Raw genomic sequence first — 142,545 nt, 5'->3', positions numbered from 1 at the left:
CTCACACTTGTCTGTAATAACTCCAATCCCAGGGAATTCATTTCTCACTCCTGATCTCTGAGGACACCAGGCATGAATGTGATGCACAGACCTACATGCAGAAAAACACACATAAATATAAAATAAATAAAAATTAAAAAGAGATTATTACTCAGAAAGGAATTTTGTGCTCATTGGAAGCAGTTTCCCATCTTCCCTCCCAGGCCCTGACATCTTCCCATTCACACTCCAGCTCTGCACTTTGAACATTTAATATAAATTTCATTATGTAATACATAGTCTTTCATTGACTATGAAAGTTGAGTACATCATTTAGCACGTTTTCAAGGTTCATTCATCTTACAGAATGTAATAATCAGCATCCTACTTTTTTATGTCTAAATAGTAATTCTTTACATAGATATACTGTATTTTGTTACTACCACAAATTATACTATATTTGTGGCTCCGTTTTTAGTTACTATGTGTTATATTGCTCCAAACAGCCAAGCATAGATTTTTCTGACCACAATTACCTTCATTGCTCTTGGTGTACATCTGATTAGAATTATGGAATCACATGAACATTCTGTAGTTAGTATTCTTAGTCATGGCCAAACTGTCTTCCAATATGGCTGCTGCATTTTACAATCCCACCAGCTGTAAATGAACATTTGACTTTCCTACAGCATTGCTAACACTGGTTATTCTATTATTCGTTTTTTGAAATTTTTCTAAAGTACTCTAGCACTGAGCTACATCCTTGGCCCTGCTTATTATCTGTCAGTTTAAAATTGTAGCCAGTATATAGACACATCATCTCTGCATTTCCCTCATAGCTAATGAAGTTGGGCATCTTTTCGTGCTTATTGGCCATGTGTCCATCTTATTCATAGATACTCTGTTCAGGTCCTTTGACTTTTTTTTCTTGTACTGGACATTATACTCAGGGCTTTGTATAAGCACTGGACCACTGGGCTACATCCCTCGCCTTTTTTATTTCCAGATAGAGTCGCACCAAGTTACTCACCTTTTAAGCAGCTGGGATTGCAAGCCTTGACACTAGCCCCACCCTTTTGCCTATTTTTAAAACTGGATTGTTCTTTTCATATTGAGTTATAGAACTTAGATATTAAACATAAGTCCTGTTTGTACCACCTATTGAAAAGACTCTCTCTCCCCTACAAATTACCTTGTTACTTTGGTTAGAGGGTTTGTGGATCTCTTCCTTTTTTTTTTTTTTTTTCTGAGACAAGGTTTCTCTGTGTAGTTCTGGCTGTTCTGGATCTCACTCTGTAGCCCAGGCTGGCCTCGAACTCACAGAGCTCTGCCTGGCTCTGCTTCCCGAGTGCTGGAATTAAAGGCGTGTGCCACCGCCACCCAGCAGGTTTGTGGATCTATATTTGGACCTCCCAACACTGTCATTTAGGTCTGTTTTTCTGTCATTTCAGTTTGAAATATTTCCTCATATTTCTTACGGTTTATTCTTTGACCCATTCTTTGCTTGGAAGTATATTGTTCAATTTCCAAATGTCTTATGTGGTCTTCTAGATAAGATACCTCTGTACATTATTGACCTAAGGACCTTGTGATTAGAAAACATGGCCATATTACTTTCTTCATGGGAATTTAGTGTCTCTAGTATTCCTGCATCTTGTTTTTGTCTAAAAGTTCTATCTAAAAGTTTACTCTCTGCCAGGTGGCGGTGGTGTACGACTTTAATCCCAGCACTCAGGAAGCAGAGGCAGATGGAACTCTGTGAGTTTGAGGCCAGCCTGGGCTACAGAGTGAGTGCCAGGCTCCAAAGCTACACAGAGAAACCCTGTCTCAGAAAAAAAAAAAAAGTTTACTCTCTAAAAAATAGTTACATATCATTATGATATGAAACTATTTTTAGATATATGATACATTAACTTATATAGAAGGAGAATGTATAAAAATCACCAAGCACAAAAGAATGAAAATGGAACAACCCATAACACAAGACAGTGAATAAACTTGTAGATAATGTAATAGAAACAAGAACATCCAACAAGATCCACTTTGTGCCATGATGTCGGTGTAAAATTTCATAAAGTCAGTTTGGTCGAGTTGGGTGACGGCGTAGTTTCGGTCTTCTGCATCCTCGCTGGTATTCTGTCATCTAGTTCACTAGTCAGAAGACAGGGGCTTGGGATTCCGTAGAAATGACTGTGTCTTTTCTTTGGTTTCTCTCAATGCCGTCAGTTTTGACTCGGTGTATCTGCTCAGTCCCTTATGGGTTCACGTACATTAGGAATCTTTTATCTTCTTAGGAACTCGACACTCCTGTCACTTTAAAACTGACCCTTTTCTTCATGGTATTATCTCTGCACTCAATGTTGCTTTATCTAATATTGAGCCTTCCGTAACGTATTTCCCCCATTCTTTTAATTTCGACAAGTGTGCATATTTGTTGAGAGTTTGTCTCCTGTGAATACAATGCAAGTATGTCATGCTTTTTAGCCCTTTTGATAGCTTTGTATTTTAACTGAGGTTCTGATGTCATTGTTGGTTCATTTTCTGTTTGTCTAACAGTGATTACTTTGATCTAGTTTACTGGTTTTGTTCTGACTTTAAATTGTACACATAATGTAAGAATCCTGTGACAATATTGTTCCATTTACATTCCCCTTCTGTGCTTGGTAATTGTATATATTCTGCTTCCATATAAGTTAATAAACCTCATCATAATACGTTACTATTTTTAGTGAATAAATTTTTAGATAATGTAATAGAAACAAGAAAGAGTCATAGACTAATTTTTCTAGTGTTCTTCTAATTTACATTCATATTGTCCCTCTCATTTTGAATAATTTATTCATTATAATATTTAATAATTAACAATACTAATGTATATTGTATTAGTTGTTTAATATAATAAATTATAAATATATAAAATAATTTAATAAATTATAATATAATTTATTTGAATAGTTTATTTACTTTTTTCAGATTTTGTCTTCTTGCTTTTTTTTGGTGGTGGTGGCAGTTTTCAAGACAGGGTTTCTCTGTGCAGTTTTGGTGCCTATCCTGGAACTCACTCTGTAGACTAGGCTGGCCTCAAACTCAGAGATCCGCCTGCCTCTGCCTCTCGAGTGCAGGATTAAAGGTGTGCGCCAGCACCACCCAGCTTTTTGTTGCTTGTTTAAGATTTGATGGATACAAAACAACAAGGTGACAGATTATTATTTAATATTTATTTTTGTTTATCTATATGTGTACATGTGTGTGTGTGCCACATGTGTGCAGGTGTGTAAGGAGGCTAAAATGGGTATCAGTTTCCATGGAGCCAGAGTTACAGGGAGTTGTGATCCACCCAGCCTTGGTGTTGAAAATAAAGCTAGGATCCTCTGCAAGAGCAATATATGCTCTGCATCACTGAACAGTCTCCAGCCCAGATTTTTTTTTTCAGCACCTTAAAGACGCCATTTCTTTGTTTTCTGGCATCATGGCTTCTAACGAGAAGTAACCTCAGTCCTGTATGCAATGTATAATATTTTCCCCTCTGGGTGCATGTTAGGTTTTTCTATTTATCTCTGTTAGGTGAGCAGCTATGAAATGGTTTCAGTCTATATTCTTTTTAAATGCTAACCAGGTATCCTGTCACAATTTCATAAAAGACTGTTCATTATAGCAGCAGCAGATCAGTATTTCTGAAGAGGCTCCCTGAACCCCAGTGTCTACAGCAATGTCTGCTCTTGCTTAGGTCTTAAATGTCCCTAAAGGCACACGGCCACAGGCTTGGTCCCAGCCTTTAGTGTCACTGAGAAGAAGTGAACCCTTTAGGAGGTGGGACAATAGGAAGAAGGAAGTTAGGTCAGTGGAGACATTACCCCCTTCCTGTCTCTCTTATGTTTCCTGGCCACCATGGTGTGAACAGCCTCCTCTGCCAGTCACTCCACATCATGATGTACTTCTTTGTCACAGGGCCAAACATGACAGGTCCAAGTGGCCATGGATCTTAGCAACTGTGAGTCAAAAATGTTTAATTCCTCCTTATCAGTGGTCTATCTCGGGAACTCTGTCATAGCGTGAGAGATGACTAATTCAGAGTGTGTGCTGAGGATCATGTGCCCCTAGAACACAGTGGAGCATGTTGTAGGAGAGAAACCCCAGTGGGAGAAGGTCTTCTTCTTAGTTACAGCGGTTGGAAGCCTGTCCAACCGTCCTTCTGGGTGACAATGACTGAGATTAGGGATCATCATCACAGAAGCACATTTTAGTACATTCCATGCAGTACTCACTAGCAGCTATTTTAGTTAGTTAGTTAGTTAGTTAGTTCCTAATCTCGTTACCCATTATATCCTTCCCCCTACACGGTTCCTTGTGATATTAATCATAGTTTTGATTTTTACTTCCTTAATCCTTACATCCAACAGTTGTGGTTTTGTCTCAGCTGACTATTGGTAGTGATGCCAAGCATCTTGAAGGCTCTGCTTGACAAAGCTCATAGTGCTTGGACGACTTAGACTGACCCTTCACGGCCCTTGGTGGAATTTGCTGCCCAGCTCTTGCCTTTGACATGTTTAATGTTTGAATTCCTTGCTGTCAAGGGTCCCTCGCTGAAGGCTAGAACTGGGATGATGTAACAATTCATATGAAGCTGATGTTAATAAGAATAAAATTTATGGTGGTTCCCAAGGAGAATTAGCTATGCAAGAAATTGAGTCTTCTATAGAACCAATTACTTAGGTGGTATTAGCAAGGATGAGACATGGGATCTAGAATAAATCATTAAAGAAGAAAAACTTAGGGAGATTTTAGAAGCTGACAAACTATAACTGAATCATTAGGCTTTCATGTTTTGCCTCAGAAACACGGAACTAGTATGGACAGGAAAAGATTTTGATTATAAAGTTAATGACAAGCCTTGGTGCCCTCCTGAAGGCAAAGTAAGCAGTTTTAGGAATCTTGAATTCTTTTTTTTTAATCTTTGCAGGACTATAATAAAGATAGGAACCACATTGAAACAAGACTTTATGACAGAGACACAAAGACAAACATCTTGGCTCAGTGAACAGCCTGGCTTCCTGAGCTGACTTGTCAGATCAGGACTTCTCTGATTGAAGAAAGAATAAAGAACAGAAGATGGTATTTCAGAAGTCAAGGGAAAAAAAATGGTGGTCTTATGTCAGATATAAAAGAAAGAGCTTAAACAAGGGGCCAAGGAGTTAGATTTCCGTAGAAAGATCAGATATTCATTATAGTAGATTAATAGAATAATACAGGAGAAGCTTGATATAACAGGTAGTAGGAAATAACTTCTGATCTACTAACTTAGTCAAACTTAAATAGAGACATCCTGTCTAGTATTTCTGTAACCACAACGCTTTACAATACCAATTTTAAGAAAAAAGATACTGAGTTAAAAGAACTGATTTTATCATAATGTTAGATTTTAGTTCTCATGAAATTTTCTGTTTACCCATTTTGTTTTTTTTTTTACTTTGATATGCTTATGTGATCGAGGAAGACTTTAGAAAAAGTATGTACCATGAAAAGTCTGTATAATCAACGAGTAAAGTCTATGAGGAAGTGATTTTGTGTATAAATAAAGCCTGTGAGATGCAGGTTGTCAGAATAGGACAAGCCATACCGAGATGTACTTCCTCTCTGACCATCTCTAAAATGGAACTCAGAAGTGTGCTGTGTCTGATTCCTCCATTGCCACTCCTGCGTCCACCCATCTTCAGACCCTGCCCTCATCCGGAGCTGGACTCCGGCATATTGGCTATTTCTTCTTGACTACAATCCATATGCTTCTGTTTCTTTGGTTGTTGTGTGGGGAACATTGTGGATGACTTGTAGCTGCTCTGAATTCGGTTACTATCCTCTGAACGGCACCAAGGAAATTAAATTATTGGAAGCACATCTCGGCCTTGTGCCGATTGGTTTTATAAGTTACTTGGAAGAGTTCTTTCCATTCTGTCCCTAATTCTAGGGCATATCCCTTACTCTTGGGGTATAACTATTCTGAAATTTCAATGGGAAGCTCGAAGTGGTTTTTGCCTGGCTGTCTGAACTATCAGGACTTAAACTACATTCCCAGATTCGTGATTGTTTCCTTTGATATTTGCATTCCAGCCCCTGTGCATTCGCTCAGGAGTCCCAGAGATTTGGAAGGAGTTTGTGAGCATGTGTGGGGCCTTGCACGTAGTTGGTCCCTTCTTCCGTTAGAATTGTCCACTCTCACGGGAGTCATGTGCCCCTCACCACCACCCAACACACACACTCAGCGTGCTTATATCAACTGGTGCATATCTGCCAGGCAGGCTGCAGCTTTTGATGTGCCTGGTTCCTCCCATCCCATAGTGCCCACCCAGTGTCTGGCATGCTCATAGGGGATATACAAGACATAGTTCAGAGTCAGTCCGAATTTATAACTTAGCATCGGGCCTGTCTCAAAAAAAGCAAAGCAGCTCTCAGGAGCATGGCCTTTAGGTCTCTAGTGTGTCTCTGTCTCTCTCTCTCTGTGTGTGTGTGTGTGTGTGTGTGTGTGTGTGTGTGTGTGTCCTTAGTGGCATTATTTACTCTGCTTCCTACCTTGAAAGTTGTGAGGATTCGATGTGTTAAGACATAAAATTTATGACCTGGAACCCAGCACTCCACACATATTAGCTATGGCTCTTGCTTATAGAGCAGTTTGTCAGCGGTGTTTTAGGCAATTGGCTTTTTCCAAGTTGTACGTTTCTGGGGCAGCTAAAATGTCACTGGATACACACACACACACACACACACACACACACACACACACACACACACAAAAAAAAAAAAAAAAAAAAGCATGGCATCTTTTCTTTCAAAATTCCACTCCATGCCTTACATAGTGTCGGGAAAATAAGCTGGATGGCGCCAGAGAGAAGAGTATTGAAAATACAAAGCTTCTTGCCAAGTGCCAGTCTATGTCTGGGGGTAAGTTTGGGAAAATGTCTTTGCGTCTCAAGTCACAACTGTTTGCCAGCATGCGGGTTAGACCAATTAGTGAAAGTTCACAGCGGGTCAACAGCTAGGGGCAGACGAAGTTCTGAGCTCCAATAATGCGTTCTTTGCCTGTGTCTACTAAATAAGTAAGAAATAATGGATTTGCGGCGATCCCGCTGCCGGCATGCAGGTTATGTGGATCTGACCAGTTTCCGGTTTATGTGCTTGACAAAATTAACCAGATGGGGCCGAGGAGCGCGGCTCTCTGCGCGCTGGCTGCGCCTGGCCCAGCCCCGCCGCCCAGCCCTGCACCGCGGTCAGACCAGTCGGACGGCTTCACTCCAGCCCGGCCCGCCCCGACCGGGCCAGCCGATCGCCGCCCTCCCGGAAACCCGGTTCCACGCTGCGCCGCCCCGCAGCCCTCCCGGCCCCGGCCGGCGCCTGGGCGCGGAGCCAAGGGGGCGCCCGGGCTGCGGGAGCCGCGGCAGGAGCCCGGCGGGACGTGGGGAAAGGCACGTGCGATGGGCTCCACTGCAGTGGCAGGAATTCAATCTGTCGCCTCCCTGACCGGTGGCTTCCCGGTCTCCACTGTGTCTTCTCGATGCACCGGCCAAGACCAGCAGGTGAGCACCTGAGGAGACCTGCTCTGGGGCCAGGACGTCAAGGACGAGGGGGTCCGAGATCCCAAGAATAAGGCCTAACTGAAGAGCGGGTTTGGCTGTGCCCCACTGCATATCAGTACTAGTATGGGGGCCCCTGGCTAACTAAGGTGATGGGTCTAAGCTCCAGGTCTCTAGCAAAGCAGGGAGCAGGGCTTTGCTCCAAGTCTCCCTAATGTTCCCCGGTGCCTGTGACATCCCGGGTGTTCCTCCCTGATGTTACATGTTCGGTGGGAGCTTAAGGACTGACCCCAGCAGTGCACTGGCATCTCGGAATATGGGGCAGCTCTTTCCACACAGTTGGCACAGGCCTGTCTCCTGAACTCTTCTTGGTGTGTCTGTCCAGAAAACAGCAGACATTCTTGGAAAGGTAAACGTCCATTCAGCTGATAAGACAACTTCCTCCGTGCTTCCTTTCTGGTCCTAGTATCCAGCCTCACTTGTCCATTCAGTAAAATGATGATGGGACCAGGGATGTGGCTTTTGTTGCCCTGATAAACGCATCCACCCTTTGTCCATGACCTGTATGTCTAGGTCAAGAGGCCGACATCAAAGTCAAGGGCTGGACCTCTCCAGTCTCGTGAGCCTGTAAACCTCATTAGCCCAGCCCCTTCCCAAAGCCCAGAGCTGATTGGATGTAGTTAGCATCTAATTGTATATCTATGGTTCCTCTACCTGAGAAACACCTCAAGGTCAAGTTTAGACAGCATGAAGTGCGATGTTTCATTTTCTTCCTGATGTAGTGTTTTCTGTTTGTGGAGGGCGATGGGAAGAACCATTCCCCCATTGGTTTATTCAACAGATACTAGCAGAGCCGCAACTGCTGATAGGCAGAGGCTGTGAACACATTGATCTCCTTTAGCTACAGTTTGCTGGGGAAAGGAAGGCAAGCAGATGGATTGTGTCATCTCAGCATGATGAATGCTATAACACAGAAGTCAACAAGACAGTAAGAGGAAAGGTGTGACAGGAAAACGAGAGAAGTGAGCCCTTGGCTAGAAAGGGCAGCTGCAGACATCCTGCGTGAGGTAGGGAAGTGTACCGTCTTCAGGGCCTACAAGTCAGCTGCACGGAACAGGTGATGCAGAGTCACCAACTGCTTATAAGGCCTCGGTGAGCAATGCCTGAGGGGCCTAGGGGAGGAGCCTTCCCTGAAGTCCCAGGAGCATTTCTTGTTGGGATGTTTAAATACAAAATAGAGCTGCACCTTCCCAGGAGACATGTCCTATTGTCTTATCTGTTCATTCATTTAACAAATATTTACTCAACAGTCTATATCTTCCAGCTTTAAAAACTCATCAATGAACATGATAGTTCTTTTCGTTATGGATCTTATTTTCTGGCGGAAAGAAATGGATAATAAACTATTTATTCATTTATTTATGAGACTCTTGCTATGTGCTATGTCCCACAGGCTGGCCTTGAACTCTTGGTCCTCCTGTGACTCCAAGGTTACAGGATCTCCATGTTCAGCAGAGTCCAGGATAGATGGAAGAGGTGTGACTTGGGCCAGGACTTGAATGAAGATAGGACATGGCCATGTGACTACCCAGGGAATAGTGAGTGGAAAGGCTTAGAGATCTGAGCAAGGTGTGAGTTCATCAAACATGTGGGAAGAGTAGGAAGGAGGCCAGGGTAGCTCTGGCAAGTGAGCAGAGGCAGCCAGGAATCAGAGCCATTAGAAAAGCAGGCAGCCCCCTCTAGGAGGTTTATAAACTTTGGATATAACTCCAGGTCAGGCCTGGCAGTCCACACCAAGCAGGGCGATGGCTGTACTTTTGTCTCCCACTGTCACAAAATACCTGACAGAAACCAGGTAAGGAAAAGGCTATTTGGGCTCCTAGTTTGGAGGTACAGTACGTCACCATGAGAAAGACATGGCGGCAGGAGCCTGAGGCAACAGGTAACATTGTCTGCAGTCGGAAGTTGGGAGGGAGGAATGCGAGTCAGCCCTCAGGAATGGTAGGGTCTTCCTTCAGTTAAACATTTCTAGAGTCACCCCCACAGACATACTCATAAGTGTGTTTCGTCGTCGTTGGTGGTTTTCGACCTAATCAAGTTGACAATTAGAGGAGAGTCAGCAGGAGCTGAGAGCTATTCCATCTGGCAAGAGAGGTATCCGCTCATACTCAGAACCCATCAACGCCTTGCTGGCCCACACAAAGAGAATTAAAGTGGGAATCCTGGGATTTGAGGACGGCAGGGAAAACTGTTGCCTTCTGGGAAATTCCTAACACTCTCTTTTTTTATCCTGAAATGAATTAGATGATCCAATTAGCAGGATTTGATAAATAAATAAATAAATAAATAAATAAATAAATAAATAAATAAATGTAGCTGGACAACAGAGTAACTGCATTACTGAGCATGTGCTATATACCAGGCCCCCTCAGCCTCCTATGTGTAGTAATAGCATAGTTAATCCTCACAGCAGAGCTTTGGAGTATACACTGTGGTTATCCCATGAGAAAGCCAGGGCCCAGAGAGAAGAAGTTGTCCGAGATTGCATGGCAAGAAAGAGGTCCGACTTTGCCATCTGGAGCAGAGTTTTCAAGCCTCTGCTTTTACCTGCCCTGTGGTAAAGTCAGAGACCCAGCCTCAGGCCCACACAGCTAAGGTTCCGTCAACGAGTTCTGTCTGTCGCTCCAGCCTTTATAGAAGTGTGGAGTTGGCACTTAGAAAAGATTCCTTCACAAAGTAGTGGCATCTGTGGCTCATTCCTAATAAGCACTGGTCCCAGGCTGTAGAAAGGTGGAGTGGACATGGACACAGGATCAGCTAGTCAGGTACTGTTCAGTCCTACCCAGTGTGAGGCCCAGCCTCATGTCCAAAGTTCCATTCCCATACTGTGGACGCTGGGGCCCCTCAGCTGTCACTTTATCCCTACTTCCTTTGGATTCCAGCCCTATTCCCAGCACTTCCTCTTCTCTAGTCTGAAACAAAATAGCTGAGGTTAGGTTATTTATTTTTGGTTAAAATTGACGTTTTATTTAGAAAATGGTTCTGGAGCCTGAGAAATCCAAGATCGTGTTGCTGGTATCTGACAGGGCCTTCTTATTGTGTCCTAACAGGAAGAGGGCATCACAGAGCCAGACGGAGGAAGCTGGTCAGAGTGGTCTTATAACAAAGTTACTTTATGATGCCCCTTAATTTCCTCATTTATTCATGAAAGCAAGAGCCCTCGTGACCCAATCACTACCGAGGGTTCCACCTCTCAAACTTATGTCTGACTGAGAATTCTCCACTCATGAACGGTAGGGAATACCTTCAGGTCACAGTAACCAGGATGTGCCAATGGGCTTCTTTGATTTTCACACAAAATAATTGAGTGATAGGGAGGATGAGAAGGTGAGAGTTGCCTGCAGTGTCCTGAGAAGGAGAGAGCCTCCTCAGAACACGGAAGTGGCAATAAAAGGCAAGGGAGGTGTGGAGGCAACATGGGGATGCATGCTCTGTAATTATTTATTATTATTATTATTATTATTATTATTATTATTATTATTATTGGAATACTCCCAGGAAGCAGAGGCAAGCCTGAGCTCCATGAGGAGATCCTGTCTCTAAAAGCTAAAAAAGAGAGACAAAATACCAGGGCTGTGAGTACATTTGCTCATATTAAAATCTCTCTCTCTCTCTCTCTCTCTCTCTCTCTCTCTCTCTCTCTCTCTAAGATTGGGTCCCATGTAGCCCAGTCTAGCCTCAAACTAGCCTTGAACTCTTGATCCTCCTGCCTCCACTTTTTAAGTGCTAGGATTACAAGCATGTGCCACGTTGACCAATTTTATACAGTGCTGGGCTCAGCAGGCAAGCACTCTACCAACTGAGCTGTCTCCCTTACCCCCTAACAGAGACTCTATGCTCCTTTTATCCATAGGAAGGAATGATTGAAGAAACCTGTGGCTAGTCACATGTTGATCTGCCTCAGTCTTAAAGGGAGAAGAGAGAGATTCAGGAAGTTTTGGGTGAGTCAAACTTGTGTTCTGCATTTAAATGATTAACAAAGGCTGCATGCTCAGGAGACAGACTCTTCTAGCAAAGGAAAGAAATATGGTTAAGTACAATATGGAGATTGTAGGCTAAATTTTCTTTGAACTATAAACATGGCTACATTCTCAAAGGATATTTCTTTAGGACACATATTCTATTTGTAAACAAGCACCCACAGCACACGAACACACACACACACACACACACACACACACACACACCTCCCTTTTCTCTTCTTGTTTTCCTTTTATAGATAGTAAGAAATAATACTCAGGTATGTACCTTTCTGTAAAGCTAGCAGCCATTCTCAACGATCAATCTTCAAGATATATAAGTGGACTTCGCCATTTCTAAACAAATGTTGACTGTCTCGTTGGATGGGTATCCCATGTTTAGCAAGCTGGTTTACAGTTATTTTCCCTTGTTTGCTAGAATAGACCATAATGTGTTAGGTCTACCTGCAACTCATCTGTCTTTTAAGACCTGTTTCAGAGTGGGAGAAACTCACAAATGTGCCTTAAAAGTTATGTGCACAGCAGACTGTTGATGCCCCGGTGACACAGCATGACTTTTACTTATGAAAGTGCTGATTTCCCAACACTTCACCAACCAGGGTAGCACCAACTTGTTGGTCTTGTTAGTCTCAAATTGTCCTCACCTTGTAGTTTTAATAGGTATTATTTTCTGATGAATCATCTTATCGGTTTTCCATGCTTTAAGCTGTTTGTCTTTCTCCACATGCTTCATATCCTTGATGTGTTTGTTTGCTTCGTATTTCTATAGCAATATACCAGAGATCATCAACTCGTAAAGGGGAAAGGTTTATTGGGACACACAGTGTTGCAGGTTTTAGTCTATGGGCAGTTAGCCTGTTGTTTGGGGCCTGTGATGAGACAGAATATGATGATGGGAATATAAAGTAGAATGAAGCTGCTTACTGTTATTTTTGCTCTTTTGGGGGGGCCACTACCCAGCTCCCAAATAAATCACACATAGAGGCTTATTCTTAATATAAATACCCAGCTTTAGCTTGGCTTGTTTCTTGCCAGCTTTTCTTAACATTTATTATCCCATCTACCTTTTGCCTTTAGGCTTTTACCTTTCTCTATTTCTGTATACCTTTCATTATTTCTTACTCTGTGACTTGTTGTGTAGCTGGGTGACTGGCTCCTTGCCTCCTCCTCCTTCTCTCACTACTTCTTCCAGATTTCTCCTTCTATTAATTCTCCCTGCCTCACCTATCCTTTCTTCTACCTTACTCTTGGCCATTCAGTTCTTTATTAGACCAACGGGTGTTTTAGACAGGCACAATAACACAGCTTCACAGAGTTAAACAAATGCAACATAAACAAAAGTAACACACCTTCAAATAATATTCGACTACAGCTTACCTCCTACCTGAGAAGTAGAGAGAGAAAGGACGTACTGGGTCTGACTATTCTGTTTGAGATGCCTCCAAAGACCTAAGACCTCTCACTAGTTCCTACTTTTTAAAGGTGCCACTAAATAGCACTATGTGCCTGGGCCTTTATTGAATGACACTTCCAGATAGAAACTGTAGTGTATGGCTTGTGCTTTAAATTGGATGGATATTGGCCTTTTTGTTATTGAATTATAAGGACTCTTTTTTTTTTTTTTTTTTTTACCTTTTTTTAAAAATTCTTTGTGGATTTCACATTATGCATCCCAATCCCACTCATCTCCCCATCCTCTGGCATCTGCCCTCTGCTCTTGCAAATTTCCTCCCAAAATAAAACAAAATTTAAAAGAAAAACCAGAACCAAAATAACAAAAGAAAGAAAGAAAGAAAGAAAGAAAGAAGGAAGGAAGGAAGGAAGGAAGGAAGGAAAGAAAGAAAGAAAGAAAGAAAGAAAGAAAGAAAGAAAGAAAGAAAGAAAGAAAGAAAGAAAGAAAGAAAGAAAAGAAAACAAATCTCAGTGTAGAAGCTGTAGTGTGGCCCAATGAGTCACACAGTGAACTCTTTAGTCCATACATTTTTACTTGTAAGTGTTCATTGCTGTGAGTCACTGATCTAGTTCAAGGCCTCTAGCTTCTGCTGCACTAGTGATACTGGGCCCTCACTAGGACTCCTCTTGGATATCCTGTTGTCCAGTGTGGTGGAGAGTCTGCAGTTTGGGATCTGCAGGTCCAGCCCCTTCACATGTTCTAACAGTTTATAGATGAAGTGGATGTTGAGGTGGGCCAACTCACAGCACTGGTCTGGGCCTGGGTGGCAGCTGGGTTGGTCAGCCCGCCAGCTTTCCCTCACTCGACCGAGCTCTCCAGTCCTGCCCCAGCTAGCAGCCTGCAGCAAGGAGCGGGGCCAGTTCTCCTGCTCTCAGGTCCTCAGATCCTGGTCACCCACGCTCCCACCACCGGGCCAGCTCTACTGTTTCGCCCAGGGGAGGTGCAGGGCCTGCTCTCTCGATTGCCATAGGGGGCATTCGAGGGGGCAATATAGGGTGTGTCTCCTGCTCTCACGCCCTCAGGGCCGGCTCACCTGCGTCCCCGCCAACAGGGTCAGCTCTAGTGTGCTGCCCAGGGGAGGTGCAGGGCTCCTCTCCCATGTGCTGCAGCCAGTGAGGGGCAGGGTCAGCTCTCCCACTTCTTACCTCCCCTACCCCAACCTGTGAGAAGCGACCCCCCCTGCTGTGTTTATGATGGGTTTATCCTTCGAGCTGGACACATTTGACAAAAGTATGCTGTTGACTTTTATATGCATGAATCATAAATTACATTCTGCTGTACATTATCATTTTTTTTAAAAAAAAAAATGTATCTTTTATTTGCAAATGTGTGGGAGGTGCCAAAAGTCCTCAGGCTTGGTGGTTGGCACCTTCACCCGCTGAACCATATTGCTGGCCTCATCATCTTTTTCTTACCTGCTAAAGACTTTCTTTCTCTCTTTTTTTTTTTTTTTTTTTTTTTTTTTTAAATTGGATTGCCAGTGATATACACTTTGCTTGCTCTTTCTGTTGGCCAGATAGCTGGAGTTTGGGAAATATTCTAACAGTCAGTTATTTTGGATTGGTCTAGAAGGGGTGAGTGGAGTATTGTGGTGGAAGACCTGAGGGGGGAGAAAGTTGTGTGAGAATGGGGGAAAGAAACAGAGCTGACCAGGAGGACAGTGGAAGGCCCATACCGTAGGGTGTTTTGTTTTGTTGATGGGGGCGGTTATTGTGAATGGAGGGTGTCCAGTCAGTGAAGATTCCCAGGGAAGGATGATGTCATATTGGTGGGAATTTAGGATGGGCTGAAGACCTGTTGTTACCTGAGAGGTCAGGAGGCCCGGCTGCTCTCAAATCAGACAGGAGAGGTCACTGCACCACTGAGCCCTCCAGGCATAAGAGGAAAGACAGGGCCCAGGCTGGTGGCAAGGCTGCTCACAAGGAAAACCAGCAACTCTGAGGCTGTTGGCTAGACAGGACCTGGGAGTGGCCGGCTCCAAGGCAAGGGTAGGGAGAATGCTCTTGGCACATGAGCAGGCTGCGAAGTCTGAAGTCCTGTGGAGAGTTCATCTGTGGGTAGGACTCTGGGCTGGATAGGACTCGATGAGTCTTCACTAAGTGCCTGGGAGGGGAGCATGTGGGAGTGAGATCACCCCGGAAGAGCAGAGCAAAGGGCTGGAGAGGCCTGGCCAGAACAAGAGCCCAGCGGCAGCTGTATAAGAAGTGGATGGACAGGCCGGGCCAGCTGAGGAGACATGGCACATTTTAATGGACTCTTTGCCATTCTGGAATCTGAGCCTGAGCGGGGGTGGGAGGTGGTACAGACAAGGCCTAAGGAATTATCCCTTCCTGCCTGCCTTGGAGGATACAGAACACGTGTGTACTGAAAAGGGCAAATGGTTTAAGGAGCCCAGTGTACTGGCTCAGTCCCCCAGGCCGGAAGGCCCAAGCTCCATTCCTGCAGGGAGTTGTCAACCCTGAGGGTGACATGGTTGGAGCAGCTTGTGTCTGTCTTCACTGGTACAGAGAGCTCTGGTCATCTCGGGGCTTTGCGGCTGTGGGCAATGTTAAGCATGGCACTCCAGGGGAGTGTGTGACCTTTTTGGTCACCCAGGAAGTGCCTTGGGTTGTCTTCCTTCTTCACCCTGTCAAAGCATACATGTTCTTTTTTTATGATTCCATGATTTGCTGATAACTACACACACCTGGTTTTCCAGTCAATGATTGACAGCTGGTCAGAATGAATGGGCACTGTGAAGAAGATTGTCTACCTTTCCTATAAAAGTGAAAGTGCAAGAAATGCTGAGACCCAGCTGTAATGTCAGCTCAGTTATGTGTCCTTGTCATGATTTTTGGCAGGGGAGTTTTTCTTCTATAGTATTTGTATTTAATAGTTTTCTTTGAGTGTATGAAGTGGGTATTTTAGCATCTTATCTTGATAATACCATCTGTGAGACTACAGTCTTGCTAGAGCGGTTGTAATTTTCTTAATTCATAGTCACATAAATGCTTAACTATTAAAAATATGTAAAAGTATTTAAAAAATTTTAAATGTATACACCCACTTAGACAGACACAGCCTTGGATTTGTGTATTTGCAGAGGGGTAGGTAATCTTGGAGCCGAGGCTTCCTCCCAACTCTGTGCAGGAGAGGATAAATCTGTTTCCTCTACCTTCTTAGTGACTGGGAACTGAAAATGAAACAGACAAAAGACAGGTTAACAGGAGAGGCTGGATTTTTAAATGATTACATTAAAGGCCTAGATACCTAACTTAGTAGAGAAAAAGAGGAGCAGGAAAAGGCTTCTCTAGGAAGAATACATAAGATTCTGTTGGGAAGAGAGAGAGATTTGAGGGAGGAAGTTTGTGATACTGTCTGTGTAGGTCCGAATGATCTTGCTGTCTTCAGGGCCATAAAACCGTCCCAGAGAAGGGATTGGCTGAGGTTTATTTTCTGTGTTCCCTTCCAGGAGTAGACACTTCCAAAGAAGGCATTTGTAGATGCTCTATTTCTCAGAGGTTGCTGCATTCTGTTGTGTAAAATCAGTTCTGTGTAAGAAGGCTTCGTTCGTTCGTATTTGCTGAATCTTTAAATGTCTTTACCATGCACCCTGTTTGGGGAGACTGAGTCTATCATGGGGACCCGAGGCTCCCTGATTAGGCTAGGCTGGCTGCCAGTGAGGCCCTAGGATCCAGTGTCTGCCTCCCTAGTGCTGGGACCATAAGCAGGTGCCACACAGTGCAGCTTTTTATGCATGTGCTAAGGATTGAACCCATGTCTTCATACTTGTACGGCAAGCAAGCATCTTACCCATTGAGCTAGCTCCCTAGTCCATAAAGAGTTTTCTTAAATTAATAATATACTTTGAGCATCTTCCTGCTTAAATATCTTTTAAAAACAAGATCAGTGATGGTTGCCTGGGTTCCTCCGGCTGAGGTAGAGCATATTTTGCTATTGTAAGTACTGGTGAGCTAGTGTGCTCCAGCAGATGTTTAGTGGGTGCCTTTTGGTGAGGGAGGGTAATTAGCTATGGAGACCACTCACTGACCACATGAGAGGGACGGATAAGTGGCTATATGAAAAGTGCTCACCCAGAAATCTCCCAGCCACGAAGTGAGGGCAGACAGACAGGAGAGCCTTGCGAAAAAGAAAGAGTGAGCTTCCATGAGGAGCAGAGGAAATCTGGGGCACCATAGCTTGGGGGCTCTGCCCAGGAGCACCAGTCCACAGACACAGGGGGTTTTCAATTTGACCAGGAATGCTTCCTCAGGTCACCTGACCTGAGCAGCCAACACAGAGATAGATTGTAGCAGGCTTTTTCTTCTTCTTTTGGGCTACCAACCAGCTCTCAAATCATGATGAATGACACAGAGACTTCTTACTAGCTATGAATGCTCGGCCTAGTTAGGCTCATTTTTGGCTAGCTCTTTTAACTTAAACTAGCCTGTTTCTCTTCTCCTTTTTACCTTTCTTTATTCTATATGTCTTTCTTTCCTTCTTACTCCGTGGCTGGCTGGGTGGCTGAGTGGCTGGATGGCTGGGTGGCTGGGTGGCTGGGTGGCTGGATGGCTGGGTGGCTAGGTGACTGGGTGTCTGGGTGGCTTGGTGTCTGGGTGGCTGGCCCCTGGTGTCTCCCTCATTCTGTCCTCTCTCCTCCTCCTTCACTTCTCTCTGGAGCCTAGATTTCTCCTATTTATTCTCTCTGCCCGTCAGCCCCGCCTATCCTTTCTCCTGCCTAGCTAGTGGCCATTTAGCTCTTTATTAGACCAATCAGATGCCTTAGACAGAAAAGGTGAAACAAATGCAACATATCTTTACATAATTAAGCAAATGTAGCATAAACAAAAGTAACACACCTTTACCCAGTTAAAATATTCCACAGCATAAACAAATGCAACACATCTTTACATAGTTAAAATAATATACCACAACCATAGAGACTTGGACTTCCTTTTTTTTCTTCTTTCAGGGGACTGAAACGAGCATGCTAGATAGGCACTCTGCTGCTGAGACACATACCCAGGTAAGTGCTCTGCTGCAGAGATATATACCTAGTCCGGCTTACTTTTTTTTTTTTTGAGATAGTGTCTCACTAAATTGCTCAAGCTGGCCTTGAACTTGCTTTGTAGCCCCAGCATATCTTAAACCTGCCGTCTTCCTGCTCAGCCTCTCGAGTAGCTGAGTGCGGCCTGTGCTGCACTTTCATAATCACTTCCTGATTTCTTCAGGAAGCTGAGAGTAGCACCCACAGCTAGGGCTGTGGTGGGAGGAGGTTGGCGGTGGCATCGCCTATGGATTCTTACTCCATCCTTTGCCCTGGCTCTGAGAGATGTCCCACTCCCCAGTTCTAAGACACGAGCATCCAGGAGGTAGGTAGTGCCTTTGGCCCTGCTGTGGTTAGCCATTGAAGACCTGACCCACCCACCTCCAGCTCTTTGCTCTGGTCCCTGGGAACCCATCTCCCGGCCAGTGTGATATAAACACCTAACTTGCCGGAGGGGGATCTGGGGAGGCTGGTGTCCCCCTTTCTGTACTTTCTGAGGGCCCATGCTTGCAGAGCTCAGATTGCTGGCAGGGAATGGGGCCCTGCCTGGAAATAGATCACACAGCTGCCTTGCTGCAGGCTTCTCCAAAGGAAAGAGCTTTTCCAGGGGCAGATTTAAAGACCTATGAGATGTATCAGCCCCCTCCCCCGCCAACCCTCCCATCACACTGCCTGCTACTTGCCCAGAGGTTCAGTATTTCAGCTCTGCCAGACCTAGAGTTTTGAGACGTTCTGATGGGAGAAAAAGCTTCAGGGTTCAACACAGGAACCCCGCTGGCTTGGAGAGAAGGCCTGCCCTCTGCCACAGTGTTGCAATGCCTCTATCCACAGCACATGGATGGTAGCAAGGTAGAGGAAGGGTATTTGCTGTTTACTGTTTGAGTCCCAGTAATTCCTCTGACCCCTAGTCTCCTCATCTCCCTGGAGCACGGGAAGTGAGCCTTCACCCATAAGCTCCCAAGGGAAAGTGCCAGTGAGTTAGGAAAGCCTGGTGAAAGAATGTCTGCAAATGTCTGTGCACAGCCAGCCTCAGAAAAGGCTGATGTAACGATAACAGGGTCCTATCTCCCTCCCCCACACTTCCCTCTCCTCCCTTGGGGCCTTAGGAGGGGCTCTTCTCCCAGGAGATGTCCCCTCCCCCTCCCATGCTCACCGTGTGAGAAGACACCTCTCACTGCCACCACCTGTGCTGAAGGGCTTCCTCTGTGGGCAAACAGGAAGCAGCTCACCTCTCAGGAGCAGGAGGGACTCTGGCCATGCTGCCTATCTTGGGCCGTGTGGGCTGTGTGCTGCGGAGTGTGTGGTCAGGTCAGGATGTGTTTGGGTTCTCAGGAGGGGATGGTGGACTGGGGAGTCAGGTCAGGATGTGTTTGGGTTCTCAGGAGGGGATGGTGGACTGGGGAGAGACTCCATGAGTGGAAGGAGAAGGATGGCAAAGGTAAAGCTCACTACTTGGGACTCCAGGACCAGGGGCCATAATGTCCCTGTAGCTGGAGACCCTCTTGGCCTCCATCAAGGGATCCTCCACCCAAAGTTTTGCTTCTTATAGTATCAGGAGATGAAAATTATAGGAGGTGCATGCGGACTGAGGACTCCGGCAGTCAAGGATGTCTTTCATGGCCCCCTGCCAGGAAGGGGAAGGAGAGGCAGAATTCCCTTTTGTTCTGAAGTGACTAGGGAAGAGCAGTCTGTTAAACGCAGGGACAATCTTGTCAGGTACTCCACTGTCAAGTAAATGCAGGTCACGGTCATGGGGAGGCTGTTGACCCCTAAATGAGCAGAAACTGGGATTAAGGAAGCAGACAGATTGCCTGAGCAGCATCAAACAGCTTCAGGGAGCAGAGTGTGCTGTGGACCCCTAGGGAGGCAGAGCTCCCCGACCCCCAAGTCAACAAGAGGACCCTGCTCACCTCCTTGTCTCTTAACACACCATGACCACCTGCCTCAACCATCACCTCCCAGCGTCACTCGTCCTGAACTCTAGGTGGCCATGTTCAATGAAGGCTCACGTTCCTTTTTACCCTCTTTGATTTCCCAGTAGCCTTCAGCACAGCCGACCACTCCCTCCTTCAGAAGCAACCTTCTCTCTCTCTCTCGGGTGATAACACTGTCTTCTATTTCTCTCACTTTCTTGATAGTCCCTCAGTAGCCTCCTTTACAGACCTCTCACCTCCCATCCTAGTGGGCCCCACCACCCCTGGCTCAGATACCTCTCCAGGGCCACACCAGCCCTTAAACTCCAGGCATGGTGTTCAGTTGCCCGCCTGAATTTCAGAGATACCTAAACCCAACGTTTAGAAAGTCGAACTCTTGATCTCCTCCCAAAAGCTTTGTCTCCCGAAGCGTTTCCACTTCAGCGAGTGCCGCTGTTAGCCCTGTCCAGTCACTCAAACCGGAAGTCCGGAAGTGGCCCTTGACTTCCCTCCCACCTTCAAACCTCTTCTCTGCTTGAGCAGCCAGACTTCTCAGTTGTCCCCAGTTCCTAAGTCCCCAGTCACAGGCCCTTCCCTCTCTCCCAAAGACGGTGCCCTCCCTTACCTGGACACCACCCCCCACCCCAGAAGTCGCCTGACTCGGGGTTTGCTCTCAGGTAGCCCCGGACGGTTGTTCTTCGTTTAGTAGGCAAATGATTCTAAAAACAAATGCATATATATTCCTTTAGCCCTTGACTATGACTACCAACTTCCAATGCACCTTGGTCTACAGTTGTGGACGCAGTGAACTCCAGCGGGCCCTGCCCCTCCTTGTCCCTGGTGGGGACTTCTCCCAGTGCCGGGCGGACTGACTGTTACCTGGACATTAGACTTTTCCCATCGCAGATAAGGAATTGGACCTTCAGCCTACACTGCTCTTCTGTGTTGGGCCCTCTCCATGTGGGTATAAATAATATACCTCCTCCGCCTGGGCCTCCCCTGCCCTCACCCTGCCACCCTCCCTGGTTTCTCTCCGCCCCTTCCTGCCTGCACTCTAGGCATTCTGTGAACAGACAGACGCTGGTTAACCAGTGTGCTCGCTGATTTTCTGTCTCTAGATTGAAGGCTCCCTGCGGACAGGCAACATGTTTTATTCCTGGCTGGTCAGCAGCCTCCAGTGTGGGGTCAGGAACGCAGAAGGTGCAGCTGGAGTGCTCCATACCAGAGGCGAGGCTGGAGCCTGGGGAGAGGTCTGCTTCTAGGCGACACATTTAGGTTTCAGGTTTCCCCAGCTGTGTGGGAGTGGTAAAATCCTGACTGCTGGAGGCATTGCAGCTTGGATGAGAGAATGGACCAGGAGATGTTGAATTGGAGGTGTTTGTGAGATTAAGCTGTGCGCCAACACTTGCCAGTCTCAGAAAGTAGTTGGTTTGGGCCTGCCAGAACCACGTTCTGATTTCATCTGATGTATCAAATAGACAAAAGTTACGGGGAAACCGACAAACTGCCGTATTAATTCTGTCCTGACTTCCTACTTTATGTCCTACCTTAGTAGCAGCCCGCAGACCCAGGTCTGAAGCAGAATCCTTGTCTCCTCTCAAGGTGGCTCCTGGAGCAGAACCTACTCCCCTCTTGGCCCCTGTGTGGCCCCCACCTCTCATTCTCTTCCTCACCCTGACCCTGCATCACGAGAGCTCAGGGTGGGTGGGGTGGGGGATGGGTGACCTGAGCAGGACTCTAAGCCCTACCCTCTACCCCACCCTCTGCACTATCAGCACTCCCTAAACCTAGCCTTGGCCTGTACAGAGCGGCCATGGGCCTGGGGGAAAGCCCCGGGGGCCCAGAGCCGAGGATCCTAAGACCTTCCACACCCAGAGGAGGATGTGGGTCCAGGTAGGAGCATCTCTGTGGATTCCCTCCATCCATAAGAGGAGGACAGCTGGAGGAGGACTGAGCCAGAGTTAGGCCCTCTCAATGCAGGCCACCAGCACTAGGCCCATGGCTGAGGCCATGACAGCCCCACTGTTGTGGGCAGGCCAGTAAAGAGGGAGGCAGGTGGGTTTGTGAGAGCTAGAGCTGTGGCTAGGGTAGGGTCTTTGGATCCTCAGCAGAAAAAACGGTGGAGCTGAGACTGAAAGTGTGGATTGTTTGTGTTGGATATGGCTCCCCACTGGCCTCTGTGTCGGACTCCTGGACACTGGAGCCTGACCCAGGGACTCGTGCCTGGAACTCAATTGTTGTGACTAGGTAATGATTAGTTCTCGAGCTCAAGAGGCTTAGTTTGAATCCTAGCCTTGCAACTTCCCGTTTGTGCAAGCTGAAGCCAGCTGCCTCTGAGCAGCCACGCTTATGAGGTCAGAGTGAGAACAGGTTGAGGAGCTTTGGGGAGGGGGTGGCCTTTGGCAACATAAGGTGATATCTCAGGTGTCACTATCAGTGGCAACACAAGACATACCCATATAAACATTGAAATGTCATACATGAAAAACAAAATGCTTGACTTGAGGCCCCTCTGCCTCCCATTGCTAACCCTCCAGGGGACCAGGCAGAGACAGACCTGGGGCAAAACCACACGGAGGAAGGAGGAGGGGCCTGTTCACAGTCCAAGCCTCAGTATCTTCCCCTTTCTCCCAGGCCCTGGTGTTATGAGGAGAAGAGGCCAATCTGTGGCAGGTTCACTCTGGGATGGTGCTCCAGGGTCACAGCTTCCAAGGAGCAGGCGGCACAGATAGGGTATGAGGCCCTGGGAGATGCTGAAGCCGGAAGTGGAGGCCCTTGTCTTGTGGGCAGGAAGTATGAGGTACTGAGCTGCTCTGAGGGCTGGGGAGCCCCGGAGAGTGAGCCAGAGAGAGCGGGAGGGGTATGTGTCACGGTGGTGAGGGGAACGGAAGTCGGAAGCATCAGCCGCCCCTTTCGCAGGCGGACAAGTGTGCGGCAGAAAGTGTTCCTGGGGCAGGAGAGTCCAGGAGAGCTCCTGAAGGTGAGCTAGGTGGCCTTACCCGGAGTGGGGCTGGGGGATCTGGGTTAGAGGACCAGAAAATAGAGTTGTATGAGGGCCCGCATGGTTGCAGCTAGGGACAGGTACGCCGGATGGAGACGAGTGTCTGGGCTTGCTTGATCAATAACTACTGTGTACCTGATATGAGCCTGACCTCACCCGACCCTTGCCTTCCTATCTTCCCTCCCTCCATGCTATCTGTCCCCTGTCTAACTCTATCTGGCCCCTCTCTGATGTCTGTTTCTCCCTCCTTTCCCCAGGGCCTCTAGAAAGCTGTTAGGTGAAGGGTGAAGGGGCAAGGTAACCTATCTTAAGTCTTCATGACTGCTGTGGTTGAGGTCCCAGCTGGCCTTGACTGTAGACCCCGGAAGGCTGGATTCCCCCGGAGGGGGCTGGAGCAGCTCTGGGTGTGGTCACTTGCACAAATGGAGTCTGGGCTTCAGCCCTTCAAGTGCTCCCTGCTCCACCCTGTACTCTGGCCCCACCCAAAGAGGCTGGAGTCGGAGGAGCTCCCCTCCCCAGCGCCCCCTCCCCAGCGCCCCCTCCCTGGCCCCGCCCCCCCCAACTTGTTCAGCCCTGATTTAGGACTATTTTCCTGACGCGTAAGAGGAACCACGTCACTCCCAAAAGTGTCCCTCTCTGAGGCACTGTATGGCCCACAAGTGCCTCTTGGAACTGGTCCTCAGCTCCTGCTTCCATATTCCAGGGCCTAGAATTCCATAGTTAGAGTCATTCTTCTACTAAAAGGCTGAGAAGGTTGTCCCATCAGGACCAGGACTATTAGCCCTTAGCCCAGCCTGAAAGAGCAGAGTCCAAACAGACATGTCCGCAGCCCTCTGGGACTACGGAACATCTTAGCACCTCCTCCAGCGATGAATAGGAACCACTAGAGTAGAGATCACACCCAGATGCTGGGGTGAGAGGACCAAGGAAGGGGACCAGGGGAGGCCTGACCTGACCTCCTAGGGGTCCTCTACCTTCTGAGGCCACAGCTGTTCCTGAGCTTTGTTTTAGGTCAGCTCCCCTCCAACCCCCTTCCCACTCCCCCCCCCCCCACCAGCCTTTGCTCTCTTTGTGAATCTTCGCTGGTTTCGCCGTTGGTTATGGGGGCCCTTACCCGCCACATTTGCATGAAGGCTCCCTTGGGAGCAAGATGTGGGACCTCCCCTAGTCAGTTCTCACAGTGCTCTGGGCCCGAGTTCAGGTGGAGGCACCAAGTCCTGTCACTCCGTTCCAGGCAACTCCATGTGCTGGGGTGTCTTCACTGTCACCCCGATGATGGTTGTTACCTTCCTCCTCAGCAGTGAGTGGCTTCTCTCTGTGCTCAGCCTCTCTCTCTCTCTCTCTCTCTCTCTCTCTCTCTCTCTCTCTCTCTCTCTTTGTTGTTGTTTGGTTTTTGTTGTTGTTGTTGTTGTTGTTTCAAGACAGGGTTTTTTTGTGTAGCCCTGGCTGTCCTGGATCTCGCTCTGTAGACCAGGCTGGCCTCAAACACACAGAGATCCGCCTGCCTCTGCCCCCCAGTGCTGGGATTAAAGGAGTGCACCGCCACTACCCCACTCAGTCTCCCATTCTTGAAAGCTAGATCTGTAAGCCAATAGCAAAAAGCAAATCCATTGTAAAAAGGCACAATCCAGGTGTCTTCTCTGCTTCCTCCTGCTCTCTGAAGACCAAAACAACTTCTGGGCTTTGGGTGTTGCTCAGTTGGTAGTCTTTGCCTGATGTGCACAAAGCCCTGGGTTTGACCCCCAACACCAGATAAGCCAGGCATGGCAGAGCACACCTGTAATTCTCGCATTCATGAGGGCGGGGCATTAATATTACCCATGAGTTTGAGGCCATCCAGAGGTGGTTCCTAAGGAGACCCTATGGTGAAAAAAAAAAAAAAAAAAACCTTAAAGAAAACAGAAAAACCTTCCTTGAAGCTCTAAGGTAGGGTAAGAGAGACTGACCTCCTGGTCCCCTGGGTGCCACTTACCTCCCACCAGCTATAAGTACAGTTTAGCCCTGTGATATTCTCCCTGAAAAATATCTTCCTAGTGAACATTACCTGAAATGCAGAGCTCAAGACTGCGGTAGAAGATGTACAATGAAACAGTGCTTCTCTCTTTCCTACCTCACTGTCTGCTCACTCCTCTCCCTGTATCTTCTGCAATGTTAAGTCTTTTCCTGGGCCTGGCAGGGCCGTTCTGCGACTCCCAGAATGTGTCCTTAATCATCACAAGACTCCAAAAAATGAAGACCCACTTTATTTATTTGGAGGCGACAGAACCCAGTTCATGAGGCATAGTCTTTTTATTGCTGCATCCTTTCCTTGCAGCTTTGTCTAATACCTCGGATCAGAGATTTTGAAAGAGACTTTACTGGTCAGAATGAAGAGTTTAGTCAGTAAAGGAGCTTGCCACTAAGCCCAAGGACCAGAGTAGGATCTCTGGAATCCACCTGGTGGGAGGAGAGAACTGATGCCCCCAAGTCATCACACAGAAATAAAAAATAAGCTAATCCATGTAAGAAAGAGGTGTGAGGAGGGAGATTTCACTGAACTCGGGAGGTGGGGGAAAAATACCTGTGACATACATGTGCTCTGCTTTCTTATTTCTTCATGGGGGGCGGAGGGGAGACTAGTCTCGGTTTTCACCCAGATAACTGTTAGGGCGGCTACAATGGCCATTGGAAGGACTACACCCTTCAGTCATCCAACCCATCCATTCAGGGAGGAACCCTGAAGAACTAAAGAAGGGGAGATGCACACTGACTTGTGGGTGGGGAGCAAGTGCTGCTTCGGGGAGCCTTACACCTGGCTTCAGACCCCAGCTCTCTCACTTGTTTGCCAGCTAGAAAACTCTGTGGACCCCTCCGAACCTTAGCTTTCTTACAAAGAGAAGTGGGTATTTAGGTTTGCCTCATTCCTGGGGAGCCTGGGGAGAGATGAGCTCATGGCTGTAGAGCTGGATAAGTAGCCCATTTGCAGGGGCTGGATCACATTAACTGTACCTTCTCCCATGGTGTTGGGTTGCCAGATAAAACACAGAATTTGCGTTTTATCAGTTAAATTTGAATTTCTGATAAATTAGTAGGGTGTTTCAAGCATGTCACAGATATTGGGAGTGCTGGGTTTTTGTTTTGTTTTGTTTTTCATTCTTTTAAAAAACATTATTGGATATCAACCCAGGGCCTTGCACATGATAGATAAATACTCTATCTTATACGCTCAGATCCCTTATGTGTTTATCTGGTAAATTTAGCAACCCCACCGTGAAGATGTACACTACGCATATGGCCTGGCCTCCAGGAACTGAGGCTAGGCTTCAGGCTCTAGAACCCCAGGGATCATAAGAAGAGACCTGAACTTCTCAAGTCAAGACCAGTCTTGAACTTTTTGACCCACTTCAACTAAGGGATAATGATATGATTCCAGGGTGGGACTGGGGAACATGATCCACCACCCCAGCAATGAGACTCCACAGTGAACAGGAAGCCCAAGGGAACCTGCCTTTTCCAAGCTTACTTCCAGGCAACAAGAGCCCTCTGGGTAAGCACTGAGAGTTGAAGTAGAGCAATGTGGAATGCAGTCAGATTGACTTGAGTTGTTTTAAAAGAATCTTGGCCCGGTCAGACCACATACCAACCAGCAGCTTTTGGATTTCCTTAACTCACCTCTCTTCCCCTTTACCTCAACTTCCCTTGGCCCTAAACCCTTCTCTCCCTAGGTCTTTCAGATACCAGACCTCAGAAATCTGCTCTCTCCTCTATGGTCTCCAGAAAATTGTAGTTTCTCTCATCCTCCCTGCTCCCCGCATCTTCGAAAAATTCCAGGAACACTGGATTTCTTCTGGGAAGGCAAACCCAAATGAAACCCAATATTCAATGATGTCCATGGCAGCCATGAACATGTTCCATTACTGCTGCTGCATGCACACACATGCATGTATGTATAAGTACCTATTTGCAAAGAGATACATGGGATTCCCTCTAGGCTTTGGTGTCCCCATTCCCATCCCCAAGATCATGCATGGACGCGTCCTGTCAAATGAATTCTGTAGTGAGAGCAAGTGAGTCATCCTGGCTGTGTGCTCAGATGGGACCTGAGGCTGAAACACAGTAAGATGTGATGTGTGGGGGTCAGGGAATGAGGACAAGAGAAGGGACCACACACAGGAGGGGAGCCAGGCATGCATACAGGGAGCAGGTCTTAGCTGGGAGGGCAGGGTGTGAAGCTCTGCCTTGGGGTCTGGGAAGAGAGGTGGTAGGACCTCGTTGTCTCATACTCCAGCACCTGTAACCAGAGTGCTTCTTTCCATGCTTCTCTTCTAGCTTGAGTGTGGATCCGTGGTTATTTGTTGTGACCAGTGGCCTGGTTACTTGAGGAGGCCTTAACATGGATAGTCCATGTTCACCTTTGACTCGGTCATTTTCTACCAGGCGGGCCCAGGGGTGATGGCTGCAATTCGGGGAAGTTGCTAATGTAAGAGCATGTCTTATATTAGTTTCCTGTCACTCTAACAAATATTTGGGGAAAAAAAATTACCTATAAAGAAAGGATTGTGTTTCAGCTCACAGTGGTGAAGGTTCTAGCCCGTAGCTGACTGGCCCCACTGGTTTGGTTTTGTGACAAGACATCATGGTGGAAACACATGGCAGAGCAAAGCCATTCAGCTCGTGGCCTGGTCCCTTTCATGGGCATGCCTCCAGTGACCCCTCCCTCTAGGGGAAGTCTTATAAAGTTTCTAGTGCCACCCACTAGTGCCAAGCTGAAGACAAGACTATAATGGATGAACCTTTGAGGGTCCAAACTACAGCAGGTTCTGAGGTGTATTTATCCCTTCCCTAATAGGGAATCGTAGGACTCTCTGAGAACATTCAGGGCAGAAATGAGCAGGTGCCTAGGGAACAAGGTAGCCCATCTTGCCCTTTTGACATAGATAGCAAAGGCTGTAAGTCCTCAGCCGACAGTCCAGGGTTGGAGATATGTGATGGGAAATGGAAGCAAGGGCGATGAGTGGAGGCCAACCTACAATACCTGGAGAAGACTGACAGGCAAGACCAAATTCCATCCATTTGATTCAGGGCCGAGCTTAAACATAGGAAATGGTTCTGCTTTTTCAGGAAATCTATCTTTGGGACAGTCTGACTTATCAGGAAATAATAGAGGGACCTGAAGCCTGGTGAGGGGTCCTTCCCAGGGTGCTAAAATGTCAGAACTTTATTATCATTGGGCAACTCTAGTTTCATATTAAGATAAAGTCAGAAACAGAATGTTGTGTCAGGACAGAGGGAAGAGGGAAATCCCAGATAGGGATGTAAACGGAGGCTTTTCTCTGTCCCACTCTGTCCTGCAGCCACTTCCAAATAATCAGTCAGAGGCTTATAGTAATTATAAATGCTCAGCCAGTAGCTCAGGCTTATTACTAACTAGCTCTTGCATTTAGATTAACCCATGATTCTCATCTATGTTTAGCCACATGGCTTGTCACCTTTTCCCAGTACAGCATTCTCATCTTGCTTCCTCTGCATCTGGCTGGCAACTCCTGACTCCACCCTTCTTCTTCCCTTCCTTAGTTTTGTTTTTACACCTAACCTTATCCTGCCTGGCTATTAGCCAAACAGCTTGTTTATTAAACCAATCACAGCAATAAATCTTCACAGTGTACAGAAGGATCAATCCACAGCATAGGGACTCTATTTTTTAGGGTCTTTTAGAAATAGACTTTGAAGATAGAGACTGGCATACATATTAGCCCTACCTCATTTCTCTCTAGTATTCTCACACAAAGCCATGTCTTTTAGGTAATCTTAAATAGTAGATAGATACCACCCAACCTTGGTATATAAGCTCTGAGGATTACCATCTGTTGGGTGTCAAGAGTAGGCCAAGCCTGGGTTATCAGTGATGGCAGCTTCCCTCTGAGGTGGGGCCGGCCCTCCATAAATGACCCTCGGCCACAGGGCTGACTTTCTAGATCCATCCACTCAAGTCTCAGTAGCCAGGAGGGGTAGCTCCAGGTCCTGTGCTCATTCATTTATCCCTATACTTTCTTCTGCTTGACATGGAGGAATTGAACTGTCCCCATGGGTTTCTTATGTATTCTCGGGTGGCTACATACCAGTTAAGACCACCCCCACCCTCTCTACCACCTTCCTGAGGTAGGAACACAGTTTGAGGTCTTGAGCCTGGGAAAGGGTCCAAGGAGGTGGCACTAGTGGAGGCCAGCTGGACAACAACACCCCCTCAACACCCCCCCACCCCCGTGACACAGGGAGAAGTTCCTTCAGCAGGGAGGGGCTGAGGAAACCATGGAGTGAAGGGCGGGGGTCTGAAGTCAGAGCTGGGCCTCCCTTTCCAGCTGTGGACCATAAGCCGGGTTCGGGCTGTGGCTTTCTTGTTTGTGTGACAGGGAGGCAGCAGGTGTGTAGTCACCGTCCAGGTGCCAGGTTATATGGGTGGTAGTGAACATAGGCATAGCTAACTGGAAACATAGAAGGGGCTGCCATTCTTGGCTATGTGGGAATCAGTTATAGCTGGAGATTGGGAATGAGCCTCCCATGTTCATTTATACTCCGTTCCCCTGCATACGTCAACGCAGTCTTCAAGTACACCTCCAGACTTTCAAGATAAAATCATGTCTGAAGAAAGTGAGACAAAAGGAAATTAAAGAAATATTTGATGAAGCCAGGGGTGTGCTTAACACTGGAAACATGTCATACATCTGTATGCTTACCTCTGCACTTCCTGGGGACAACACAAGAGGGAAGCAGGTCCCAAAGCATGAGTTTCAGTGTCTAGTAGATTAGAACAAGTCAGTCACTAAGAGGAATCAGGGCCACTCTGGGAGCCGTGCATCTCACACAGATGGTGGAGATGGTGGAGACTGCTTCTCAGCGACATTCTACATGGTCCTTGGCTGATCTGCCGAGGGCCCACCTCAACTGCTAGAGGGAGTGATGCACCAGAAAGTTCGCTTCCCATTTGAAGCCTCAGGCACACACGGCCATTGCTTTCTGGTCTCATCCTCTCTGGAAGTGGAGACTCTCCCCTTTAGGAAGCAGGTGCTGTGCTCCTTGGTGGGGACAGAGGGGCCGGAGCCTATCCTTCATGAGGCTGAGTGAGTGGGGGCCCTTTAGTTGCTTCTGCCTTAAGTTGCACGACTGTGCATAGCACACACGGAAGGCGCCTGTGAGCTGGCCTTGTGAACGTGCAGGTCCCACAAACAGGACCCATACTCTGAGACAGTAGGGCAAGCTGTGGCTTTGCTGGCCTGGTGCCTGCTGCTCCTGTGAGCTTGCTCCTCTCCCCTTGCCTCTGTAGCCTCTGTCTGACTCATGCACACCCTGGCTTACAAGTCTTGTCAGCTTTCTGCTGCTCTCATGGTGCCCTGGGGGTGCTCTAGCTGTTTCTGCTGCACCTCCCTCTGTCTCTGCCTTCTCTAATCCCAAACTCCCAAGAGGAAGACCTGATCTGACCCATGCATTCTTTGTGTGCTGAGCCACACAGGAACCCTTCAGTCAACAGATGGGTGTCTGTGGAACAAGCGCCATTCTGATGCCAGTTTGACGTTGTGAGGTCGAGGGCATGTCTGGTATGCCCTCCCCCATGGCAAGGCTGAGATGGCAGTGTCCCTTAGCAGATGCCCTGGGCATGGGTTCTGGACATGTCTAGCGCTTTGGACACCGGACTTTAGTGGATTTTGGTCCTTCTCTAATCTGCTCTCTCCTTGGGCATTTGCAGGCTAGATGTGGATTTCCAATTCCCACCTTTGCTCGAGCACTTAATTCATGAAATGGGATTGTGAAGACGGACACTACCAAGGGCTTCCGCCCAACTTTTGCTCTGTGGATGATGGGTGACAATAGACCCTCAGACCATCTTAGGCCCATGGAATTTCTCAACATCCGCCTGGAAGACAACCTACAGCCCTGCCCGGGGACACGTCCAAATGAAATACGTGGTCCTCCAGGCCCTTCTGAGCCTTGCCAAGAAGGCTCCTGGCCCTTTGACCCGCCTGAATCCACCAGGGCTGATGCTCATCATGGTGGCTGTGGTGTGGAGCCCGCTCACCTGGGAAACTACTCTTTCCAGGGGGAGGCCAAGCAGACTCCAGCATCACTGCAGCCAGCGGGGGACCACTGCTCTCTGGGGAGTCCGCGGCAGAACCAGAGCTCATCCACCCAGGTGGTGTTCTGGGCTGGCATCCTGCAGGCCCAGATGTGTGTCCTGGACCTGGAGGAGGAGCTGGAGAAAACGGAGAGACTCGAGGCAGAACTTAGGTGCTGCATCCCCCCACCCTCTAAGGACTTCCTTGGTGATGTGGGCCTGAGCCCCAGCCTGCCCAAGGAGGATGAAGACTCTGGAGATGACAGCAGTGAGCCTGAGGAGGAAAACCAGACCTGGCCTCGGGGACACCTGCCAGGCTCCTCCCCAGAGTGGGGTGCTGAGGAGGACAGCATCTTCTTTGACAATCCACTCTTCCTGGAGAGCCCTGGCTCAGATACCAGTACTGAAGGAGAATGCTTTTCCTGGGGGTACCCAGATTCCCACCCAGATATGAAGCGCCATAGCCCTCAAGCCCTAGATTCTCCACTCCCAGAAGGCACAGGGCTCTGGAGACCAGGAAGTGAGCTGGATTTGGGGAGCAACACTGGTGGTCACAGTGGGTGTGCCACCCCTCCATTCCCTGTGCCCTCCTATAAGCTTCACCCCTGCTTGGCCTTAGGGTCCACTGACGGGGCTCCCACAGTACCTCCTGATCAGGAGGGGGAGGTAAGTTGGCTGAGGAAGCCAGCTGAGGGCTGTGCTGGAGACATGGCAGGGAGGGTCTTCCTCAGGGGGCCCAGGCCCAGGACACTGTGCAGAAGGTAGAGTTTGGGGAGAAATCTCAGGTGAGAGAACACCAAACTGACCAGTGTGTTTGCAGCCTGTGAGACGGCTCAGTGCTAAAAATGTTTCCTGTGCCAGCTCGGGGACCTGAGAGCCCGTGTAAAAGCTGGGTGTGGCAAAGGGCACCTATAACCCAACACCAAAGGGAAGAGTGTGAAGACAGGATCCCAGGATCTCAGTGGCCAGCTGGTCTAGCCAAATGGCAAGGCCCAGGTTTAGTAAGAGATACTCCATCTGAAAAAAATAAGGCAAAGAGCAACAGAGGAGGACACTAACATCAACCTCTGTCTTCTACATGGCGGACATGCTCACTTGAAAGCACCACAGAGAGAGACAGGAGACATGGACATAGACAGACACACACAGAGGCACATAGAAATAAATGCCTCTGGACACACACACACATAGATAGATACATAGACACACACACACACACACACACACACACACACACACACACACACACTTGCTCTCTCTCTTTCACACACACACACACACAGAGGGATATGGACATAAACAGACACACATAGAGGCACATAGAAATAAATGCCTCTGGACACACATAGACACACACACACACTCTCTCTCGCTCTCTCTCTCTCTCTCTCTCACACACACACACACACACACAGAGGGGCGGGGGACATGGACATAAGCAGACACACACAGAGGCACATAGAAATAAATGCCTCTGGACACACATAGACACACAGACACACATATAGATACATAGACACATTCTCTCTCTCTCTCTCTCTCTCTCTCTCTCACACACACACACACACACACACACACACACACTCACACATACACACAAAGATCGACTCATACACACAAAGATAGACTTTGAATAATGAGAAATGTTATCAGTACAATAATGTCATTTGGAACACAGATGCAATTAAGTCCAGGTGTCTCCATGTCACCAGCTTCAAGGAGCTAAGTCTGGGTGACTGGCTTAGGGAACAGGTAGCCCCTCCCTTCACGGCATTCCAAGCCATCCTGAGGTCCTCCCTCCTAGCTCCCAGGCATCGCCAGCTGTCACTGAGCAGCCTAAGATGACCTTTGTCCCTAACAGAGAGCTGTGTATTTTAGGAGACTTTTCCTCTCTTTGGAGAGGTTTCAACATCTTGTTACTTTTAGCTCGGGATCCTTCGTTTGCCTGTTGTGCAGGGTCAGTAGATCAGACCCTATGGCAATGGCATAGGAGCCTTGGTATAAGCAGGGTTTGTCATAAGTTATTCAAGGCTGTCAGGGGATTTCCTAGAAATTCTCTGCTTTAGAGATAAGGGGAACTCAAGATGGCAGAGAAGGCTAGAACCTTCTAATCTCCCCACTCTCAAAAGAACAATGACCATCAGAGGACGGCCGTCCTTGGGAGATGCCTTGTCTCAGGACCTCCCTCCAAGGCTCTCAGTCCTTAGAGAGAAGCCTGGGAACTCCGCCCAGGAGTGGGTGGGCATCATCCTTCCTATAACACCCCATCTGGGGGTGGGGGCAGCCACACATCTGGGGGTGGGGCCATCTGAGCAACCTGTGAGGAGGAAAGGTCTTCCAGGGAGTGGGGAAGGGCCTGGAACAATTTTGTGGGCAAACCAAGGGTCCCTTTCTTTCAGACTTTCCTGGAAGATGCTCTTAGCCCTGGCTCACCTAAGGCACCCTCTGTGGACCATGAGTTGATCCAGGAATCAGATAACTTCGGATTTGACCTGAGTTCTGCCACCACACATCCTGTGCAGCCTTGGGCAAGTGTCTTCCACTCTGTGCCTTCCCTTCTCCATCTGTGAAGCACTCTGACCCCACTGGTTTACAGGGCTCCTATGGTGTGGTGCCTCTCCCATCCACAGCTCCTCATCTGTACAGTATTGATGTATCCAACTCTTATTAAATAAGAAACACAGAAACAATGCAAAAGAGAAAGCCGAGAGGTCAGAGCTCAGAGCCAAAATCTCACCCTTCCGCCTGCGGTGTCCCAGCCTCCCGAATCAGAGCCCTATTTCCTGTCTGTTCATCTATTTAAAGAGACAGAACAAGCCACAGCTATCTCACCTCACCAGTTCCTCAGCTGGTCCTGTTTCCTCAGACTGGAAGCTTCTGTGTCCTCATCCCAATAGCTCTCAGCTGAACTGTGTTGCTCCAAAGCCTGAAAGCTTAACCAGCCAAATGCTTCTAGTTTCTGGTCCTCACGCCTTATATATCTTTTTGCTTTCTATCACCACTCCCTGGGATTAAAGGCTGGTTTTCTGGGATTAAAGGAGTGTGTCACCACCATGCTTGGCTATTTCCAATGTGGCCTTGAACTCACAGAGATCCAGAGGGATTTCTATCTCTGGAATGCTAGGACTAAAGGCGTGTGCCACCACCGCCACACTCTTGCTATGGCTCTAATAGCTCTGACCCCCGGGCAACTTTATTTATTAACATACAATCAAAATCACATTTCAGTATAATTAGATTACCACCACAGTACAGCAGTACTGAGACTATTGTCCCTGGGTTCTGGGAGGAAGGGCTTCTAGGAGGTGGGGAGTCTTCCGTGTAGTCTTGACATCATTCATTTTAGCTCTTTCCATCCTTTTCTCTTCATTCCTCCTGCCTTCAGCTCTCCCAGACCCCCCAGAGCCTCTCTGACCTGACTCCACCCACACATGAGGTCCTGCAGACAGAAGATCCTTCCTGGCCCCAGGAGCCTCTTATCTCCCAGAATGGAGGTGAGATCCAATGTGGGGATCTGGGAAACAGAGTGGTGGGAGGCTTTGGGATTCAGAGCGGAGACAAAAGTCCTTGTTGGATTCATTATACTGTGTTGGAGACAGACATGCTTAGGATTAATTCTTCTGTGCCTTCATAGGTAAAATGAGCTTTCCAATACTTATAGAATGAAGGGCTATATACAGGGCACAGCATTTCTCATGTCTGGGTCTTACTGGCTCAGCAAAAGTCCTGAACCCTGAGCTGTCTGGGGACTGGATCCTGGGAGCTGCCACCAGACAGACTAGGAGAGATCACTGTCTGCAGCAGAATGGGACATCCCGCCCAGTTCCAGGGAGGTTCCCAAGGGAAGGAGGTCTGGGGACAGCAGCCAGCTGTTTACCTGTCTCCAGACCCAAGTGTGCTCATTCCTGCCATTCCTCAGGTGAGAGGGATGCTGGCTGTTTCCAGGAGCCCATGCCCTGCACCTCGGCCCCCTGGGGGAGCCAAGCCTCTTCGCTGGAGCCCAGCTGCCCAGAATCCCAGGACAGAGGCTCTGGCCCCAGGTCCAGCCAGGTGTCTTCCCAAGAGGGCAGTCCACAAGTCGAGCTCCACAGCCCCAAGTGGCCACAAGATGCCTCACACCCTTTGCTCCTGGAGAAGGATGAATCAGAGTTAAGTTCTCTGAAGAAAGAAGAGACAGAGGAAGCCCCAAACCTAAGACAGGAGGCAGAGTGTGCAGATCCAGCCAGGACTGAGGAAGCTTCAGCTACCTGGCACCGTGTTCGCTTGACTTCTGCAGAAGGGTGAGTCTCAGGCCAGCTGGCTCCTGGGCTCTTAATTGTCTTGTGATAAGAATATCCTGGTTTGGTGGAGCCTGAGAGAAGCACGTTGAATTGAAGGTGGTAATGCTTACTTCAGTCTCCATGACCACGTTACATGGATTATATAGGATTACACAAGTTCACTTTCAGAAGACTGGAATGCTTAAAAGCACACAGAGCAGAGAGTTACAGAGAGTCAAGGCTCAAACATGCAAAAGCAGAATCATTAGTGTCCCCAGCCAGGCACCAGGAGAGGAAGAAGGGAAGAAGTCTGGGGGACCTGACTAGAGCCCTGTGAAGGCTTGGAGGATTGTAGGGTACGAGCTAGTGGGTAGGGATTACAGATGGTTTCTGAACTTAACATTAATGGAAAACGTTCGCTAACGCGTCTGGGCCCAGACGCTAAATGAGATCTCAGCAAGGGGAGACGTGACTGGGACAGGGATACTATGTCCTGGAGCCCATGACAGGACTTGTGTAACCTCAGAACTGTAGCCGTAGGTAGGAACAGGTCCACAAGGAAGGCTGCTGAGGTGACTGCCTGCCCCAGCGTACTACTTCAAGGCTTTCAGCCCTTCTGAGTCTACATGGGGACAGGGTTTTTCTTCTGGATGGCTAAATAGGGGTCATACTAAGAGAAGCCAGTCGGGGTTCAGACCATGAGCCTAATGGTGTGGCAACCTCAGGGTGAACCCTGCTCCCATTTCAGGACCTGTGGTGGCACTAGAATGTCAGTTGGTGTCACAATCAGAAAAACCATCCTTTTCATAAATCTGAAAGCCTTGTTGCCCCGGAGCCTCTCGGAGGCTGGGTAACCACGGAAGACTTGGAATCTGGAAAGGGAGGCTCATTGTACCAAAGATGAAAGCAAATCCAGCCCCAGGCCAAAGCTAGTCAGTTCACCTGAAATGGCAACCTTTCAGAGGAAATGAAGGCAAAAGCAGGTATAACTGGGACTTTACCTGGGTAAATGCTGCCTACCAGATATGGTATAAATAAAATTAATATTGTATTTAACAGCATGTAGGAATTTTGATTTCCCTGGTCCTCACTCATTTGTACTTGACTTTTCATGGTGAGAGCATGACGACATTTTTAAACTATAGCTTTATGGAGCCATAACTCATATAGCATATGATTCACTGATTTAAAGTATGCAATTCTACATTATATAGTGTTTTCCTCCCAACATGCCTTCCCATCTAGACATAGTTTTAACAACAATACTATTGGCGAGGTCATTTGTTGTATCGTATTTTAGGGCTTTCTTGACGGGTTTATCCAGATGATCCTCTTTAGACGTGACGAGTGACGAGCTGTTTTTATTGCCTCATCTTCAGCGCTCAGCGGCCTTGCCCTTCCCCTAGTCAGTGGTTCTCTTGTGGTTCCTACTGACTTCTAGGGCTGCTGTTGTGGACCTCATGAGATCCTGGTGTTTGGAAGTTCAGTTTCCAGTGACTCTCTGCTGTATTTATGTTCTGTTTGTGCTGATGTTGTATTTATTACTGAGGTCTGGGATGTTTAGGAGGCTTGGGAAGCAGGGAGTTACCAGCGAAGCTCCGACCCGCTGACCCACTTGTTGGTGTGAAGGAGGCTGTTGGGTGAATTCCAACGATCAGCCATTTCTCAGTGATTGTCTTCAAGTGAGCCTACCTGTTCAGCTCCCTAGGTGGAAACTTAGATAATGAATATGTGAGTAGCTGCAATACCTGACATCTGGTTGTAAGCTTTCAGGGGAACAGGAGTTGGGATTGGGAATCTTAGTTTAGGTGTTCTCCATGGTGTGGTTTGCCTGGGTCTGTCTGTGTGTGCCTATCAAATAGGTCACCAGCCAGTCTTATAGAAAGAGCTGTGAGGCAGGGAAAGGGCACATCAGAAACCTCCTCTGACCTCCTCCAGTTTTTGACATTCCTAAAGCCAGACTGACTCCTTGTTCTCAACCTGACCCTCACACCCTACATCCTCTGTGGCTCTAGAACTAAGAGTTGGGTATGGGGCTGAGGCTGGGGCATAGAGGCATGAGGATGGCTGCAGATAAATAAATAATCCTACCTGTCTTAAGTTGGGGTTTCTAGTGCTGCGACAAAACACCATGACCAAAGAAACTTGGGGAGGAAAGGGTTTAATCGGCTAACACTTCAGCATTGCTGTTCATCACTGAAGGAAGTCAGGACAGGAACTCAAACAGGGCAGGGTCCTGGAGGCAGGAGCTGATGCAGAAGCCATGAAGGGGTACTGTTTACTGCCCTGTTTCCATGGTTCTGCTCAGCCTGCTTTCTTATAGAACCCAAGACCACCAGTCCAGGGATGGCACCACCCATCATGGTCTGGGCCCTTCCCCACCAATCACTAATTAAGAAAATGTCTTATAGCTGGATTTTTTTTTTTTAATGCCGAATGCCGTTTATTGAAGGAGGGAGGAGGTCTTAAATACAGGCTTACAGCACAATGGGAGAACCCCAGAGGGCAGAAGTTCACTACCGATGTTTTACAATCTTTTATAGCTGGATCTTACGGAGGAATTTTCTCAATTGAGGTTCCCTCCTTTCAAATGACAATAGCTTGTGTCAAGTTGACATAAAACTAGCCAGGACAGCACCTCATCTAGGGTGGACAACACACCACTGAGGTCCTCACAAGGCTCCACCTGCCACTCAAGATGAGATAAGCTTGAGACATCTTTGTGGCTTACCTGGGGAAATGGCCCACCAGCTTGGCTCCAATCCCGTGGGTCTTGTTTCAGTACCTCTTCTCTGAGATCTCCTGGTCCCAGCCCAACCCGACACAACTATGACCCTATCTCTCCATGCGGAGGACCTGGGTTCAGCTTCTTCAGACCCCACCATTCCAAGGCCCAAGAGTCGTAGTTCTAACTCTGAACTCTGGCCACTTCTTCCTATGGCCTTGGAGGACACTTGATGTGCATGTCCACACAATGGATTTTTCTGAGGACACCACTGGATTTTTCTAGGCTTCCAGAGAGCCCCACACCCCAAGCTCAATCTCCAGAGGAAGGCTGGAGGCCATCATCTAGAGACAAGATGGCTAATAACATCGGAAATGACAAGGGGGCCTGGGACCTAGCCTTGCGCCTCTATCACCTGAATGGTTTCCGGAAGTCTGAAGTGGCTGCCCACCTACGCAAGAAGTAAGGAGCTTTTGAGACACAAGGGTAAGGCAGGACAGGAGGGAGCTAGCCATAGGCTTCCTCCACTGGCCACCTCCCTCTGGCCTTTCCCTGACCAATATCCGCTTTGTTTCCCTCCAGCCTTATCATTACCTCTCATCCCTTTAGCTCCATCCTGGCTCCTCCCCATCCCATCTCATCTCCCCACCCCCGTTCTTGGCCAGCTCTGCTTCTTCTCAGTCTCACCTAAAACTCCTGACTCCTCCCCCTTGCCCACCTCAGACTCCATGTGGCCTATCACAGGTAATGTTGACCCAAGTATCAGGAGGAGGCTAGCCATTCTTGGGACTTGGCACCTAGCCTGGTTGTACTTTTCTCTTATTCGACTCTGGCCACCCTGGGTCCCCTCTGCAGCTCAGCCCGATCCCCAGCACATTTTTTATCTCCATTGCCCTCTGCAGCAATGACTTCAGCAGGGCTGTGGCTGAGGCGTACTTGTCCTTCTTCCAGTTCGAAGGCCAGAGCCTGGACCGAGCCCTCCGGTAAGGCCTTCTGGCCCTCTGAGGGGGCAGGAGTTGGGTGTGGGGGTGGTTAGGGACAGCTGCAGGGCAGTAGTTCCAAGCTCCCGGGGTGTGTGGCTCTGTTTAATCCTGGCTTTCTTGGGCAGGGGGTTCCTCCAGGCCCTGGTGCTCAGTGGAGAGACTCAGGAGCGGGAACGAATTCTCTACCAGTTTTCCAAACGCTTCCATTACTGCAATCCTGGGGCCTTCCCCTCAGTAGGTATGGAGGGTGGGGCGAGGGGGGGGGCAGAAGGATTTTGGGGGTGGCATAGAAATAGCCCGTGTTTACTCGGGGTTCATTGGGCAGCAGCTGCTGGGAGTGTGTTGGGGCTCTAGAGAAATGGGGGGAGTCACCCTTAGTGTGGGCAGAAGCCACAGAAGTCTAGATTCCAATGAGCTTTGTACTTGCCTCTCTTGGGGACAGATTCTATACACACCTTGACCTGCGCGATTATGCTCCTTAACACAGACCTGCATGGCCAGGTAAGGAGTGGGAAACACATAGAGAACTGATGTGGGGGTCTGGGTGGAGGACTATGGCATGGTGATGAGGGGAAGAATGGACCAGAGGCTGGGAATATGTCAGGGCAGGGCCCTGGAGTTCCCCAGTGACCACCTAGGGATATGTTCTCTCAGGGTGGGGTGTTCAAACTGTCTTACTTCTCCATGGCCACAGAATATTGGAAAGAGCATGAGCTGCCAGGAATTCATAACCAACCTGAATGGACTACAGGATGGCAAGAACTTCCCCAAGGAGCTGCTAAAGGTAGGGCTCCTTACAAGGCCGGGACCCTCTCTGTCTTCTCTGTCTGCAGCCTGAAACTCTAGCTCCAAGGGGAAATGAGAGCTCAGACATGGCTTGGGTGAAAGGTCCTTATGAGGACAAGGTTTGCCTGTGTGTCCCTGTCTGGTAGTATCAGGGGGATCCTGGGATTTGTTGGCTCTGCAAGTGGACATCCCTGGACCTACAGAACCACACTCTATGCATCTGAAATTGTCCTGTTACATTCTCAGAGGATTGTTATCCCTTTGAAGTCTGACAAGTGCTGACGGATTGAATGAATGTATGAGACACAAAGGTCCATGTAAGGAAAATCCTGCTCTCAGGTTTGGGAACTGGGTGTTCCTAGTTTGAGTCCTAGTCTTGAGCAGAATGCCCCTGGGTCAACTCAAGTTGCTTCGGAGAGAAGTGACCATCTTACATTATCGGGGCTAGAAAGATGGCTCAGCGGTTAAGAGCATCTGGCTGCTCTTCCAGAGGTCCTGAGTTCAATTCCCAGCAACCACATGGTGTCTCACAGTGTCATCATCAAGATAATGAAAGCTGTCAGGAGCCATGCATGCACTCTGCCTGGCTCACACGTGTTTCACAAGCAGCTGTACCACTGGCTCTTTCATCTGCTTAGTGATCATTTCTCGGACATTTCCTGTGTTCCAAGTTACCTGGCCAGGAACATCAAGGGCTATAAAAGCAAGCAAGATGCATCACTCCAAAGTTCTAACTCAGCATTCATTCATTCATTCATTCATTCATTCATTCATTTACCAATTATGCATTGTGTGAGTGTTGTTCAGCCAAGTTCCTTCTCTGTCGGAACAGTATGTGAGTGAGTCATGTTCTCTCTCAAAGGACTAGTTTAGAATGTACTAAGCGTGTGCAGGGAAGAGCCTTGGCTGCTTTAATATCTTTATGTCTCCAGTACCCAGCACAGGGATGGATGGGTGGATGGATGGATAAATGGATCGTGAATGCTTGCCTGTTCGGGAGAAAGACAACTATGATGGGGTAGAGGGAAGAGGTAGTACGGGTGCCCATAGATGTCTGCCAACAAAATGAATACAGGTACCATAGGCCCTCCACTCACCTCTGTGCCTCTGTTCCAGGCCCTCTACTGGTCGATCCGGAGTGAGAAGCTCGAGTGGGCTGTGTAAGTGAGAGCTCCTCTTCCCCTCTGCTTCCTGCCCTTCGTTCCTGCCTCTGAACCCATGTACTCACTGTTGTCCACCTGACAACTGGACAAGTTCAGGGGCCTACCCAGTCCTCCTTCTGAGTGGGTGCTGCCAGAGGCAGGAGGCTGGGCCAGTTCGGGGGAGGGCAGAGGAACCTGGGCACGCCTGGAGAAGCCAGAGCTGGTGAGGGGTGGGTGCTGCAGTGCTACCCAGGGGTTGATAAGTTGGCTTTTGATGAGATTTTCCTCCAGGAGGTTCCTCATAGATTCCTCCCCAGTAAGAGATGGTGCTGAGTCCCCAAGAGGCAGAGGTACTTGTCCCACCAACCTTCCCACCCTGATTCTCTGCCATCCAGAGATGAAGAGGATGCAGCCAGACCTGAGAAGGACCAGCCCTCTCCCTCAGCTGGCAAGATAAGCAGTCCCTTCCTCCAGATGGCTCAGGACCCCACAGTGCCCACCTATAAGCAGGGCATCCTGGCTCGGAAGATGCACCACGATGCTGATGGCAAGAAGAGTGAGTGTCCGCTGCCTGGGAGCGGTGGTGTACGTAGGGAGAGCTCGGCTTGGGGACCGTGCCCTGTGTTGTGGGCAGAGAAGAACGAGGGACCTGTGTTCCTTTCCTGAATGGTAACTGAATGCCGAGATAAAATAGGTCTGGCTGTTCCTAGGCCCCCCTGTGGTAAGGCAAAGACTAGACAAGCAGCACATTAGTGCCTCCAGTGGAGGTGGGGGGAGGAGCATGCTGAGTATGGGGCAGGGGAGGGAGAGGTGTTTGAGGTTTGCTTCTGAGAACTAGCTACGGAGACAAGCCTAAGGGGGGGGGGGTGCTGGCAAATGATGGCATTTGAAAGGAACCTTGTAAAAATAAGAGGGTGTGAATGTTTGCATTGTCTGAGCACATCCTTTACAGAGCAAAGAGCACTGCAGAATCCACTCAGAAAGGGAAAGGTGGGTTACAAAATCGGCCATAATCGACATCTGGGGCTCATTCCTGGGGCAGTTGAAAGCTCTTGACTAGAGCAGAGATCACTATAGTAGAACCACAGATTAAACGCTATGTAGTGGCTAACACTTAATGGGACTCCCGAGGATAACCACAGGAAATCAGGCCTCCCTCTGGCCAAGCAGCTACAAGGCCAGAATGAGGAAATTAGGCCAAGAGAGAAAGGGGGATTGGTGCTCCAAGGGCTCCCCCGTGCTCCCTGAGTGGGTAAACCATTACACTTTGTCGGAAGGGCTGAGTAGAATTGCTTATTCCTAAGTTTGTGCACCTGGGGTCTGGGGCGAGCTGGTCTTCATGAACATCCACTTGTCTGCCAGCCGTTCTCTGGTTTTGTTTGTGTGTGTGGAGCCTTTAGATGTCTGTTTTGATCGTACGTGTTTTCCTGTGTTGGTGTGCTCTCTGTGGTCACGTGCCTCCTTGTGAGGGTGTAAGGGGTGTGCGCCAGGACTCTGCGCATACTTGGGTTGAGTCTATCTGGATGCAGTGCCACCACCCACCTTTGTGTCTTCCCTTGGGACAGCGCCATGGGGCAAGCGAGGCTGGAAGATGTTCCACACCTTACTGAAAGGGATGGTTCTCTACTTCCTGAAGGTAGGAAGGGAGTCAACAGCACAAATTATTGACTTCCCAGGGCTGGGGTGAGGAAGGCAGGGACGAGGGATAGAAAAGTACTTTGTAGCCTGGGAATGGGATCTTAGGACACTAGTTACAGAGGCTTTAGAAGTGTAAAGCCGAGGGCAGCATCATTCTGGATGCATGCCAATTGTTACGGTGCTGTTTAGAACCCAGCTAATGGGGCCAAGGAGAGGTCCAGGGCTGTGGGGTGGCTGGGCAGCTGATAACCTCACTGAGCCCCTGTGTCTGGCGGCAGGGAGAGGGCCACTGGCAGGATGGCCAGAGTTTGGTGGGACATCTCGTGGATGAGCCCGTGGGGGTGCACCACTCGCTAGCAAGCCCAGCCACCCACTATACCAAGAAGCCCCATGTCTTCCAGCTTCGGACTGCAGACTGGCGTCTCTACCTCTTCCAGGCACCGTGAGTCCCTACAGTGGGAGACGGGCGGCAAGGTCTCGGTGCCCCTGACAGTGTTTATTGGTCCCAACCCTGATGAGAGCTGCGACCTCCACCAGGAAACCTTAAAGTTCTGTGCGGGGACAGGTCCTGGGAATGCAGACAGAATGTGTGAGCAACCTGACTCACCCTCTTCCTTGTATGTTAACAGAAGATTCTAGAATGTCACCAGCGACTGTTTTGGACATTTGATATATATATAAACTCTGTTGCCATCCTGGTTTTTCCTCTGGCCGACAAAATTCAGTCACCCCCCCTACACCTCACCCCCACTAAAGCTGGGCTTCTGGTTTGGGGAGGCAAGAGAGGTGGGGGGGGAGGGGAGGGCAGATGTAGGACTGGCGAACCCCTGGGGACACGTGACTTCTTTCGCCTGCAGTACTGCCAAGGAAATGGCCTCCTGGATTGCACGCATCAACCTGGCAGCCGCCACACACTCCGCACCCCCCTTTCCAGCCGCAGTGGGCTCCCAGCGTAGATTCGTGAGGCCCATCCTGCCCATGAACCCGGCCCAGAGCTCCCTGGTACTGCCTCGCCTTGCCAACCTGGGGCGGGGGGGGGGGCACAGGGAGGGCAGAAGTGGGTGTGGGGATGACAGGGGGTAAGTGCAGAGGTGGAGGTGGGAATGGGAGTGGGAGGGCCTGAACAGTCGCCCATCAGGAGGAGGACCCATCAGGAGGAGGCAGGCGGTGGTCCTAGTGGAGCGCTAGGCTTGCCAGACTGCTCAAACTGGATCGGAAGTTCGAGAGAGGCAGGGAGCAGGGAGCGAGCAGTAGATGGGTCAGCTTCTCCTTCACCTTCCTCTCCCAGGAGGAGCAGCATCGATCCCACGAGAACTGCCTGGATGCTGCCTCCGATGACCTGTTGGATTTGCAGAGGAACCTGCCCGATCGACGCGGCCGCAGCCGCGAGCTGGAGGAGTACCGCTTGCGGAAGGAGTATCTGGAGCATGAGGTGAGCAGCTTTGTGTCTTCTGGCTGCCCTGGCCAGCCCGCCTGTTGGCTGGACCCTCTGCCGCCCTCTCCTGGCTGCCGCTGTCCCAGAAACCAGGAAGACTGGTTTAGGGGCACATCAGCATGCAGGGGTAGACATAAAGTGACTGGGGTCTGTGAGCACTAAAGACCTTTTGCCTTTCATCCCAAGAACACTTACAGGATACTTTATCCTCTAAGGAGTATATATAGCTTTTCCTATGATGAAGGAAAAACTGTATTACTGAATTATCCCTTCTATTACCTACCTAATGCTTTGATTGCCTGCATGGATTATCTCAATTAACAGTAAGTTTCCTGCTCATGCCTACCTGGCCCCTTACGTAGTCCACTCTCTGCCCAGCCCTTTGTAATATTGATTGTTTTCATGGTGATGACTGCCCCACTTCCCAGAGGTCTTTGGGTAAGGTAAGGACCCGGCTTGTCCCCATCACAACCCATCTGGACCCTTTATCTGCTGACCAACTCAGCCTTTATAAAGCACATAAAAATAATTCATACCCAGCTAAACCCCCCCCCAGGGCAGGGTCCAGTGGGGTTGTGAACTGGGAATGATATTCTAGATTCAGGGCCTTAAGAGTATTAGCAGTTGAGGGCCATCAGCATCATGTTCCCCAGGTGGCAGTTGTTCAGAAGCATGGTTAGACCCCAGTGGGTTCATTCCATGTAGATGCTTAAGAGCTGTGCAGAACTCTTAGGGCATCCCTCTACCACCATAGCTTCAAACACCCGGGAGCTGCCCTTAGGAGTTGGGATTGTGCTAAAGTGTCTGGTTATGTGTTCCAGAAAACTCGGTACGAGACATACGTGCAGCTTCTGGTGTCCCGCCTACACTTTCCTCTGGCGGACCTGGCTCTGTGGGAAGATCAAGTTGGGAAGGAAACTGAAGGCCCTCGGGAGCTGAAGCCCAGCCTGAAGAAGTCCCACTCCAGCCCATCGCTGCACCAGGATGAGGCCCCCACCACGGCCAAGGTGAAACGCAACATCTCAGAGCGCAGAACATACCGCAAGATCATTCCCAAGAGAAACCGCAATCCGTTGTGAAGCCATCGTCCTCTCATGGACACTGACTCCAGCCCTGGGGTAGACTTGAAATGAAACCTGGTGAAGGGTGAGGCACCGTCCTTTCTGTGATGAAGGATGGGGCTCATTTCCCTGTGAACTCCATTCTCTGGCTCTCTAGAACTTTCTTAAGCCTGCCATACTTGCTCACTGTCCCCCATGGCAGCTCCCTCCATCACTGACCATTGAAGAGGAAGGCTGAGTGAGGACTTGGTTCCACTTGCAGAGTTTGTCCCATGTGCTCCATCCCCTAAAACACAGAGCCATTTCGTTCCCTGGGCACGTGTGGGCCTGGGTTTCTGGGAGGTAGCCTGAGGCAGTCTAGCCAGGATGGTCACATCACTGGAAATGGTCTTGTTTTGAATCAGGTGACCTAGTCGGGGAGAGTGCCAGCAGGATAGGGCAGGACATCTTGGGAATTCCTAACCAGCGTTCTGTGACCCCGAGCAGGGTGACTCCAGCACTGCCCACTAGAGGGCAGCCTTCTAACAGGAGCCTGGGCAGGTTAAAGGCCCAGGGAGGCTGTGGGGCTCCAGGCTTCTGATCTTCAGGCTGCTTTGTCCTCCAATCAGCCGATGATGCCTCCGGGGCAGATGGGAGGGCTGCATGCCCAATTGTTAATCAACAGAGCAGAGCTTGTGGCCGCGCCAGGCCACTCAGTAGGAATGGGGGCCTCTCGAGCTCTGTGGAGAACTCTTGGAACAAGGAGCCTTTGTTTTCTGAGAGCATTGAGGGTGGCTCTTCAAGGGTGGACCACTGTGGAGGGCGAGGGGGTGAAAGGGTGGTGACAGTTCTCCCTGGGAGTCTGCCTGGTGGAGACCGGAGACCTGGGTTCTCAACCAGACTTGGGGCACTGCTTTCTGCGGCTCCGGCCCCCACCCTCGATGCCCCGCAAAGCTGCATTCCTGGTGTCAGGACCTCTTTCTCATTCCCAGGGCAGCTCCCAGGGATTTGCTGCCTTGCCTTGGGAAACCCCCTTGTACTTCTTTTTGGCTTCTTCCCAGGTATGCCTGTTCTCCAGGGGAGGTTCTGGAGACTCAGGGACTTAGGGCTGTGCCTGTAGGGAGGAGACCGGGCTCCGGGAGCAGCCACCATTGTCTCTGTTCAGCCATGTGTGCAAAGAAGTTTCTGGCCAACCGGGCCTCTGCTGCCCACCCTCTGACTGACACGTTGCCTCTCCTGCCTTCCTGCTGGGCCGTGTGTCCTCCCTTCCAATAATGCTTGTAACAACTCTGAGGGCTTGGAGCTCCACAACGTGGGGCTGGTCCTTAGCGGTCATGGCAGGGAGTCTCTGGCCAGGGCCTGGGGCTGGCCCATGCACCCAATGGGTGTGCAATAAATAGAGCCTATCAAAGAAGTGTGTGTGTAAGTGTGTAAGAAAGGGGGGAGTCAGGTAGCCAGGGCTAACTACAGTGTGGCGGCTGCATCTTCCTTTGCCCCCATGTGATAGTGTGTTTGTGTATGTGTATAGATTGCTCCATGTGTTCGTGTGTGTGTGTGTGTGTGTGTGTGTGTGTGTGTGTGTGTGTGTACCCCAGTCACATGGTTAAAACCTGATGAAGCTGAGAAACATTTTCCACCCACTCAGTTTTTTTCACTTTACAGATGCTGTATGGCCAGTACTAAGGGATTTGAAATAAACGAAATGTCCCTGACCCCGTGAGTTAGCAGTCTTGACCACTGCTTCCCAGCTGTCAGTATTAAGATAAATGTTATTTTTCTGGAGAAGCATCTATTCCTCTTCCTGCCTCATGACCAGAGATCTTTGACTCAGTAGACCAGTCAAGTGGATGTGCATACATGTTTGAAACATCTAAAGCAGCTCTGAGATCTAGCAGATGTTAACAGCCACACAAGGGTGCAACTATCTCATTGTATTGAGGAGAACACTTAGCATGGGTAGGTATGACATGGCCCAGGACTAGTACAAGCTAAGTGGGTACAAGTGAGTTCTTTGAGCTCATTAAACATTCGGCCTGATTTCTAATACCAGAATAAAAGGTAAAGGTTTGTTCACATCATGTGTGACGCTTCAACACTCCTTTGCTCATGTAGAACATCCATTTCCTTTGGAGCTGGGAGACTGGCTGCCTGGATCCACCAGGTCAATGATGCCTGGCAGTCAACCTGGACAGTCTGCAGAGTTGGAGCTGTTGATTGTTGGGCTGCAACTCTAAGATGTGGCCACTGGAGGGCAAGCACGCACCACCCAGTCACTGAGCAAGCCAGGTGCTAGGCTAAGGAGCCCTGCTTAAGAAGGAAGTCTGCTTTGGGCCATCTCATTAACCAGAATCTCCCATGTGTTCAAACTTACAGTGGCCCAAGCAAGCTCCGGGCTCCCACTATCTGGGGAAACCTATCCCAGGCAAAGGCTTGAGGGACTGGTATTTTTCTGCAAAGAGGAAGACTTTCTGCGTCTTTGTTGGATGTAGCTAAGGACTCCCCACAGGCTGTGCCTGATTGTCAGAACAGTGAGAACTGAGTGAGCCCAGCCCACAATCCAGGGATGTGCGGGCCTGCTTCCCACCCATGCACTGTGTGGGCCTTCTCCTCCAGGAAGAAGGGGACAGGCAGAAGCTCCTAGTGATGAATGCAGCTCCTGTGGGGTCATGATGAACTCCAGCCCTTCTTCCATGTAAGGTAGCTCAGTCCCTGGGGGCCTGGAACTACTGTATGGCCCAGGATGATGCTGGTGGAACCTCTTCCTGGTTCTCGGGTCTCTGCTCTGACAGCTTTCCGTAAGGGACATTCATTTGTTGTCAGGCAGCATGGAAAATAAAAAAAAAAAAAATTAAAAAAAAAAAAACCACTGGCCTAAGGCCTGAGTCCTCTCCATTTAGGGTCTCAATGGCTCGTACAACTAGAGACAAGGGGGGGCTGTGTGGGAGTTGAAAGTAGAAGGTCAGAATAAAAGGGCCAAGGGAAATGGGGCTGTCGGAGGGCGCCGAGTCTGGATCAGAAGGGCTTGAATACAGGCCAGGAGTGTGGCTTTTGTGCAGCGCACTGTTTAAGCAGGGGAGTGCTAGGCACGTGGCTTGCTTACAGAGGGATGAGCCAGGCATGGTGGCTCATCCCTGTAATCCCAGCACTTGGGAGGCTGATAGAGGAGGATTACCATGAGTTCCAGGCCAGCTACATAGTTTCTGGACCACATAATAAGTTCCAGGCTAGCCTGAGCTTCATTTGTCTCAAACGAAGCAAAAACAAAGATTAGGTGAATAAGTTAGGCCAATGGGAGCCACACCATGGTCCTATTTTTACAACTTTTATGTACATCTAAATTACTTCATATAAATTTTAAAAATGTAAAAGAAAAGGATAAAATATAAAGACAGTGGTCTACAGTCTTGGAACAACCTGGCCTTCCCAACCCACCCTAGGCCAGTCTTCCTAATGCCCTGTCTACATTGCTACCTAACAACACCTCTGCCTCCAGCTGTTTGGGCTGCCAGCGTGCCTCGCCATCTTACCGGCTCACTCATTCACCTGCTCTCCTTTTCTCCTCCGAAGAAAGGATGGTGCTTGGATGCTGGGATTACAAGGCCAGCATGGACTTTTCTCCTCCTTCAGGAGGCCCACTTTCTACCTAGCCCATTGTCTTACCTGACAGACACCTTCCAGCGTCACCAACAGGATGAAAAGGCCATCAGAAGCCTTCATTGGACTGTGTTGCTTCCAGTGGCTGACACTGGTTTTCCTTCTGAACTCCCAAGATGGCTGGGCCTCACCAGCTGCCTGATTCCCATTTCTACCTGGCTCTCTTCCTTCCTTCCTTCCTTCCTTCCTTCCTTCCTTCCTTCCTTCCTTCCTTCCTTCTTCCTTCCTTCTTTCTCTCCTTCCTTCCCTCCTTCTTTCTGTCCTTCCTTCTTTCTCTCCTTCCTTCCTTCCCTCCTTCTTTCTCTCCTTCCTTCTTTCCTTCCTTCCTTCCCTAGCCCCAGCCCTCTGAAACACCCATGAAGACTGTTGGTAATCTTCAGTCATCAAATACACTGTCTTCTCAGCTTTCATCCAAACTCACACCAAGCAACCTTTGACCCTGTAGACCACATGATCTGTGTGGCTTGCACTGAGGTCCTACAGTCAGACTGCCTCAGGTTGAATCCCAACTGCATGAATTGGTTTTGGTTTGGTTTGGTTTTTAGCTGTATGGCCATCAGCCAGATACTCTGCCTCTTATATTTCTGTTAGCTTCTCCACAAAACAGGGTTAATAACACCACTCAGCTCACAGAGGAGGGAGTGAAATTATGCACGTAAACACTTCAGACAATGCCTGGAAGGAAAGCCTGCCAGGTTAACTATTAGCAATGAAATCTCCCTGCAATCACACTAGGAACCCTACCTGCCTTCTCAGGGCTTCCGCTTAAGTCCTGTCTTGTTTGGATCTGGGCCTCTGCACTTGGCTCTCCCTCTGCCCAGAGGTTCCAGGTAATAAATTTTGGCTCCAATAGGCTTTAGCAGCATCTGTGTCCATGTTTGGAACACAGATGAAGTTTCTCTCTTATTCCTCTGGGGCTCCAGATCCTGACCTAGAAGGTGGGAACAACCCTGGGGTACCAGGAGAGCCCTCAAAGCTTCGTCAGTGTTAATCTGACAGATGAGATTTGTTTCCTTCCTGGAAGATTCTATCTCAGCCCCATGAGTCTGTCTGAGCTAGCAGTGTTGGGTCCACACCTGAGTCAGTCATTTAAACCAATTTCATCTTGGTGGTGTAAGTGAGGCCAGTGTCATCTGAAGGACAGGGCCTGATATCAGATGCTGAGAATCTCTGAGCATCTGAAGGACAGGGGCTGATACCAAGATGCTGAGAATCTCTGAGCTCTGGAAGGACAGATTAGGAGGAATGCATGATGGGACAAAGCCAGCTAGAACCAACATAACACTCCCTCCAGGAAGCTTTCCTTGGGTCGCCTACAGTTACTCTGAAATAAAATTATTCCCTTTCTTTATCTTCTCCCTTTTGCTCTCGTCTGTGTCCCCCTACCCTGCACTCATCTCTCTGCTCCAAGAGGAATATGGCCTTTCAAGAGCAAGGACTAGGGCCTTGCTTCTGAGTCTGATATCTAGGGTCAAAAGAAAACACATCTCAAAACCGTTTCCTCCCTGGGCCAGCCAGCATCCCCTGAGGCATCTTCCTTGTTTGGTTCTTCTTCTTTTTTTTTTTTTTTTTTTTTTTTTTTTTTTTTTTTTTTTTTTTTTTACTTCCACTGTCCTTCTTTCTCTCTTTAAACTCAGCTCTCTACAAGGTCCTGCACTGGCTGCCTTAAGACTCTCAGAAGAACTTCAGGGATGAGCCTCTAAATGGAACCTTTAGTCCAGATTTTTCATCTGAATTTCTAAGACACACCTACTCAGGACATCTTTCTGCAAGTGTCAAGCACTATACAGATGTCACTTATTACACCAGTTTGACTGGGTATCATCTCCCCGAGATTTATCTTCTGACTCCCCATACTAGGGAGGGACAGTTCTTCCCCGGCTTTGAAAGACAATACCTAGGGACACAAACATGTTTTACCCAGTGGCTCTTTGCCTCCCTGCTCTCTGTGTTTCCTAACACGGGCTTGGGCAGAGGAGAGATTCCTCCCTCATTTGAAGTCTGCAGGACGTCCTGCCCACGTGTCCTAGCCCCTCTTCCTTCCTATGTTCGGTCTCCACCCTCACCTTAGGTTGGATCTCGCTCGGAACCTGATTTCATCTGCTAGGATCTCCCTTGAGCCCCCAGACGTTGTCTGTCTCCTACAGCTGTACTCCGAAACTACCGGAACTGTGTCCCAGTGGTGAAGGACAGGAGAGAGGGTACTGAGACCCCCTTTGCTCAAGATGTTCTGAATCTCTGTGTCCCCACTGGGCAGAGCCTGGGATCGTCCATGTTGGCTCTCCCAGGTGGATGCTGCCCTAGGCAGTCCTGTGGGGAATTGGGCCTGAATTAGATGCAGTATCTTTGAGGGACTCACCCATCCTTAGCTCTCTTTTATCGGGGGGGGGGGGGGGGCAAGGTAAATCATTTCCTTTAGAGCCCCAAGTGCTATCGGAAATAGTGCTTCTCCTGAGACTAGGACACTGAATAAGAGCCAACGATGTGACAACAGTCACCTTTTCACCCCACAACTGGAGTCTAAACCGGCTCTGCTACAGCTCAGAGCTCACCTCCTTACCCATGGTCTATTTTCTATGGTCTCAATGCTTTTTTTTTATACATATCTAACTAATGTATTACATGCATTTCCTGTGAGCTGCCCCAAATTCTCCCAGAAACAAGGTGGGGAATACATTAATATTTAAAACAAAATAAACAAAGCATCAGTGTGTGTGTGTGTGTGTGTGTGTATGTGTGTGTGTGTGTGTGTGGTGTGTGTCTCAGTTTGGAAATTCCTTAAAGTCAGAGACCATGTCTGTTTATATAGCACCTGGCACAGTGTCAAATTAAGGCTTAACAAATGAATTTAGATGAAAAGAGGAAAGAGGCTGCATAGACTCTCTGTCTCAGTCCTCCAAACTCCCTCTTTGCCAAAGGCTGCTTCCTCGTGCTGACCACAAATTCTCATCCTGCTTCTGATCATCCAGGTCTGGCCGGTCCGGTCCGGTCGCCCCCACCTGTCCTCATACTCACCATAACCTCCCTGATCCTTGCACACGTGGAACTCACAAATGCCACTTTCCATTCTCAGACAAGGCCACACCCAAACCTGGCTCCGACCTTCCCCCGAGACACCCACCTAGCCTCTCACACACTGAACTGGCCCGGCCAGCTTGCTCAAGGCTGAGCAGCCACACATTTCCTAGGAAACGCCACCAGCAAAGGTGTTTGAGGTTCCTGTCCCTACACTTGCCTTGCCCTGTGGGGGCCTCCAGCCAGGCGGGGACCTGGCAGAGGGAGGGAGAGGATAAGCTGCCTTCAAAACTCCAGATGCAGCAGTTAAAAAGAGGACAGAGGCAATGATCCTTCAAATTGCCACATCTGTATAATCTGCCTTTTATTTTCTGCTTCATGAAGTTTTATTTCCTATTATTTATTCACCTCCCCGCCCTCCCCTCCCCCGCCTCTACTCCTCCTTAGCAGGCGACATGCTCAGATGGGTCCTAAGCCTTGGCCTGGGTCTGGGCACCCCCACCCCACTTAGCCCCTCCTGGCTGGCTGCTGAGAGAGGCACCTGCTCCCCCTCCTCTAACTCCTTTGCTCGCTCACCCGGGGCATCTGGGGGCTGCAACTCCCCAAATCTCTGTGTTCCAGGCTTTAAGTAACCTTCCTCCACCCTCCAAGTAGAGCCCTGATAAAATGCATGGGGGAGGGGAGGCTCACGGAGGTAGGGCTTGCCTCCAAGGCCCTGCCTCTGTCACCATCCCCAGGAGTCTGGAAACTCGCTGCTAGGTGTTGTCTCCAGCTCCAGAATCTCCTCACCACACACACACCTTTTCTCCCTTCCAGAGCTTATCTCCCACTCCTCACTGGTCCCCATAATCTCTCTGTATTCTCTCCAGTTATGTGGGCCTGTGGTCAGGGAAGAAGAGGGACAATGTGCCAGTAAAGACATGCAGGAAGGGACATTCTATGTTGTGTTTTGTTTGCAGTCTGTGACTGCCCACCTCCCATTTCCCTTCCCAAGGACAAGAACAAAGAAGCAAGTCTAAGAGGTGCCAGCCTTTCCAGTGAGCTAGAGCCAGGGCAAGACCAAAACAGATAGCTGGAATGGCCAGGTGGGCATTTAGGAAAGGACAGTGACCTTATTTTACTGATTGAGTCCAGGAAGTCCTGCGTGATGGGTGAGCATTCTTCCACTAAAGCTACATCCTTAGCCTGGCACTGGACAAGGTGAGTCTTCCTCGCCTGGTGATCCCCTGATTCCTCTTTGGGTCATCGACAGAGGAGATCTTGCAGGCAGTGCTCCTGGTGGCCAGCTACAGGAGAGGGCCAGCCCTGCCAGAGGCCTGGGAGCAGCCCGAGAGATTTTCAACTACTCTGTATTCTATATGTATCCTCTCTCATGATTTTCATTACTTTCCTGTCTGGCTCCATGGCAGTGTAAAAATCCCATCTCTAAACACTAAGATTTTTCTTCTTTGTGTGTGTGTGTGTGTGTGTGTGTGTGTGTGTGTGTGTGTGTGTGTGTGAACTCCTATTTGGTTTATCTTGTTTTTTTCTTATGTGTTTCTTAAAGGAAATGGCTCCAGAGCAGGTGGTTCGTGGAAGACTTCTGAATGAATGGGCTGATGAGTTAACGTGAATGGAGAGCAGAAGCCTCGTGTCTCTCCTTGCAATGGCTATGTCAAACCAGTGTCCCTGGCTTCTGCCCCATCCCAGGGTCCTTTAGAAGTCTGGTTATAGTTACACAAATTGAGCCAGAGCCCAAGTTTGCGTAGGTGGGGCACCAGAAACCACCCAGCCAGAAGTCCACATGTCAAATATGGATAGCTAGGTATGTTGCCACACATGTAAGGAGGCAGAGGCGGAGGCGGGAAGATCAAGAATTCAAGGTCATCCTAGGCTACACAACAGGTTCAAAGTCAGAGACCCTCCCTGTCTCAAAAAGTAAAAAACAAACAAATCAAGCACCCAGATAAGGAAATATGCTGTTTACTTGATGGATGGAAAATTATCTAAGAATGTAGAAGAGGCTTCTTACCCAAGAAGGCCAGGTCAGACCCTTCAGAGACTTGACAGTAATCCCATCAAAGGTTCAAGGACCATATCATTCTGAGGGAAGTCACAAGGTTCACAGTTGTCAACTGAGGAACTGAGAAAGATTGCCAGCCAGAGGGGCCAGCAGCCAGCCACAGCTTTCACTCCATGTCTGTGCTCATCTAGCAGCATCCTTTGGCCAGAAGAGACTAGGTGAAGAGCAAGGCCTCATCTTGAAACAAGAGCTGATGGGGTCTCATGACACCCAGGTATAACACACAGGGCAGACCCTGTCCCCTCATCAGCCAGAGGGTAATTCAGGAAGGAAATGGTCTCACTGTTACAGTAAACACCCTAGGAAGCCTCCTTATTCTTCCAGAGATAGAAGGCCAGACCTACTCCCTCCCCCATACACACACACACACACACACACACACACACACACACACACACACACCTCCCACCCCACCCCATTCCCCTTCTGGTTCTGTTCTGCCTTGGTGGGGAGCAGGTTTCTTTTCTGATCCAGCTCGTTCATTTTATGGACAATGTCTTCCTGCCTGCAGCAGGTCTTTTGGGTCCCCTCATCTCCCCAGGGGCACAAGAGTCAGGAGAACTAATGCTGCCCACAGCTGGGAGTCTCAGTTCTGGATCCCAAGGAAGAAAGACTGTTGGGGTGGGGGCTGAAAGGGATGAGGCAAAGTCACCTTGGTGGTGGCAAGATACGGTGGTCTGGAATGTGAGCTCCTTGTCTGTGGTCCTAGTGAGGCCCCGGGGTTATCAGTGACATTTTTGATCAGTATCTTGGCCTCTTGGCCTCTACTGAAAAAATACGTAACTAGACGACAAGCCAAAAATGCTGTATTTCTGTATGAACAACTTTCTCTTTTAAGAACAGTTCCTGGAGTTTTAGCACTAGGTGTGTGTGTGTGTGTGTGTGTGTGTGTGTGTGTGTGTGTGTGTGTGTGTGTGTGTTTGGGCTTGGGCTCCTGAAACTAGGGGGTAAGGTGTCTTACTAGCTGAGGAGAGGACTCACTGGGAGGATGTGAAGAGGGCGGGGTTGTGGGAAGGGCACTCTTGGCTGGGAGTCAGGGTCCCTGGGCTGGGTGGGGAGAGCCATGGTTAGGGAGGACGCCCTGGTTGTGGGAGGATGTGCTGGTTGTGGGAAGGTGCCCTGGCTGGGGTGGGAGGACAGTGCCTTAACTGAGGAAAGGTGGCCTGGCTCTGGGGAGAAGTCCATGGGAGAAGAACATTGTGGAAGAAAAGGAGGGAGCAGGGGGTCTCGGAGAGGGGAGCGGGTGGGAAGGGAGGTGTGATGAGGGGGAGGGTGTTGGCTTCATGCTGTTACTAGTTTGATTTATCCCTAATGAGTTCTCAGCACATGGCTGCTCCCGGCTCACTCCAGGGGCCAGCACGGCCTCCTGTGGGCTGAGCCCGCCCCGACTTCGCAGCAACCGCGGCTGCTCGCTCAGAAAAGAGCCAATTTCCACGCTGCACAGTCCGCTTCACTCAAGGGAAATCACATTTCCCTGGGAGAGCCGCAGGCAGAGCTTCACTCCCCAGCCTGGCCCACTGCCACAGGGCACAGATGTGGAGGAGCTGTCTGCCGCTCCTCCAACACTGGACCTCCTCCCCGCACCCCAAATCTCCCGAAGCTGCTTCATGGCCCGGTGGCTCAAGAGAAGGAGGAGGTTGCCCAGGAGAAGCTGCCCAGAGGAAAGGGAGACCTGTGCTGCCTGCCTCCTCCAGGGAAAGCCAGGGGCTTGGACTCTTTACGGGGAGTGGAGTTGCTGCAGTGAGGTTAATGGATGGTGCGTGCGCACACATGCTGTGACTCAGCCCAGAGCCCCGGGGACAGGGGCCTGCCATCCAGGTAATAGTACCCATCCCAAGGTCTGTGTTGCAGAGGGTGCCAGAGAGTCAAGGCAGTGAGAATAGGAAGAGGCTACAGAAGAAGGCCTCCTGGCGTCTTCTGAGCCTACACGGGACCTCCAAACTCTTCTCAAGCATGAATCCACGCCCCTGGAGATGCTAAGGTCCTTTACAGAGAGGAAAGGAATGACCGCTTGGAGCTCAGCAGAAGAGAGACAAGAGAGGAATGCGGTGGAAAAAGAGAAAGAGGAGAGAAAAGGCAGGAAGCCCTTGTGGGAGGGAGGGAGGGAGGGAGGGAGGGGTCTTTCCCCAGAATCACAGAGATGCCTAGGCTCTGATGTCAGGGGGTAATTATGGAAGAGGGAGCCGCTCCCCCACAGAGGGAATGCTTCCCGATTCTAAAGGCCTAAGAGGGAGCCAGTAGGTAGCTGAGGGAACCTGAGGCCAAGGGCAGAAGGGAATCAAAGACCCGCCTGGTGGCAGCCATGCCTCACACATCCCATAGTGCGTTCTGCTGCCTCCTGGGCCTTCTCTCCAGAACTACAGCCAAGTGCCTATAACTGGCCCAGTCACCTCTGTCCCTCCCCACGAAGGGAAGGGTGTCTGAGGCCTCTCAGAAGCGTGGCCATGCCACACTCCCATGGCCTTAAAAAGGAGTGAATATTGGGCCTCTAATAAGGGGTTCAGTCATGCTGTCAGGTCTTCTGTGGACCAGCTAGCGACCTTGTTAAAGCAGCACTAAGCCTTAGTTCCCCCAAGTGCAAAATGGGACCAGCGTTGAGAATCAGAAACATTAGAGGATGTGAATACGCTTTCTATAAGACAAAACAGACCCTAGTGTATGGGGGCGGGCGGGTGCCGAAAGTTCTAAGGCTCAAGGAGAGACAGAAAGGTTGTCCACAGCCCCCATCTGACAGGCTGATGGTGAGGCACAGGCCAACTGATGGTGGACACGGAGATCTTCAGTACCTTCTTCCTGTGCCCACTCCCAAGGAAATTATCTCAAAGGATAATTACATTGATTTACACTGGGGAAAGATACATTTAGAGAAAATAAGGCATCAGAAAGATGGGGGCAGATGGGAATGGAGAAACCTTGGTGAGTGGTTTCTCTCTAGGTCTTTAATTCAGCATTTGTGGACTATGGGCACTGAGCACTATTCTTTGAGCTTGAGGTGGAGTATGTGCCTGGCACACAGTAGGCAGAAAATATGTTTCTTAGTAATAACTTGTGGCAAGACTTCTGGAGACACCAGGGAAGGTAGGGAAAGGGTTTACAGACAGCCTAGGGCTGGCCTTGGTGGGGGAAATGCCAGTTTCTCTTTCCCAACTTCCTTCCTGACTTGGAGCTTGGGGGCATAGACCAGAGAGTCCATGGCAGCCCTGCCTGTGTACCTGGGGCCCATTCTCCCTGTAGCAAGGAACATAACCTTTGCCTGTTTTAGTGTCTTGGGCTTGCGGCAAGCTCCTGGTGACCTGGCTCCCTGATGGGGTACTGGGAAGCAGGGAGAAGTGTGGGTGTGTGTGGGAGTGGGAGTGTGGTGTGGGGAGTGGGTGATGGACAAGAAACGCTGTCTTTAAAGCCGAGATCGCTCTCAGGGGCAGTGGAAATGCTTCTTCCAGATACAGTGGAGGAGGAGGGTGAGGAAGGTGCTCACTGCTTTGGTAATCTCCCAGGCAAATAGGCCATCCCAAATCCTCCTGCTAACATAGGCTATTCCTCCATAGCCCACAGAAACCAGCACCCCCGCCTCCCCCTGAAGAGTGAGCAAGTCCGTCCTCTCAACTTGCGGTCACCCACACATCTATCCCTCACCCCACCCCCAAGGTGGACATGGCCTTTCAGCTCAGCCCCAGTAACCATTTCACGCTCTTTCATCTTTGCGTCCTCTCATGCTGCAACCCGACTTCTCCCAGAACCACCCCAGCGTTGAGGGAGGTACTTTGACTAGCCTCTCTCACCCAGCATGTAAATTAGTACGTTTTCTGAGCCCCGAAGGGGGACTCTAGTTTGACCTTGGATAGAATATCTGAATAGGTCTGGGAGAGTACTTGCTGATGTTGGGTCGTGTCATGTAATCACCCAACATCTCTAAACTGACTTTCCTGCAGTGACCAGGCTGAGCTAGAAAAGGAAAGGAAAGTTTTGCATCAGACATATGTCAGAGCCCCCTGTCATTTGAGACAGGAGAGCGACTGCCAGGGGTACATAGTGTCTCTGAAGGAGGTTTGTTTATAAATGCAAGGATCACTGTGTAGGCTCACATAGCACACCATGGATTCATTCAAAGTGATTCTCAGTTGCAGGTTGCCTTAGGGTGCTCATGAATCCACTGGTTCAGAGACTCCAGCAGCTTCAGTTGAAAAAGGCTCCCGATTCCTGCTGCCAAGCTTACAAATAGAGGACATCCCTGTTATTGAAAACTGAGCCTCATTCCAGACCCCCTATGTCATGGGAAGTGTCCCCTCATGACACAATGGGGCTCATCCCACCCCTGTCCCTTGATTGTTCCTGGCACCTCCTTTGGGGTAGACATGAAGAGGTAACAACCTTAACTCTCTACTTCTGTTCCCACAAGCATGGAGCCCCTGGGAGGGATAACGAATCCTCTCTTCCACCCAGCTCTATCCTGCTGTCTTCCCAGGCATCCTGCCCTCATTCCATCTGGGTCCACGGGGGGGGGGGGGGGGGTTGCATAGATGCAGATAGCTCCCCTCCCAAATGAGGGGACAAACACCTGTGAAGGGCAAAAGAAAATCAACCCTTGGAAGCCCCTGCCCGTTTTTTGCATTCCTTCTGGCATTCCTCAAGAGGACCCCTGTGGTATTGGTTGGATTTAGTGGTAGTGCTGGATTTAGGATAAGAATACCTAGTTGAATCCATGACTTCCCACTTTGACCACATCATCCAATGTCTTTCCAAGCTCGGTTTTCTCATATGTGAGATCAGGCTAATCTAAACTTGTCTTACTCAGTGCCCCCAACACTGTGCCTGGCACCAAAGAGATGTTTGTCTTCTTGCTTATTTCCTTCAGCTCAAAACCGCTGTTTACATGGGGCCCAGCTTGTAGTTATTTGTGGATCTTCTCCAACTCACCCCTGACACTCTGCATTTCAGTTAACACCAACAGCGACTGCCTACAGGGACTGGCATGGCACTGTGCCACAGCCGTACTTTATGCTGGCATCTACTCAGCGGATCAACTCAAAACTTAGAATAATTGATTTACCCAGGGCTGGATATCTATTAAGGAAAAGAGGGATTGCTAAGCCAGGTCCTCTAAAATGTCCCTTCTAATCTACATCTTCAAAGTGAGTTTGTCAGTCACTTAATTCTGTGCTTAGAGGAAGTCCATCCCCAAGGTGCCGCAAAACCTGAGACCAAGAGCAATGGTTTATTGAGTCATGTGGTAATGGCGGGTTGTCTTTAAAAAAAGAAAAAAGTATCAAGGAGAAAAGCCCAACATAGTAGGGAAGCAATTCACTCAGAGGCCAAAGTCTGGGGGGTGGAAAGAGGGACGCTTGACCCAAACAGAGCTTCATTTACGGTATTTACAGTGAGGTGGTGTTGGGGGAAGGAGCTGAGGAGCCAGAGAGGGAATCTTCCTGATGGTCTTGGGGGTCTCTTCGGTGGCTGCGTGGGCTGGAGCTGCAGAAAGCACACTTGACTTGGCAGGGATGTTGAGAAGAGGATGTGATGGTCCCAGCCATCATGTCTTGCGCTGTGCTCTGTGCAGAGCCTCGCTGCCAGCACTTCCCAGGGGACAGGTTCGCTGCTGCCAAAGGGGTGACCCGCTCGCTGGTGGAGAGGCTAGGGGATGCTTGTAGGCTCACAGCAGCAAGAAAGGGAAGGTAGGCTGACATCCCCAGAAAGTTGCTGGTTGACTTGCCCAGCAGGTGGTAGAGGCTAAAGGTGGTCACTCCTAGGATGACTGATAGGTAGAGCCCTGGCCCTGGGCTATGACTGATGGGCCAGAAGGGCTTGCTTATAGTCCATGATTGCTGGGGTTGTATTGATGAAGACTGCAAGGTGGTCCTTGTACACCCTCAGCCATGTCTCCCTCTAAGTTCTTCGTGAACCCTTTTCTCTCCTTTGGTGGGTACCAGCCTGGGTACATTTCTCCTCTAATTCCATCTCTTTTGAAATGGGATGCTTCTTGTTTTTCCTGGAACTCCTGTCCCCCACAAAAGGAATCTCGGAGGACAGTTTGGCCTTCTCCAAGGTCATCCTGACTTTCACAGTTCATTAAACTGACCACACAGGGAGTGAGCCGCAATGTTGGAATTGTGGTTATTTTTCATGTAATAAATAAAGATTCCTTTGTGTGACTCTCTGGGGCCTGTCTCAGGCCAAGTCCTCCTGTTGCCTGGTTGTCCCCACTGTCCCCATGACAACTACAGATGGTCAAAGGCCGTGGCAGAGGTGGGTGGTGCGCTTGGCCTTGTTGTAGAGCTGTAATAATATGGGGAACCTGGACACATTAAAACAACAACAACATTGCTGGTCAGGGAGGAAGTTGCACCATGACGTTCCTCCACATCTGCTGACCTTTAAGACAGCACGCGTTAATCATTTATCCCACCCCCCAACCCCCGCCCATCTGACCATCAAAAATTAACTCCTCTCCAGCCTTCCCTCCTTCTCTGGCCTCACCTTTTGAGTTTCTAGCCAGAAAAATGATGGCTTTTTGCCCCCTACCCCTCATGACTGCTTTGACCTTCAACATGCTGCTTCAGGGAGTAGGCAATAGAGAACAGTTATCTGTGACACCTCAAAATCTGAGCATAGTGGGGGGTCGCTGGGATGCTCTCTGACCTTGCCTAAATACTGGCGGGTCAGATCATCATCTTCTGAACACCTAAAAGAATTGTACTCCTGGCTGGTCTCAGGGGTTCTGGGCTTGAGGGACTCCCACAGAGCTCAACAGGATGGCCCTCTTAACCCCACCAGCCTCAAAGTCTTTGCCCTTTCTGACTAAACTGAACTAGAGGTAGCTTGTAGTTGAATACATCTGGCTTGGAGTTGAACACATCTGGCTAACAGAGTACAGGTAAGTCCCCTGCTGGTCCTTTCTGGGACTGTAAGATATGACAATAAAAGAAGGGACTTTAGGGAATGGATGATCCAGCCAGTTTGCCAAGATGTCTATGAACTGGACATCCTTAAGACCACTGTTTCTCTCTGAGTCAGATTTGCTCTAACAACTGATAGGGCTGCCACTCAAGAAGGCTCTAGAAGAATTCCTTAAGGTCTTTGTGGATTTATTTCCCTCAGAATCTTCCCAAACTGTTTAGGGACCCAGAGCCAGACGTGGGTGAAAAAGCATTCTCAAAGCTCGTTGAAACCCACTTTCCAGATTCCAACCCTGAATACTGCTCAGTTCTCAAGGCAAATACAAGGAACTGGATGGAACAAAGCTTTGGTGGTGACTCATGACTGTTTTCAACCTATTTAGATGACTAATGAGCAAAATGGTATCTTGGCCTCCGCTCCCAGGAAGGAGAGCAGCTGGCAGTGTGCAGTGAACTCCCGAATAGTGTCTCCTGGCAGGACTGTAAGCCGCTGCAGGCGGGCCAGCTACTCTTGAGCTTTGCTTGAATGTAACTTTGCCCTTTTCTATCCTTGCCCTCCAAAACTTGATTCCTGAATTCTACGCAAAACAAAATTTTAACAGACACTGACTGTGGAAAGAGAAATACGGAAACTGTGGAATGCTTGGCCTTCTGTTCTCTTCCCTAAACCCACCAGATACTGTGATCTGCTGCTGATTTCTATGACAAACAACTGCCACCTCTCTAGACATTCCATCCAGCCTGAGGCCTCTCAGCTCTTTGGTCTAGCTTCAATTCTCCACCACAACCCTCCCCTTGCCCACCAGAGGGCCTGGATGAGCCCAGGAACTTACTCAGCAGGCTGGAGTTGGGGAAGCGCCAGGCCTCGCTGTAGGAGGAGTAGGGGGTGTGGCTGTAGGCATTGCCAGAATATTCACTTCCTGTTGGAGCACACAGGCAAGAGACCTGTGAGGTTCATGACACCACCATCATGGGGACTGTCTATACAGGTCTGTAGGGCTGGCAGGGCTGAGTCCAGAAATGAACGGCACTGGACAGGGCAAGTAAACCCACAACAGGGACAGCGGAGCTGAGAGGTCCCACAGTATGGGTCACTTTGGGCAGTTCCTTGATATTCTGCAGCCCTCCCAAGAGCCCCTGGGAGGCAGATGCCACAATCCCCACTTTCCAGACAAAGAAATCAAGACTATGATCCACAGAAACTCACACAAGTTGAAAATCTGATGCAGTGTGGAAACAGCCAAACTCTAGGAGCCAGGTTCAAATTCTGCTTTTTCAGCTGCTGGGGACTCTACAGAAGGGACTTTCCAGAGGGGGCTGGTGGTCAAAGGGGGAATCAACTCTCGGGAAAGCTGTGACCCTGCTTTCGGCAAACTCGGGATATGAATTTACACAAGGTCTGCCAGATTACCTCATTCTGTCAGTTGATCCTTGGCTTTCCCAAAAGAATTATTCTTGTCAAAGAACTCACTGAAGAATTCCCTTACACAACAGCAGTGAAGCTGAGCTGGCCACCACACCTGCCGTGGGCTGTAATTTAAAGCTTGCAGAGCATGCTTTGGCAACCATGCCCCTTTCATCTCTCTCGACCATCCTGTGAGGTGTCCTCCCACACTGCCAGTTTACAGAATGGGAAACCAGAGTGGAGCCCACGTCAGTAGGCTGTCTCGGCTTCCACTGTTGACCAATGATGGACCGTGAATTTGACCTTAGAACTCTTGGTCATAAATTCTAGTTAATTTCTTCAAGCATTTACTTCATTTAACAATCCAGCCAGATTCTAGCCAATTTAATAATCAAAAAATGTTTCTGCAGTCTTTTGGAAACTCATCTGTGATTGTGAGTGAGGTGCCTTCTGTGATTTCTTGTCTCCATCTCAAACTTCGGAATGAAGGTTTGAAACTCCTCAGCCCTGGAATTGGCTGGTCTGAGGTCAAATCTCCATTTTCTAGGTCTGGGCTTGGACTTGTCACTTAATCTCTCTCTCTCTCTCTGAGCCTCGGTGTCCTTGCCTATCAAATGGGACAAACTCTCGTCCCTACCTCACTGGATTTGGGTGAAGATTAGATGAGGTATGAATATCAAATGCTTAGAATCATGTTCTTGATAAAAGCATAATCCAGAAATATTAGCTTCTTTTTATTTTCTCCTGAAACCAGTGCTAAAAAAGAAAAGTTCATGGGCTGCAGAGATGGCTCAGTGGTTAAGAGCACTGGCTGCTCTTCCAGAAGACCTGGGTTCAATTCCCAGCACCCACATGGCAGCTCCTAACTGCCTGTAACTCCAGATCCAGGGGATCCGACACCTTTACACAGACCTACATACAGGCAAAATACGAATGCACATGAAATAAATAAATTATTTTTAAAAGTTCAGTGGATTCTCATATCGGTCATACAATAAATCTTAATGACTGGGCCGGGGCCAGCTGGTCTGCTTTCTCATCGAGGAGAGGTCATTTGTCTGAGTGGAAGCCAGAGAAGAGCCTGAGGTAGGGGAAGGCTGCTGAAACCTCTTTGTGTCTAGCAGTTCCATACCATGCAGCATGCTCGTGGTAAGAACACAGGGACTTTCTTTTGGCTAGAGACAGACCCAAGCACAGATCTGGAAGAAAATACATGTACAAGAAGGAAGCGAGGAAAGGAAGAAGAAAGAAGAAACTAAGAAAGTATCTCATCCAACCATTTACTTGGGAATGAAGAAAATTCTATGCAGAAGGCCTCAAGACTTTCTCCCAAGGCCAGGATGCCAAGTGAGAGCCTGCACTCAAGGCTGGCTGCCGTGATCCTCTGCCAGTGCTCGCCCCTACAGCCTACAGTGGGAACTAAGCCTGTTCACTGCCAGTGTGCTCCAGTTCCCCTGGTTTCAGTGTTCGTTCCCCTAGAGGAGGCCAGTTCTGTTCTGGCTGTGCAGCAAGGCATCCCGTGCCCTTACTCTGGCCTCCCAAACGCTGAACATCGCAGTCTCTAAAGGACAAGGAAGAGAGCTGAGAAACACAATGTGTCTGCCTCTCCTTTTATCACCCATTCAGGCATCCACTCACTCGGCATTTCTTTATTTACTATACACTCTGCACGCCTCTTTTCCTCAGTCACTGGGAAGCTGGGATAGAGGCTGCACCTGTGTAGACAGTACACTTGGGAGTGTGGCATTTCTGCGGTACACAGACACATATAATGAAATGTCACCATGCCTAGAAAAGGCCAGTTCCCTTTGTTCTTCCATTGGATGCCACTAGCCTCTGTCTCTGCCTTCATCTTCACATTCGATTCCAATCAGACTAATGCTGATCTAGGCAAAGTGCCTTCGAGTCAACTCCCCCAGCCTCTGAGTCCCTTCACTTCCTTTGGAATCTGCCTCAGTGACCCATGCTGCTTTGCAGCTTGCCTAATTCTCCTACTTACTCTCTTCTGGCCCCTTCTTTGTCAGAACTCCACATTATGTGGAAGGACCAATCCCAGCTTCATGTTAAAGCCTTCTGAGAAATCAAGCTCGGTATTTAGCTCATCATCTCAACTGTTACAGCCTCTGGACCCTTGCATTTCCTCCACACCACTGTCTCTCCTGCTTTCCCATGGGTTGACTTACCACCACCATCCATGAAGCTTCCCGCCCCCAGTCTATGAGGCCCCTGGCCCATGGTTGCTGCCTCTGTTTCTCACCTCTGTAGTCAACTTGCTGGCAGGTTTTGTTCTATTTATCATCGAAACATATTGTGTCTCTCTTATCCTTCAGGCCTACTTTCCTAGCTAAAGCAACTAGTTGTCTCTTACAAAAACTAGAGCAATGATGCCCTAACTTGTCTCTGTGTCTACAATCTACTTCCTCAAGCATCTGAACAGCGTTCTAAACCACGGCCCTGCTGCCGCCCATTCCTCCCCACTCTGCGGGGCCTTCTCTGGGTGCTCACCACTCTCCAACATGCTCACCTTCTTTTGGTACACTGTTGTGCTAAATTAGCTTTTCCTGCCTCAGGGCCTTTGCACTTGATCTTCTTTCAGGCTAGGGATGGTTAGCCTCAGTTTATCACTTGGCTAACCACTTTGAAAATCTTTTCAGAAAGGCCTTCCTGTCTATTCAATCTAAAGTAGTTATCTGCTCTCCCTGTGGCTCTTCATTGCATCATCACATTTTATTGCCTTTACATGGTTATCTTCATGTGATATTATGCTTATTCATTCATTGACTTGCTCGCTGCTTGTTCTTGTCCATTGTCACAAATAGAGGGGCACGCTTTGTGCATTTCTGCAGGCCCAGGAGATCTTCACTAGCATTTATTAACTGAAAAAGTGATATGTGGGTAATAGAAGTATTAGTAATGAGAGAATGGATGCTGGGAGGATGCCTGGAAAGGGGGATAGGTAAAAGTATGGATACATGGGAAGAAAGAAGAAATTGGATGGATGGATGGATGAATGGATGGATGGATGATGGATGGATGGATGGATGGATGGATGGGCTGATGGGTAGAATGAAGCATGGAATGATGTGTGTGTATATAAAGATAGATGAATAAAAACAAGCAGATGGACGGAGAGAAAGAAAGGTAGCTGAATGAAAAGAGAAAATGGAAGGAAAGGAGAAAGCAAGGACAGATGTCAGGATGAATCCAACTAGCTAATGTGCTGGGTCTGTTTTCTAACTGATCTGAACGCCATTAACTGTAGGGTCAGCCCATAGCTTGTGTCTTTATTCATGGTATGATGGGATACAGTGTGGGAAAATGGAAAGAGGCACAGATGTTAAATCACTAGACCTGTGTTTGAACAACTCAGTCACTTAGTATCATCCCTGAGCATACCATTTGGCTCTTATAGACCTTAGTTTCCCTAGCTATAAAACTGGGTTCTACCAGCCACTCAGATTTATTGTAAAGATAAAAGAGAAATAAAGCTATGCATATCAATGGCCAGGTATGCAGAAATGTATAGTAAATTACCACTTATTCCTTTGCAAAACTTATCAAAGAATGTAGCTGACATGCCTTATTTGAAGTCCTTATTATGTGTCTTACGTGTATGCAGTAGATTCTTAATGAGTTAAGTGACTTCAATGGAAAGAAATCCTATTCAGTCAACTGAGAGATCATAGGCTAAGAGATGGATGTGGTGTTATTTTTCCATGAAAGACACTCCTTCAGGAGTCATTTGCACAAGAGTGCTCTTAGGAAGCAGGTGATTCATTTTAATGGCATTGCATTTCCTGAAAACTAATGTGGACACAGCTTACAGGAAACCCAACCACTGTGAATGGTGAGACCCTTCCCTTTTGCGATTCACTTACAGTCTGTGTGGCGGGTGTGGTGACGCACATGTACGTGTCACACACACATGCACACTGTACATGTATACTTCTGTGTGAGAGTATTTCTTCACAGCACTCACTCTGGGAGAGGTCTTCCAAGAAGCAGCCTTTCCCCCCGTCTTCCAGCTACCTCCCACGTCACACTCTGGCCCCAGGAACCCCTTGCCCTGGACCCCTAGACCTGCCCCCAAGAATCATTCATAACTGGGGGGGGGGTCTTGCTTTACGTTGCTTCCTTCTCCTCTAAGCAGACAGCAGGGGAAGTGGAGGGCTTGTAAAGGGAGGTGCAGGGAGCAGACCGGAGCCTAGGATTTTGATTGAGAGGCCCCATTATCCACACTCTTAAAAAAATAACCGAATCTTTTCCTTTTTTATCTTGACCAATCTCATTTCACGCTCCACAAGAGGGAGGGAGGGAGGGAGAGAGGGAGTCCGGGGCCAGGAGGGAGAGAGGAGTCAGAATTCTGTATTTTCAACGCTGCATTAACCACATCGCCACGGTAACCGGGCAGCAACAAGTGCCAGCTCAGCAGGTTCCCAGGGAGCAAAGCCTCCTCCCCTTGCTCCCTCCCCTTTCTCTGCCGAAGAGAACTCAGCCCACCTGCCTGTGCACAGGGTGCCCAGAGTGGGTGGGTGGCTGGCAAAGATTAACCCCTACTAGAGGGAAGCAAGCTTGGTGGAATGGGGCCAAGTTTTTAGGGTCAGAGCCAGGGTTGGCAGAGGGTTGGTATTGAGGGGTCACACATGGCCTTGAGTTTAGAGCCCTTCTCAAAAGCTTCAGGCCCTTATACCTCTATGGCAGTGGAAATGGTTCCATCCTAACCACTCATCCATCCCAGGAGCTTTCCCACACGGCTCCTAAAAGACTGGGACTTTCCCAAATAAATTGCCATTGCCTTATTCATTTGTCCAGACCCTGACATTCTGGGTCACTGGATGGATGACTGGCAGACAAGACACCAAATGGACTGTCAAGTAAAATTCCAGGACATTCTAAAGGAGTGTGAAGGACTCTACCCTTAGTGAAGGATACTCTATGGTATCCTAAGAGTTGGTAGGACCTGGGCCCTACTCATTGTTGAGTGAGTGTGTAGTGCAAAGGAAGATGTATTTCACTCATTTCATCATCATCATTATGTTCATTATCCATTATCTTCACCATAATTATCATCATCATCACCACCATCATCATCGTCATCATCATTCAAATTCAGATTTTATGAAAGAGGTAAACTGAGATTCATCTGATTTGATTTAAGCCACAGGAGACCAGGGGTTAGGCTCATGTTTGTCTCATGGTGTCTGTTGCACACTCTTCCATTTTAATGCAGGAGAAGAGGAGGAAGCAGAGGATGTGCTTGGATGTGAACATAGAGGTCTGTCTATGTGGGAGGTCTGGGAGAAGAACGCTAAACGGAGAGGAGTCAGGGAGCCAAGATGGCCCTGGGGAGCTCCTCTAGGTGTTTCTATGAAGGTACCCCTTTGGCCCACCCTTCAGTGTCCTTTGGGAAGCCTATGAGTGCGACACAGCCTATCTCTGTCACCTACTGTCTCCCTTTCTTTCTCCAGCACTTCCCTTTGGCAATGCTTCCACCCAGCCCCTCCCCCCTTACCTGCCACCATGCCTGCGATAGCAGAAGAGGCATAGCTGCCCTGCCCACTGGTGGGGATGTGGGGTGGGTATCCAGGCAGCGTGGGCCCCACCATCTCTCGCCCTGGTAAAAGACACCAAAGAGTCATTAGTTGGTGCATGGGTGGCTCCTGTGCTCATCATCCCACCCTGCTGAGGCTCAGGAAGTCTCTCCTCAGCCAACACTGCTGGAGACACAGCCCTCCTCTGATCCCATGTTTTTGTTTTCTCTAGAGGACAGAGGCTCACCAAGCAAGGGGCTCTTACAACTGCAGTCCTCTTTTGTGCTTTATTTTCACAATTTTTTTCCCACAAAAATGTCAAGTTATTGGGTGCCAGGGGTGGCGTCTTCTTAGTCTTTAGCTCCCTGCCCAGCATAGCAGTTGGCACCAATGGACTAAATAAATACATGAGAGGCCGCTAGACTCGGGGACTCACTTTTCATCTGACTTTCAAAAGAATGACAAAGCCAGGTCTTGTGAAATAAAGGTACATGGATCCATCACTGTCCCTTGGGGGATATAGGGCAGACATTGCTAATCAACCACACAGGAAGCTCCTACTGGTTGGCCTGGACTTCCAGGGAGATATAATTAATAAGGATAGTAAGGGACAAGAAACACGTTGACTATTCCTGACATAAAAGGAAACATCACTGAGAGATTGCTGACTTTCCCACATAATCATAAGTGTCATTCTTATCAATTGTACTTCTTTAAAAAGCCATTTTCAGTAGGTCTCATCCCTGATCTATATCTGCCTATCTGTAATTTGTGTCATGCCTACATCCTGGGGACACCAGGGCACTCCTGTGAAACCCCATCTCCCTGGATGTCTTCTTTCACACCAGGAAATGAAAGCTTCCCTTCTGGGAGACCTCGCCTGGCCTGCTGATGTCCTCCCCTTCTCCCCCTGCCCAACAACCAGAATCCTTCCACTGTTCACCTCTCCATCACTCCTGCTCTGTGGGCCAGAACAGAATCTGCACACCCCGGTTTTCCGACGTCTGTTCATGTGATGACCACTGACTCGGTATATTTATTAACAATGGGCATTCCACTCTTAAAAAGTTCCATTGTGAATAATGGATTATTTGGGCAAACTAGTTCTTAGTGATGCTTGTAGAATTCCATCTCAGTGACACTGACATTATTGGCTGGTAAATTCTTTGTTCTGCAGCTGTCCTGTGCATTAAAGGGTACTGAGCAGACAGAGTCCCTGGCCTCTGCCCACCAAATTCCAGTACACCAATGAGATAACCCAAAGTATCTCCAGACATTGCTATATGTCCCCAGTGTGGAGGAAGCAGGGGATAAAGTCACTCTTGGTAGAGAAACCATTGTGTTGGATGATAGCCATTCAGCCCAAATGCTTTCTGCCACTTTCCTGGGGGGCTGCCTGTGAGCCCCTGTCAACCAACTCACCAGACCTTCTTCTCTATGTCACAGATTGTCCCCTCTTCCCATATGCCCTCCCAGATCCTTCATACCTAAACTTCTTGAAAGGGTACCTAGTTAATGATGACGTACGGGAAGGTACGTACCATGAAACCCTGGGAATTGTCAGCCCCACAGTGACTAACTCTTTCTTACCCATGAGGACAAATCTTTCATTCAACAAGTACTTATTGAGAAAGTTCTAAGGGCTAGGTACTTGGGGACTTGAGAGAGAGAGAGAGAGAGAGAGAGAGAGAGAGAGAGAGAGAGAGAGAGAGAACTGAAGAGCAAAGCTTGGCACTAAACCAGGATTAAAGGGTTAGGGGACCCATCCTGTTTTCATGGCTTTCTGTTTGCCCTTAGAGTAGGCACTCTGACTCTAAGCCTCTTTCTTCATATGCAAAATGGAGGTGGTCATGAATGTGAGTGGCCTTATACAAACTAGTCCTACAACTCTGAAGTTTATCAGTATAATTCGACCTGTTGCCTCATGTTCTAGGTAGACACTGATTAGTGCAATGGACACATTCTAAAAAATGCTCATATCAATGAAGTTCTTGCAGAAAAACATCCTGTCAGAAATAGGTTGTTAGTATTCGTTATTTAAAATAGCATTAGGATTTTTAGACACCCAGACACCGGTTTCAAATTGACTCGTCTACTAAGTATCTAGCTCTGATTGGTACTGGACTAAGCAGGCAGTTTCTGTTCACCTGACATAGGGGCATCAGAACAAAGTAAGGGCTGGGAATGCTGGGAAAGAAAAGGGAAATGTGACATATTTAGAATGAGGATGAGGAATAACCAGAAGATTTACCCAAAATAAACTTTGAATTTCACGAGAAAGAGTCAGCAATGTGACACCATTGCTGGGGACAATGGCTGGGAAAGGGTGATAGCAGGAAGGGGAGCAGGGTGATGGGCAGCTGGGTGACATATTAGACAGAGATGGGGGACAGACTTAGGCGGCATACCTTCGCTTTTCTTCTTTCTTTCCTACTAGAGAGACGGAGGAAGCAAGAAAGGGGGGAGGAAGAGAGGGAGAGAAGGGAAGGGAGATATCGAGAGACAGAGGGAGGAGGGAGAGATGGTGGTGGGGGAGGGAGATAGGGAGAGACAGAAGGAGAGGGAGGGAGAGAGGAGAGAGACAGAGAGAGAGAGAGAGAGAGAGATTGATTTTGAAACTGAGACTGAATACTAGATCCAGACAAGACTATGAACAAAATACTTAATTTCTCCAAACCAAAATCTTCCTATCTGCCACACCAGGACACGATTCAGAGAAGAGCTTGTAACTGGGGTTCGCCTTACTTCCTGGTTGGTGGGACTTCTTTGCACACTGTGTGGAGGATTTTGAGTCAGGGTCCATGTCTCCCATGAATTAAGATTAGTTTAGGCTCTCTGGTCATCTCTTTGCTCATGCTAGTTTGCTGTTCCCTGAGCCTTTCTGGTTCTGGTAGCCTGTGGCCATGCCTCCTGCCCTATTGGCCATTTTCTGTCACCTGAACAGCTTCTTCTTCTAGGCTGAGCTCCTGGGTGCATACCTCAGACCACAATTCAACCCATGATCTCTATCAGTGGGGCTCACCCCGTGAATACTAGTTCTTGCAAAAGAATTCATTGGTCTCTGTCCCTCTATTCAGGGATTTTAATCTTCATTTCTCCTCAGTTACCTAATTTTCTCTCAGCAAGAAAGATTTCTGAATCAATGGCCCAAACAGACCACTGAAGACTTCCCCTAATAAAACCTGGCCCTCCTGGAAAGACAAATAAATTTTTTTTCTAGGACACCACCATACCCAAACTGTCTTAACAGTGCTACAAAACTCTCTGCTTTAATTTCTTTTATCTAAAAAAGGTGTATTTGTTTACGCATTTTATGTGTATGGGCTTTTCATCTATATGTGCAGCCTCACACCAGAAGAGCGAATAGGATCCCATGGGACTGCAGTTATAGATGGTTGTGAGCCACCATGTGGGTGTCAGAAATTGAACTCAGGACCTCTGGAAGAGCAGCCAGTGCTCATAAGTGCTGAGCCATCTCTCCAGCCTCTCTGCTTTAATTTCTTAAAGAACAAGATTTTGGAGTGTGGGAGTGTAGCTCAGTAGCAGGGTAGTTATTATTAATGTAATAATAATTTTATATTAATAATAATAATGTATTTTATAATAATAATTTAAGTGGCTTGAATTTAATGCCCAGTATTGGAGAAAACAAAACAAAACAACAAAGTCTTTCAGAGTCAAGCATCTTGAACCAGGCCAAGTATGGTGACACCCGGGAAGCAGAGGCAAGCAAGATCTCTGTGAGTTCCAGGGCAGCCTGGTCTATAGTGAGTTCCAGGACCACCAGAGCTACACAGTGAAACCCTGTCCCGAAACAAGAAACAAAACAACAACAACAGAAGCCGCCAGCTAGAGATGGGCACACCCTCTGCTCAGACATACCCTCCTACCCATTCTGTTTTGAAGGCTCTTCACTAAAAATTTCTCCTTGCTGACTAATCCCATCTCCTGTGCTCTCCAGTAGACTTCCAATGGGGGCCTCTTTTAAAAATGTTGACACAGGCATCAGCATAGGTTGGCTGGCTACAAAGTGGGATTGTCTGGGAACATTCTGGTATCCCAGAATTCTTGGTAAATATTCTAATTAGAGGTAGAGAGCGGGAACAGAAAGCCATTAGCCAGAGGAAGGAATCCAGAGGGTAGAGGTGATTTTAGACTATTTCATTGGACCCCTTTGATGTCTGCCCTCTGTGTGACCCCTTTTCAATGCCTTATCTTGTTCTGAGAGCAAGGAGAATTTATGGCAACCCAGAAATCTCTTTGGCAGGACTAAATATAATTTGTACAAAAGAATGGAGGAGGACACTGGGCTCCTTGATGATAAAAACCTAGCTGCAGCTTTCCCATCAGCTGAGCCGTAGCCAGCCTTAGAACAGCAAGGACAAGGATGTCCTTGATGTCACTGTCGTGGCCAGTGGGTTGGAATCCAACAGGCGGCTGACTGGCTGGGTGGGTAGGGGTGGTATTCTAACGGGAACTAGCAGGAACTGTACGCAAATCTCATTATTTCCCAAGTCCTAATGCTCCCTATTTCTTGGCTGACTAGAAAAAAAGCCGAGGATCCAAGAGCAGTCATTCTAGAGACAACACTCCCAGGACCCTCTGGCTAAGAGGATCACTCAGGGAGAAAAAGTCTGCCAAGCAGGTGAAGAGTTTCAGCAGGTGGCCCGGGTTTCTTAGGCAGGGCCACTCAGAGAGGAAGGTCCTAGGAAGATCCACACAGGATTGAGCCGGGCTAATTTCAGAATGAGAACTCCTGACTCTCCCTTCTATCCTCCTTTCTTGCAGAACATCCCAGGAGTGATCTGCTCTGTCTCCTCCTCTTTCTCTCAGATTTAGCTCTTTCCCTGGTTGGAAGGTTATAGTTCTCAGGCTCCTAAGTTCATTCCACGTCTAACATTCCTCCATCCTCTTATGTTCTTTGGACTCCATGAGAACTCAGCCAAGTGATGTGTATTTAGGTCCAATTTTGGCCAGGCCTCTGGTGGGAAGTCTCTGTGGTCTGCACTGATCCCCTGAACTCAGCTTAAACACTAGCCGTCATCTGCCTTGTTCCTAAGTGGAAGATCTGGGCGTGGCTCTCTGAACTCTAGTCTTCTCTTGCTTCTTGCTCTTGGATCCCTGGACCCTAGATCCCACAAGCCTGGACACTTGGCGCTCTTCTTAGGGCCTTTGCTGCTACACCAGATTTTAACATGTGGCCAGCCATCCAGGAATGATCAGATCTAGGCCTGGCTGTGGGGGTCAACCTGGCTGGGAATCTGCTAAACTATGTATTTGGTTACCTAATGCCTGGGTGACCTCCTGGTATCTGTCATCAGCTGCTTTAGCCCACAGAGTGGATGACCTCCTAGTCCTGCAGCTGTCTTGGAGAGTGGGCATGGCCACTAAATTAACAGACAATAGAAGCAGGAAGTATCAGCCCTGATCATATATGTTGACAGGGATACTTCCAACTTTAAAAGGTGATAGGATGGGAGAAAGTGTGGGGCTTCAGGGTGAGGGAGTTTGCCCTAGGCCTTTCTAACTATAAGCTATAAGATAGCCTGTGTCTCAGGGCAGTAGTTGCACGTCTTTAATTCCAGCACTCAGGAGGCAGAGGCAGATGAATCTCTGAGTTCGAGACCAGCCTGGCCTACACAATGAGTTCCAAAATAGCCAGGGCTACACAGAGAAACTCTGTCTTGAAGGAAGGAAGAAAGAAAGAAAGAAAGAAAGAAAGGAAGGAAGGAAGGAAGGAAGGAAGGAAGGAAGGAAGGAAGGAAGGAAGGAAGGAAAGAGAGAGAGAGAGAGAGAAAAAGGAGGAAAGAAAGAAAGGAAGGAAGGAAGGAAGGAAGGAAGAAAAGAAAGAAAGAAAGAAGCCATAGCCTGTCTGTGATGATTTGTCTACACTTCAGCTACTGTCTGCCCTTCTCTCTCAGCCAAGTCTCTGCAGATCACTCAGTAATGGAAGAATTGTCCTGGATCATATGCCCTTCACCCTCAGCCACATCCCTTACTGCTTCCCGGCCTCCCATTCCCATGAGACAGAAGAGTGTGCCCTGCCATGCAGCCTCTGTGCTCCCACGGCAGACACAGGCCGTTTCTTTCCCTCTTCCAACCCCCATTCCATGTTCTCTGGCTGACATAATTTCACCCAGCTCACAGGTCTGTGCCTTTTAATCACTTGTCTGCCATCGCTGCTGACTTGACCCTCTCGAAATTTCCAACTCCAAGTCAACACTCTTTTCCTTTCTTCAGACTCTCAACCACCACCTCTCCACCCTCACATTGTTCATGTCCATCACAAGGGTGCATGGATGGACGGGGAAGGGAAAAAAATATCAGTTGTCAGACAGATAGAAAATGCTGCTGTCAGCAAATGTTTACAAAATGCTGGGCTGGGGTCACAGGGCCTTTAGAACCTCTGAGCCAGTGGGAACCAAAGACGCTGCTGTGACTTCTCAAGCCCAAGGGCCTCTGGGGACAGCACTCCTCCTTCAGATGGAGCTACTCTGCTCTGGTTGGGACAGCTGGCTTTGGCAAAGGCTTTCATTTTAAGATGCAAGAGAGGTCTAGAATATTCGAAACTACTGGTCCAGATGGCCTAGACGGTCCAACTGTGGGCTGTCTCTGTGCCCACCAAGTCTCCCTGTCTCACTTATCTCCGCTTTAACCTCTCAAGGTGATAGGGCTGGGGACCAGGAGACAGGGAGGGATGCGTCTGTCATTAACTGTCCAGACTCAAATGGGGAAACTCTCTTCACACAGGAGACTTCCAGTGCTCAGCTGGAAACTAGCTGGCTTCCTTCCTTAGTTCTGGGACCTCCCAGGGCCCCTGTTTTAATAGTCAGTCAGATGTCCGAAGCAGTGAAGGTGTCTCTGCCTGTACCCAAACCAAAGTTTGAGTCCTTCAGACACTGCTCAGGTCCTGACTGGTTGGGAGACTGTCCTGTTTGGAAGATCCAGTTGAGATTAGACATGGGCAGTCAGCCCTTGCCCTGTTCCCATCTGGAGACTGTAGCAGGTCCTCTTCCTCTTGGACTGTTTCCTTTCCAGGATACAGAGGTTTGCTCCGGATGTCCCTAACCTACTTCATTCAGGCTTTAAGCCAGAACAAGATCCTCAACACTCCAGCTGTGAGGTTGTGCAGTCACCAAGGTTAAGGCAATGAGAGATGCTCAGATGCCCTTTACCGATGCTGCCACTCCCCTGGGCGGGAACATGGCCACAAATGGTGACTCAACATTCCTTTTCAGGAAGTTGATCCAGAAATTGACTCAAGAGGCTTTCCCCCTCCACATTTTGTCTTTGTTTCTTTTGGAACCTTTTTTTTTTTTTTTTTTTTTTTTTTTTTTTTTTTTTTTTTTTTTTTTTAAGTTTACTTTCTACAGCACCTAGCTCCTTTGTATGGGTCCCCATTTCCCTATTTGAAGTGATGTATCCCACTTGATGGCACCCCCAAAATGGCTGTTTTTGATTCCTGGTTTCTCCCACAGGGGAAGAACCATGTGCTGAGTAAATTAGAGACTCGGGTGGTGGTGGTGGTGGTGGGCTGGATTTGGGCTAAAGATGGGACTAGCCTCAGACCAGAGGACTTTGGGATGGCCTTGATGACCTCCCTCCCACCCCACGACACTACAGAGCCCAGGACCTCCCTGTCGTACCTGAGAGGAGGGCCTGGCCCGTGAACTGCCCGTACACGGAGGCAGCATGGGGAAAGGCATTGAAGGGTGGGACCGAGGCACCTGCTGGGCCCCCAGAGCCGACTTGCTGCAGATCCAAAAAGGCGGAGCTAGATAAAGAGGAAGGGGTGGAGCTAGAACTGGAGAGCTCTGGGGTTTCCTGCTTTATGGCGAAGGGTGAATGAGGATCTGCCGGAGGGAGGGAGACAACAAGGAGAGAGGGGTGTGAGATGATGGGGTGGGAACATGCACAAAACAAGCCATGAGATGGGGCAAGGGTGTGGGGACAGGCAGGCCTGGCTGCTGTAGGAGGATTCTAGGATGGGGAGCCGCGGCTACAGTGTTCCTCAAATGGAATGAGATGGGGGGAGGGCGGGGAGGGGGCTGGAGGCGCTACCTCCCTACTGTGCCTTCTGCCAGTGTAGATGGATGGGGAGACTGAAGTATGTGTGTGCTGAGCCTCTCCCTGCAGGAGGGAGTGAGGAGATCCGGGGCGGGGCCAAAGACGGAAGGCACCACCCATTTGCCACTTTTCCTTTCCAGGCCAGCGCCCCAAACACCTTCCTCCTGCCAGCCAGACACTTCTGCCTTCCCCTGCCCCAAGCCCATCCTGACCCTCACAGTAGGGGCCAGATGGCTCAGGAGCCTCTGGGCATCCTACCTGCCACCACCGGGTAGGTCTGGTGAGTCGAGAGGTTGCGTCCCAGGGGTGTGTTGGAAGGTGTCAGGGTAGCCTTCCCATCATCCAGGGCACTGTTGAGTAAGGGCAGTGGATACAGCCCCTGGAGAACAAAGAGAAGTCAGCAGGGGGAGCAAGGCCCCTGAGCAAGCCTGTCTTCCTACTGTCCCTACTATCTGTCCCTGGACTGGGTGGCACCAGTCTCCCCAGGGAAATCTGCCTTGCTCATTGTGTCTCCCTTCTTGCCCACTCTTAGCTCAACATGGCATGTTGGATGGGGCCATGTTCTCCCACTCTAAGACCTGGAAACCTCCCAGGACCAAGCTTCAGAATTCAAGGCCTATTGGTGGCATAGACACCCAGGTATGTGATGGGGATGGCCATCAGAGGATCGTGTCCTGACCGGGTGCCGGTCTCCTTCCTATTTCTTTACATGTTTGGGCCCATAACACAGGACATTGCCTAGGGCTGGAGCAGGTAGCAGGTGGGGCTGCTCAGAGTCTCTCACTCTGCTGGTAATTGATTCCTACATAGACAGGAAATGCAAGTCCCCAGCTGAAGAAACTCACCCCTTCTCTTAGGAGTCAGGCTCTGGTGCTCATCAGTTGCTATCAACTGCTGCCCTAGACTAATGGCAATCATCACTTCTTACACTTGCAGAGAGCCCACATTCGGGCTTTGCTGCTATTATTCTTATTGAACAACCCAGTGACATGAACCAGTAAGACTATGTTAGATTTACGTTACACGTGCAAGTAGAAACATTTAGTTTCACCTTGAAAGATACATAGGATTCATTTTGTTTCAAAAATTCTATCAAGTACTTGGGGTCATCTTCAATAAGAGCTTGTTTCAACTACCCGTGTTCCTTGAAATGAGCTTAGCTATGGTCTAAGGCACTCCTTGAAAAAATAATTTGTTAGGCTAAAGGCATGAATATAGTCCACCCCTCACCCCCACCCCAACCCCCTGGCTCCCTGCTGCCCTTCCCAGGGAGAGACAGCTCACATCCACTCCACACACACAGGGCACACATTTTATAAAAGCACTCTACGAACTGTTGTACAAGACTAGAATCAAGGAACGGTCCATGGTTATATAACAGTTCTGCTGAAGACAATTGTTTTCAGTAATTTCCATTGAGCTCAGTTCTCCAAGGAGTCACAATGCTTTCCAGTTGCATGCAGGGCACTTTTGGAAGCTGCAGTCAATTCTGGAGGCCACCAGGGCACCATCAGCATGTAGCAGCAATTACTGACTAAATGGCACTCTGGTTCCATCCTGCCGAGGGGGCCTACTTAGAGGCAGGGTGGAGTCGCTCAGAGCTAGATTCTAATGAAACTGAATAAAATACCTAATTTCTAGAGAGTGTGAGAAAAGTTTCAAACGTCTTGTTGATTTGACAGCAAAACACTTACTCAAAATCAAGTTTCTGTTCCAAATCCAGGCCAAAGAGAAAAGGAAAGCTATATAGTTAGAGGTTTGGGTGGTGTTGCATTTACTTTCTTAAACATGCCAACGATGACTGGGTTTTTTGTTTTGTTTTCTGGATTTGAACTTGAATTGGGGCCAGGAAAGGGTAATGATTCAGAGCTAAAATGACCTAGGGTTTTGATTCTGCAGTCTGCAGGGAGCTGTGGTCTGTTTGAACTCTCCGAGCCTTGATTTTTTTTTTTCCTACCTTTAAGTATAAGGGTCCTAGAATTTACTGCACACGACTGATTAAATATTAACTGTGATTTTAAATAAAGTGTTGCTTGGCACAGAACACTCAGCAAGCATAGATGTCCAGCAAGAAGTGATGATAGACGTATTTTACTACCATAGGAAGAGTCAGTAACTGCCACATTCTTGGCCTGTCTTCACAACCTTCTCTCTCACTCTGTTGATTTATACGGTGGTGGGCTTAAAATACAGAGGAAGAGCTACTCAGACTTCTAACAACACCGGGGGTGACACTGCAGAAGGAAATGGGGTCACTTTCACCCTTGTTGATTTTCCAGAAAGAAGTGTGTGTCTTCATCCCATGCTACGACCAGGTATCAGTACCGGCTTGTCTCCCAAAGACACGATGCTTTATCTGCCTGGGTGAAAGAGCATGTTCCTTCTGGGTGGCACAGACACGATAAGCCAAAGAGCAAGGCTCAGGCTGGGTGCTCTCTGCCCTTCACAATGCAGCTTGATGAGTGAATGAAGGAGCAGCTGAGGGACACTGGATTGGGCTTCAGTTTAGTTCCCTAGGCTAAGGGCTTAAACAAGTTTAATGATTTTCAAATGGTCTTGTTTTATTTAGTCATTGCATAAGAATGCCCCAGCACACACCTTTAATCCCAGCACTCGGGAAGCAAATGCAGTCGGATGTCTGTGAGTTTGAGGGTAGCCTGGTCTACAAAGCCAGTTTCAGGACAGTCAAAGCTACACAGAAAAACCCCGTCTCATTAAAAAAACAAAACAAAACAAAACAAAAAAACAAGAGCCAGGTGGTGGTGGTGCACGCTTTTAATCCCAGCACTTGGGAGGCAGAGGCAGGTGGATCTCTGTGAGTTCAAGGCCAGCCTGGGCTATAGAGTGAGTTCCAGGAAAGGTGCAAAGGTATACAGAGAAACCCTGTCTCAAAAAACCAAAAAAAAAAAAAAACAAAAAAAACCCCAACAAAACAAAGGACCCAACCAAGGAGGGTGGCAAGGGGGAACATCCATGGAATTGTCATGTCAAAAATAAGTAAGGGTAGATCAATCCCTATTAATGAAACTAGGGTTGGCAGTCCTAAACTCTGCAATCATCTGCTTCCCCCAAGTCCTCCCATTCTCCAGGCCCTGAGTAATCCTCATAAAAATTGAAAAGCTAGGCTGTGTGGCCTCCAAGTCTCCTGTAGTTCTAAGAGTCTCTCATCCTAAGAGCCTCCATGCATACCCACCAGCATGGCACAAGGGCTCACTCTAACCAAGTAAGGTCCTTCGGAAGACTTGTGGGTGAAGCCAGAAAATGGCTCTAGGACCTAGTGGATACCAAGGGTCTCCTTTTGGGGCTTCATTATTCTCCAAGGGTAGCTAGTTTATGCCCTTTGCATTTTGCAGGCTCACCACCATAGAATGAGCTTCCTGCAGGCTCAACAATTGCCTCTTAGAGACATGCTCTGATTATCAGATGTGCACCCAGGCCTTCTCCCTGGGTCTGCTGATAGCCAACTTTGTCTACACCATTCACAGCTGTCATAGCCAAGGCTGATAAAAATCACTGACGCATATTGCCTACCCAGCTGTGGGGGTTGGCGCGGGGCCAGCAACCCAGCCGTTCATTGGCAATGTTTCAACTGCTTGTTAGCATCATCATTGTCTCCCTCAGGTCTTAAAGGTGTGCTTATAGACTTGCCTCAAGCCAAGAGGAGTGATAGGCCATACCCCAAAGAGTTTCCTGAACTATTTGACTAGATGGGATGAAGGGAGACAGACATTGGAACCATTGACATATTAAATGCCTATCAGTGGTTGATAGCATTACGTGGTATTTGTTGGCCACAGCGTGGCAATGTTCATATCTCTGTCTGCTTTTTCCAGAAGCCATCCCATTGTAACCCATTCTAAGCTCTGGGGAGGAAAACTTCCTATAGCTGTGTCTTAAGCATTCTTGATTTCTCAATTTATTCATTGGTTCATCTATTTGATATACCTTTGTTGCGTAGCCATTAAAATCCTGGGCTTGGGATGTTACTCAAAGGTAGAGGGCTCATCTAGTGTGTGTGAAGCCCTGGGTTTGATCTCCATCACCACAAAAAAGTAGTATTAATAAATAATAATAATAATAGTTGGCTCTAGAGATGAGGGCAGGGGTGTCTCAAGAGGCTGCCCTGTCCTTAAGAAGTCTGTTGCCTTTACCCCCTGCCCGCTGGATTATTAGGATGAACTGTGAAGTCAACAGAAGCCGCATGTGAGACAAAAAGGATGACGGGCCAGAGGGGTGAATCGTAGGTGAGGGGCCGGGACAAATTCGTGGAGAGGGCAGTTGAGCTGAGTCATTACAGCCAGCTGGTGTTTTTCCAGGTGGAGCAGTGAGAAGAAAAGCATTCTACCAGGAGGGCACATGGTGTGCCAGGGCAGAGAGGTGTGAATGAGGTCGGTGTACTTGAGCACATGAGTCACACTGACTCCCAGGCTGTGAAAAGGGAAAGATTGAGGTGGGGCTAGGTGTGCTATTGAGGTCATCATCAGAAGGGTGTGATTCTATTGTTGGAGGAAGCCATAGATTGCAAAAGGATGGCCCTGCCTGCAAAAACTAGGTTCAGCGTTCAGATTCAGAGAGAAGAGGGCAAGACATCTTGTGAACAAGGCATGCCTGCAGCTGGACGTTGCATCACGTGAGTGCCCTGAGCCCATAGGAGCAATTTGGAGTGTTTTGATGGCTAGAGTTCATACTTTGCTCTGGTCCTTGCCTACTCTGCCTATGTCCTGCACCCCACCTTCTTACCTGCTCGCCTTTGGTGTGGCTGGGGGAGGCATAAGCCTCCGAGTAGTGCTGCCGCTCAAATGGGCAGTCAAGCGGCTCCAGGTGGTGCTGGCTAAAGGCGTCTGTCCGAAGGTGCTTTCGGGGACCGCTGCTGCTGCTCTGGGAGTCGATGCTCAGCCGACAGCTGTCCTGGTCACCTAGTGCCCCCAGGCAGGCAGGAAGAAAGCTCTCAGGGGACCCCTCTACCAAGCCACCAGACCAAGTGGCCAAAGCAGAGGAGCAGACAAAGCTGAGAAGGTAGGGAAAGGGCCAGCAAGAGGAAGGACCCGTGCTCCTGTGAAGAGGGGGTTTCAGAACCCTACCCCGTCCTGGGCCGAAGGAAAGGCCCCGCCTTCCTCTCAAAGCTTGAGCAAAGTGGCGTCCTGTGTCTCGTACCACCCCCAGGTCCCCCCCCCCCCCCCCCCCGAGAACTCACTGTCATCCATCTTTCTCTTGTTGTCACTGCCAGGCTGAGCGATTCCCAGGAGTCCGTTGATAGAGTAGGTAGAGCCCAAGGAATCTGACTGGGGTGACTCTGGGGGCGTTACAGCGGAGCTGGGAACTGCAAAGGAGCAAAGGGAAGGTCGGAAGCGGGAGGTGATACTCCCCGCAGCCCCTGCTGCTGCCGTGGGTTCAAAGCCATGCTGTGGACCGAGGCCCTGGAGAGCTAGAGTCCTTCACTCCAAGGGCCTGCTGGCGGGAAGGGATTCCTAGAAGGATGTTTGTCTGAAGTGTGTCCATTCCCCCCCCCCTTCCTGCGAGTCTCCCATGAGCGTGGAAGTAGACTTTGTCTCAGGGTACAAACCCAGTCTGTATCCAAACATGCGAGCACTCACATGTTCTTGTGTGTCTGTATGCATCTGTGTTTGCAGGGGTGTGGGGATTGGGTCTACATTCAAAGGTGTAGGAACAGCCACATCCCTGAGCACTCACTCAGTGTGTGTCCTGGGCTCAGGGACTTGGTGGCCACGCAGCTGTCCATGGGAAGGTTGAACGGCTGCTGCACTTTGGTTCGAATGATTCTGCGAGGAAGCAGAAGGACTGTTAGAGAAAGAGGAGGAAATAGGAATAGGAGCTATGGCTATCCAGGATCCAGTCACCTATATGGCAACCCACATATATATATTGGTTTTGGTTTTTTGACACAGGGTTTCTCTGTGTAGCTTTGGAACTCACTCTATAGCCCAGGCTGGCCTCGAACTCACAGAGATCTGCCTGCCTCTGCCTCCCGAGTGCTGGGATTAAAGGCATACACCACTGCTGCCCAGCAGCCACTTATATGTGTCTCCAACCCAATGAGTCAGCCATCAAACTATGACCTCACCTCATGTTTCTCCATGCCCCGTGTTGTGACTAAAAACATGGGCCTCTCAAGGCAGAGATACAGATGCAGCTTAACAGGGTTCTGCCAATTTGACCTCGATAGCCTCCCCAGAATTGATCTTGTTTTGTATCTCATTGTGAACATCCGAGTGTGTGCCACCATCTGCTCTGTTCCTCTACAGAATCGAAGTGACCCACCCCACATGATCTATCCAATTGTTTCTCTCCTTTTCAGCCAGAGTGAGCTTTTTCAAATACAAATCAGCTTCCTGCTTAAAACACACTACTGGATGCCCTCCGTACATGCGTTAAAGGCGGGGATCTGTTAAGGGGACCACAGGCTTCTTGGGGACAGTTTCTTCTGGCATCTTATGCTCAGTATACTTCATGTTCTTGTCTCTTAACTGACTTTCATCTCCTGTGCAAGCTCTCATTAGCCACAGGCTTCTGTGTGTGCTGCAGAGTTCATCTGGTAACGCTTTCCACCTAGTTAATTCCTACTCACTGCTTCTTACTTAGGGAAAAGCCTTCATGACTTCCCTAAAACAGGTTACCATAGGCTAGCCCACATGCCACCAGGCTCCTAGCCTCATCAGGACAGGTAACTGCGTTTTTGCCATGTCTTTGTGGGTACTCTGTGTCTGTGTTCTCATTAGATCATAAGCTCCACAAGGACAGGGATTTTGTGTTCTGGGAACTAACACAGAAGAAATGCATGAGTTATGTGTGAATGAATGAGTGAGTAAATGAATGATGGAGGCAGTGAGCAAATGATTGAAAAAGTGAACAAGTAACTAAGTATGCCAGTGAGGCTCAGGAAAGGATCTGCTCAAGAAGTTTCTTCCATGGAATGAAAAAGGACAGAGTGTTTAAGGAAGGGGACACGATACGGCACAGCAGAGTGTGGGGACAGAGGGGGACTCCATAACATGAGCAGGAGAAGGCTGAGAGGAGGTGACATGTGCCAGGCCTGGGAGCTCCTGCCTGATTCTTCAAAGCAAAGGCTCTTCCAAAACCCCCACTCTACCCAGGCCAGGCCCTTCATGTTTCTTACAGGAATCTTCCAGAACCTAGGAGGGGGCCGGAAGCCGCTGTCTCTCACCTGTTGATGGAGCTGACACTGGGTACAGTGTCATTGTCACAAACGCCTTCTGCCAGGAGCCGGTCCCGGATCTCCCAAGCGAACATGGTAGGATTCTGCCGCTTGTAGTCCCCTATCTTCTCCACCACCTTGGGAGTGGCCACCTTGGGCTTGGAGCCCCCGATCACTCCAGGCCGGATGCTGCCAGTCTCGTAGTACCTACTCCAATAGAGAACCCCCCCAAATTACCCGATAAGCAGGTGGGGCCTTCGAACCCCTATGAGTCTCCTGAGGAGAGGTGTGGGAATGAGACATGCCTCTCCCCTGACTCCTGCTCAGGCTAACAGTGGATTTCTCTCCAACAATCCACTTGTCTTGTTTGGGTAGATTTATGCTGCTACCAAAGCAAGACCCCTCTGCAAAGACTTCGTCCTGGGTTCTCTGTCTTCTGCCTCTGGCCAGCACCAGAAAGCACACAAGGATCTCCCTTGTAAGAAAGGGCACTGTGGAGTCACAGGCTTGCAGCAGTTCCTTTCTCTTATTCACTTTCTCTTAGCATGATTGACTCTGCTCCTTCGCTCTCCTGGCCTCACTCAGGGAAGCCAGCTGGAGTCACTGACCCTTCTTTCGGGGTCACTTTTGCCTCGTCCAAGTCTGGGCCGTCCCCCTCACCCTTTGCCCTCTGGTTTTCTACCAGGTTCCATGGTTCAAGCTGCTTCTCCCAGACTCTGAAGTCCAGCCTCACTTGGGATCCCTGGCCTGATTCAGCCCCCTGAAGATGAGCCTCCTCCTCCTCCAGAACCTATCCACCTCACAACTAGCTGACTGACAGATTGGAGCCTTGATCAAGATGCCCTCTGGCCTCTTTTGGTCTTTTCCGGTCTCTGCTGCCAATGAATAACATGGTCTTTAAAAACGCCATCGTCATCGCCAATCAGAGCTCGTCTCCTCTCTGGGACTCCTCAATCATCTTCCTAATACTGTCCCCTTGGCCCTGAGAAAAGGCCTCTTTCCCTCTAACGGTATCAAGTAGAGAGCCAGGGCTCTCTGTGGTCCATTACCTCAGCCCCTTTGCTTCCATGAAGCAGAGCGTCCCTTCAACCTATATAGGGTCTGTGTGGGGCCGGTTGGCAAGTAAGGTAGATAGGGCATGGAACTTTGGAATTCCCAAATTCTCTACTTAAAGGATATTTCCAGTGGAAGTGTTCTTTGTCCTTCTGAACCTGTGCCCTGTGGTTCTCAGCCCTGACTGAAAGAATTAGAATTACTTGAGTGAGGCAGAGGCTGCTGGTATATGTGAATTTGAGTCCATTCCCTCCTATTATCTGTGCTGGAGCCTAGACCCTGACCTTCTTATTTATTGTGAGAGTTTAGAGTTTTCTGGCACAGCCAGGGCTATGAACCACCACAGTGAGCCTTACAGATCAATGCTTCTCAGTCTTCTGTATTTCTGAGTTTTGTGCTTCCTGGCTATCTTACAAAAGCCACGAGCCTAGCAGAGAGGCTGATTCAGTAGTTGTGGCTTGAAACACACAACATCCTGAGGTAGGTGGCACATGGTGAATTTTGTGCTTACCTGCCAAGGATCTTGCTGACACAGCCATGGCTGACACGGAGCTGGCGGGAGATGTCACAGGGCCTTACACCCTGGTGGGCCAGGTCTACGATGCGTTGACGGACAACTTCCGGCAGAGGCCTGCCATTCACAAAGGCCCCTCCTAGCTGATTCAGCCCTCCGTGGCCTACAAAGACAGCATTGTCAGGAACAATTGTCAGAACCAGGTGGTAAACGTTGGGTGAGAATCAGTATGAGTATTGTGTGTGACCGTGTCTGGGCACTCCATGGTCAGTTTCCTCAGCTCTCCCTCTATGTGAACTCCATCTTGCTCAGAAACACACCTCCTAGAAAGGCTGGCACTTGTGGTATAGGCGGCTCACCCCGTCTGTCATGTGAGGGTTCAAAAGGAGCACATCACTATCAGATGACCCTTTGGACGTGCTCCATCTCTTTCAGGAGCCCCCTCTTGCCAAGCATCGTCAACGTCCTTTCCCCCCACTTTCCTCCATTTGCAGACGAGAAAGGAGTGGAGGATGCGGATTTTTCTTAAGCCGATACACTCAGCTCACTGAAGGACACTGGGCACTGGGGAAATATCTTCCTTCCCCCTAAGTTTCCTTTTCTTTCTCTTTGTCTTGCTCCTCTTAAACTACAGAACTTTTTTTTTTCTTGATTTTTCAAGACAGGGTTTCTCTGTGTAACAGCCCTAACTGTCCTGGAACTCACTCTGTAGACCAACCAGGCTGGCCTCGAACTGACAGAGATCTGCCTGCCTCTGCCTCCTGCATGCTGGGAGCAAAGGTGTGCACCACCCTGTCCAGCTACATAATCATAGTGTAGAACACAAACACAAAGACGTGAAGGAGAGTCTCTGGTTGAGGTAGGTCAGAATGGACTAGGCCCTGTCTGTGGTCTGCCTCTCGCCTAAGCAACCCCAAGTTTTCTTCCCTTTGACAGTTCAGAGAACTAAACACAGCAAGCTGAGAACTCACTAGAACACATGTCATGAGTCTAGGACCACTGTGTCAGGCTGGGGTAGGGGTAGTACAGTACATGGCAAGCCAAGCCTTAGCTGCTTCTCTGACTTGACCTCTACCCTCTGGGCCGATTCTATGCTTCATTCTGAGCACACATATCTAGTCAGACCCATATCTACTGAGTGCCTAGTATGTGACAGGTGATTAGCAGGTTCTGAAGCCCCGAGGTGAATAAAACCATCTGCATACTTGCACCCACCTCACAGGGCTTATTGCAGCAGGAGCCTAGACCAGCTAATTAACATCCCTCATGATCTTCTCTGGAATCTCGTGCTTAGAGAGGTAATTATTGAATCAGTAGACCTGGCCCTGGCCAAAGAAGCACAGAAGGATTCTCAGAAAAACTCAAGCTGAGACTCAGGGCAAAGAAGTGCTAGATGAGAGAAAGGAGATCCTGTTTGAGCCATGGGAATAGTACATGCAAAGGTTTTGAGGTGAAACGGGGAGGGTGTCTGTTAGATTTGCAATACTTTCAACTCTATGATCCATGTTGGATTAATTCCAGAACTGAGATGTCCAATTTCCCAAGAGATAAAGAACATTCCAGTGACTTAACGAGAATGACTCAGCTTATGTGAAGAGCAGCCAGGATCCAAACAAAGCTCAGGGCTCCTGTCATTGCTGCTTCTGTGTAGGCCCTTGATTGATGGCTGGAGCTGACCCTGTCTCTACAACCTTATGATGACAGTGTCATTGCCTAGGCATGACTAGCATCTTTTCACACCAAGGACTGGATCTGGCGATCTAGCTTAGGATGGGGAGGCATAAGAACGCTAGAGGTTGATGTGGAGCAGAAAGGATTGAGCCCAAATGCTCAGGATCCCAGGAAGCTTACTGCATGGCAGCCAGTATTGTACAGGGAGTCATGGAGAGTCAGCCAGTAAGAAGGGAAAGTTAATACCAGGTCAGTGTGATCAGTTAACAATATGTATGGGCAAGGGTGGGAAGTGCCTTTGTTGGGCACACTGTGCCCATAATCACCCACTGACTTAGCACATTCAGAACCACCTCCCATTTTCTTCCCAGGGGCCCAAGCTGTCTTCAACAGAACAGATAATTTCCCTTACAACAAACAAACAAGGTCAAAAAGCCTCTGTCCTAGGCATTAAGTCAGGAGGAAAAATGCGCTGGCTTCGCACCAAGCATGAGGGACATGGTGGTCCATCTTCCAGGCACAGCTTCTGCCTGTCCTGTTCTAGGCCACCTGTCCCAGTGAATACTTTTCCATGAGTTGGATGATGTCTCAGGGACCTTCAGTCCAGCCCAGGTGATAGGCAATATGGCTCTTACAGCTCTTGAACTTATTCCTCTGACCCCTCACTGGCCATGATGCCCCTTGTGGAAAGATTGCTCCTCACTCCCTCACTGGCACCTTTTGACTCTTTGGGATATAGACACTGACCACCAGGGCGCATCAGACAGCTAACCAAACTTGTCCCGATTTTCCAGAATTTTTACGGCATGAGGCATAGATCTTTACGCTAGAATCTCTTTATCTGCAAGTCAGATTTTGTGTGTGTGTGTGTGTGTGTGTGTGTGTGTGTGTGTGTGTGTGTGTGTGTGATACAGGAGTGTCACAAATTGAGCATTTTACCTGAAAACAAAACAAAAATACAATCTACTCATGTGATTCTCCAATAGTCATAGTACAAATTATGGTCCTAAATTATCCGAAGGGCTGACACAGAATCCTTAGAAACCCAGATCCCCGGGACCTTACTGCTGCTTTCTGAACAGCAGCCAGCCACATCTCTGGCCCTGAACTGACTTCTCTAGGCATTATTTTACTGTGGAAGATCTTGGATCAGATATCTGCCTTGACTCTAAGTGTTTTAGTCATATCATTTGAGTAGATTCGGTTGTTTGGGACCGTAGGCATGACATGGAGCTTGGCATTTCTCACTGTATCTGCCCGTGATAATAACAAGTGCAATGGGAAGATGGGATGATGGTGGAGAAGTGCTTCTATTTAGCTCCAAGTCTTGATAGAAATATAAAGGTTTTCATTATAACATTAACATGGTTGAATGGTACCACCCTGACTAGGCCCTAACACTTAGGTAGTAGTTCTCAAACTGAAACACACACCAGAGTCACTTGCAGGGTTTGTTGAATAAAAACCTATTGAGTATAACACCTTAAGTTTTTTTAAAATCAGTTGGTCAAGGTAGAACCAAGAGTTTGTGTTTGTCAGAGACCCACAACTCTTCATTGTGAAGAGAATATGTTACTTTGTAGTGCTCAGCCCTAAATGGGACATATACATCACATCCTCCCCTCAAGGCTCAAAGATCTATGCAGAACAGGGGGTGGAAAGATTGTAAGAGCCAGAGGTGGTGCATGACTTCAAGGAAACCGTGTTTTCCGGACACAACAGAGCAGGTACACTTATGAACTCACAGGAGTTCTAACAGCATGCACCAGATCTGCACACACTTGAGCCGGACAAAAATCTCAGCATAGAAGAGGGAAGGAACAGGAAGCCCCAACCCTGGCTCAGGATCTATTGGGATTCCATTGCTGATAGGAAAGGGAAGGCCAGTTCTTTAGTGGTATGACATCTGGTTCTACTCCCAGCCTACACAAACTGGACTCAATGGATTGGTGCACACACGCAACACACACACACACACACACACACACACACACACACACACACACACACACACACGAGATGGTCGTTGGGTAGATAGGGAGGTGAGGGGTGATCTAGAAAGAATTGGGGGAATCAGATGAATATGATCAAGATACATTGTAGGAAATTCTCAAAGAATTAATAAACACGGTTTTAAAAGTACGTTCCTAAGAAGCTTCCAGACTGTGTGAAGGCTGATATTGTGGAACCACTCACTGGTTTCCACTGGGCATTGGGCACAGGCTGACAAAACAAACAAGATCATATTCTCTCTTCCATCTTTTGCCAAGAATTGTAATCATTATGTGTATTTAATGACTTTCATTTCGATTCAACACATATTAACAAAATGCTAATGGTGACTTGAGTACAGAGCCCTGTGTGTAACCTTGAATGAGACATGAATGCTTAACTTTTTTCAGGGGACACAACCAGATTAACTGGGAATCTCCGAGTCAAGGTAGAATTTCCTTGGAGGAGCACAAAGGCAGTCAGAGAGGAGTCAACGGAATAACTAGGGGGAAAAAAGTAGGAAGTAAGAAAAGGCCCTTGCATAAAGTCCTGGTGCTTTGATCAAGTTGAATGCCATTTACCATCTCTATAGATCATGAATGAAAGAAAGATTGGGAAGGGCCAACTGGCTGCCTATGAAGACAGCCTCTATGGGCTGAGGTTTTGAACTGAGTTCTGTAGTGGAAGGGCCTTTGTATTTTCTGTGTCCGGTGTGGGGGAGTGGACTTCTCTAGGTGATTCACCACCAAATGCCCAGAGGTGGGTGCAGGCTTCCTTCCTGCCCTCAGTGAGGGGCTGATGCCCACTGTACTAACCTCCTTCCCATGCTGCTTTGTACTTTATGGGCAGGTGGGCCTTAAGGCCGGAAGCCGGTGGTTAAGTAGGAGCTCCCTGGTTGGTCCAGAGGTAGGGTTGGGAAAAGTGTAAACCAGGAGGAGGTTTGAAGCTTCATAAGCAAAGGCCTTTTGTATGTCTAGAGGACTGTGGGTGGGTCAGGTGGATGTGTAGGAGGAAGCCTGGCTGGATGTAAGAAAGCTCTTGAGTATGGAGGTCTTCAGATAGGGAATGCAAGCTTCCATGATCAGAGAGGAGTTAGCTTGACTTAAAGGGATCGGCAGGGCTGGAAAGCTTTAGTTGAAGCTTGCTGTCTAAAAGCATGGTTTAGGGGAAAATGACCATTTCAGGAAGTTCAAGGACACTGGTAATTTCTTCTCTACTTAGAAGGATTTAAGAAGTAAGGATGGAAGAGTGAACCAGAGACGTCACTGAACACTCACATTGCTTGAACTAATGTCAAACACTTGAGAGGGAGCACACCTTGCCTGGCCCTCCACAGTCTCTTGCACCATTGCCCATCCCATCACTGGCTTCTGGCCAACAGCTTTTTCTATCGGATTTCTTCATGAATTCCTCAAGGGTAGAATCCAAGTCTTTGTTTACATAGCACCTAACTCAGAGTCCCTATAGTGGGACCCTCAAATTGCATTCCACGGCACTTTTTTCTTTTCTTTTCTTTCTTTCTTCCTTCCTTTCTTTCTTTCTTTTCTTTTCTTTTCTTTTTTTAAATTTCATCTTAATTCCTTGAAGCTCAGCCCCAAAATAACAATAGCTCAAAGTGCTGCGCTGTAAAAACTGATTTTACTATCTGGGGATTTATTTATTTATTTATTTATTTATTTATTTATTTATTTATTTATTTATTTATTTTTTACTTTAGTTCCAAAGAGAGTCAAGGTGGACAGATGTTTGACCCTTGGCAAGGCTATCGTAAGAGATGCAGTGGCTGCCCTGGGGTTCCCTTCATACCATGCTACTTCCCTCCCACGAAGAATAAGCCTTGCTGATGCTAATGAGTCTCTGATGGTCTCAGTCTGGTGTTGCCCTTCCCCAGGACACTGGCTTATAAGTCTGCAATGGCCACAAGCTCCCAGCTGCTTCTCCCTCTTGCCTTTACACCTTTATGGAATAAAAAAATTCAAGGACTTTGTCTCAAACTGTGCCTAAGGAAAGTGTTCTAGAACCATGGGATACCACTGTCCCAAGTTGATCCACCAGATCACTTCAACCCATGAGGTTATGTGCACGTTAGATCCTTGGGCTTAGAGAAGATGAGCTGCCCTGCTGGAAAGCAGCATCGTGCATCCACTCTGCCCCCATCTCTCTGCCTGACCTTTGGTGTCTCTGTGCCTGGCACTTGTCCTTCTATGGGAAGCTAGAGAGGAGAGAGAGTGGCTAAGTAAGGCGACTGTTTACCTTCCTCACTCATTTCCCATAGACCTCTCATGTTCCAAACGCTCTTCAGACTGGCTCTCTAATTTATTGTGCTACTTAAAAAAAAAAAAAAAGTTTGTTTTTTTTTTAACCACTCACTGTCCGCTAGGTCCACACTCTGAATCTACAAATAAAATGAAATCAATCTATGTACTCTCTCCAGCCCCTACCTGAAAATTCTTTCCTTGGCTGTGAAACTCTTTCTTCCAATTCTTTTCAACCCAAAATGCCTTAAAAAGTAATCCCACTTGCCTTTCCTGTTCCTCCCATGTCCTCCCTTCCCTTTCAGGGGTCAGCTCTCTCTTAAGCCTCATGCTTGGCATGTGCTCAAACACTTAGAGATGTGTGGGTAGAGGGTGCCAGACTCTCCCTCTTCACGAGGCTTCCATGACTATCTCCTGGTTCCTTACATGACCAGCCTCGGCTTTTCAGTTCTCTCTAATGGGGTATATCCCCGTTTTCTGTTTCCACACATCTCTCAAATCCCAGCGCTGGTCTCACTCTGTACACCTTCACTGGGCACCCCACCCTTATGGTTTTACATACTGCCTATCTTTTCATAGCATTGTAAGTACAGAGGAGTGTCCCCCCCCTTACATTCAGCTTCCTATAAGAAATCTCTTAAGTAGTAAATAATCACCATGCCCACCCCCAGGCCATCTTGGCTGATGACAACAGCCCCATGAATACAGAGAGACTACCTCTCCAGCTTCATCACGTGTTGTTTGCTACCGTACTCTCCATCACTGGTCCTCTGCTGATGTCAACGCACATGATGCCTTTGGGCCTTTGCACATGCTGTTCCCTCCACGAAGAAGAACTTCTGTCTTCCCCTTTGATCTAATTGACTCCTGTTTACCCTGTAGTTGAGCATGGACTCACTGGCCTTTAGGAGCTTCGCTTTTTATTTACAGACTAGGTTGAGCCTCTTGTGTAGATGTTTTCCCAGCATTCTTTACATTTATTACATAGTGTTCATCAAAGTGCAGCATCGAGTATGATTTTTTTTTTTTTTTTTTTTTTTTGAGAAACTTGTTTGAAAATAAGGAGGGGAATTTTCACAGTCGGGGCAAATTTGAATGAGGAGAAGGTTGTGTGGGGTGATCCAAATATCTTTGCATAATTATATAAATGAAAAATGTCCATCTGTTACCAGACTAAAAGCCACATGAGGTCAAAAATATTTGTTTTGTTTATTGTTAAGTTATGTAACATGCTAAATAAACATATCCCATATGAACTAGCCAACTGCTTTACACATTTTCCACTCTCACCAGGCCATCTCATTTCTATCTCTAAATATTTACACTGATATCTTCTAGGTGTCTTCAGCATTCAAAGTCCCACATATTCAGCATTGTCTTCTGCACTATGACATACCAAACACTTTAGCAGAAATGGGTACATAAAATTGATCTTGACCTTCATGGAGCTTTTAGTCCAGTGATAGAGAGTCTAAGAAGAGTTATACATTTGGCAAATACACAAATAAATGTTTAATAAATACTTAAGATGCATGCAAGGACTCGATGGATGTAGAATTAAAGAATAATACAGGGGGAACAAGAGATGGAATCATTTCAAGAAGACCAAGGAAAAACCCCCATGGTGACATAATCCAGACGGTGGGAGAAGTTAGCTGGACTCATTGATCTCCCTCCAGGCTTCCCCATGTGACTCTTTGTTACGTAGTTGGAAATCCCCACATCCAAACCCATGTCTGGACGTATCCCTCCCATGTTTAAGAATGTTTAAAGAAAACGCACAGCATCCTTCCCTTCGTGGTCAGTCAAAGCTTCTAAATTCGGCAGACAAGACCCACCATGGGCTTTCTTTCCTCTCTTGACTCCTTCCTCCACCTATCTAAGCCTTAAAATCCATGTCCTAGTGCACATAATTGCTTACCATTTCTGTCACAGCACCTGAGTCCTGCCCAGAGTCCTCACTCATGCCATCCCCCATGCCTGGAGTACAGTACCTTATTTTCTCCTGATTGATTTCATTTATATCTTAAGAGCTAGCCTCCTCCAGGAAGTCCTCCATGTCTTGCCTGCTCCCTCTGGTCCTTTCTGTTAAAGGAGCCAGGCCCAAGTCCTACTACTATCACATTTAGCAAACTATAAGTGCCCAGCTATTGACTGTGCTCTGCTGCATAGATTGACAGTCTCTTGAGGGGAGGTTTATTATTATTATTATTATTATTATTATTATTATTGGTGTTGTTGTTGTTACTGAAACCTTAGCATCCAGAGTAACACTTGGTACACAGTGATATCAAATCATGCTTATTTAATTCATTATTGGAAAGAAGGAAGAAAGGGAAGGGAAGGGGAGGGGAGGGGAGGGGAGGGGAGGGGAGGGAAGGGAAGAAAAGGGAAGGGAAGGGAAGGGAAGGGAAGGGAAGGGAAGGGAAGGAAAAAAGTGAAGGAAAACAGAGAAGAACAAAGAAATAGAGAGAAGAAAGCAGACCCATAGGAGGTTTAGAGCAGACTACATATTCTTTGCCTTCAACAGAACTCTGTTTCCCACAGACTGCTAGATGTAAGTATTTGAAGGAGTTCCACATTTCACAGCCTGGGGAAAGCGGGGTTTTCAACGCTTCTGGAGAACCCAGGGAATGACTGCAGTGGCCTTTCTACTGGCTGACATCGAGCCTCTGATGCCTACTTCGGTGAGGAGCCAGATTTACGGGTGAATGTGGCTGCAGGTTCTGAAGGAGCTCAGGAGAAATAAGTGCTATTGTTACAGCTTTGCACCAATGTGGAAGCTGTCCCCAGTGTGGGTCTTAAAACTCCTCCTTAAGAAGCCTTTTATTTTTAACTCTGGTTGCAAAGGTTCCGTGGAGAATGATGGGGGACTACACAGTTCTGGCCTTGTGAGGCTCACGGTTCTGTTGGGAGAAGACCCACGCGTCACAGCTCAAGCCAAGGAGACAGTAGATTAGTAGCAGAAATTACCTTTCTGTGAACTCAGATACCTGCTATGGAGAAAGTTTTGACTCGTGACTGTGTGGGAAGTGCTACATTGTGTCTGTGCTGTCCTTCAGTCAGTATAAAAGAAAAGAAACATTCCTGCTTCACATTGCCTACGAGTTAAACACTACCTTCAAGGACAATGACAAGGACAATCCAATCCCAGAACCTGCTTTCCTCCCATTTCTTCTGGTAGCATCATTCAGAGTGTGGTCAGAAGACAGAAACCTGTTCCTAGGAATTTCAGCAGAAGGGTTTTAACAAAATTCCCTGGGTGTCCAGGGATATAAAAGCACAAAGGAAGAAATGAAGTATCTCTGAGACCCAGGTTGATCATCCCTAATCCAAATTCCCTAAATACGAAATGTTTTCAAAAATCATAAACTTCTTTAGTATCAACAAGCTAAATGTTCCTGACCTGACTTCTCTGAAGGGTGTGAGTGAAAATACAGGTGCATGGAAATCTCGCACAAAATGGCCTTTGGGTTATAGGCCTAAGGAATACATGAAGGAATGCCATGATGACATAGAGACTCGGGTCTCATCCTCAAGACTGTGTGAGTGCGTGCGTGTGTGCGTGCGTGTGTGCGTGCGTGCGTGCGTGCGCAAATATTACCAAATCTAGAAAGGTCTGAAATTTGAAACACTTCCGGTCCAAATGTCTTGAGTAACAGATGCACAATCATAGGAAGCAGCCACTGTCCCTGGGCTGGAGGAAGCAAAGGAAAACGCTGATCTAGGTGCTTGAAGGACGTTCCGGAGATCTGAGGCTTGGAGTGGCAATGTGATTGACGCTTTTGCTTAGATGTTGCTGGAGACCTGTGAGATTGGCTCTAGGAAAACTGGAATCTAGATCAACTACTGCTGCCAACAACCTCTTGGAACAAGAAGGAAGTCCTCCAGTCCTCTGCTAGCTACCAGTTGGCCCATTTAGTCACCCATCATAGACACACCAACTGAGGAGCAGCTTCCCAGCATGTGTTGTGGCAATGATTCCTGGATGGGGTTCATACATTCATTGATTTTCACTCTCTGAAGCTGTGTAGGACAGAGACCAGAAAACCTGTACTTCACCTCTAAGTTATAACTTGGGCATGAACTTCATTTCCTTCTGCTTAGGTGTGTTGTTTGGACCTGGACTCAGCAAACCATCCATAAAGGTTTGCCATTCCTGTGTCTGTTTTGCTATCCATGTTTTTGGGGGTATGGTTTCATGGATGGTTCTTTCTCTAATGGTTTCAATTTACTTTTTCACATCTCAGCAAGTAGCAAATTCCCCGGCCACAGTTGCCCCTCTTGCCTGGGTTGTTTCTGTTCTCATCTTTTCAGAATCCTTTGTGATGAGAAAAGCTTGGTTCTGGATGCCTTGGGGGTCAAGAATGATGCCACCGCTCCTTTTCCTCCCGAAGTGCATGACTAGGTGGTTACTCATTGACTCCTGGGCATTCTTGTGGATGCCTTCCTCTGATCTGCCCCGCTCTGCCCCCCCACAAGCTTTGAGGCAGTTGGGAGAAGCAACAGCGACCCTGGGTCTCTTATGTCTGAAGCTCAGCCAAATGAAAGATTATCTCCCAGCAGGATTCCCCTAGAAGATGGGAAAGATACCCTTGCTTGGACCAGCCCAAAGGGTGGGGTCGCTGCGAAGGCTTAGTACTATTATTTTATCTCCAGTACTCTGGTATGGAGAGGGGGTTGTATGGGTGCAGAAGGAGGGACACAAAGGGTGGGTAAAGAGCTTTCCTTTGGATTAGGCTATCGTTGAAAAAGAACCAAACTTGACTTGTATTTTACCAATATCACCCCTCAAAAAGGAAAGAAGAGAAGGAAGAAGGGGGGCGGGTTGTGTTCTGTATTCAACCCCTTTCCTGGGTTAGTTAATGCCTAGGAGTAACGGCTGCAGGCAGCATTGAGAAACACACTCCTTCCTGAGCCAAGCAGAACAGTGTAAGCGCATCTTTCCATTGAATTCGCACAATAGCCCTTGAGGTAGAAAGCACATTGTCTCCAGTTTACGTATGGCAGGGTAAGCAGCAAAGATGGTACATAATTTGCCCAAGTCTGCACATTGCTACAGGGCCAGCGCTGCCCCTCCAGCTGGAGGCTTCCCATGTGATGCCTAAGCAAATACTCTGCACTTCACGGCTTCAGCTACCCTTGGCAGCACGGTGGTCCCTAAGAGTGAACAGGCCTCCAACACCACCTACCAAGTGTGTGTGCTTTCCAACCCCACTTTAAAGTTCTTTCCAGGTTTTCATACATCAGAGTTTTGGTGTTCACATCGTCACTATTTGATTTTTCCCAGTGAGAGAAAAAAAAAAATCCAGCTCTTTGCCGTTCCCTACTCTTCCACATTGGATTATTTTCCTCTGCTCTGTTTCCACCTCTTCTCTTCTGCCTTTCCAGCCTTCCCCCTGTCCTCAGTCTCTTTCAGTCTCCTTACTTCATTTGTGCCCGGTGTTAACCGCCCCTCTACCTATTGTCACCAGCCCCTTCCTGTCAGAGACAGCAGGCCACTCCTACACCGCCTTCCCTGGGCTCCTTCACCTCGGTCTCCCCTCTCTCCCTCCCCTGACTCCTTCGGCCACCCCCTTTCCATGCATAATCTCCACTGCCTGCTTGACTGCCCAGGTTCCTTATCCCATCTTCCCCTCAAAGGCATTCACAGTCTGCTGTTATTCTTGTATTAGCATTGAACCCATTAAAGCTAATTTGTTTGCCCTAATCTCCATTTATTTTTCCCTAGTTGATATTAGATTTCCCTTTCTATTGCTCCAGCATGATTTTCTCTTTGTCTTCCTAATGGTCTGCTACCCCCCTCTTCCTCCATTAATCTGGTTGGCTTCGCTGTGGTTTCAAGGCCTTTTTCTCTCTGCCTCCCTTAGCCCTTAGATTAACCCTGTCACCTCCCTCCCCAAAAGGGCCCCCAGTGTTTGTATTCTCAAGGATGAAGCTGCTGTAAATGCCAATAAGCCCCTAAGCTTCCTGGGGAAAGTACTGCTGATGTTGAGATCGGGTCTTTTCCTAAGGACAATATGTGGTTTCCAGAGGACAGGGGCCAGTGCTGGGTCATGGTCATGTTGAGCCTGAAAGCTGCCACGCTCTAGTTTTTCCTGGGTAGGATGAATTTTGGGGCTCTCCCGAAGATTTCTGAAGGCTGCTTCCAGCGTGCTCATGTCCTATATATTTAATTAGTAGACTAAGCCTTAGATGTGCATCTTTGTCCCTATGGCTGAACTTTGGTAGTTTCTTGAACAACAGGCACAGTACTTCACCTTCCTAAAGACATGAAGGCCCTTGACTGTGACTCTGGGTGTGGCTGATCTATACCCTGCCCTCTGGCTTCCATATACCCAAGGAGAGAGGCCTACCAGGAGCAGGGGTCACTAACACTCTGTCCTTGTTGGCCTTGCCTGCAAATCTCACTCTTCAGGCTTTGTGTCTGGATCCTGAGAGCCTCAGGGGCAGCTGCAGCACCTCCTCTGATTGTATAGGCTCCTTTCTGGGGAGCAGAGTCCTCCTTCCCCCACTTACTACTCACTAGCCTCCCCTGGGAAGCCAGGTACTTTCCACCTTGTACAATTCAAAGAGAAGATTTTGGCATTCTGTCCCTGATCCTGGGTCTTTCAAAAGATCTTCTGGTGATTGCTCAGAGTTCATATCCACTCTTTAGAATATAAAACATGAACCAAAATGATTAATTAGTTGATTAAACATGAACTTGCAACCAGGAGCCTCCCAGAGTCCTGGAAGGTGTGCTAGAGGTCTTTCTTCTGGCTCCTCCCCCAGAGCTTCCTGAGGCCTGTGGATTCCTGGTACCAAAGGCCTGGGCAGTGCTAGACATCTCTGAGCTACACAAGAGGAGCCAGAGCTCTGCAATTCAGAGCTGAGTATACACTGTGAGTTCCAGCTTCCCCCCAGGTCACCCCAGACTCCCCCTGGGTTCAGAGACTAGTGGCTATGTTGTTGTTGTTGCCGTTTTAAGAAAGTGGGTGATATTAAAACAATTTTCAATTAGATTTTAATTCAATGAGTGTTCACTCTCTGATAGTATTCTGAGAGACCTGTAACATATGTTGAAATGGCTTCTGAATAGATGGTGGGCTTGCCCTTGGGAAACATACACATTAATAACCTTTACTATGTTACCAAACCTTGAGGCTTTTTGACCCATTAACTATGGACCACATGTATTATCACCTTCCTCCCACCAAGCAGTCCTGCAGAATACCCACAGGTGATGTGTGTACACTAGAGAGGAGGTCAGTGTGTGTATCTATGTCTGGGGCTATTCAAGCTATGTTATCATGGACTGCTAGGACACGAGGTTCTGTAGTTCTGCTACAAGGTTATATACTTGAGTTTAATGAACATGTTTAAAAATCACTTTGAGATGGGTAAGGAAGAAAATAGAGAGGTGGCTAAAAGAACCCCTAGTGGGGACAGAAAAAAAATACATGAGAATGGAGAGAAAGATGAAGCAGGATGTCAGGGGCAGTAGAGAAGGAGAGGGAGGACAAGAAAGAAACACAGCTGTAGTTAGAGTAACTACGGTGACTAAGAGGCCAGATAAATGAGGAGTCTTAAATACAATGCCATCAGAAAGGAGAAAAAGATATACTTTCCCCTTGTGAACCAAGCCTTCTCTCGTTTTCTCTCCAGCTCTGGGTTTCTTTGCCTTTGAGATCTTAACTAAGATGTGATTGACAAGCTTAGAGAGGAGGAAAGAGTAGGCTTTGGCTAGAATTAGAATCAGACACAATTAGAAAGACTATGTATATGTGGGGAGGGGTGGGGTGGAGAGGGGCGAGAGAGGAAGAAAGATTGGAGTTGGATCCCTCAAGGCAGGACAGTAGGAGGCCTGGCCCCCCTGAGTTACACAGGGGGGAACACACGAAGACCTGTCTTCCTGAGCACAACACACCAAGCAAAGTCTTCAACAAAATCCCCATCTGTGGTTTCCATAACTGTCTTAGTTAGGGTTTCTGTTGCTGTGAAGAGACACCAGGAAGTGACAGCAACTCTTATAAATGAAAACATTTAACTGAGGTGGCAGCTTACAGTGTCAGAAGTTCAGTCCATTATCATCATGGAGGGGAGCATGGCAGTGTGCAGGCAGAGGTGGTGCTGGGGCTGAGAGTGCTGTATCTTGACACAGAGACAACAGGAAGTTGGCTGACAGTCACACTGAGGGAAGCTCGAGCAAAAGAGACCTCAAAGCCCACCAACACAGAGATACACTTCCTTCAATAAGGCCACACCTCCTAGTAGTGCCACTCCCTTTGGGGGCCATTTTTCTTTCAAACCACCGCAATAACTATGACAGCCACTAACCCAGAACCTGGCACCATAGCAAAGGAATTGTTTGCTCTAAGGCTACATACACACAGAGTGTCGGGAATAAAAAAGTGTGGAGTTGCCTGCAGGACTTGTGGCCACATGAATCTGAGCCTAGATTTCTGCAGAGCATATGGTCCCAGAGGCCTAATACTCCAGGGCTGTCCTTGGGTTCAGGGGCTAAGGCCAGAAGTCTCCCAAGAGGAAGAAAGTGATAAGGTTGAGCCCCCTAGATAGCACACCAGCAGGGTGGCCCTGAGGCTGATGTAATAAGATGAGAACAGTTCACAGAGAATCACAAGGGCTCCTATGAACCTCTGTGATGATGGAGCAGGCTGCTGTGACCAACAGTCTGAGAAAGGCGGCATGTACCCATGCATATGCAGGCTACTCTGAGAGTGTGCCTGACAGACAACAAAGAAGAGATGACCTGATGTCCAGACTTACTTCCTTGCAGAGCCAGGACAGAATTTGCTTTCTGACTTGTTCGTTTTCTCTCCACAGAGGCCCTTTTGGGATGTTGGTGCTGTCGTAGTAGAAGAAGAGACGGCATAGATTGGGTTGAGTGTATTCTGAACCAAGGAGTACCCGAAAAGATTGTGTGTTCTCTCATCAGCTTGTATGCTTGTCATTTTTATCTTTTTAAGTTTAAATCCATACTTGAGGCTCTCATATGGGGTTCTGTGCTAGGCAAAAGGGGTGAAGTCCCCTCCACTATAGAGCAACAGAAAAGATTTCGGATGACAAGTGTTGACATCCCCTACTCCATCATCCCCTACTCTGTCAGTCTCAAACCTGGATTTCTGCACTTGGTGTCACGAGAACTCAAATTAGCCGCAGGTAAAGTCAAGGTTAGGGAAAGGGTACTGAGCAAGACCCTGATAACTAGTACTTATATGAGTATGAGCTGAACTGTGTCCTACTCATTAAATTCATATGTTGAGGTCCTAACCCTCAATGTTTCAGAATGTAAATTGATGTGGAAGCAGAATCTTTGCAGATAATGGGGTTAAAATGAGGCCATTAGGACAGGCACTAATCTGTTATGATCATGCCATAGACAATAGTATAAATTAGGACACAGGAATAGGCAGATGGGGGGGGGCATGTGAAAGCTGAAGTTATGCTGCCATGAGCCAAGGGACACGAGACTGTCAGCACACTGGCAGCTAGAAAGTAAGAAGGAAGTCATTTTGGTGACATCCTGACTTGAAGCTTCTAGCTTCCAGAATTGTGCGATGAGAAATTTATGATGTTTATGCCACCTTGCTTGTGTATTTTGTCACCACAGCCCTAACAAACCAATACATAAACTAGTAGGCTTTTGTTTTGTTTTGTTTTCATTTTTGTTTTGTCTGTGTATGTGTAGATGTATATGCGTCTTGCTATGTGACCCAGACTGGCCTTGAACTCTCAATCCTCTTATTTCAGCATCCTGAGTGCTGGGATTATAGATGTGTTTTGCCTAAATGTATGTCTGTGCATCTTGTGGTGTGCCTGGTGACTATAGAGGCCAGAAGAGGGTGTCATATCCCTTGGAACTGGGTTGTGAGCCACCATGCAAGTGCTGGGAATTGAACCTGTGTCCTCTGGGAGCTAGTTCTCTTCACTGCTGAGTCATCTGTCCAGCCTCCTCAATGGGATTTTAGCTCTGAAATGAACACAGCAGATGTGAAGGCCCCTGTGAGATACCTGTCTGAGGCACTTGGCTGTCATCTAGTGTCCCTCTAAAGGGTCCTCTAGTACAAGTTCAAGCAAAACTCTGGGGAAGACCCCTTTAAACATCACACCCACACCTCCTAGCATCACTGTCTCCCTCCCAAGCCACCACTCTGGTCTTTTTTATTCTTGATCCTTCAAGCTTGTGGTGGGATTTTTTTTCCCTCACTGAAGAGCATCAGTGAATTGGCACAGCCAAGTCCCAACATACATCTCTTCCCTTGCTCTGTTTTAGACAAGGTCTGCTAAGGTACATGTAGAAGATGCCAAACTTCCAGAGTAGCCTCACATTGTACCAGCTATTATATAAGCAACCCATCCTGAAACACTAACCCACTCCCCTGAGACAAGCATGGAAGTGTACCCATGAGCTAAACACTGTTCTTAGGGAACATGCTTCATCTCCAAGGGTCCCAATGCCATTACACTTGGAATTGTATTAGTTACTTTTTCATTTCTGAAAAAAAAAAAAAAAAAAAAAAAAAAAAAACCAAGAAGGGTTTATTTTTGGCTCACAGTTAGAAGATACAGTCCATCATGGTGGAGACGGCAGGAATATGAGGTGTCTGGACATACTGAGTCCACAGTCAGAAAACTTGAGCTCAACTTGCTTTCTTCTTTTGTTTGGTCCTGAACCCCAGCCTAGGGGATGGTGCCAACCACAGTTAAGGTGGCTCTGCCTTCTTCAGTTAAATCTTTCTGGAAATACCCACATAGTCTCAGAAGTGTAGTTTTCATGGTGATTCTAAAGTCAGTTGAGTTCACAATGAAAACGAACCATTACAGAGCCTAAGTCTCTAACACACGAATCTTTGTGGTCAAACCAACATGCACACGGTGATCCATTGAAATAATCCCTGTTAGTGTGAAGAATATAGCTGGGTGTGTGTGTGTGTGGGAGGGGGTAGAAGAAAAGAGGTTGAGAAAAGGGAGGAAGGAAAAAAGAGGGAAAGAATGGGAGAAGAGAAAAGAAAAAAATGAGGAGGAGGGGTGAGAGGAGGGAAGGGGGAGGAGGAAGAGGAGGCAGCTTCTTTGAACTGGCAAATTCTTGCTAAGCACTTGACTACACATCTACATGCCAGGCATTGACTGTCGTTTGAGTCTAGCCTACAAGAATCTAGAAATCCTCTATCCTCACAGGAGTGCTTGACTTTAATCTAACCAGCCACCCGCCAAGCAGCCTCTGTCCACCAGGCAGGCCCTTGGGGTAGAACTGACAAGGTCTGCCCATGTTTGCAACTTCTAGTGGTCTTTGTAGTCCAGCCTGGCTACCTTGCATTTGACCTCACCGGGGCTGGAGAGGTGTGCCAGTGATGCAGCTCCATCCTTGGTACCTGCAGCAGGTTCTCGGGGGTAGGGGGGGTGGGGGGGGGCGGGGGGCTGCATTTCTTATTTCCTCAGTCTCCTGCTTGTCATTTATTATAAAGAAATTGAAAAGTAATTACACCATGTCACATGGAGAGAATCAGGTGTGCTTCATGTTGGAAAACCTTCAGTTAGTAAAACAATAAAACATGTTATTGAAGAATTAAGTGGAAGTTACCCACACAGACATTCACAGGGTCCTCACTCCACATAGGATTCTGTACAACATGCTGGGCAACTGAAAGGTTTGAAAAGGTTTTTACTTTCATCTAGTCCAGAGACAGGACACCACAATCGAAAAGCTAAAGAATGTTTGCGGGTAACGGGAGCTGAGTGCTGGAGAGGGAACAGGGCTGATGGTGTGGGAAGTCACACAGGACAGTCACTAAAGTTTGAGGCTATCTGAGAGTTTTATTGAGAGGGGGGATCTTGACCAAAGTGTTGTCAAAGTTGTGGGTAGAGGGAGGATGACCAGGGGCTGGCACTGAAAGGGGCAAAGGTGCAGAAGTGAGAATGTACGTGTGTGTGTGCGTGTGCGTGTGCGTGTGCGTGTGCGTGCGCGTGCGCGTGCGCGTGCGCGTGTGCGTGTGTGTGTGTGTGTGTGTGTGTGTTGAAAACAATGATGAGTTTGCTGAGACGTGGGTTTCCATAGAGAAATACTGGGAAATAAGGTGGGCAAGGAGGCGGGGAATCATCTCAAATCCTGTACTAGCAGTTGACCAAAAGAAACCTGTTAATAATTGGATTAAAAGGAAGTACAGCAAGGATCCAGGATAATTTTGGAAAATCACCAGGCTAAGGTTTTCTGGAACGGCGCCAGGAGAGGAGAGAAATCAAAACATTTTGATAATGTGAATAATCTAGCTATCAAAACGTACTGCCACAGCTGTTCCCTTAATAAAAACATCACAAAGTCTAACAGACTCTGGCAAGAGAGAGAAAAAAAAGTCCACGAGAAGTGCCAAACACAGAAATGTGAAGTCAGCCAGGCAAGGATGGAAGTTTTATGAACAGGCGGGTCAAATGCTCTGTAAGCAGACTTTCTAAAGGCAGAATAGAATGAATATCCCGGCCTGGCTTTGTCAAGTCCTCCAGGGCTGCTCTGCACCCCATCCATTGTTAGCTCCTTCAGAAGGACACACATCCTAGAATTCCCCACCTCTGCCTGGGCTACCTTGTGCAACTTCATCTCTGGCCCTCCCTCGGCTACACCCACAAGTCACAGTTCAGCCTGCCTCCTTCTCCCTCTTGCTCAGCATTTTGTGTCTGTGGGGACTGAGGCTCTTCCTGCCTCTTTGGCTGTGGATGAAAGTCCACTTTGCTTTCTGTCTCTGGAATGTCAGCGTGATGGCAGAGGTATCCAGGCTTGAGAAGGCTGCCTGTGGCAGCCCTCAGACTCTCGGTCCTCGGGGCTTCATCTTCAAGGACCAAGAGGCTGGATTCTGGAAAGGATGAGTCCTGCTGCCATTGCTGCTGTCCCCTTTGGTCACTTTGTCCTGGCCCAGCAAGAGCCACTTTGTCCTTGCCTACTACACTGAAGGATTTGGTAGGGATTTACTTATTTAACTGAATGGTTTAATGCTAATCCTGCTTAAAATAATTTAGAATTAAAACCTGGGGCTTGAGGGGCCTGGGAATATATAATCAGGTAAGAGCACACGGAGAAGGTTTGGGCAATGGAATCAAATACCAATGGGCCATGCTGATGGGTTTGCAGAGTGTGCTCTTGGGCAGCCGAGGGAATAAGGCAGAGTCAGAGAGCGAAGAGGTATGTAGATGCTTCCTGAGACACAGGGTGGAGACTGAGCACCTACCAGGCAGAGAAATGGACCTGTAAGAGGCTCCCATGGGAGAATGGAGGGCTGGGACTAGGAGCCTTCCCAGAGAGTGGACCAAGATATGTGTGCACTCCAGAGGGAGACAAGAGAAATCACAGTGTCTATGGGTTTCTAGGACAGACTCTTTGAAGATGACAAGACCTTCAGAGGAAATTTCAAGGAGAAGCATGTGGCCTCAGGTGTTGTGACAATTAGTTTCAGTTGTCAACTTGACACAATCTAAAATCACCCAGGAAGAAAGAGTCCACAAGGGATTGTCTAGGTTAGTTTGGCCTGTGGATTTGTCTTTGTGAAAGGGTTCAGGTGTCTTGATTACATTAATTGAGGTGAGAGCACCCACCCAACATGATTGGCACCATTCCCTGAATTCTAGATTGTATGAGTGGAGACTGTAGGCTGAATGTGCAGGTGTGCATTAATTCATTGCTCTTTGCTCCGGACTGTGGGCATAGCATAACTGACAGCTTCAGGGACCTGCTGCCTTAATTTCTCTGCAATGGAATTCTGAGCCAAACAAACCCCTTCTCCTTTAAGTTGCTTTTGCCAGGATATTTTATCACAGCAACAGGAAACGAAAGTAGGTGTTTACCAGGGGAGCTGAGAGAATGAGACCAAGGCAGCTTGCACAGATGTAACAGGTGAGTGGGCGCATGCCTGGGAAGCTGAGTAATGGGAGGCCCCGCTCCAGTAGCCACCTTACTCTACTTCAAAGCACCTGGGTTCCTTAAGTGACCAACATGTGTGAACTATTATCATGTACCTAGAAAGAAAGGGCATTGTTAGGAAAAACCAGAGCGATTCCCAAAGATACTCTCTGATGGAGAGCATCTCCATCTCATTGTTTCTCATTATTTCATATGATCTCATTATTTCATGTAACTGGAGAGGCATAATCTCTGTGTGGACATCAGACAAGTTCCCCTTCATACCAATGCCAGCTGTTCTGACATGGATTAAGTCAGGGCTGTCAGATTGTTCTACAACAAACACTTTGAAGCAGCGAGCTTGACAGCAATGCTGAATCAGATCCTGGATCCTGGGTCCCAACAAACAGGCATAGAAGCTCACAAGCAGAAAAACTTACACACCTTCAACTCGAAAGTATTCTGTCTACAAATGCACTGTTCCCCGCTAGCACTTCAGGCTCTGTTGTATGGATGCCACAAGAAAACGCTGTTTGAGAATTGCAGACTTATGAAAGTGATAACTATTTGCTCTCTGAGTAAACCATCTTGCTTGCAGTAATCATAAACACTGCTCTGTGGGTGTTTTCAACCATCTTGGCCTCATACGTTCCTGAGACTTGCTAACTTTCCCGTTCCCTTTCGAGTTTTCTCCAATAACCACCTGTGTAAGCTTGGTTAGCTGTTCAGGAGGCTCGGGACAAATGCCAAAGGGCCCCAAGAGGAAGAGCTGCTCCAGAACTCCAAACCAGAGCGGCATGTTAGAGACGATGGTCTCTTCTGAGCAGGGGAGCCTGCTGGACAACATGCACTCAATGCTCCATCCTCAGGGTACAAAAATACTGGATTAGCAAAGAATAAGTCCTTCAGTGATTGCCACTAGTGACCATCGAGGTCAGGGAAGATCCACCAAGAATTCCAGAGAGCTAATGATGTTAGAGGTGACTACCAGCAAGTGATCACTGTTGCTGAGCCCCAGCTGACAAAAATAACGCTGAACCCGAGAGTGTCTACTGAACCTCCATGACCACCCATGTTCTTTAACTTGGTAAGGAACTGCGGTCAGGGAATTAGGACATGTCCAGATAAACCATATTCCTCTATTCGTATCTGAAACCATAAGCTACAAACCCAAGGTGGTATGGGCCATTTCTCCATGCATAAATGAACCCACAGTATGGAGCAGAGTCCCTGGATAGCTTGGATTCTGCTTTCCCACTCCATCTATTATCATCTCCTTGCAAATGTGGGTTCAACCAAGACATATCAGTCACACCTGTAATTTCATAGCTGAGTCTCTAGGGGTCTCTGAGAACAGAGGGACTTCTCTTTCCCATTTATCAGCTGCAGTCCTAGGGCAGTTTCTAAACATTGTCAAGTCTTATTCCCAGTGTGTCTATGTGTGTAAGAAGGTAGTAGTGCAGGTCTGTATGTAAACTTACATCTGCCAGCATATGTGGTATGTACATGAGTGTGTGTAACCAAGAAGGAGGACTAAACTGAAAATGGTCAGGTGTCCAGACTATAACATTTAAGTAGCCACCCACTCATTCTCAGAACTGGCCATGCCCTTGTATGAGCCCACAAGAAAGTGGCTCGTGTGCCTTTATACCTCTCTCTAGTTCCAAGTCTGGTCGCATGTGTGTGTCCATGTATTAGGTGTATCAGGTGTGTGTGTGTGTGTGTGTGTGTGTGTGTGTGTGTGTGTGTGTGTGTGTGTGTTAATATGTGGGCATCTAAGTGTCTGTGTGTCTCCGCAGCTCTCACTGGACTTCAGCCTGTGAGGGAGGCCCTTTCTTCCCATTTTCTAAATCCTGCTCACACAGAACAGGCCACAGACAATATATTCTCTCATCTTAAAGCCTCTAACCCACCCTCACCACACTTTAGTGTGTGCCACAAGGTCCCTTGAGAGAGCTCTGGTTTGTGAGAAGAGGCTCGAGATCTGCCACAAGGACTGTAGGACCCGAGCCCAGGTGTGCAAACCCTCAGTCTTCTGTTACGAAAGTGTGATGACAGAGCCTCGTCTGTGACTCCCCTTGACCTTAACTCTTCCGGGGCTAGCTGGGCTATTTAGTATGATTAAATCCTATGCAGTTCTCGTCATGTGTGTGTGAGGGGCCTGACAGACCCTCAGATAGCTCAAGCCTGAAATGTAGGAGTCACAAAGATAAACACCCCATAAACAAAGCAGACTACAAACAGCCATAAAAACACAGCAGCAGAATTTCGTGGGGGGACTGGGGAAGAAGAAGGAATCAGAAAGCTTTATAAGAGGGGGTGGGTCTGCTGAAGAGAATTCAGATATGGGCAGCAAAGTGGGTCACAATTGATTGACAAAGTGCCCCTGAGCTCACACAGTATAAGCAGTTGGGAAGAGCTTCAAAGCTGGGTATGCGTGACCCTAAAGACCAACCTCTTAATCATACCCTTTTATCCTTTACCAAAGGGAAACCTAGCTTCTCTGGGCTCAAGATGGGTGACGTCTGTGTGGGGCAGATTGACGAACACAGAAAAAAATAGTCTGCAAACAGTTAGAGGTGTGCAGATGTCAGCAATGGGTGGCAACAGATGCCTGTCAGAAGGTGAAGGCACCCGCAATTGCCACCTCCATTTTGAGGCTTCTCAAGAACAGAGTCGGTGTTCAAATGAAAGAACCATTGTGTCTACACTGCATGAGGCATAGAACAACTTCTAGAGGGATGGGATCAAAGAGCAGCTTGGGCAGGAGCAGGATGTGCTGCGGAGCCTCAGGTATTCCCAGGCAAAGGACCCCTTCCAGCTGGTAGAGCCTAGCATTTTAGCTCTGCAGAAGTGGGCCTCTGTCCATGATGCTGGCACCTATAATTCTGTCTCATTTTGAGATGCCCAGCCATATGGAGATGAAGCTCCAGCGTAGACTTCCCTGGAGCTTGCTGTTCCTACCCAGGCTTCCAGGCTACCTTTTTGGAGCAGAGCGTTTCATGGACCCACCAGACCAGAGGAGGTTTATCTGTCAACAGTGATGACGAGGTTGCTCTCTGGTGGCTGTTCAAGATAAATGGCCCGAGCCTCCTGGTGCTCCCGACTGCCCTGTTTGTCAGCGTTTGTCCTTGTCCTGCCCCTGAGTTGTTTAGTCTGATTATTTCCCCATCCTGGTTCTACGGGTCTGTTCCCTTTAAAGGGATTCACAAGATCCATTTCCCGGCCCTGAGTAGGGGCCTCTCGTGTCTTCATGATGAAAGTTCAGCTATTCACCTTCTGTGTCCTGGCCACAAATGCCACCATCGCTGGCATGGTGCCCTGAACATGGCAGGTGGCACTCCGTGTAGGCTAGTTAAGCTGAGATAAACTGCTGTCTCCCAGATTCCAACTGCTTCCTAGGTTGACTCGAGTGCTGTTTCTTGCCCACGTCGCTCCTCCTCATTTCCACCCCAGAGTCAGAATCAGATGCCCATAAGAAAATGGGTCTGTGAGTGTGGGTCGGTCCACCCCACAATGGCCACTCCCTTTCTGAGGCTCCTCAAGAACAGAGTCAGTGTTCAAACGAGAGAGCAAAGCCAAGCTGAAGTCAGCAGCTAGCGCTCAGTACCCAAGACTTAAATGTCAACCAGGGTTGGCCATCAGGCTCCAACTGGATTATTATTATGCAAAGCAGCAAAATAGAAGACAGAGGTGGATAGAGAAGGAGGTGGGGAGAAAAGGGAAGAAATCGGGAAATGGGTGGTTTTTAATTTCTAAAAACTAAGTGATATGGGTCTGTATTAAAAACAAGTTTCTAAGGCAAACGTTGGCATGTCCTGTCTTAGCTGCGTACACAACATAATCACTAAGACACAGGGGCTCCCAGGAAGATTCCATTAAGACCCTAGCACAGTGGTTTTCAACCTTCCGAATGCTGCAACCCTTTAATACATCCCTCAAGTTGTGGTGACCCCCAGCCATTCAATTATTTTTGTTGTTACTTCATAACTGTAATTTTGCTACTGTTACGAATCATAATGTATATATTTTTGGAGATAGAGGTTTGCCAAAGGGGTCATAACTCATAGGCTGAGAACCACTGCCCTAGAATGTTCTGGATTCCAACCTAAAGTCCACAGGCAGTTCATTCTATTAAAAGCTTAATGCTCCTGGTACTAAGCTTTCTTGCAAAATGAAGCAAGAAGTGCTTTTCTAGCTAGGATAGTGTGACAGCTGACAGTGACCTCAGGGATCTCAGTCAACGCTTCCCAAGTATCCCTTTATTTTATCTCAACATTCCTATAGGATGGGCCTACTGGTTTGTCTATGTGGAATACGAAACGGTCTCTCCTAAATCTATACAAGAACAAAGTTTCAGTCCTAGGTTCAAGTTCTCCATTTGAAGTCTTGAAAGACCTCCTAAAACAATGTGTTGTTTGGAAATATGTCCTGGACACTCAATGCCCTGGTGGCCATGACATGGAACAATTATTTATTTATTTATTTATTTATTTATTTATTTATTTATTTATTTATTTAGAGTGCTTGCCTGGCACACAGGAACCCTAGGGTTTGATCCCCACCACCTTATAATCCAGTCATGGTAGCTCATGGGGCATTCAGAAGGTGGGGAGAGAGACCTCAGAAATTCATGCTATCCTCTGATACCCAAACTACTTAAGTGTCTTTTTATTTTTTATTTATTTCTATTTTTAATTATCTTATTTTATTTCTGGATTTTTGAGATAGGATTTCTCTGTGTAGCCCTGGCTGTCCTGGAACTGACCCAATAGACCAGGCTGGCCTCGAACTCACAGAGATCCACCTGCCTCTGTCTCCTGAGTGCTGGGATTAAAGGTGTGTGCCACCACCACCTAGCTCTTAAAGTCTCCTTTTTTAAAAAGTGAAAAAAAATGAAAGAAAGAAAAAAAAAGAAAGAAATCTTAAGTAGCCACTATGTGCCATGGTGAGGATATTAATTTCTTTTGAATATATAAATCAATATATTTATATTGATATATTGACTATGTATTATATATACTCATTTGGACATTAGTTTTATATATACCCTAGAAGCCCTGAAACATCCCCCAATTTCATACAGATAAAGTAATCAAGCCCCAAAAGACAACAGACTTGCTTCAGGTCACACAGAAAGAAACCGAGGAGGCCCCAGGTCAAGAACAAAGCCTCCAGGGCTTAGCCCTCTCCTGCTGCCTGCAGGACGGGGTCTTCCATGGGGGAGGCTGGAACAGGACCCTGGCTTCACAGTTGTTTTGGAAGTCCCTCAGCCTCTTGACACCTCACAGCCTCTGAACTTATCCCAGGGATAATAGTTCCGCTGTCTCCCTCAGATATTGGAAACACCAGAGAATAAAAATTACAACACAAACAGAGGGTTGGGTGTGTGCAAACACACCGTTCACGGGATGACAGCGGATTAAGTTGTTTCCCCCTTAGATGCGTCATTCAGCCAGACCAGTCTGCTGCCCTGTTCTGACAGTGACAATATGTCCCAGCAGACTAATTAGAACTAACTGCCAGGTCACTCCAAGGCCACTTGGGAAAACAAGTGAAAAAGACAAAATCAACGGCCCCAGTGGCTGAAGACAGAAAGAGGGAGAGAGAGACAGAGACGGAGAGAAACAGAGACAGGGAGGGAGAGAGGGAGGGAGGGAAGAAAAAGATAAAGGAGAGGGGGAGAGGGAGAAAGGGAGAGGGGGAGAGAGAGAGAAGGGGTAGGAGCTAAAGATGGGGGAAATATGCCCTTTCTTTCAGTTTCTCTGCTTAAATCAAATCATCACAAAAATTGTAACCAGCTCAGCAGCTAAACGAAGAGGTTAAAACAAACCCCATTTTGAGCTAATGTTATAAAGGAACTCTGTAGAGGCTCTGATGCCCTGAGTGAGAGACCCCAGGAAGCAGCAGAGGAAACAAAATTCAACTTGGAGAAAGTGCCCCACACGAAACACCCCAGCTACATGGCCAGGAGATTAGATGCCCAGTACTGGCCCTTGGCAAAGTAGGAAGGGCCTCCTGGAGACACCAAAACTGTTTCTATCACAGATACTCACTCACCACTCCTGAAGCAAATCCAGGTACTCAGAGTAAACGTGATTGTGAGCTGCTGCGGGAGGAAATGAAGTTTCCTATGGGCTTTCAACTGTCTTAGGTGCCCAATGATGGCGTGTCTTCGGGTACAGACAGAGATGTGGTGATAGTTTTGGAGGAATGTGTTTTTAAAAGGCCCCTCCCTTTGCTTCGGCTAATGGCTGACCCCTCAACAATGTTCAAGAAGTTCAGAGAGAACGGAAACACTTCCCTCCCTTCACAGATGGAAAGACAGAACCACGCTGCAGACAAACCCATTTTAGTTAATTGCTAGAGACTGGGGGACCTGGCCGAGGAAAATAAGCTGACAGACTGAGGACTCTAGCCATCCCTGCTGGGACAGGCTCTGCAGCCTCCTTACCTAGTGTCCTCAGTTTCTATCAAGTTTCCAAGTGTGGGCTGCCCATCTACTGCTACCAAGTTTTGATGAGCTGGCTTCTGGGTGGAAAGGGAATGGACTGAGAGCTTCCTCTCTGTCCATGAGAAATACCCATGGCCATACCTGTCAGGCAAAGTCACGGGAATTAAACGAGATGATGGATGTGCTGCTCTCAGCACAGTGCCACACCTGTAACAGTCCTTGGAGATGAAAATCTCAGCTTCCTGGCACTGAGCTCCAGGCTAAGTTTGGCTCTTGGGGAGGGATCTCCTTCTTTGGTCATAAAAGCAGCCTTGCTTGACCAGGAGGGGCTGCACAGTTGGCTGTGCAGAGCCTAGGCATGCTTGCCATCTCACACGGCATTCGGGACCATGGAGTGGGCTCCTTGGGAATGAGTGTAGACAAGGGGCCCAAGAGTTCTTGAGGGACATCTGAACTTCCCTACCCTTATCCTTGGACAAAGATGCTGACTTCTACCCAGACCCCTTTCCTAGGGAAAGATCTTCAGTTGAGGCAAAGCTCGCACTCAGTGGCAGGAATGAAGAGTTTACCCAAAAATTTTACCATGAAGACTTTTTTCTGCGCCCTACAAAATAAATATTTGATCATCAGGCCCTTACAAGGCCAAGGGAGTGGACTGGAGGGGAGTCTGGAAATCCTAGTAGGCCTGCTAAGCCTGACTCTGAACCTGAGAAAATAATCACCTCTCTCCACAGATGTGCTTTAAAGCATTAAATCTGTTAATGCAGATAAAAAAGGTTGAAGCCTCTTCCCACCTGTTTGGCTTCAGATACTCCATTCCAGGTTTACTCTGGTGTGCTGGGGGAACTGGGGTTGGCTAGCTTTCAGGGTCCAGAGCCCCCTGATGGTTATTCTTTGTACTTTTTACCTCAAAGAGACTCATTTAACTGACATTGACTTAGAAACAGTCTTTGAACATGTTTCATATGCCTTGACTCCCTTCTCCCAAGGAACCTGGGCTAAGCAAGGCATTGCTATCTGAATCCAGAAAGAAACACGCATGATGTGAGGTATGCTCTCTTAGGATGCATTTTGAACCCTGAAGTTTCACCTCAGAAGGAAGTGGGAGCTCAGGAGGGGAAGTGCCTCAGCTAATACCAACTTACCCAACTCAGGTAAAATAATCCACAGTCTTGAATGGGAATTCATTCCGTGCTCCCTCCTTTTAAATATCTCTCTCTCTCTCTCTCTCTCTCTCTCTCTCTCTCTCTCTCTCTCTCTCTCTCTCTCTCTCTCTCTCTCACACACACACACACACACACACACACACACACACACACACACACATGTTTCTTTTATCTTTTGGCTCTCATTCTCAGACTCTCAGACTCTCAGAACTCAAAGCTCCGAAGCTCAGCTGAGAACTCTGGCCCTCCTAGCATTGGTAGAGTGGCTTTAAAATGCTCGGAACTGAAGGAAGACAGACCAACTGTGGCGAGAGAAAGTAAACACATCCATGCACCAGTCAACTCTGGCAAGGGCCTTGCTGACATTACAAACTATAGTTCCTGCCTGGGCTGGAGAGGATGCTCTAGCAGTCTGGGTAAGGACTGAAACCACAAAGCAACCTTCTCTGCCTTGGCTAGCTGTTCCCCAGAGGAGGCAGCTCACTTTTTTTCCTTTTTCTTTCTTTCTTTCTTTCTTTCTTTCTTTTTTTTTAAGCTGGTTCAGATGTTCCTAAGCAAAGCAGCCAACTACATCAGTGTGTGTCTTCTTGTTTTCATGTTTAGAAATGTATCAATAAAATAGGGAGGGCAGCTTCATTCTTTCTGCTCTGGCAGGTTCCCCTTCCTGCAAACTCTCTATGTGCAGGTGAAACTTGTCAGTGAATGAACAGGAATTTTTCACACACACAAAAAGAGAGAACTCAATAAGGACATAACTCGATATGAACATTTGAGCAACCTTTCCTGCTGGGAATCTATAATTTCTACACACACACACACACACACACACACACACACACACACACACACATTGTTTTTATGAAAGCCAATTAATAAATGCTAATTCATTCAGGCATATCTCCACTAAATTACTGTTTCATTTAATTGCAGGGGAATTTTCCATTACTAAACTCTCCCTTGCTGATTTTTTTTGCATTATTTATATATTTTTCCAGTTTCACTAATAGTGAGGTTGGTATGTGATATTATCTGCTGTTTGTACGTCTTAAATTTCATTTTCATTTGAAATGTTTCCTCATTCTTGCAGCTCCACATAATCTTGGAGAAACAGAATTAAAAGCAGACAAGATTTTATTTTTTCACATAAATGATTGAAAAAGACACTGGCTGAAATTAACCTGATGCGAGCGTATTTTACATGATTATATTCCTCTCTTCCTGAGTTGCACAATTCCTGAGTGTGTGTGCTTGGAGGAGGAGACAGGGAGGGAGAAAGAAAGAAAAAGAGAGAGGGGGGAGAGAGAGAGCTGGGTTAATTCAGGAATATCTTCTTAAGTCATTAAGTCACACATCTGCCTATGAGAAGCGTGCATATGCAAACAGAGACAAGGCTTTCAGAAAAAATAAAAACAACACCCAAATCTTTGTGTATGTTCCTAGAACACAATGTGTATTCTTTTTTGGTTCCTCTTCATAAATTTTCAAATCAAAACTTTCAAAGCTAGATGCCTAATGTCTTAACCAGTTGGCTGCCCAAGAGTTTGCCTCCTTTTAATCATAGAAAAGAGGGAGCTTGGGGTGATGTTTAGGGATGGCTCAGGAACCGTGGAAGAGAGTATATGTTCAAAAGAGTGAGTTCTGAAATTAGGATTTCAATTTTTTTTTTTTTAAATTAAAAATCCTAGTCACCTGCACTGGGCCACCTTCTTCCCAAAGTAAACGGGGTACTTTTGTCACTTCCTGCTGTCTCCTTCCCTCCCTCTCCCCATCCCCGTCTGTCCACTTTCTTTTCTTTTTCCTTATTCTTTCCTGTCTTTTTCTCTGTTGCAGTACAATGTGCTGGAGGTCAATGATTAAACTGTTTACTCCGAGGTTTAGGTATGAGACCGAGTGTCACCCACCATAAGTAAAGTTTCACCTTTACACCCAGCTCCATCAATAATTACAGAGAGCAAGGATGCTGTTAGTAAATCATACTCACACTTAGCTCTTAACAAAAACTGACTTTATCTGTTCCGAGAATTCCAAGTTTCATTGATTTTACTTAAAAAAAAAAAAAAAAAAGGCTACAAAGCAGAGGGAACCTGATCCAAAATGAAGTAGGTGCAAAAAGGGCTAATAAATGTATCCATGGAAAATGCCAAAAAGGGCTCATAAGTGTATCCATGGAAAATGCGCCCGTAATAGTTGCACTCATTGAAATTGGAGATATGAGGCTCTCATGAAATGTTCTGATTTGTTATATTAATATATGACAGAGGATCTCCTTTGAACCAAAATGATTCTTAATAATTAAAATTCCATGGTATCTATTTTTATTTTGTTTCCTTCATGTTCTTTGTCCTTTTCAGGAGAAAAAAAAAGGCAAAGTCCTTTTGGGTGTAGATTGATAAAATTAATTAACTTTCCTTTTACTCCAAAAAGGTCTCAAATAAATGCTTCCAATAGACATCAAAAAAGTGTCAATTAGAAATAATTACTTCTTATCAATCAGTGGGGCAATTAAAGTGACAATGCTTGAAAAGATACTTATCTTAAAACTAATTCACAAGGCAACTAAATTATCTCCTAATTAACTTGCAGAGGGTGGGAAGCTGGACCATCCTGAAACAAAGATGAATTGAGGAACCCCAATACCTCTTTATATTCCTGGACACCGGTTCACCTCTCAAGAAAACCTTTTTTTTCCTTTTCTCCCCCCCCCCCGCCCCCACCCTCCCAAGCCAAGCAAGAAACCTGGAAAGAGGCAGATCCTTTCCGGTTGAGTTTTTTCCACCTCTTTCCCAGGAGGCACCGGCTTTAGGTGTTTAAAGGCAGCTTTGACACGATCTCTCCCTTGTTCTCATCCGCCGCTAGAATGACGTTTTCAGGACGGATGGAGGGGATAGTTTCTCCACAAGTATTTTAACTATGACTTTTAATGACAATCTACTTGCTTTTCACGAAACTCCCTTCTTCACGGAAACAGTATTTATTTACATTTTAATATTTAAGTGGCGCCGATCATTTTTCACGCTTCTTTCAAAATATTTTTTTAAGCTTCTGCTTTTAGAGAATTTTGTCCCCGGTGCAACAAAAAATCTTGCGGATTTACAGAACGTTCAGCCCAACGCTGACCTACAGATGTCAAAATAATTCACTCGCAGCACAAACTATCCTTGAGACTAAAGCTGTAAAGATGTTAAGACCTTTCTGCAAGACTAGATTAGCCCAGGATGAGTGGAGGGTGAAGGGTGAGCCGCCTCAGCCTGAGCGCCAGAGTGAAGGAAACTTTTGCTGGGCACTAGGATGGCTGGACCAGGGGAGCCTGGCCTGGCCTGGCTCTGGCAAAAAACCCTAGAGGTCTCTTGTGCTCTGGAGTCTGCTCCACAGAAAACTTATACTCGCAGACTCCGCAGCCGCAGGCAGAAATTGAGGTGCCAGCAGATTTGTGGACCAGCCGCTAAACCTGAAGAATGGGCTTATCAAAAAAAAAAAAAAAAAAAAAAAAAAAAAAAAAAAAAAAAAAAAACAAAAAAAACAGAAGGGTCAGCTACGAATTCTTCTCTAAATAAGGAGCACGACGTCAAATACATGATCAGGGGAAAAAAAAAGCATCTCTGGCTCAGCTTTGCCTACACAGGGATCAGGAGAGAAACGCGGGACAGATTTGAGCTATTGGGGTTCCTTTAGGCCATTTTAATCTTTTCTAAAAATCGTGCTATATGAATGGAGAAAGTATCTCTTCCTCTCCTTCGCGGTTTTATTTCTTCCTTTGTTCGGAGGAGGGAAAAAAAGAGGCTCCTTTGGCTTTCTCGGACAGAAAACTACCTGGTGGGGAGGGAGACAGATGGGGAGACAATCACACCCAAGGGCGATCTGCATCTGAGCTGCTGGGGAAGTGCCTATCTTTCAGCAACTGGGGCAGTCGTTAGTTGAGAATAAAAAGGTAAATCGTGCCTTTTGTCTTTGCTTCTTTTATTTCATTTTTTTCTAAGGAATGGTTTTAGAACGAAAACAAGCCAATCCGGAAAAATTCTGACACCCTTATTTCTTAAGCAGTGTTTGAGAAGAGTTTCGTTCATCCTCGGGAATTCGAGGTCTGAGAATGCCCACTCTTGTCACCACCAGAAAGGTCAGGAGGAGGTTGAAGCAGAGTGAATCCCAAACGCCAAAAGCCTAGCCAGGGAGGTTAGCAGGAGCCAGACCAAGACCCTGCTGGGCCTGGAAAACCACCCAGCTCCCGGGGCAGAGGCAATGCCCAGTACGCTAGTTTGGCTAAAGATTAGGGGGCTAAAATCTTGCTCTGGCCTTAGATAGTGGCACAGGGGCGCGCTGGGTCTTCAGGAGCAGCCAGATCAGGGGTGCCAGGCAGCTTCGGCGCCAGGGTAGTGCGGGGGAAGTCTCCACGCCGCTGCAGTCCCTGAAGCTGCCCTAAGTCGCCAAGACAGCTAAGATAGCTAGGGTCCCACTTTGGGAGCGGGGAAACGGGGTGGGGAGTGAGCATCCCTCTGTCTCCTCCACTGCTTTACAGCCAAAGCGTTTAGGAAACCTTTCCGCGCCCTGGGCGTTTGGTGGTGTCCCTTCCAGTGCGGTCCGGGCCCTCCCAGCCGAGACTGCGCCGCACAGTCCGACCCTGGTAGCTAAATAAAGATCTCAGCCGCGCGGAGCGCGGGATCCGACCCTCCTTATTATAACAAATGTCCCGTTTGCTGAGCGCGACTTCATATTCGCGGAGAATTCATCTGAAATATTGATTTCCTCTCACTTGGCCGACCCAAATCGATCGCGATGAGCCCTGGCCCCATAAATCGCTTTCCTCGCGCCGGACCTGGCTCCATCCATCACCGCGGGCCGAGTCGCGCCTCCGCCAGCTGTCCGCACTGGCCGTGCGACTGGGTGGCGGGCGGCCACCACGCTAGCCAGCCTGGACCCTAGGGGTCCTTCCCCGAGCACACCCTGGCCCGGGCCGGGAGCGGGCCGACCAGGGACAGCTGCAGGGAGCTTGGGAGGTTTTGAAGGCCCTGGGCTGGGGCGCAGGTGGGGAGGAAAATTGGGATCTTTTGGCGGCTGGCGTAGTCTGCGCCAGTGGAAGCCCTGAGCGTGGGTCTCTGCCTGGCTCAAGCCAGGTAGGAAGGCATCCAGAAGCACCATAGTACGCCACCGTTCCCAGACCCCCAGTCCCCAGACTCTTTTTTCCGTGGGACGAGACACGCATACATAGGTGGCGCGGGGCGGGGGGGGGGGGGGCGGCGCGCTCAGGGCGCCCTAGGAGAGTCTCGGGAAGAACTGCTTACACCCAGAGACCAAAGATTAGGGGTCGCGGCAAGTCTAGAATCTGTTTGGCCTAAGGCCTGAGAGTGTACAGGATGTCCACCCTGTCCATTGGCTGTGCAAGATGGTTGGAGGGGTGCAAAGGACAACCCTTATGACCCCACAGATAACCCCTCACTGCTTCCCGTGGTTCTCAGAAACCAAGGCCGGGGAAGGACAGCTTGGGCAGACCCAAGAACTGGAGAGCAGAAAGGCAGTCCCCAGTGGAGAGCCAGGCCCGAGGCGCCCCCAGTTGCGTCCCCACACAGGTGGGCTCCGCCAGCCTGGAGCGTGAGCTCTCTCGCCCTACCCGCCCAAGCGCACACACCGACGCACGGCGGCGCGAGGGCTGGGGGTCCTGCCCCTCCGCGGTCCTTACCGGATCTGATTGAGTTGTGAGGCATCGCCGGGGAGTCGCTCGCAGCCTGCTGAACACTCGCGGCTTTCTTACGCAGGTCCTGGCGGCGCCAGCTGCCACGCTGCTACCCTGCATAAACCCAGGGCAAAGGGCATGAGACTGGAGGCCCCAGCCCCACATCCCCTCCCCAACCCAGGTCTTTTGATTCCTATTGAGTGCCAAGAGTAGGAGATTTTTTTTGAGTAAAGAGAGGTCAACCTCAGCCTGGCCTAGCGAATGTGCTTTTGGGAGGATCCATGGTTAGGAAGCCCCAAACTCCAGCCAGGTACCCTGTCCCTCCATTTCCCCTGCCTCTTCCCACTTAACTTGAGAGGGGAAAAGCTGCTAGACTTCTTGGGACCCTCTCCTTTCCCACAGGCCAGCTGTTTCCCAATCAGCTCCCTTCTAGCCCGTAGGCAACATACCTGGCCGGCTGGCCTCAGGCCCTCTCTGCCTGGGTCTGCCCCTGAGGGTGCCCAGGGCCCAGGCGTCTCTTCTTCCTTCTGAAGTTTGCTCCCATCCACCTGGCATCGCCAACCAGTTTTATCCCGCCGAGGCCCTGGGAGATGTGTCTGGCGAGGCTCTCAGGCCTCCGATTGGCTGGCTGGGTGCAGGGGGGTGAGGGAAGGGGAGGATTTTGCAAGGGGGACATGGCTGAGTGGACTCAGGAGTTAGAAACATTCGCTGGAGCTTCTGTTTCCAGCGGAGGGAAGAGAGGGCGGCTGAGTCCTAACCCAGCAAGCCAGGAAATACTGGGGGAGTGGAAGATGAAAGGCCCAGGGCCCGAGGATGTGGTTCTTTGGAAACTCTTGGGGTCACTGACCACCAGAGTGAGCTCAAGGTCGCTCTGTGACACCCAGGAACCCTCCTCTGCCCCTGTTCCTGGGGAAGGGACCTTTCCCTTTCTGGGTGAGAACTTCCCTATGAGGGCATGGGTCTTTCAGGAGAAGCCCACTCATGCAAGATGGCCTTACTTGCTGATGTGACTCTCTCTAGAGCAGATGCCTGATCAACATCAAGCCACTTTCTTTGGACCACAGAGATTTGTCCACTACTAGGTTAAGGGAAATGGTTACTACTGAGGCCATAGGCACTCTTCTCTCTTCTCCTACATGCACAGCCATCAGCTCTCTGTTTCATTCTTTGGAATTAGGAACTTGGGAGAGGCGTTTAAAGGAAGCTGTCAGAGCCTAGATTTCACCTTATCCTGTGCCTCTGAGAAGGGGAGGGTTGAGCTGACCCATGGCAATGATACAGGAGCCAATGGCTTCTGTGATGTAGAAGGTATTCTTTGGGAAGGTATAAGGGGCCCTAAGTGGTGGCAGTGGCTTCATGGTTATTCTCTTTGACACTGAATCGCTGTTCAAGGGGACATTGTGAGCACGTGGGAGCACATGTTCTGGAGAGCCCACAGGACAGTGAGTCATGCCCCTCCTCTACCCACCAGCAATCTCAGACTAGATCTCTGGATTTAGAATTACAGCTGAGAGGACAGGCCCGTGGGGCAGGAGGGACTGTTCTGCCTTGAGGGGTAGAATAAAGTGCTGGACTGGGGAGGGAGCCAGGACAGGGGGAGTGGACTCTGGGATGTTCAGGGAAATGTATGCATGGCCTGAGTATGAAAACTCACAACTTTTTGAATTAAAAAAAAAGTTATTTCACAACCCATCTATCCATTCTCACATCTCAATTTAGGAGAAATCTAGTCATTCTGTGAAAAGAAAGAGAATGTGTGTCTGTAAACGAATCATTAAAGGGCTCTAAATGAAAGCATCTAGTGCATTATTGATTTAAATGCTTCTGTGTTGTTATTTAAGACTGCTCTACAGTCCTGGAAGGTCCAGATAATCTGACTCTACCATAATATCCTCCTGGGGAGAGACGACTCAACTGTGTCCTAATGGACATGGATCTTTATAGGACCTAAGGACCCCACAGGCTATTTTGCATTTCTGCTCCTGCCCTTCCATTGGGGGAAAGTGTGGGTGAGCAGGCCACAGCAGAGATCAGAATCTGCTCCTTCTCTACAGAGGCAGTACTCCAGGCTATCTGAGAAGCCTTGCCCACAGGGTTTTGAAAACCTCAGAAGCCGGGTGGTGGTGGTGGTGGTGGTGGTGGTGGTGGTGGTAGAGGCAGAGACAGGCAGATCTCTGTGAGTTCAAGGCCAGCCTGCTCTACAGAGTGAGATCCAGGACAGTTACCAAAACTACACAGAGAAACCCTGTCTTGAAAAAACAACAACAACAAAAACAAACAAACAAAAAACTCAGGAGTTCCACCCAAGCCAAAGGTTTAATAACTATTAAAGCTAATGAGTCTATTCTGGCCAATATTCTTTTTACTGACCAACAAAATAGTCTTCTTTTCTTCCATATTTAGGCCAACAGCAAGTTATTGCAATATTCTAATATGAGAATATAATGTGCACCTGCACTAGCTACTTCTCAAGGAAAAACAGGCCCACATGCCTCACGGGCACCCCTGCTTCAGGCTGCAGGGGACACAGACGGCCAGAAGGACACTGAGCAGGGTTGATCTTCTAGAACCAACCAGGAGTAAGAACACCATGCCTTGTTTTCTAATTACTGGCTTCCTGCAACCTAGACAGAAGAAGACATGTCATTAAACAATACCCAGGTACCTGAACGAAGCTTCTCCGGTGCCAGTCTCCTCGTTTGAAAAATAAAAAGGTTGAAATAAGTGTGTTTATTAAAACTTTTTCTTTAAGCTTTTAGGTCTCAACCCTCTCTTTGACTTTAGTTAAAAATTTCAAAATTATTTATATATTGACTTTTAGTTCCCTTTAAAATACCAATACCCACCCACCCCACCCCCCACCCCCACCCCACCCCGCCACCCCCCTATTCCCACCCCACCTATTCTTCTTCTGCTTGGCATACATGAAGCTTTACTCCCAGGTCTTCAACCAGCAGCCTGGAGCTTAAACCCAGTTACAAGTTTTTGGTTTTTGTTTTGGTGTTTTGCTTTTGGGGGACAGGATTTCTCTGTGTAGTCCTGACTGTCCTAGAACTCTCTCTGTAGATCAGGCTGGCCTCAAACTTAGAGATCCACCTGCCTCTGCTTTTCTGAGTACTGGGATTAAAGATATTGCCACCACTGCCTGGCTTTCTGTCTCTCTGTCTCTCTCTCTCTCTCTCTCTCTCTCTCTCTGTCTCTCTCTCTCCCTCTCCCTCTCCCCCTCCCCTCCCTCTCCCTCTCCCTCTCCCTCTCCCCTCCCCTCCCTCTCCCTCTCCCTCTCCCTCTCTCCCTCTCCCTCTCCCCCTCCCCTCCCTCTCCCTCTCCCTCTCCCTCTCTCCCTCTCTCTCTCCCCTCCCCTCCCTCTCCCTCTCTCCCTCTCCCTCTCCCCCTCCCCTCCCTCTCCCTCTCCCTCTCCCTCTCCCTCTTTTTCTTCAGTTACAAGTTCTGTACTCTGTGTTTTCCCAGGAAAATTTAATTTGTTACCAATATTAAAATCCAATAATGAATAATGCTGGTTGACTTCTAAAAATCTGAGAAATCTGGCCACATACTTCAGTGTTGGTGGAAATACATATTCCTTTAGACTTAACCTTCTATTCATTCCTGGTGAATGTGACAATCCTATGCCAAAGTTGGTAACTTTTTGAGTTTACATAATATCCTGGGACTTTAATGCATGCAACATTTGTCTGGTGAACTTTCAAAGGGCCATCTTTTGGCACCATGGGGCTGGTAGTAGTAGAATGAACTTTCTGGATCCTCCTGGTGGTGAGGTTTTTGGCACTCAACCAGGGCTGCCCTGGCAAACCAGGTTGAGCTCATCATGCTAGCTGATTCAAGCTGGGTGGTTTGGGTCTTTTGTAAGTAGCCCTGGATGAGTGTGTGTGCTTGATTACACAGGTAGAATCCCGGTGCCTTGCTGGCTTAGGTGACCCACACCTTGTACTTCCTGTGGCATACTCAATGGTACCCCAAGTACCACAGCAGAGAAAACCCAGAACCTCATCTTCCCCTTCGACATGCAGGCCTGTGCTGTCTTCCTGGAGGACAGGCATGAATATAAGGCTCCCACCACTCTGACAGCCTATCTCCCCCGACTTAATGACCATTCCTGAACTAAAATGCACACTTTAGGGATAAGAGAGCACTCCAGGAAGGGCAGTGGTGGTGCACGCCTTTAATCCCAGCAGAGGCCTGTGCATGTCTGTGAGTTCAAGGCCAGCCTGCTCTACAGTGCAAGATCCAGGACAGGTACCAAAACTACACAGAGAAACTCTGTCTCAAGAGAGAGAGAGAGAGAGAGAGAGAGAGAGAGAGAGAGAGAGAGAGAGATCCACTCTGAGTCAGAAGGTGAGTGCTCCAGACCTGATTGTGTGAAATGGGAGCATTCTTCTCTCTGAGCCTCAGTTTCTTTTCTGTGGGATGTGAGATGCAGTGAGTCAGAGAGAAAGGGTAGGCCTACCTCGCAGCTTTGCTGTGAGGATGAATAGCCTTACAAATGCGAAAGCCCTTTGAAAACCAGCTAGGTACAAAAGTTAATTATTAGTAGACAACAAAGGCAGGGGCAGTGTGCCCGAGAAGGGCAGAGTTAAAACTCCTCTAGCATTTTTCAGTAGACATCGGTTCCTTTAATCCTTTCCCCAACGCAGGATGAGTTTTTCAAAAGTCTCCTGAGTGAGAACCTCAAGACAAAGGGGCCAGTGAGCACGTGCTTGTGCGTGCAGAGCTATGGCGAGGTGGGGGCCACTGGGAGAGGAATGGCAGATGTCCTTTGACCTAAAAGGAAGGTAGCAGAGGTCCTGGCAGACACAGAGGGCCGGTGCTGCGGCCTCTTTCTTTCAGTCTGCAAACTTCATGGGTTCAGTTTGCAAAGATTAGCTGTGCTCTGCGCACCTAGAGTCTTCTCACTGCTCGCACCCCTAGGAACAAGCCCAATCCTGCCTCATGGGATTTCTACTCTGTCCTCACACTTTAGGGAAATGGCTAGCAGCCTGCCCTGGGGCCTCCTGGTGGCTGTGCTTGAGAATCAATCATTAATTATTCTGGTCCGCTTCCCTGAGGCTTTCAAAACAGAAATAGAAATTCAGGTCCTGGCAGGTGAGAGGAAAGGGGCCACTGGTTGGAAAGGCAGTTTGGAAAAAGCCACCAGTGGCATTTGTCCAGTTGGGGAAGGTTGGAGATGTGACCTGGCACACATCCCTTGGGCTTTTGCCCGTTCTGTAGCCCCTTGGCAGCGTCTACCTTGGCTGCTAGAGGGGGAGCCTAGTGCTCCTTACGGCTGAATAAGAAAAATCTTTACTGGGGTAGCAGAAAACGGGGAAATAACTAAAGGAGTCATATGTGGGCTAGGGGGGAAATTCATGTTTCCCTCTACTAATAATCGTTTTAAAAGTTACTGATAATGAGCTGGATCCTTTTTGTAACCTGCCTTGCAAAGGAGAAAAACGGAGCCTACAGAAACTATCCTGAGCAGGGCACCCTGCTGGCAGGATCCAGTAAGCAGTAGGGACCCAGGTCTTGTGTTAGATGCTGGCGATTCTGCTCCTTCCAGCGTGGTTCTTCCCTCTTCCCAGCACCTATCCTTCTCCCATTAGGAAGAAGGGTTTCTGGAAGCCAGGGTGTGGCGAGAGTGAGGTCAGACCCCACGGTGCGAACATACCCCTGCCATGAGATGGAAAGCAGCTAGCAGCTCAGCAAACAGGAATGCCCTCCCCTGGCCAGGACCCTGGGATCCAGCCTGGGACAGCAGGAGTCAGGTTGCAGGAATCCTTCCACCCATTCCAGGGCACCAAGGGGGCTGCTGTCCTGACAGCTGTTCTTGGGGACATGCCAAGGAAAAAACCCAGGGCCACGAGTGGCTCTGTTCTCCGTGAACCTGGAATGCCCGGGGTTCCCGATCTTAGCAGAAACAACAGGGTAGGGTTGGCCCTCCCCAGTCCCTGGCAGTGCCCAGGGCACCGACAGCGGAATGGTTGGGGGTTGAGTGGAGGTGTGGGGAACGGCTTGAAGCATGAAGAAGATTCGGGAGATCTAACCCGACTTTTGTCCCCTGTCTCAAACCGTCCTCTGGAAACCTTCTGGCACATTCTGAGCAGAGCAGGTGCCATGTCTTCTCTCCTGCGGGCCTACGTTCATTTCAACAGACCCTACCCTGACTGTTGGGCCTTGAGACCTTGTTTTCCTTTCTTTTCTGGCAGCTTTCGGCCCCTGTACTAGAGTGGACAGAGCATCATCTTGAGAGATTGCCAAGTAAGGAATCTTTGTGATAAAAGCGGCTGTCACTGTTACTTGCTAAGTATTACTAAATGCCGACAAGACTGAATACTCTATAGACTGCCCCGTTTATTTACTCTAGTACCCAGTGGAGTCAGGGTCTGGAGGCCCCTGGGACACAGGCCCCGCTCTGGGTCACTCAGCCGCTGAGTGGTGAAATCTTGGTCCGATCTCAGATGCAGCTAATACGCCATCCAGCATGGTTTCCTCTACCTCATGTCTATATTAAGGCATGACTAGTAGCCGTGACTCCAAGGCAGCTCTTGCACGAAACTCCAAAGTAAAGCAGAGAGTGTATGTCAGTTTCAGGGACTCAGTGGCATTGGGGGGGATGCTTTGCCCATGGTGAGGAGGAGGCTTGTCCTCAGAGAGGCTGGCACCTCAAAGAGTGAAAAGAATCAACTGTCGGGATACGTCTGCTCCCTACCTGAACACATGCAGCATTCGCAAAGCACAGACACTGTAGACGTTTGTTTAAGGGTCCTTCACCCACCTCTGCTCTTTCCTAAACTTTGTTGGTTCATAAACCCTTTCTGGTTTTAGGCATCTCACTACAAAGGAGAATTTCCTTCTCTTGGCCCAAATGCCTCTCTCCTCTGAGCGTCGTGCTGTATGCAGCAGCCCTGGTGAGTTCCATTCGATTTGCTCACTTTCCCATCATGGCTCTGTCAATCTGTCCTCCCTCCGTCCCTCCATCCCTCCTTCTTTTCTTTCTCTCTTCCTCTTTTTCAAGAAAAATCATTTCTCTTCAGGCTCAGCCAAATAAAGGATGGAGAAGGACCTGGGAACAAGAAGTCACAGGTGTGAGTGAACTGTGTTTTCCTCTATGCTTTGGGGGGCTCTGAGACCTCTATCCTCCAACCCTCAGCCCCACACTCATGGATAGAGCCTGCTCTGTGTCTCTACTGCCAGGTTATATTCCTCAGCTGGGGCTGAGGGAGGGAGGAGTCGTCTACTTCCAGAGAATGCTCCTCAGTTCTAGAGCTGCGTGCCTCCGGATAGGAGGGTCTGTAACCTCAGGTATCACCCTAGCATGTATGGGGAATCTCTCAGCTGTGTGTGGTATGGGATGGGTCTATAAAAATGTGCAAGATTAGAGCAAGAACCTCTTTAGTGCGTGGGATGTGTTGTGCCTATGTGGTATGTATATATCTTGTGTAGGTTTATATATGTGATACACATGTAGGTGGTATGCTGGGCGTGTGGTGTAGGGCATTTGTATGTGTGTGCATATGGTGGGTGTGTGGAGTAGTGTTGTGTTTGGTATGGTATTATGTATAGTATAGGGTATACATGTTAGCGTGTGGTAGAGTGGGGGGTATATATGATATGTGTGTGGTGATAATATGTGTGTGAGATTGGCTATCGGTGATATGGAGTGTGTATGTGGTATGGTGAGGGGCATGCAGGGGCAGTTATATGAATTGTGCACAATAGAGTATGTGTGGTGGGTGTATGGTACAGGCTGTGTGTGAGTGGTGGGGTGTGTATAGGGTATGTGTGGTATGATGGGATGTGTATTTGGTGTGAATAATGTATATGGATAGGAGTGGTGTACATAATGGTGGCTGTGTGGTGTAGTGGAGTATATGTAGTATGAATAATGTGTGTGCATGTGTGCAGTGTAATGGTGGGATGTGTGGGGTGTGGTGGAGGGTAAGGGTAGCATATATGTGGTGTGTATGTGGTGGAGGATGCATAGGGCATGTGTGGTATGTGAAGTGTGTGTGTGATATGAATAATGTGTATGGTGTGGTGGAGCGTCTGTGGTATGTGATGACATCTGGGGGATGTTTGGAAAGTGTACAGGATTAGGTCATGGGTCCCTGGAGGCATGCTGAGGAGTTTAGACTTTGTACTAAGAGCAGAGGATTTTACTGCAGGAAAAGGAGGGAATATGTTTGGCTTTTAGAAAGTTCTCCCTGGGGTAAGAAGTTGGCCCAGGCTGCCACCACCACCACCACCTAGGCTGCGGCCGTTGCCATAGCTCTTCCCTTCATGACTGTGGCCATATGCTACAGCAAAGATTATTTCTACTGTCCAGTGTGTCAGTAAGTACTCAAGACACCATGTAGAATGCAATCTGACAGTATGTAGAAATTTTTCTCGGCCGTTTCAAAAGAAAGCAGAGTACATTGCCCCCTGTGTGTTGGAAATGTGGTGAGCACAGAGAGGGCATGTGAAGACCGAGCTATAGATCTTGAAAACGTCGCTAAGAGGTTTTCTGGTAACTTCAGAAGCTGTGCTAGATGGAATAGAGTCTGCGGCATGTGATATCACTACACAGGTAGGAAGTATTGGTGAATTTCTTCTGTGGATCCACAAGTCAGATTTCTCAAGACTCAGGATCAAGCACAGACAGAAGAAAAAAAAGCCACAGCCAATGACTCAGAAAGTCACCGAGATAACACCCGTTCTAGACAGCAAATTTTTTTTTAAAGATTTATTTATTATATATACAGTGTTCTGTCTGCATGTATGTCTACAAGCCAGAAGAGGGTACCAGATCTCATTACAGATGGTTGTGAGCCACCATGTGGTTGCTGGGTATTGAACTCAGGACCTTTGGAAGAGCAGTCAGTACTCTTAACCGCTGAGCCATCTCTCCAGCCCTAGACAGCAAATTTTTAAGTGGGATCAAAAATCAAAATTTACCAGACTATTTTTTTAGGACATGTTCCTGCAGCATGTCCTTTCCAGGTGTTGAAGATCAGAGGAGAGCTTGCTTTCAAGAGATGGTCTTCTCCTTCCATCCTACAGTGTGGGTCCCGGGGAATTAAACTCAGGTCATCAGACTTAACAGTCAGCACCATCACCTGCTGAGCCATCCGGCTTGCCCCAAGTAATCTTTTCAAGTTTGCAATGGCGCTCTGTAGATGTATTTGTGTCGTTGTGCCTGCTAAGTGCCATATTTAAAGGAAAAATTCATGAAGTCACCATTTCAATAACTCAGTGTGATGCTGATAAAAGTAATTCAGTCCCAAACAACTTCTTGCTGAATGTATGGTGGATAGAATGGAGAAGCCCAGGTTGCACATAGGTGGGGAACACTTATTCCCATAGTCCTGGGGGAGTCGGGGAGTACTGGGGATGGGGGAAGTGTTGATGGAGATGAGGTGAGGGAAACATTGTCTAGCCAGGTTTTGACTAAGTTTTATCTCTGGCTATATGACAATAGGCTGTAACCCTCTGGTGACCAGGCAGGAGGTTGGTGGCTAGCCCTAGGTTACCTTCCCAGGTCATCAGCTGGGATCAAAGCTTTGGAAGGATTTTCCGCCTCAAAACTTCCAAGGGCCAGGGGAGGTTTCTATATGAACACAATCACACCTGACAAGCCAGGAGCAAGATACTGGTCAGGAATTTGAACGGCCACAGAAAGAAGGGAAGGGTAGAGAGGGGCCATATGTCTGAAGTTTCTTAGGGTTCTAGAGTTCAGGTTCCACCCCAGTCCTGAGCAACAGAGAAAGCAGGAGTGGGACTTTATACATGGGCTTCTGCCTGTGGTGTGCGGTACTGTTATTGCCGTGACAAAATCATCTTAAGGAGAAAGTAAGGGTTTATTCTGACTCACAGTTCAGGTCCATTGTGGTGGGGGGTCAGGAGTAGAGCCTGAAGGAGCTGGTCATGTTGCATCTTCCGTGAAGAAGCACAGAGAGAGAAATGCATGCTTATAGTGCTCAGCTCCCTTTCTCCATACAGTCTATAATCCCTGCCAAGGGGATGTTCCCATTCGTAATTAAGACCCTTTAAGTCCAGAACTCAGAGGACAGAAGCAGGCAGATCTCTATGAATTTAAGGCCAGCCTGGTCCAAATAGAGGTCTCTAGGCCAGGCAGGGCTGCATATTGAGGCCTGTCTCAAAAACTAATGTCTCTTTCCATATCAATTAATGTAACTAAATTAATCCCCCACAGGCACGCCAGAGACCCATCTCCTAGGTGTTTCTAAATTCTGGTCAAGTTGACAATTAACACAATCATCATAAAAGGTTATGTTGTTTCATGGTTTGAGGGGACAGTCCATCGTAATGGGGAAAGCATGGGTAGTGGGAGTGTGAGGTGGTTGTTCAGACTGTCCCTGAACTCAGGAGGCAGAGTGAATGCAGGGACTTCACTCACTTTTCATTTTTATTTAGTCCAGGACTCCAGCTCATGGGATAATGCTGTTGACATTCGAGACTAGTCTTCCTGTCTCAGTTAAACCTCCCTGAAAAAGCCTCACAGACACACCCATAGGTGTGTCTCCTAGGTGATTCCCGTCAAGTTGACAATCAAGGTTAACCATTACAGGCAGTTAAAAAGGCATTCCTGTGAGTCAGGAAGCTAGGTTTCTAGACTGGATACCAAGGCTCTGGGACTTTGAAAAAGTCACGTAGTTTACCTGGGTCTCTGTTTCCCATCTCTACAAAGCAGTAAGAAGAATCTTTCCTAAATCCACACCTTGAATAAATCCCTTAGTACCCTGGCACCATGTTTCCTTATTGTCAGTAAAATTGCTTAGGAAATCTTTAGTCCCATTGCATGGACTCTTGTGGACAAGTGGGCGTAAAAGCACTTTGAAATTCATACTTGTAATAATGCTTTTGGCTGATAAAACTTCATGGGGAATAAGTTTATCATATATTCATGATCATGATTAATAATTTAAAAGAATTAATTAGTTAATTCATGAGTGAAGTGTGTGTGTGTGGACATAAATGGCTCTGGCCTTCCACCAGAGACCCAAAGCCTCTCTTGCCATTTCTGCCACTGTACCTTACATGCCAGGCTACCTGCCCCGCCAGCTCCTGGCCAGTTTCCCTGTCTCTGGCCCCCCATCTTGTTGAGTGCTGTAGGTTCTGAAGATCAAATTCAAGTCATCAGGTTTATGCAATGATCACTTTAACTCCATGAACCATCTTCTACATTTAATACATTTGTCAACTTATGTATATGACTGTATTGCTGTGTGTACCCACTACGTAAAAATTTCATGCTATATGTAGTACCTCTGGTGTGTGTGTGTGTGTGTGTGTGTGTGTGTGTGTGTACAGTATACTATAGCAGTCATGAGATTCTAATATATTCTATTTCTTTTGTGTTGTTGTTGTTGCTGTTTTGTTTGTTTGTTTTTCGAGACAGGGTTTCTCTGTGTAGCTTTGCGCCTTTCCTGGAACTCACTCTGTAGCCCAGGATGGCCTCGAACTCACAGAGATTGGCCTGGCTCTGCCCCCCGAGTGCTGGGATTAAAGGGGTGCGCCACCATCGCCTGGCTATATTCTATATTCAATTCAGCAGTTCCCTAGCTCACTTAGAAAAACTGAAACATTTTTTAATAAATATTTTTATTTTATAATTAACTTAATTTCACGTATTAGCCACGGATTCCCCTGTCTTCCCTCCTCCCACCCCCCAGTCTTCCCCCCAATCCGCCCCCGATTCCCACCTCCTCCAAGGCAAGGTCTCCCCTGGGTTATTCAGTCCAGCCTGGTGTTACTCTCATCCAGTGACTGGTGGAAGCAGATGCAGAGATCCACGGCCAAACCCCAGGTGGAGCTCCAGGAGTCCAACCAGCAAGAGACATTATACGAGCAAGAAACATTCTTACAACGGCTTCTAAAGTCCTGCTATGTCAGCCGTGTTTGCCATAGCCCACCCTCCCTGCATTTCCTTCTATATGTGGTTTCTTTATCCTGCTCCAGCACCCTGAACTCTGCTTTCCTTACTCTTTCTCTATGTGTTGTTGTCCACTTCCTACTTAGTCTGAGGCTCATTCCTTTAGCTCTGTGAATTCTTCTCTAGTTCCCACTGTTGATAACATCTCTGCTCCCCTACTCCTCTCCCTGGTCACTGTTGTATCTCTTTCCCACCATCCATGCAGAGTTAATATGCTTACGTCTTTACTTCTTTATTTCACCATCTGTTCGCACAAGAGCAGGAGGCTCCTGTCGGTTTTGATTCTGAATACTCAGCCTGGGACAGTGTCTGGCGCACAAGTGCTACTCGATAAACACACGCTTGCGTGTGTGTTTCATGGAACAAATGTGAGCCGCCAGGGTAACACAATGACCTCATTGTGATGTTGTGATGCCAGGCACTAGGTACACAGCAGTTAACAGGACAAACACAGGGCTGGAGTCTCAGCTGAGTAACACCTCACTGGATTTTGGCAGCTAATAGCAGAAACAGAAACTAAGTAGTTCCTCACTTTTTACCTGGGGATGCTACCTACTTTTCTGATATTCTTTCTCACTGGGATGAGCATCCTCTGAGTAGAATTCGGGTAGGGTAGGACATGGGGCCATGAGGAGAGCTGGGGAATAGCTTTCTCTGCATTCTGGTGGCAGTGGGGACCGCCAGACCTCCCTCCTCCTCTTTGCACTTAGTCTTGCCACTGAGGGCTCCCAACCCCTGGGCAAAGGTTATAGCATCTGCTGCCCAGGGGACATGTGACCACTGGAGCGCTGCTGGGTTGGAACAACCTGCACAATCAGGTCATTGTGCTAAACACACAGGTCCCCTGTGCCAAGCCACACCTCATTCCAGTATTACCAGACTATTTGGAGCCCTATTTACAGGGTCCTGCAAAGTGGGTGCTGTCCAAATGATTCTGGGGAGGATAATGTCTCTCTTCTCTTCTCTCATTTAATTTTGCCATCCTGGAAGAAGTGGACAGAGAAGGAAGACATAACAAGTCAATCCTGGCTTGAGGCCCTATACAAAGTAGTAGACAATGACAGAGCCAGTCTGTTTTGCATCTTGGTGGCACTCTGTCATTGGTAATTTTCCTTCAACATTTGCTTTGAATGCCAAAGACTGCACAGAAATTTTAGAAGTTCAAGGTTTGTCTCCTACGTCATCAGGTCCAAGCATTTCCATCATCATCATCATCATCATCATCATCATCATCATCGGTTCTGAAAAGGAAACTATCTCCATGGAATTTGTCCTTTGGGCTAGTAAGAAAGGAGCTACTGAACTTTGGGTCACCTTGGACAAACTTAGACCATAGCAAGGTTTCTGGAAGAGCAGATGGAACCAGGAGGGAGCCTAGTCTACTTTTCTACTTGAAGGCTGTTCTTTGGCAGGCCACCTATGTTCCCTTAGCATTAGGGTCAGGATCTGTAAAATGGGCATGGTGTCACAGATGATCTTAAATGGAGTGAGATGTACAAAATATTGCCTTACACACACACACACACACACACACACACACACACACACACACACACACACACAGACACCCGTGCATTTGCTTCTGTCCTCATAGACATGAGTTCTGTGGGGACTGTGCATCCTGTTTCATTCCACAGGGCCATTCAGTGGCTGTAAGAAAATTCCATTCTACTTAGGTTATTGTTCTCACTGTGGATGACCTTCAGAGAGATGGCATGGTTAGGTAGCACAAAGCTTGGTCACAGCAACCTTGTTCTACTGGACAGAGTAATCAGGGATATTCCTCCACGTGGAACCTGGTATGTATTGAGTGTTGAAATGGGGTATAGCTGAATCAAGGATTCTAAAGGCTGACTGCAGCCAGTTTGAATCCTGTATACTTGCTATGCATTCAGAGACCTCAGTTTAGCTTTAGTCTAAACCCTCAGCATTACCGTCAGCAGAAAGCAGGGAAGGACAGGAATGGAGCATCCTGATGGCAAGACAGTCGCTTAAGTCCCAGACACAGTCATCTGAGTCTCTTGCTCAATACCCTGGGTGTTGGGGCCAAGCAGGTGATTTTAGTTTGCCATGGTTTTGCTCTCCAGAGTAATTGTCAAGGGAGTACATAGCAGTTACAAGGATTCCTGCCTTCTCTGTAAGGTGCTGTGAGCTCGGTGCTGTCCAAGGTGCTGTGTGCCTACCATTTTTGCTCTTCCTGATGCCTTTCCTTTGTCCCTATGGAAAGGGTCCCGTGACCTTGAACTTTGAAGCTGGACAGTCTTGGGGACTCGTCTGCACCATTTATAACGGTACCCTAATAAGTGATGCGGCCCTTCCTGCTTTGGCTTGCTTGTGAGAGGAGGATAATTTTAGGAATACACTCTAGATTGTTAAGGAAACAAAGCACGTGGCACAGGGCTTGTGTGCAAGTAGTCTGCAGACTCGGTGGTGACTGCGATGACAACGATGATGATGATGATGACGACGACGACGACGATGATGACAACAATGATGATGATGACAACGATGACGATATGATGACGGTGGTAGCTTTAACCCCTGCCCCTTCTTAGCCTAGGGGTCAAGCTACCTCCTTTATTCCTGAAGGCAGGGACGGGGAGGAAGGTAACCAAGCCTGGGAAGGGCCTGGGCTTCTTGCCCCTCCCAGCCCAGGGCATCTGTAGCAGTCTTGCTCTAGTTTTCTCTCCCCACTGCTGAGTCTCCAGGCACCTTCCTTTAATTAAAAGTATTTATCCTCCGTGACACTGGCCTCCATTTGCTGGGTATTATTCTCTTTATGCAGCCTCAGTATCAGAAAGAGCCACGGGGTTAACAATTTTCCTGCCACATCCTGGGACACCCAGCCAAGCAAGCACACCCAGATTGCCTGGACTGCCCCCAGGACTCATCACAGAGTGTCTGTCACTGCTGGCCAGCCCTTGGTAGCTCAGCCTGGTTCTGCTACCTGAAGAACAGTGTTGGGCTCCTGCTGGGAAGCATGTTTATAGATTATGTCGGTCCTTAAAGACAAGGCTGGTCCTGGGTGTCTGGATGCAAGAAAGCAGATGTTTTCTGATAACCCATGTGTTGGCTACTGGACTGAGATTTGGTGGGTGTTTTAGAGGAGAACAAGTCATAACTGCCCCCCCCCAAAAAACCTTAATCAGAATAAATGTGTACTGAAGAGTGCACAGAAACTTTGATACAGAGCAGATATTGGGTCGCAACTGTGGGAATTCTTATTTAAAAATTCTTACTTAAAAAAATTCTTATTTTTTTATTTAAAAAATTCTTATTTAAAAAATTCTTATTTAAAAAAAATCGGGGGGCTGAGGCTGAACAAAGAACCTTGATATGCTAAACACTATCACTACTGCTGAGCTAAAACAGCCCCTCATCTTTGTTTCTTAAGATTTGAGAGCCCACTGGGTGGTGGCAGCGCATACCTTCAATCCCAGCACTTGGGAGGCAGAGGCAGGCAGATCTTTATGAGTTTGAAGCCAGCCTGGTCTATCTACAGAGTGAGTTCGAGGACAGCCAGGACTGTTACACAGAGAAACCCTGTCTCCGGGGTGGGGGTGTGGGGGAGGAAAAAGAAAAAAGATTTGAGAGCCTGGGCATGGTGACACAATTATAATCTCAACACTTGGGACACTTTTGAGGCTGAGGCAGGAGGATTGCAAATCTCTGGCCAGTCTGAGAGTGAGATCCTATTTCTTTTTTTTCTTTCTTTCTTTTTCTTTTTTTTTTTTTTTTTTGGTTTTTGGAGACAGGGTTTCTCTGTGTAGCTTTGCGCCTTTCCTGGAACTCACTTGGTAGCCCAGGCTGGCCTCAAACTCACAGAGATCCACCTGGCTCTGCCTCCCGAGTGCTGGGATTAAAGGCGTGCGCCACCACCGCCCAGCAAGATCCTATTTCAATAAACCAAAACAACGAGAAGAAAACATAAGCAACACACACAAAAATAAGATTAAAACCCCCACCAAATTCTTTCTCTTTTACTTTTTTTAATTAAAAAAATCATAATTTTTTGGAGGTGGCATGATGGCACAGTGGATAAAGGCACCTGTTGCCAAACCTGACAACCTGAGTTTGATCCCTAGGGCCCACATGGTGGAAGGAGAGAACCATCTCCTGCAATGTCCTACATGCACACCTCATACGTGCGCGCGTGTGCACATGCACGGGCACACACACACAAATAGAATGCAACAAAAAGTAAAAGTATTTATTTATTTTTATTGTATGTGTATGGATGTTTTGCCTGCATGTATGGGTGTGCACCACATACATGCAGTGTCCAAGGAAACCAGAAGAGGGAGTTAGATCCCTTGGAACTGTGAACTGCCAGGCTGGTGCTGGGAATCAAACCTGAATCCTCTGGAAGAGCAGCTAGTGCTCTTAACCCTTGAGCCATCTCTTCAGCCCTTTAAAAATGTTTTTAAAGTTTAAAAAATGAGGTAAATTCACCAGCATCATATAGATGGTGACAAACAGGCATGGGGACTAAACACAGGCCAGCTGGTTTCTTATTATTCCAGAAAAGAGGAAGCATGACCCTGAGGGAATAGCATTTCTTTCTTGTGGGTGCTCCTATCAGATCCTGCTGTGGACCCAAGAGATAGTGCGTGCCTTCTGACTCAATCACCTCTACCTCCCAGGTGGTTTGAGTTTTTCTCTGTGGCTTTCCTCAAGCTTGCTTACTACCCACTCCCATCTTCTTCCTTACCACCAGTATCCGCCCTCTCCAACTGCTCTGTCTCGGGGACAACAAGGTTAGAGAGATGCTGAGGACTCCCTTCTCTGCTTCTGGTCAGTGTTCATTTCCTGTGCGGAGGATGCACCCTCCCAACTGCTATGTGCTATTTCAGGTCTCTCTTTTAGGAATCCCTCCTCTTCTTGCACTGGGGAATAGTGTGTGTGTGTGTGTGTGTGTGTGTGTGTGTGTGTGTGTGTGTGGTGATGGGGCTTCTGGATTTTATGTCTGCACAGGGAGTCTGATACAGAGTAGACATGAAGGAATGGATAGATGAATGAATGGATAGATGGGTCTGAGGTCAGTGCAGACTTAACCTAGACTCCCATGCTACAGACAGAGGAGGAAAGAATATGGACAAAATGAGAAAAGGGTGTGGGGCTGATTATTCACTGACTTGTGCTCTTTGTTCTTCCAAAGTTTAGATCCCAGGATCACACACTCCTCATGCCCTATGTCTTCCCCTCACTCTGTATACAGCAGACCTGGACAGACAGCCCAGCAGACATGACTACAGGCAGGCAGACAGTAGGCCAACAACATGATATTCCAGGCTAGACAGTAGCAGAGGAGAGTAGGGTGAGATCAGGATTTTAGATTTGTTTTGGCTACATCTTGAACAGCTCATTCCTCTCTGACAGTTGGCAAAGCATAAGAGGATGAAAGCCTTCATGAGTGCTTTCTCAGCCATGCATTGTAGAGTAAGTGTGCTTCTTTCTCATTTCCTGTATTGTGGGTGCTCTGCTGAACTGGGGAAGAGGCAGCGAAACTACTTGGAATAACCACAGTAACAGATAAGAAAAGTGAGGTTCTAACAAGCCAGTGGTGATTACAGCCACCTACGAAGTCCTGAGATCATCCATTAGAGCCTTGCAAAGAGAGGACCCTCTCTTTGCCTGGGAGAACCTGCTTGACTCACGCTGTTGTTTGACATTAGACCACATCAGCACATTGAGGCTATACGGAATTTATTTTTGTGAATGGAGATTACAGTTCTCAAAGAAAGGCAGATAAACTCTTTTGAGGCTGCACAGACAACTCAAAACTACACATCGCAGATCTTTAGACTTGGGACTTCCATAGAACACTCACTTGTCATTATTCCTTGTGAAGTTTGTGGGGTCTAACAGAGAGGTTATTATCTGGGGTAGAATGAATAATGGTTGGACGTGACATGGGTGATTTTTCTGTTCCTGCTCCTTTTGAGTCATACCAAATTTGGATTATTTGTTCTGCACTACCCCAAAAGGAGACTAAATCTCAAATTTGGGACAGTTCTCCTGCCTTGGACTTGAATGATAGCCATATCTTGACAGGGAGTTAAGGGCCCATAGCTGGGAATATTCTTTAAGTGGAGCCTAGATGGTGGGGATATTGGAGGAAGAGGCCTTTGGGATTGGAAGTTCCCCAACCTGATGAATCACGTGACCATCTAGGGAAGTTAAATAAAACTTGACTCCATCTAAGACCTCTCAAAGAAGAGTCTTGAGTTGATAAGAGAAAGAGAAGTTTCCGGCTTTCTATAATACCTTGGGTGATCCTGGTGAGCAGCTGGGGACCATTCAATCAGAAATCCTTTAAGAAACATTCAATCTTGGTTCACTAGTATGCGCTTGCAGTATTAACTACTCAGGAGGCTAAGGTAAGATGATTGCTTGAATCTAGTAGCTGAAGACCAGCCTAAGCAACACAGTGAGACCTTGATATCTCAGAAGAATAATAAAATAAATATATAAATATAAATAAAATAAATAATAAAAATAAACGCTTTAAAGTCCAAATTTTCAGAAATGTGTCTACACCTAGTGTTCTCCTCAGAGCAGCAACATTAAGATCACTTGGAAGCTCCTTCAAAGTGCAAACACTTGTGTCCCAAGGCCTGCAGAATCAGCAACTCCAAAGGTGGGTTTAAGCTGTCTGTGATTAAAATACATGGGATTTTTAATTTATCAAGTGTGAGAACCACTGTCCTTCAGTGCATGGTAATTAGTTTTATCACAAAGATGATTTTATTTTAACAATTTCAGCATTAGTTTTACTTCAATTTATATCGAAGTGGTGAGTTTATCACCTGATATGTTATAGCCTGACTCAAAGATGTCCCCCAAAAGAACCAAATTCAAGTAACTCCTGGCTGCTGTTCAGGTTCATCTGTAGTTCTTTCTCACATGGGATCAAGATCAGTCCATGTGACCATCAAAGTGTAGCCAATGGTATGCCACTTCTGAGTCTATGCCATCATAGAAAAATCTTCTGTTCTTGGGCCATATTTCTTGGAGAAGCCAGCTGCCATTTCTATAGAGAAGCCCATGTTCTTCAAGAGAAACTGAAGTTTTCTAACTCTAGCCATCAAGAGAGGCTTCCATCAATATTTAAGTGAAGGACACATCTTGAATGTGAATCTTCAGCCTGAGTCAGCCACATGCCTGGTGAGCAACATGACCACAAACAACTTCACAAGGAACTGCTGGGGGATGTCTTTCTGTGCACTGTGAATATATGTTGTTGCCATTGGTTAATAAATAAAGCTTCATTGGCCTATGGCAAGGCAGCTTAGAGGCAGGCAGGAAATCCAAACAGATAGACAGGAAGAAGAAAGGCAGAGGCATCCGGGCGGTGGTGGCACACGCCTTTAATCCCAGCACTCGGGAGGCAGAGGCAGGCGGATCTTTGTGAGTTCGAGGCCAGCCTGGGCTACCAAGTGAGTTCCAGGAAAGGCGCAAAGCTACACAGAGAAACCCTGTCTCGAAAAACCAAAAAAAAAAAAAAAGAAAGGCAGAGGCAGAGGCAGAGGGGACTCCAGTCTGCTGCAGAAGGAACAACATGCCAGCAGATCCGTAAGCCACAGAACACAAGGCAAAACATAGATGAATAGAAATGGGATAATTTAAGATATAAGAGCCAGCTAGCAAGAGGCTTGCCATAGACCATACAGCTTGTAAATAATATTAAGCCCCTGAATGATTATTTTATAAGCGGCTGTGGGACCCAGGGGCTGGGCAGGACCAGAGAAACCTTAGGGCTACAAGGAACACTGGGGCAGATTCGCCCACCTATCAGCCCCCAGGCTTCTGACCCTCCAGAATATATATTTCAGCTAATTGGTTGTTCTCATTTGTTATGTTAAGGGAATGTGTTACATATCCACAGAGACTCTATTTTCCTGGCTTCTCTGAGAATTTCTGTCCCTGACCACAGGAGTATTGTCTCATTGGATTGCTCAAATGTATTTCCGTGTTATAGAAGAAAATTGACTTCCCTTTAGTTCTTCCTGAATTAATTTGAGCCTCACTAACATGAGCATCACACTCAAACTGAGCCTCACTCTGTCACGTGGGTTTGGAGGATGGACATCAAGGCTGCCATCAAATTCCTGGAGGAATCCTTCCAAAGGCAGGCTGAGAGGCCCACCTTTTAGAATTAAAGGAAAGGAAAGAAGAAAAGGCAGGTCTTACTCCTCATTGTGTTCTCTCCATTTATCATCTTGTAATTCTTTAATTAATTAGTACTGGCCAGAACTCATGCATTTTTCTTGTAATCTTCCGTCTAGTTCCTGTTTCCCTTCCCTAAAAATGGAGCTTCAGAGAAGGCAGCGCCCAGTGGGGTGGGAGGGGTAACACACATATGCAGGGTCTCTAAGGACTGAGGCAAGGTTAGAAGGAGCTGCCCTGGGTCTACGACGTCAGTCTCTACACTATCACCTTCTTTCTGGGATTCTAAGACTGACTCTTTCCATCATTTGGACCCAGCCTGGAACTCAGGCAGATGTTACCAGGTGGTGGAATATCTAGATTCCAATCTCAGGTGACTTACCTATGACTCTCCATAAGAACAGGTCACTGAGAAAATAGAGCTTAACCATCACTCTCTAAAACACCGCTTCTAAATGTACCAGGTGTGGGGGGTGCTAATTATTGAGAAAGTGTTTGTCCACTAAGTTTCATAAATCTATAGAAGGCATCACTGTAGAATCACTTCTTGTTGTTGTTGTTGTGATAAAACACCGTGGCCATCACGCTTATAGAAGAAAAGAACTCATCCGGGCTTATCGTTCCAGAGGGAGAGTCCATCATGGAGGGGAGGCATGGCGGCAAGTCACAAGACTTCCAGCAGGAGCTGGAAGCCTCAAGAGCTCACATCCTCAACCTCACTCATGAGGCAGCGTGAATGGGAAGCGGAGCAAGGCTATCAACTCTCAAAGTGGCTCTCGGTGACTCACTTCCTCTGGCAAGGCTGCACCCCCTCTAACCTCCCTCCACAGTGCCACCAGCTGGAGCCAAGTGCTCAAATATCCGAGCCTATAGGAAGCATTTCTCATTTAAACTACCACGTCACCAACCCTCTCTGCCGGCTTTGTTGCCTTATCTTTAAAGGGAAAGTTTTGAGAAAAGCGAAGTCTAATGTTGAACTCTGAATTTCTAAGATTTCACAGTATGGCGTTTGTCACAGGCCTATTTCATTTTTGAATTGTAGTTCTCAACGCTTTAGGTTATTCCCCATACCTTCCTTTCCTACAAGTTTATCTGAGCTCTTTCCCAATAACACTTGAAAGTCAACCTTCTCAGCTTAATCTCATTATTTTTAGAAATGTCTCTCCATCATCTCCGTCCCTGTCTCTTTATTCACATTCACTTTTCCTTCACCTGTTGGACACTAACTTAGTGTGCTTCCCTGAGCTCTCTCAGGTGCCTCTATTCCTTCTCTGGTGTGCTTCTCAGGCAGGAATGGACCATTCTTTCACTTGCAGACTCCATAATACCACGATGATGAAGACTGGTTAATGCAACCCAGATCTTTAGGATCAGTTTCTGACTCTTGAGTTAATCTTGATTTCTGGGAAATTGAAGATGGGTGAAGATCCTCCTCCTCCTCTTTGTGTATACTCCAGAATATGTTTTCTGCTTGAAAATCTTAGAGAGAAGCCCATAATGACAAGAACTCATGTTCCATGTATGGATCTGCTTGTATCTGCGGTGGTTATTTCAGTGTGCCAGCTTGATTGTCATGTGACCTATGGTATATCTGTGGGATGGTTCCTGGATAACATATATTTGAATTAATAGACTGAATTAGGCCCTCCCTTTCAATGTGGGAATCCCAGTCCAAGACCTAACTATCACTACACCACTGGCTTTCCTATTATTCCAGTTTACAAATTCAGAAGGTGGGAATTTTAAGCACTATAACATGAATCAATTCATTATGATGAATTTGTCTGTCTGTCTTTCTATCTGTTTATCTATCTATCTATCTTATCTATCTCAGCCTCTACTTACCAATCTACTCATGAGAAATCTGTACCCATATGTCTTCTATTTCTTCAGCGAACTCTTAGATAGCATCTTTACAGCTCATCGGGAAGTAGTCACTAGTGCCCAAACGCATTTAATCCTCATCTTCTTTTGCCTTGCTTTCATTTTTTTTTCATCCTGGGCTTGCATGCACTCTTCCTCCTTCTATAATGCCACCATTTCAATCCTTACCTCAGGTTCTGCTTCCTAAAGACTCTAGGCTAAGACATCTGGCCCCAGATCACAAAGTGTTCTTCTGCATTTTGTTTTTATGTTAATATGATTTGAAGGCATATATTAATTACATATAATAATGAATTTCATGATCACATCTTTATATATGTATAGTTACGTATATGTGCATACATACATACATACATTTCAATTTGCCTAGATGTGCCTATATTACTCTTTCTTGTCCCCTGTCACTCTTCAGAGTCCCTTACTCGTGTCATCCAGCCCTGCCTCTACTTTCATGGCCTTTAAAATTGAACTTGTGTGTGTGCATGTGTGCACGCACATGCGTGTGTGTGTAAGTGTGCATGTGCGTGTGCGTGTGTGTGTGTGTGTGTGTGTGGTGTGACTCAATGAGTTTCATTAGAGTTGCTTAAAGGAACATGAACTAGGGGTTCTTTGTAGAGACACGGGCACCTTGCTAGTGGCTATATCCCTGAAGAAAACATCTCTTAGTCCTGGTTTTGACTCCAATTGTGATATTTGCGTTCTCATTTCGGCCCCTTTCCTCTTTTTCCATGTTTCATTAACTATTCTTCTAGTTTTTGAATCTACTTTTCTGTGCATTCTCCCCTTTCCTATTTAATAATTTTTAAAATTTATTTTTTGAAACGTTCCCGTATAGAATGCACCATTCAAAACCTTCATATGTAGAATGTATTCATTGAAGTTTTACACGTATAGAATGCTTCTTGATCACATTCACCTCCCACACTTTCAACTCCTCCCCATCTGCCCCTGGATTCTCTCCTCATCTGTAATATTTAATAGGTTATGGAGCCCAATTAGTGCTGTCCACATGGGTATCGGTGTGGGGGCCATCCACTGTGCATTGGACATCCTACCAAGGACTATATCCCCAAGGAAAAGTTGCTCTTCCTTCTCCAGCATCTACGAATACACTTAGGCACTTCTGCAAAAAGCAAAAAAAAAAAAAAAGCCCTACAATTATTTAATTATATCTTCTTACAGAGATTAACTTATTGTCTCTGTTTGCTAGGGCTGCCATAACAATATCTGAAAACTTAGGTGACTGAAGGAGTCAGAAATGCATTCTCTCACAGTTCTGAATACCTCAACTACAGATGGCAGTAGTTATTGACAGGGTGTTGTTCCTTTCTCTGCTTTTGCTAGCCTCTAGTGGATCCAGAGGTTCCTTGGCTATGATAGCCTAGCTGTAAGCCCTGCCTCCATACAATATGGCTTCTCTCTTTTTGTGTTTTCGCATGGTACTCTCCTACCTCTTACAAAGTCACATGCCACATTGGATAGAGAACCTTTCCTAATAACATCATATTGACTTGATTTTATGTGCCAAGTCTTTATTTCTCAATAAAGTCACATTCTTGAGTACTAGAACTATTTTGGGCAAACACAACTCAACCTATGATTTCCTACATAAACATGCTCACTACCAAAATCCATTCTTTGTCTTGTAAGATATCCCATTCACAGCCTATCTATCCATCTGTCTATCTATCTATCCATCTGTCTATCTATCTATCTATCTATCTATCTATCTATCTACCTAGGCAGCTAGATATCTAGGTATCTAGGTATCTAGCTATCTCTCCCCCACCACACACTCTCTCTTCTTTCTCTCTTTCTGTCTTGAATCCAGAGTCTTGTTCATCCTAGGAAAAGACTCTACCACTGAGCTAAACAACAACTTGTCCTCCAGTCTTTATTTTTCATGTGATGGCAGTGTTTGCGAAGTCATTCTGAGACTTCTAAAAATACTCATGGCACTCAAAATGTGGACAGGCACCAGCATAATGTAACTTATTGCTGTTATTATAATAACCACATTGAGACTCATCCTACTGAGTCTTCAGGGTATCTGGTCTACATCTGATTCAATTGACTAAGATTTTTAAAGATTAACTTTTAATTTCTATTTTATGTGTTTTTCTGTAGGGGTGTGTGTACACAGTTACAGGTTTCCACTGAGGCAAGATTCACCAGATCTCTCAGAATGGGAGTTATAGATAGGTTTGAGTCACCCAAGTGGGGAGGGGCAGCTGGGAACTGAACTTGGGTCCTTTACAAGAGTAATACATACTTTTTACCTGCTGAGCCTTCTATCCAGCCCCTGATTGAGATTTTAAAATAAACCTAACAAAAGCACACGTAGGCAGAGTCCTGGTTAGTTTCTCCTTTGCATGTTTGGTTGGATTTTTTGTTTGTTTGTTTTGTTTTGTTTTGTTGTTGTTTTGTCAACTTGACAAAAACTATGGTCATCTGGGAAGAGGGGACCTCAACTGATGTAATGCCTGCATCAGATTGGCCTGTAGACAAGACTGTAGGGAATTTTTTTTTTTTTTTTTGATAAATGATTGATGTGAGAGAGCCCCACCCACTGTGGGTGGTGCTATCCCTGGGTAGGTGGTTCTGTGTTGTATAAAAAAACAGCCTGGGCAGGCCATCCAGTTTAAGTCAGTAAGCCGCATTTCTCCATGGTCTCTGTTTCAGTTCCTGCCTCCAAGTTCTTGCCCTGTTTAGAATTCCTGCCTTGGCTTCTCCTCCTGGAATTAGGGATCCTTGGGACATGAAAGCCAAATAAACTATTTTCTCCCCTGTGTTTTATCAGAGCAACAGAAATCAAACATGTTTGTGATCCCTTACTCCTTAATTCATATGTTAAGCTTTAACCACACCAATTGGAGATCAGGTCTTTGGGAGGTAATTAGGTCGCGTGGGTGGTGCCCTTGTGATGAGATTAGTGCCTTTATGAGAGGAGCTGGAAAGAGCTTTCCTCTCCTCATTCTCCTGCCCCTTACCTCTCTCACCTTCTCAGCTGTGCAATAACAAATCAAGTGCCAATTATGT

General features: G+C 47.7%; 2 protein-coding genes across 9 annotated transcripts; one reads left to right on the top strand and one right to left on the bottom strand.

Moving 5' to 3' along the window:
* Window positions 1–7,348: 7,348 nt before the first annotated feature.
* Window positions 7,349–47,141, top strand: Psd4 (pleckstrin and Sec7 domain containing 4). 5 transcript variants are annotated; one of them, XM_037204726.1, is made up of 19 exons: window positions 7,349–7,544; window positions 11,455–11,542; window positions 17,986–18,039; window positions 30,695–31,726; window positions 33,460–33,588; window positions 34,446–34,554; window positions 34,980–35,340; window positions 38,330–38,506; window positions 38,947–39,027; window positions 39,153–39,265; window positions 39,470–39,528; window positions 39,722–39,811; window positions 40,930–40,973; window positions 41,351–41,511; window positions 42,521–42,591; window positions 42,872–43,035; window positions 43,451–43,595; window positions 43,882–44,025; window positions 44,850–47,141. In XM_037204726.1, the coding sequence occupies exons 4-19, from the start codon at window positions 30,803–30,805 to the stop codon at window positions 45,105–45,107; spliced, it is 3,030 nt and encodes a 1,009-aa protein (XP_037060621.1). In that variant the 5' UTR covers window positions 7,349–7,544; window positions 11,455–11,542; window positions 17,986–18,039; window positions 30,695–30,802; the 3' UTR covers window positions 45,108–47,141. The 5 variants fall into 5 exon arrangements, with proteins under 5 accessions (XP_037060621.1, XP_028724513.1, XP_037060619.1 ...); XM_028868680.2 differs by lacking the exon at window positions 17,986–18,039; XM_037204724.1 differs by lacking the exons at window positions 7,349–7,544; window positions 11,455–11,542; window positions 17,986–18,039 and adding exons at window positions 22,595–22,773; window positions 22,893–22,953.
* Window positions 47,142–58,980: 11,839 nt separating this feature from the next.
* On the bottom strand, window positions 58,981–118,091 carry Pax8 (paired box 8). 4 transcript variants are annotated; one of them, XM_028868681.2, is made up of 12 exons: window positions 117,974–118,091; window positions 117,531–117,638; window positions 84,431–84,596; window positions 82,876–83,073; window positions 81,384–81,472; window positions 80,887–81,012; window positions 80,433–80,608; window positions 75,951–76,071; window positions 75,272–75,478; window positions 67,607–67,708; window positions 61,523–61,609; window positions 58,981–60,088 (listed from the first exon to the last, which is right to left on the bottom strand). In XM_028868681.2, exons 2-12 carry the CDS (start codon window positions 117,553–117,555, stop codon window positions 60,012–60,014), a joined length of 1,374 nt encoding a protein of 457 aa, XP_028724514.1. In that variant the 5' UTR covers window positions 117,556–117,638; window positions 117,974–118,091; the 3' UTR covers window positions 58,981–60,011. The 4 variants fall into 4 exon arrangements, with proteins under 4 accessions (XP_028724514.1, XP_037060616.1, XP_037060617.1 ...); XM_037204721.1 differs by having other exon boundaries at window positions 82,876–83,076; window positions 117,974–118,078; XM_037204722.1 differs by lacking the exon at window positions 75,272–75,478 and having other exon boundaries at window positions 82,876–83,076; window positions 117,974–118,078.
* Window positions 118,092–142,545: the final 24,454 nt, after the last annotated feature.

This window comes from Peromyscus leucopus, chromosome 4, assembly GCF_004664715.2.
Source record: "Peromyscus leucopus breed LL Stock chromosome 4, UCI_PerLeu_2.1, whole genome shotgun sequence".
In the NCBI taxonomy this organism is placed as follows: domain Eukaryota; kingdom Metazoa; phylum Chordata; class Mammalia; order Rodentia; family Cricetidae; genus Peromyscus; species Peromyscus leucopus.
Note: the sequence above shows the minus strand (reverse complement) of the source record. Positions and strands in the feature narration are given on the sequence as shown.

Bases quoted from the DNA above. Each gene is read 5' to 3' on its own strand.
- Psd4 (XM_028868680.2), top strand. From the start codon at position 30,803: ATGATGGGTGACAATAGACCCTCAGACCATCTTAGGCCCATGGAATTT. The intron at 39,529-39,721 runs GTAAGGAGTGGG...CCATGGCCACAG, and splicing joins ACACAGACCTGCATGGCCAG to AATATTGGAAAGAGCATGAG. The intron at 41,512-42,520 runs GTGAGTGTCCGC...CCCTTGGGACAG, and splicing joins CGATGCTGATGGCAAGAAGA to CGCCATGGGGCAAGCGAGGC.
- Pax8 (XM_037204721.1), bottom strand. From the start codon at position 117,555: ATGCCTCACAACTCAATCAGATCCG. The intron at 84,597-117,530 runs GTAAGGACCGCG...CTGTCTTTGTAG, and splicing joins TCACAACTCAATCAGATCCG to GCCACGGAGGGCTGAATCAG. The intron at 80,609-80,886 runs GTGAGTTCTCGG...TGGGGGCACTAG, and splicing joins CAAGAGAAAGATGGATGACA to GTGACCAGGACAGCTGTCGG.